At 39.5% G+C, this 144,179-nt stretch overlaps 1 long non-coding RNA gene across 2 annotated transcripts; it reads right to left on the reverse strand.

Moving 5' to 3' along the window:
• Window positions 1–11,864: 11,864 nt before the first annotated feature.
• Window positions 11,865–60,781, reverse strand: LOC142100026 (uncharacterized). Of its 2 annotated transcripts, XR_012678661.1 has the most exons (5): window positions 60,676–60,781; window positions 21,870–21,924; window positions 16,589–16,641; window positions 15,579–15,654; window positions 11,865–12,891 (listed from the first exon to the last, which is right to left on the reverse strand). It is a non-coding gene; the product is annotated as an uncharacterized LOC142100026 (long non-coding RNA). The 2 variants fall into 2 exon arrangements; XR_012678660.1 differs by lacking the exon at window positions 11,865–12,891 and having other exon boundaries at window positions 14,155–15,654.
• Window positions 60,782–144,179: the final 83,398 nt, after the last annotated feature.

Here is a 144,179-nt window from a genome sequence, read left to right on the forward strand (position 1 = left end):
TGTATAGCTGTCAGAAGGTCTTTTATGTGTTGTGACTGCGTTAATGGTGTGCCTGCCGCTGTCATAAATTTTCTAAGACACCATAGAGCCCCAAAGTCATGCACTACTCCAAAGGCGTACCTAGAATCAGTGTATATATTAACTGATTTAACCTCTGCCAACTCACATGCTCTTCTCAATGCCACAAGTTCAGCTACTTGTGCTGAGTGAAGTGGGCCAAGCAGTTCAACTTCTATAACATATCTGTCATCTACAACAGCATAACCGGTACATAATTCTCCTGTGTCCTTCTGTCTATGACAACTCCCATCCGTGTAAAACGTAAAATCTTAGGTCTTGCGGTAGACGTCCGATTCAAATATTCCATACAATCATGTGTATCTGGATACCAGCCAATACTCCTTCAGCTAGAGTCTCCCACCACCCTTTGTGCATCTCGAGGCACATATGGTAGGTATGTAGCTGGATTTAGCATATTACAATTCTTAAATGTAACGTTTGCAGGTGCCATGAGTGTTGAGTACCATTTTGTAAATCTCACGGAGGAAACTTGTCTAATTTGGACAGAATTTAGAAGGACAGATACCTCATTCGGTATATAGACAGTTGAACCATGTCTCAGCACTACATCCTCTCTCTTACTTACCAGAAGAGCATGTATAGAGATAAACTTGACAACGAATGGAGGATACAATATTTTTTGAATTGTAATTCTCCTGGGGTAGTGTATTGCCTCACATGTCCTTGTACCAAATTGTATATCGGAATGACTACAAGACCTTTTAAAAAAATACTACTTGAGCATGTCAACAATATAAAGAACAGTAAAAAAGATCATGAGAAACTTAAAGTACTTACAAAGGTTGCATTAAAACATTTTTATTACAACATAATGGTGACCCAACAGGAATACAAGTATTTGCAATGGAAAAAATAAAATTAGGAATAAGAGGTGGTGATCTGCAAAAGGAATTGTTGAAAAGGGAGTCGAGAAAGATTTTTCAGATGGGAAGTATGGCCCCATACGGTCTCAACGATTACAATAGCAACATGTCTTTCCTCTGATTTGTTCCCACAACAATCCTATTCTATTTTATTTATTTTCACTGCCTATCTAGGAACATCTTTTTTCTTTTAAGGCCATTATAATGGTATTTTGGGTGATCATTTTATAGCCTTAATTGACACTTCAATTGTGGTATCATCCGTTATGGAGTGCTCACCAATCATAACCATATTTGTATTTTGGCCCTTATATTAATCTATTCTCAATACAATAGATATTCGAGAATTGTGGATCTTATTGCGGACATGTAACCTTATCTCTATTCACACTCCCTCCTGCTCACTGCGATCGTCCAACGATCGTCGCCTCTCTTCCCCTCTGATTACCTCCTCTCACGCACGTATCCAAGACTTCTCCCGCGCCGCTCCCCTCCATTGGAACAAGCTCCCCCGCTCCATCAGAACTTCCCCTAATCTGTCCTCTTTCAAACGTACATTAAAAACCCACCTTTTCCTTAAAGCCTTCCAGTCTCATGCCTAAACTCCCACCGGTCGGCTACCTCTCTTTCTCATCCCTTCTTCCCTTCTCCCCCTTCCTCGACTCCGTCTCCGTTTCTCCTGTCTCTCCATCTCATCCATGTGTCTGTCTGTCTTCCTCTCACTTTAGATTGTTCGCTCCTTTGAGCAGGGCTCTCCTACCTTCTGTTTCCATCACTTTTAACTGCGCTCTCCAGCTACTCAGCTCACCTCCTCTCAGTCCCTCTGCCCTCTGTCTCCTCTCGCTTCTCTCCGCTCCCCTCAGTGACTCTCAACCTGTCAACCGTGCCCACCCTCTTGGGCCATAGTTACCTGCCTGTACTCACTTTTCCCCTCCCTCCCTCTCTTTCATGCTGTGCCTGAGCCCCCAGAGTTATAGTGCTTACTGTTACTTGTACTGTGCTGTTTCACCTTGTACTGTGCCATTGTTTGTCCTTGTACGGCGCTACGGATACTTTGTGGCGCCCTATAAATAAAAATTAATAATAATAATGTATATTTCATCCTTTGTATATTTGGTTCTATCAGAACGATCGCTAAGTATGGCAATCTATTATGGAAATATACATTTGATTTCCTTAATCTCATTTGTATGGAAGAATCGTTACGTTAAACAACTAAAATAATTGACCCTTACATCCTGAATTATGAGATCTTTGCTAATATCATTATCGGTGTATTATTAACAATCTCTTTTCTGATGTAATAATATTGGTATTTGATTAATACTGTCTAATTATCTCAATTTATTGAAACTTACGAGGAATGTCTGTACGAAGCAAATTGATAAGCATATGTATACCTAAATGCGGTTATCATCTAACCAATAGTAGATATGCAAAACGTTAAATTGAGTTTTGATTGGTTCAGGATAATGTCAATCAAAAATTTGCTCTCAATACAATAGATACTCATATTAATGAGATTTGTGAACCTTATTGCTGACATATGTATTTGATTCCATCCTCTCCTTGTCTTATTCGGTTTTGTCAGACAGATCACTAAGTATGGCAATCTATTATGGACATATACAAATGACTTCCTTTATTTCATTTGTATGGAAAAATTGTCACGTTAAACAACTAAATTAATAGACCATCACATACAGAATTATGAGATTTAATACTGTGCTTTATGGTATTATTATCATCTTAGCTAATATCATTATCAGCGTACTATCATTCATTTCTTTTATGATGTAATTATATTGATATTTGATTCATACTGCTTAATTATCTCAATTTACTGAAGCTTACGAGGAATGTCTGTACAGAGAAAACTTATCAGTGTATGTATACTTGAATGCAGTTATTATCTAACCAATAATAGACTTGCAAAACGCTAAATTGAGTTTTGATTGGTTCAGGATAATGTCAATCAAACCCACGTGGGGAACGAAACAGTCTGACACACCCATTAGAGGTAATGCTCATGATTGGTTTAGAATTTCTAAACACACCTACCTGTACCACTATTTAAGAAGTGTCAATTCTTAAACTCATTTTGTTTTGAAAAATCCACAGAGCGAAACGCGCGTCGGCGTCTCGCCTCACTCATCTTCTCCAGCAGAGTTTCTCTCACGAATCGCTCCCCAGTGTTATTAGGCAGGGCATTTTCACATAGCCCAGCAATTCTTGAAACTCTCTTTTTAGGATATATAGGGTTCTATCCGCGTCTCTCATACTAAGCAGCTATTATCCTGTTTAGCTTATATAATAGTTATTCAGCGAATATGGGATTTTGGCTGTTAGCTCTATTTAGTTAACACAGGGCAAACATGATCTATTTATATTAGCCTAGACAACTCTGCTTATATACTGTTTTCCTGCACTTAATACCTGATACATTTACACTAATGTGTTTATAGGGCAATACAGTTCATTTTTGTCAGTAAGTAAACACTTATGCTGCCTGCTGTGTGCTGGAAAACACTTCTTAATCGCACAGACATCCCTAGGCTAATGGACATGGGCGTGCGAAGCACCCCTCTGCTTTTAGCCTTAGTGACGTGAATCTCCCTTTGGGCCTCAGGGCCCCATACAGTTATTGTTACACCCCTGGCTATTCTATATACAGAATGCAACATCTGCACAATTTAGCTAAATCTTTTTAAGAAACAAATGCTGAAAATTAATTTTTCACTTGATACCTTTCCAGAATTAAGAAAAAGTCAATCATTTTGACAGCCAAAGTGACCAGTTGTTCTAGGACTGAGAGTGCTGCTTGGCGGTGCTCTCATTGTTAATAGCAGGTGCCGTAGAAGGCTGAACGTGTCTTAGATTTTAAGATGTGAAGCCTGTAGCTATTAAACCCATAAAATTAAGTTACAGTAGTCTGCTACTCAAAAGTCAGCACTCTATCTCTTCACAACCAGCAGTGAACAGCAAATGTCATATAACAATACTTTTATGTTGATTATAACCTTTTCAGCAAAGTATTTTAAACAAGAGTTCCTGCATTCATAATCAAGGATTGAAAACAAAATGCAAAATAGTGCAGAGTAGATTTGTATTTAATTACTCTGCAGCTGCAGTAACTGTGCATGATACTCAGCCCATGAAATTAGGATGGAAAACCAAATTACATGTCCTCTGTGAGATTCTCAGTAGTTAATTATCTTTACACTGCTGAAAAATCATCACTATTTATTTATATAGCACAACTAATTCAGCAGCGCTGTACAGAGAACTCGCGCACATCAGTCCCTGTCCTATTGGGGCTTACAGTCTAAATTCCCTCACACACACACACACACACAAACAGACAAACAGACAGAGAGACTAGAGTCAATGTGTTAGCAGCCATTTAACATACCAGTATGTTTTTGGAGTGTGGGAGGAAACCGGAGCACCCGGAGGAAACCCACGCAAACACGGGGAGAACATACAAACTCCACACATATAAGGCCGGGAATTGAACTCATGACCCCAGTACTGTAAGGCAGAAGTGCTAACCACTAAGTTACCGTGCTGCCCAAATATCATCAAGTGGTTGTGATTGACGATATTCAGCCCTAAACAGTCAGGGAGGCTAGTTATTGTTATTTATATTCATAATGCCAATCATATTACGCAGGACAGTAAATAAAATAATTAACCATTCCCACTAGTCCCTGCTCCCTTGGAGCTAACAATCTAAATTCCCATTTTAGCAGCAGCAAATTAACATACCAGTCGATTTTGTGGGAGGAAATCCATACAAACATAGGGAGTACACACACAGATAGGGCCGTGGTTGGAATTGAACCTATGACCCCAGCGCTGTCAAGTATCAGTGCTAACCACCGTGCTACCATGCTGCCATATTAGATCATATGTGGCAATCTCAAAGTCATTTTTCGTCTTCCATGCTTATGTTGGGCAACATAATTAATTTAATGTTGGGGCTCATTGGGGGAAAGAAGACATACTTATTAAATGTGGTTGCTTTTGATTTGAGGCCACAGCTGGATAGGGGAATGGAGGCCTAGAGTGTTCACTCGCTGCTCGTATTACCAGGAGATGAATAGTATCTATCCATTTTCCAAACAGGGCCCCAACATTTCAGTGTCTGAACAAGTAGCAACCCCAACTGCAGGTAGTGATAGCTTCAACAATATGTAGGAGAGAGGAGATCAGTCTGTCAACTGATTCTGGTGGGGCAGTCCTGATTTTTGTGGATTGTCCTGTTCTATAGCTGTCCTGATTGTAGGGACAGTTGGATGTCCCACTTCACTCTGCACTGGGTTCAGCTTGTGCTCCTCACATGACTAAGGCTGTACGACTGTGGTCACTGAGCAGACATTGTCATTAATAACTAACTGCAATCAGCCCCCTGCACTACAGGATCAAAAGAGTGAGTTGTCTGTGAGTAGAGGCAAGTATAATTTTTTTAATAACAGTTGATAAAGGACCAATTGTATTATGCAACCTGTTGACCTTCAGTTGTTGTGGAACTAAAATCCCCAGAATGCCTGGTATACAGGAGCTTGTAGTCCCACAATTGCTTGAGCATGCTGAGGTTTGGGTGGGAGGGGAGTTCTCTTCGGGACTGTGAGATTGTAACCATAGGGATAGAGGCCGGTAGGGATGGCCGGAGAGGGAGAGAGTAGCGAGAGATGAGCGATGGAAGCGTCCGGTTATTTGAATCATAAAATAATCCAGCAATCTCACAATCCAAATAGGGAACTATCTACCTGGTGGTAGTGACGCTACATCCAGCTTATTAAGCACTGAATCATATCTATTTCTTGAGACAGGGCATTTAATGAATATAATGAGTCAGATAATTTAATTACAAGGATATTTTAATGGTTGAACATACCAGATCAGTAATTGAAGACAACTGTTTTGAGAATTTTTATTATAACACTAAATTTGCTAGTAAACACCAGGATTTAATAGAGTATGACACAATGACAATTGTAGATCTTATTTTCATTCTATGAATCACAGGTTACTACTAAGCAAATAAATTAACAACAACAGTAGCATTACCCATATAATAAGGGGAAACAAATAAAACCAATTGGGGTACTGTTGGTTTTAAATATACCTCCCCCCATTCCCCCAGAGGTAAAATGCAAATTAGTAGCAAGAGACTTGTTAGTCTATAATAAATTGCAACTTTATTATCTATCAACAGGACATGCTACCTCGGAAGTATAACAACACAATATATGAAAGACTGAAGTTCTAGAAATAATTTGCACTCTGCAAGAAAAGACATAATATTATGATGGATGTTATAATTCTTTATTAAAAGGCTATACTAAAAGTAAAGAGATCAATAACACACGGCATTCATTTTAATACACATTATTTACTGATCACTATTTTCCTATCACTGTCTTTTTTTTCTGGTTTTAATATATTTCACAGTAACAAACAATAAATAAAGGGGGGCTGTCTCCTCAATAATAAGAGACCAGGGGGTATATTTGCTAAACTGTGGGTTTCAAAAACCATTTTGCAGTATGCACTGAATAAATGAAAGCTACAATGTGGTTGGTTGCTATAGGCAACATCTGTACATTTTCAAACCCGCAGTTTAGTAAATATACTCCCAGGAGTGTAAGCATCTTAAAATGTAAGAGAGAAAATACACAATAACTAATGCGGTTATTCCTTTGATACATTTACCCCAAGGTGGTACTTGGTAAACGTACACATAATAGGGGTTTATGGTTAGAATATTAACATGATAGAGATTCTATCTTCAGTTATCTTAATTAAATGAGCTACTAGAAATATCAGTTTAGCCATAATTCTGAGAATTAATTACTATGATTTGTTTGTGAGTCAGATATACTGTGTGAGTTTTTACAATATGTTTTGGAAACTATACATGTGAGTTCAGTATCTGCTTTTATTGAAAAATTGCTAATTTTTGCTCTAGTCTAAAGGTGAATCAATTTAGTAGTTGAACTGAAGCAAGAAGCATTTATTATACAATGCGTAAAATGAATCAGTCTATTCCGTAAGCAGCACTTTGTTACAATTTAAAGCAGCTCTACCAAGATTTTTAAAAAATGCCCCTCCCCCTAGGAGCCCCAGGATTTGCTCTATACATCAGTTTTTCTCATTCCTCCTCCCTTCTTCTTACAGCCCTGACTGAAACCTGGATCGGGGTGCTATTTTGGATTTGTGGTTGCAGCTGATGATTGGTCCTCCCACAAATGCACACCCACTAGGTAATAGCAGATCATCTTAATAATTATTTTTGCTCAGTGTTCCCTACAGAAAGAGCGGTGAAGGGGCCACAGTTAAATTGCAAGTATACTCATAAAAATGAGGTAGATACAAGTACATTTACAGAGGAGAAGGTCCTAACAGAGCTCTTAAAACTGAAAGTGGATAAATCAATGGGGCCAGATGGGATACATCCAAGGATACTAAAAGGGGTGTTGGTAACACCATTTACAGAATTATTCAATCAGTCACCAGCTACAGGAGTAATTCCAGAGGACTGGAAAAGAGCGAATGTAGTCCCACTGCACAAAAGTGGAAGCAAGGAAGAGGTGAGCAAATACTGACCAGTGAGCCTTACATCAGTAGTAGGGAAATTGATGGAAGCACTCTTAAAATAAAGACTTGTAGAATATCTCAAATCCACGTACTTACAGGATACCAAACAGCATGGATTTACTTGGGGGGAGATCATGTCAAACAAATCTTATTGACTTTTTGGACTGGGTAACTAAAGTTATAGGTCAAGGAGGGGCTGTAGATATAGCTTATCTAGATTTTAGTAAGGCATTTGATACATCGCAGACTGTTAATTAAACTTGAAAGCTTGGGATTGGATTCAAAGATGGTGGAATGGATAAAATATTGGCTGCAGGATAGAAAACAGAGACAGTTATAGTAAATGGAGTACATTCACAGGAGGGAAAGGTTACCAGTGGAGTACCCCAAGGATCTGTACTAGGACCAGGGGTAAAACAAATGAATGATGATCTAGGTAGACTAGAAGAATAGTCAAGAGAGTGGCAACTACAGTTTAATGCAAAAAAAATGCAAAATCATGCACTTGGGTCTCAAAAACCCAAAGGCTAAATCTCCAGAAGGATATAAATACATTAGAAACTGTACAAAGAAGGGCAACTAAAATGATGCATGGCCTTCAGCACAAAACTTATCCGGAAAGACTAAAATAACTTAATATGCATAGTGTGGAGCAGAGAAGGGAAAGGGAGGACATGATAGAAACTTTCAAATATATCAAGGGTTTGAACAAGGTACAGGAGGGAAACATTCTTCAAAGGAAGTGAAGTACTAGAACATGAGGACATGCACTGAGACTGGAGGGAAGTAGGTTCAGAGGAAATTTGAGGAAAAACTACTTCACATAAAAGGTAGTGTATAAGTGGAATATCCTTGCATAAGATGTGGTAGAGGCTAATACAGTAGAGCAGTTTAAACATGCTTGGGATAGACATAGGAATATCCTTATAAAGATTAAGGGATCAAATAAGGTTTAAGGTTACCATAGGTTAATAAAACAATGGGCAGACTAGATGGGAGAAGCGGTTCTTCTCTGCCGCCAAATTCTATGTTTCTATGTTTCACTAAGCTGCCATTTTAAAGTGGTGAACTAAATAGATTTGCTGGGGATTTAACATTTGTCTGCGACTGAAATTGAAAAAAAAACACCAAGGAATCCTGATAGAGAGTAAACTAATGACCCTTAAAATATAGAGATGAGTTAAACAATTCTCTACTGCAGTTGGAGTTCCATACAGATCCCACTACGTCCACATGCTTTGTAGTCTTACCGCAAATCACCATTCACAGATATTTCTAACCCAGCTTCTTGATATAGCCAGTCAATGCATTGCTGACTTTTCTTTAGTAAAAGGTCGTCAGGGTTAGATTAAGACCAGGGAAGGGCTGGCAAATTTTAGCCCTGGACGGGCAAGACTCGACTCAGCAGCCTTTTAGGAACATTTTAAAGGAAAAAAGAATGCAGGTGGCCCAGAGACCCAGCCCAAGGTAGCCCACGATTGGACTGGCCAGGGGAGCAGTAACTCTGACAATTCTAATCCAAATTGTAACCTGAGGCTTAACTCAATCTATAAATCTATAAGATAAATCCGAACAGTAAGACTACATCACTTTGTGAGCTCTTTAATTGTACCAGCAAACTCCTTGGAATGCAACTTGAACGATTATTATGATGACATCATTTGTAGCATTGCTGTCTTTATCAGTCCATTAATCGAGTTTCACATCAAATGTGGCCCCAAAGCTAACTCAATGCCCAAGTTTAATCCAGCCACAATTATTTGGACTATTTTCCGACACGCTCATAAAACCGTTCAGCAGGTGATAGCTATCTGCCTGTGTGATCACCATGTGATCTAGTCTCGTGATCCTGGGACTTGGAGCATGGTCACTATTGAGGAACAGATCGGGTGTTGGCAGCTTTAGGTTTGAAAATGCTTCAACACGCTCTTTTTGTCTTAAATGGCTGCCAAGCAAGGACAGCCTACACTCAACCGCATTGCAAATGTAAATACATGAATATTATTAGTATCTCTTATACTATAACATACACATTAAAACAAAGCCACATCATCTCCAGACACATAAATACACTAGTGTACTTAAGGCCTTTCTAGCACACCGCACAAGTTGCATATGCCAGTTTACAACCCACTCTCTACTTTCCCTGCTCCTCACCCTAAACCCATCCTCCCTCTCACTTCCAAAACGGTCTTTGTCATCATGATGTCAATAGCTCCCCTCTCCTCCTGGGTGTGGTACGAATTAATGGCAGTGGTGTAAACGACAGTGACTATCACGAATCCACAACAACAAAAGTCACTTGCCCAACTGATAATAAATGATGACTGACCTTAACAATGACACAAGTCCCCAACAGGGTCATACCAAATTCCAATCAGTCCCTAAATCTAACCTTATTGTTATTCCTAACCCCAACTCTAACCCTAACGCTAAGCCTAAGTGTAAGAGTTAGGTGGTATGAAAATCGGCATTGCCGCTTTATAGAGGTCGCAATTTCAAATGACGTCAAAAGACGCTGCCGTTCTTACTGCTGATCAGGATTTGGCATGACACGGTAGGGGACTTGTTGTGTCATTGTTAAGGTCAGTCATCATTTATTATAAGATGGGCGAGTGAGTTTCGTTTTTCTGGGTTCGTGGTAGTCACTGTCGGCTACCACCGCTCCTCCCTGCCTGCTCCTAAACTCACTGGAGGACACTTCCGAAGTGCAAAACTAGCTTTGGACTGGTTGTGCTCCACAATTTCTGCAAGTGCAGCTAGATATCTACTAAAGTGCATGTTTTTATGGAGCAAAATGCGGACGAGCAGAAGTCTGCCCACCAGTATGCTTAGTTTTGTTTAGTAAGGAATAAGAGATTATCGTTAGTACCAGATTGCCCTTTTATCTCATTTCAATAAATAAACAAAGAGGTAATATTGTTAGAGTGCTCTTGCTGTGCAGAGGGGCACTTACTTTTGCTTCAAAATAGGACCTACATTTTACACATGCTCAGAGCTTGCTGCTTTCGGGTCTCCTCTTGTACGTTTTATGGGACCTCTGGAGAATCACATTTCCACACTTGTGCATACCCTTGTTGGACAATGGTAGGCCAAAGCTGCAGTCTAAACTTATGGCAAGTATGATCCGGGAGCCCTGCCGGGGAAGGTGGGCATGCAGGGGGCGGTGCTCCAAAAATTGTGTCATTTTGCCCCTACCCCGTGAAGTAATGATGCAAAACGCTGCATTTTACAGCGGGGACGGGCCCAAACGCCATGAATCGTGGCATTTTGGGCCTAATTCTGCCCAATTCACTGGGAAGTGGGCAGATCCGGGAGATTACCACATTCTCCCAGGAGTCCGTGAGACTCACGCTAAATGCGGGAGTCTCCCGGACATTCTGGGAGAGTTGGCAAGTATGGTCTAAATAAGATATTGCAACCCAACCTGAAGTGTTCTTAAGGGGTCAGGGTACTGATATTAATTTCGGTGGCTGGTAGGCCCAGTACTTGCCACTGAGGTGCTGGATTTAATTTATGCCTTGACCTGGGCCTCATTCTGGATTGGCCAAGACTACCACTTACATTATATACAGTACCCTGGACACTATGGTAGTCTCACTAGCGGGTATGATGTCGTGTGCCATGTGGGATGGCAAATCAAATGCTGCAGCTTCAAAGTGCAAGTCACATTTGCTAGTCTATTAGAAAAATATCTGGCTCCAAAAAAATCAAGGAATAATTATAATAAGTGGTTAATGAATGGAACCCAATAAATATGTTCATTTTTCATAATACAGGAACTATGGCAGTGATTGCGATTTGTACACGCTGAGAGTTGACTAATAGCATCTTGTTATTTTTTGCTGATTTTTTGGAATCATTCTTATATGAATCACCTTGATTACAAGTGTTTAAAAAACAACAAAAAAAAAGACCCAAAAGGTTGTTTTTAAAAAGATTCAATGAAAAGCTTATTTTGCCAGCTGCATTTCTGTCAGCTCTCTAAAGAAAACAGAAGCTTCCAAGAGCCAATCATGGTGACCTTTCTTAAATATTTTACATTTTATTTGCCAGAAGCAGCAAGTTCTTATTTTGCAAGCATGCTCTCCCTCAGGGGGTTTATATAAACCGTGAGAAGATGAAATGTTTCCCTGCAGTGAGGCAGCCTAACATATGTATAAACACAGATGGGGTCACAAGTAACATAAGCAGCCCCCATTCCCCAAGGCCACCTTCCCTTTTCCTCTGCCATACACACAAATAGCTGTATATGTGTATATATATATATATATATCTATATCACATATGGCGAGTGTGACACATACGTTGATTAAACAGGTGCTTAAATGCAGTGCTACCCTGTGCTAGCACTGCATTCATGTATACCTGGGGGCCGTAGCTTAGACATATAGCAGGCGATAGTTGTACCCCCTCGGGCATGCTACCTTGGACAGTCGCACTGCCCTCGTTACAGACCAGGTGTGACCCAATATGTTGCACTGCTATCAATGAGAAGTGGGAGGTGGGTGTAAGAGCACTGGAAATAAAGTCCACAATTATATTCGACCCATCATAACATTCAGCTTCAGGGCTACAGAGTCTGGATGGTGACATACATGATTCAGCAATTCAAACATCTAATTAAGTGTACAACTACATTTTATACACACTATTACCTCTCTAACGACGCCAATACAAATATACCGTTTTGCCAGTAATGCTATTTAAACAGGAGAATGTGTGTGCGCAAATCAGAGGAAGGACAGGACAAGTACAAGAATAAAGTGAGTTTTAACACAACATGGTAGTGGGTCCCTGTTTCTGAATATTGCTCTGGTCAGCAAACAAAGAAAAATGTGCAGGTTCAAAGGACTAAAGAACAAAAGTACTGAGCCCTAAAGGACTAGGAAAACATTGAAATAAACAAGGTAGTGAATTAAGTTTCCTGCTAGGTCATGTGGTGGGAAGTCCGAAATGTGACAACAAAATACTTTGACTTCACACTGGTATGTGGCCAAACTGTTGCCTGATCTGGCAATACAATGGTGTGGGTATGTTTTTATAAGGTTTAAATCCACTCTACTATCTTCATACCATATGAATCCAAAAAGGTTGGCCATGATACCAGTCATGATAAATCCATTTAGCATTGTTGTAAGTTTAGTTTATCTACCATGTACATAGTTTTTGGCCGTAATTCTACATCAAAGGAAGCATGGTGGCTTAGTGGTTAGCACTTCTGCCTCACAGCACTGGGGTCATGAGTTTGATTCCCAACCATGGCCTTATCTGTGTGGAGTTTGTATGTTCTCTTCGTGTTTGCGCGGGTTTCCTCCGGGTGCTCCGGTATGTATGACATCTGCTGCAATGGAATAACGATAAATTACACTTTTGCGGATGATCTTTGAAAATGGCAGTTTTTGGGGATTTAACAGGGGAATGTTGTTTGATAAATAGGCCCCTATGTGTGTGAATTAAGAAGGAAAATAAATGCAGTCAGGAGTACTTTCAGAACAATTGTTGAGTTGGGGATTATATTATGGCAAAAAATACTAAATAGTAGATTTAGCTTTTAAGTCTCAATGCTTACAGGATACAGAATAAGAACTTTTTTTTCAAATGCCCTTGGATCCTTACAACTAGTGTAAACAGACACAACTTTGCACTCATGGATCCTTACAACTAATGTAAAAATGTGCATTTCTGAACTCTCCATGCATACTAAAATGCAGGCAAATCTAGAGTCTCTCTGTCTTGTGACCCCTTGCACTTGGAGAGGCGTGCCTGGGGCGTATACTTATAAGTTTAGTACAATGAGAGTGTGGAGGCGAAAATCAATGACATCCCTTAGAGATGAGGTCAAGTTTGACTTAGACGTATCCTTAAGATACTCCTTTTAGGATCTGTATCTTTGCGGGTCCCATAGACATGGTGTCATTCTCTGTGTTGATCATCTTTGTGATGGAAATGGGTTAATATGCTAGAGCACAATTTGCACGTATCTTAAGATACGTGAAACTCAATATACACATGTACAGCCTGTCTATTGTGACCATATGTTTACTCGTTAGTTCATACATTCAACTCTAAATGATGCACTATGGGCCTGATTCATTAAGGATCTTAACTTGAGAAAATTAATATTTCAGTCTCCTGAAACAAATATCAACTTTAAATTTCAGTGTACAAATAAGATATCAAGTATTTGTGTGCTACATGAAAAACAGGCAGTATTTAACTTATGTGCAAAACAAAATACTAATTTGCACCCCTTGCATTGTAACATAGCTTTGTCCAGGAGACTGAAATAAGAAGTTTCTCAAGTTAAGATCCTTAACGAATCAGGCCCTATATCTCTAAATAAGGCATGTGCATACATACTTGTGGGATGAAACTCAAGGCTTGCTCCTCTCTAATCCCGATAAGCAGTAAAGTGCACATTCCCCAACAATCAGGTTGTTTCCTGCAGGTGAGGCTTCTCAATATGGGCAGGGCCTCAACATTTGATGGCATTGTCTTGATGCATACATTGTCTAGGCAAATCTAGGACAAAGCCTATGTCCACATAACCAAATCACGGTTATTGGGAGGTGTGACAGAAAATTGTATTAAAATGTTGAAAGCATATACCAAGCTATTAATTATGTTTTAATAAATTGAAACTGTTAAACAGATATACAAAAACTGACAATGTGCTGCAGATGTTTTGACTGTTGAATAGCTCTTGCAGAAATGATTTGTACAATAAGTGAAAGACTTGAAATGGGAAGCTTAGATTCATATAACCATTTGATGTCATATTATTGCAGACCTAACACAGGGGAAAAGTTAACAACCATATTTGCCAACTTTGGCAAGATTGAATCTGAGAGATCTGGGAAAAGGTGGGCGTGTGGGGGAGGGTCTAGGTGAAACGGGCCACTTAGCCCCCTAAACGGACATAATCATTTCTGGCTTATTATGGCAAGGGGTGGGGACATGATGTTGTGTGAATTGCGTCCTAAGCCCCAACCCTCACCACTTAACTAAAGAAGGGTTAGAGTCCGGGAGGTTACCCTGCTCTCCCAGGAGTCCAGGAAGACTCCCAGAAATTCGGGAGTCTCCTGGACATTCCGAAAGAGTAGGCAACTATGAACTTAGCACAGGGGAAAATATTGGAAACATGCGCCATACATATACTGAGCAGTCTCAACATGTAAAGCTTTCAGTCTAGCCTTAGACTTATATTGGCTGTAGGACTGGACAATGCTTATAGTGATTGAGTGATATGATGTCAAATATGAACTCAATAACAGTTCTGTCTAACAAATCTGTTATAAAAATCAACTTATTCAATCAGTTTTTACTATTAGCCTATATATGCTGATAACATTTTCTCTAAAGTCAATTACAGACTGTTAGGGCTGGCAGAGAAAAAATATTTTCTGTCTATAAGTTTTTGTTCATTCCAATTGTGTATTTTTTTTCAGCATAAATAATAGTTTCTTATGTAATGGTTGTAGGATAAAGACCTCATTAGGCTACATGCATACTGGCATAATAGAGTAAAAATGCATATAAACCACAACACATTTATGTGTGCATTTGATATACATTTAGATGTGTTTACAAGTGCATTCAATCTGCAATTTTTAAGCATAAATCTGTAACAAACCAGGAAGTCAAGTGATTGTGCAGGTAGGCAAATGTAAGTCTACAACTATGTTCACATATATTAAATGCACCGAAATGGAACACGTGTTAAAAAAAAACTCACTACAGCCCAATGCAGGTAAAACATGCAAATAAGATAAAAATGCATATATGTGCGGCCTCATTTCGTACAATGATTTGTATTTTCCCAGCTGATTAAATGCACTTAATTTGTGCTAGAAAGAAACCCATGTTAAATGCAGAATTGTAATGTCAGCGTATACATAGACATAATGAGGAGAATCCCCCCTCGTATGTAATATGGAGCAGCATATATTATAAAGTGGTTTATGATCTGAAATGTTTGCAGGTTCATTACAGCAAAACATTGCATTAAAAGAGAATCAAAATACCAACAATTATTTTAGGACAACATGAAAAGAGACACAACAGCAGAGAAATCCACTTTTCCTGAAATTGTTCTTCCTGTAATCTAAAGATAAAAGGAAAACGGAAACAAAGAAGCCCAATATTACAGAAGACACACTTTGTACCAGAGTACAGATATTATGGGACAAAGGAACACGGGCCTTTTGCTCTGAATTCTGCAACATTACTTTTTTTTTTTAACTCAAAAGGTTTTTATTGAATTTTTTAGAAAAGCATATTACAAACATAGCAGTGGTTACAGAGTACCTACAGCAGAAGAAAACATTGGTACTGACAACAACACACCTTATGACCCAGTATACATAAGCCGAAGACGGCAAAGAGAACAAACAAGAAAAACAGATGGATAAAGGGGGGGAGGGGGGGACAAGACAAAACAAGAGACTATCCGGTTATAGAAAGTGTGTCTGCAACATTACTTTTAATCAGTACAGACACAGAAACACCCATGGAAGATGATTAAGGTTTGTTAGTTCACCAGACCCACTCTATGTATACAATATTTCAACTGTACCCATCACATACACACAGTCAAGGCAGTCATTTTGTGGGCTAAACCACACCTCACAACCATCCCAATCTAGGCAGAACAATCCCGATTTGAGGGCTCTGTCTTCTGTTGCTCTGCATGGCAATGGTTGAGTTTGGAGGGGAGAGAAGGAGAGAACGGGTCAGTCCAGCACTTAAATGGCGCTAGGAATGCCCCTGGGGTGTGGCCACATCCCCAGAATGCAATGGCCACGCCTCCATCCTGCTTTAGGAGAGATCGACGTTGGAGTCATGGCTAAGCCAATACTCATTATGTGGCACAACATTAACCTACAAACTTAGCTCTCTTGACTGTGTTTAGGCAATGGGACACTTTAAGTCTTCTAACGTGCCGCCCTTTCTACATTTTCCACAGATCTGCTCATTTAATGTACTTTATCCGCCATACAAAACAAGCATTTCTTTCACATGTTCAAAGACCCTCTCACCTTTCGTTTCAGCGGGGTATTGTTTAGTTGTACAGTCAATGCATCTCCCTGTGCTGCAAAACACATTGGCATTATATTGAGAAAGAAAAGAAACAAAGAATAACTATTCAATAAAACATATTCTTCACCTGGAGAAATCAATTAATGATCATCAAATTATATCATAGTATGTGTTAATTTTCAACATTTAAAGGTGTTATTCACCTAAAATGTATCCCCCCCCCCTTATCTCACACCTTTTATTATTAGACATAAATACCATGGAACTGTTATCCAGTGATTGCTTCCTCCTTGCAGTGCAGAGACCAAAATAGGGACATAACAGCCCCTACCCATCTGACCACACTTCTTATCTAATGGTGCACTCCTAATTTTCCCACATCAATTTCACATTCACATAGGACCATATGCCCAAACAGGATGCCTGTCCCTTAATTGGTGTCATGAACTGGGACAGTCTCATTCAAATTGGGACTATTTAGGGGTATGATGAATGCTCTGCACTGGAGAGAAGAGCATGGCTAAGGTGGTGCAAAATTGATGTGATAACATCTTTAATGTTTGCCCACTTGCACACCTACTGATCAATTTTAGAATTGCTCTGTCTTGCAATTATCTTTAGCAAACTTAATAGAGTGACTGTGGTCTGTCGCAATTGAGTACTATGGTCCTTGGCCCTGATTCATTAAGGAATGTAAAGCAAAAAAAAAGTGAAAATTTGCACCTTGACAATACCATGTTGCATTGGAGGGGAGAGCTAAATTTAAAATGTGGGGACATATTTATAGTTGGGGAAGGGCATGTCCTAGATCAACTTTAAATTTCAGTGTAAAAATAAAGCTATCAAGTATTTGTGTGCAACATGAAAAAACAGCCGGTATTTAAGTTATATGCAAAATAATAAACTAATATGCACCCCTTGCAATGTAACTTGGTTTTATTCAGGTAAAAACTTACTCATATTTTTGCTTTACTTTCCTTAATGAATCAGACCCTATAAGTTCATGTCAGCATAGGTGTAGTTGCAACTGAAAATCACACATTTGGGGCTAGATTTACTAAGCTGCGGGTTTGAAAAAGTGGGGATGTTGCCTATCTGACCAATCAGATTCTAGCTGTCATTTTGTAGAAAGTACTAAATAAATGAAAGCTAGAATCTGATTGGTTGCTATAGGCAACATCTCCACTTTTTCAAACCCTCAGCTTAGTAAATCTAGCCCTGGGTCTTGATTTTGGTGTGCCAAAATTATTATTACTAGTACTGGTTATTCATTTTTAAGCACTGGTTAGTGGCTGATCCCTGAGAATTGTTCTGTTCTTGTTTTGCATCATATATAATTGTGCGATATTGGACATCCGCTGTTCTCTGTTTAAGTGCTCTATTCCCATATATCCTTTGGTGTGTCCTATTAATAAAAATCTTATTTAAACGTGCCAAAACAGAAAAAGAATGTGGTAAACATGCAGATCAAAACATGACCATTATGAGAAGTCAATGGCAAAAATGTAAACAATCAAAGGGATTAATCTGTTATACTGGTATTCTAAGCCATTTAATCCATGGCAGCAATTAATTTAGCCTTCAGGCGTTAAATGAGGGGGAAATAGTGATGCTGATATAAGCCATACAAGTTTTAAGGGACAAGCTGAAAAAAAAACACATAAGAGGTAGAGTTTCCAGCGCTATTGATTGTGTTCATGCAAAATGAAAAAAATAATACGATCAATAATAAACAATGAAATACTTAAATTTTTTTGAAGGGTGCATTCTTCCTTCCATGCTTTAGTGACATTCACTTTTCTGAAATTTCCAATGGTACTTGTCACATATGAAATAAAATAACCTAACATAGTGTGATATTGTTTCAATAATAATGTGTACATAATAACAAACACTTTGAAGAGCTTAATGATGTGAATCTAAAATCTTTATTGAATTTGTGTTCCCTAATGGGGTTCACTGACTAGACGCGTGTGTGTGTGTATATATATCTACCAACAATAGAAACATAAAGCGATAGAAGACAATAATCTAGGCTTCCAGTTCCACTATGCTTGTGTGAACCAGCAGATTCCATCATACTCCCATCGAAGCAGTAAGTTAACTCTTACCGTTGACCAGTATCACTGAATTTTTATTGATACATTAAAGCTATAGGTTTTCTATTGCTGTGAAAGAGAACTGGTCCTATATCTTATTAATAAATAACCCATCTACCTTAATTTTTCTTTTACCCTCTCTCCTTTTCTCTTTCTTTCTCTATTTCACTTTTTTACTTATTTTGTTTGTTTATCTCTTTCCATCTCTTTTCCTCTTTCTACTTTTGTCTCTCAATTCTTTACTCCCTTTTCCCTCTCTCTTTATTTTGTTCCAGTTTTTTACTCTTTTTCACTGTCTCTTCTTTTCTCCTCCTTTCTTTTTTACTCTATTTCTCTATCCTTCTCTCTCTCTCGCTCTCTTTTTCTTACCTTTACTCTCTCACTCTCACTCTCACTCTTTACTCTTTACTCTCACTCTTTACTCTTTACTCTCACTCTTTACTCTCTCTTCTTCTCTCCAGATTTTCTCTGTTTTCCTCTCTCCTCCCTTTTCTCTGTCTTTTCCCCACAGCAACATCTAGTGTGGCCGAGTCTTTTATAATTTCTTCTGCGTTTCACATTGTGCTGAGCATTACAGAACCAATAAATCAAACATTTTTAAAAACAAAGCATTTCTAAATTCTGCATCTTGTAACTTTGAGACTGCCCATTCATTTACTTAATTGTAATCAGTTAGGTGCCCCGAGTATCATAATGTTTGATGTACTCTCTCCAAACTCTTCCAATAAATATAATATCTTAACCTTGCAAGTGAATAACAGGCAGAGAAACCAGCCAAAATAAAGGTCATGGTTTATTAATCGTGAACCAGCATATGGTGGAGCAGAAGGCATAGGCAGCTCAGCTAGAACCAATGACCAGTATTTCACAATGAGGATCAGTTACTAGAGATGCTCAGGCTCGGTTCCTGGAGAACCGAACACACCTGAACTTAGGGGATCCAAGTACCGAGCCAGCCGAGCCGACTCGGTACTGTCGCGCGCCCTCGGAATAAAAAGCGAGGCAAAACATCATTGTGACGTCGTCGGATCTCGCAAGTTTTGAATTCTTTTTTAAGATCCAACATAGCGATGGGTGGGAGAGAAGGCGGACCCCCATTTTTCTTTTCTGCCACTACTGTGTGCCAATGTGTCCTAGATGTGCTATGAACTGCCGTGTGTTTCAGTCATTGCTCTGTCACTTACCATCCAGCCAGGTCGCTGCAGTATTTGTCCAAAAGTGTATGAAAATAATAATGTGACCTGTGAGGTGGTCAAAACTGACTGCAAATTACTTGAAATTAGTGTTATTGAGGTAAATAAGAATGTAGGAACTAAAAAAGAGCAAAATTATGTGATTTTAGCATATTTTAGTATTTTTTCTAAAAAATCCAAAACCAAAAAACACGCGAGGGTGGTTTTGTCAAAACCAAAACACGAAGCTAATCCAGATCCAAAACCAAAGCCAGTTCACTGGGGTCAGTGAGCATCTCTATCAGTTACACGCTCAATATAAACAAATAGGGGGGCATTTTCTTCCCCGAGGCACCCTTACCAACAATGGGGCTCTATTACTCCCAAGCATTCGAGAACCCACGTCCCTTCTGGGTTGACAGAAACTACTAATCCTGCCCCCAAAGGCGGTGACTGCATAGAAAACAATGCCTGACTCTTTGAAGGGAGGCGGACTTTTCATAAACATATTATAATGAACACCCACCAGGCATTGGCTGACGACTTCCAATTCTTTCACCCACCTCACTACTCAACAGGACCCAAAGCACCCATTAAAACACAATGGGTCTGATTCATTAACGAAAGTAAAGCAAAAAAACATGAATAACTTTGCACCTTGGCAAAACCATGCTGCATTAGAGACGGAGGTAAATTTAAAATGAAGGGACATATTTATAATTGGGGTAGTGCATATCCTATATCAGCTTCAAATGTAAATTTAAAAATAAAGTTATCAAGTATTTGTCCTACAAGAAAAATAAGCCAATTTTCCTTGTGTAAAAAAATAGGAAATTCATTTGCACCCCCAAAGTTCAAAGATACTAATTTTTTTGCTTTACTTTCCTTCATGAATTAGGACCATCAACACTAGATTTAATCAGCTGGAATTCGTATTTAACTGTCATCGAGTGCTGGCACCCAAAGCAATATCAAAAGTAACCTCCTCGGGTCTGCATAGTCAGTCGACTCTATACCTGGCCCTAAACAGGTGTTGGAACCCCAACACACCCCAACACACCCAACATAAACAATAAATCCAGGGCTGGGAGGTTGGACAACTCGTCAGCAACAAGAGGGAGATAATCAACCAGAGGGTAAATTTATAAAGTGTCCTGCTAAGACACTCCTACACTGTCTCCTATAAATATGACTTGCCTACTTTAACCCCCTCCAAGGGTAGGGCCACACAGAGTTCGCACACAAACCATAGCCTTTTAATTCCCATTCGCCTAACATATCCCTCAGCTATAATTATATCAAATATGTGTAGTGTTATGAAAATTTTAAAGTTGTGATATGACTGTAAATGAAAGTGTTTTTTCATATTATTTTCTAAAAATTATTCTTATTTTAAACTTGGAGAGAACCTGATTTGTGTAATAGGGCTCCCCTTTTGCTGACATTACATTACATAATGTTGACTGTATCTAATAGAGCTGCTTCTACTTAGATCCAGTTTACATAGTTCCATCTATTAGACAAGTCTTGTTATTAATTTAAAAAATATTAGACCAATGAACCAGGAGTTGGTGATGAGGATATTTGATCATGAGTACCGTTATATGTCCCAGCCGCATACCAGTTTAGCCCCACCTACAGATAAATTCGCCCCACCCTGCCTGAAAGGGGGCGCAAATAAATTGCATTGACCCCCCATTTATAGCTTTGCTATGCAATGAACACACACACATATGCAATGAAGAGCAAATATTCTTGGACATCTTCAGGAAACAAACTTGGCATATCTATTGGTTTTGGGGGTGTTTTCTTGGATTCTTGAATTTTAAAATAACTTTACATAATTTTTTCAATTTTATGTAAATACTTTGCAGAAACATAGAACAATAGCCGACACTGTAAGAAGCAGCGTCCAGCAAATTACATTATATGGATTCCATTTTCATCTGCTCGCAATATGACAATGCTAAATAATGTAATTTCAGCACCGGGTAGACTTTTTTTCTTACCATCTGGAGAACAATCAGCAGAGTCCTTCAGACTCGGAACGCTTTGCAGTCAGATCTATAAAGAAAGCAGATGGCTTATTTAACTGAATTAGTTGCTTTGAAGAGGAAACTAGACAATATAACAATTTAGAAACATCAAATCAAACAGAGAAACAGAGACGGACAATCTTTAGAGGCAAAGCTTCTACTGGGAAAAGAAAGATAATTAAACTTAAGCCCTGAAATTGATCAATGTTTTCTTGACAGGCTGAATATTCACTGTGATCACTGTGACCATGAATGCATGAATACTGTCAATAAATAGAGGGCCATAATTTCTAGGAGAAAGCCATATTGAAATAGCTAGATTAGCTAAGAAGAAATTCTATCCAGAAGTAAGATTATATTTAACAACTCTAACAAATAAATTATTCCCCTTTTTAACATAATTCTTTTTCGTGTATTTAAAAGTCTAAATTTGTTAAGAACATGAAAATTTAAGTTGCCCAAAATGTACATTTTGGAGGTAATAAATATAATTTATGAATTGCAATATATGCAAAATTCTATTTGAGCACATGCACCAAATTGTTAATTTTGGACAAACACACAGCATGTCTTCCTTCTGGATTTTGGCAATGACCTCACAAAAGCATTTCATGAGACCTTTTGTAGGTTTCCAGGACTGCACACAGATTCATATGGTGAAACAACAAAAATATCCCCTGAAAGTCCATCTTATTACTACAGGCAGGGTCCAAGTAAAGTCTGGGGTAGGGGCAAAAACAATAAGTCTGCAAGTGGTTGATTTCCACTGTTCCTGTGAAAATCAGCTGCCAAGTGTTATCTTACCTAATAGTAAAGACACATGACACTTGTTTGGCAAAAGAAAGGTCATAAATTTTATTGAAACTAAATTCAGAATTATGACAACCCAATGTATTTGGACACTTCTAGGTGGGAGTCCCGTTTTAGCTCAATAGCTTGGGGTCCGCCTGGACATTCTGTGTCCCACGACTCCCCAAGGGGAGTGTTACTAAATGAACCTCCCTGTTAAGGGAGAGTTCCCAACCGCCACCTGAATGTGTCATTAAGGCCTGCTGCGCACAGTGACCTCCACAAGACAAGCTATGCCCTCAGCCGTCAGATGCACCCCGTCTGATCTAAATAAGTGGGAAACCTGAAACATAATGTTTGAGTGGGTCACCAATGAACCCCCTATTACCATCTGTAACTTAACAATGCCTCTCCATGCCATCCTGGGGATAATATCACTTGCATTGCAAAAACTCCTCTTGTGCTCCTTCCGCCTCGCTACATGTGATGAAGTCCATTCTCTTATATTATCCTCTCCAATCTCAACCTGCATCCTGGATCCCATCCCCTCTCACCTCTTTTGCTCCCTCTCCCCCACTGTCTGCTGACCTCTTCAATCTGTACCTCTCCACTGAACTCTTCCCTACATCATATAAACATGATCTTGTTTCACCCATCCGTAAAAAGCTCAATCTTGACCCCAGCTCACTCTCTAACTACCACCCCATTTCTCTTCTCCCTGTTGCCTCCAAAATAGTTGAATGGCTTGTCCACAACATCTCAGCAGCTACCTCTCTGATAACTCCCTCCTTTATCCTCCCTAATCTGGCTTCCACCCCCTCTGCTCCACCGAAACTGCATTGACCAAAGTCAACAATGATCTTCTCTCAGCCAAATCTAGGGGTATTTCTCTCTGCTATCCTGGACCTCTCTACACCATGGATCACCCTCATCTACTCCACACCCTTCACATCGTTGACCTGTCTGACACCATCCTTTCTCCTCCTACCTAGCAAACCGCTCCTTCTGTTTCTACCTTTGGTTCCTTCTCCACCCGATCAATCCTTCCCGTAGGAGTCCCACAGGGTTCTGTCTTTGACCCTCTGCTTTTTTCCTCTGTCTAGGTGAATTCATCACTTTCTTCAACCGACAGTACCAACTCTATGCAGATGACACTCATCTCATGATCTCTCACCTTCCCTCCTTTCTTGGGTGTCCAGTTGCCTCTCTGCCATCTCCTTCTAGATGTCCTTATGCTTTCTCAAACTTAACATGGCTAAAACTGAACTCATTTACTTCCCTCCATCAAGAGGATCCTCTCCTCTTGATTGCTTTATTACTGTTGACCACACAACTATCTCCTCTGTTCCTCAACTCCGCTGCCTGGGTGTCATTCTTGACTCCTCCCTCATCTTCGCCCCTCACATTCAAACACTTGGCCAATCCTTCGCAACATCTCACACCCTTCCTCTACCAGGATGCCACCAAATAGCTTATCCACTCACTGATCATTTCTTGCCTCAACAACTGCAACCTTCTCCTTACTGCCTCCCGCACTCCGATCTTGTGCCTTTTCAATCTATACTTAATGCTGCAGATAGACTTATCTTTCTCTCTCGCCACTCCACATCAGACTATTCCTTAGCCTGTATGTATTGAAAAAGTCATTAAAAATCCACGTTAACCATTTCACCATGTGATATACCTCTCCCTCTTTCATCTTCCGTCTCTCCCACTCTTGCTTCTTCCCTCAGATCCCCTTACATTTGCTCACCCCCATGTGTCAACTGTTTGTCTGCCCCTTTCCCATTAGATTGTAAGCTGTAGTGAGCAGGGTCTTCTCCCTTCTGTTCTCATTACCTATAACTATTGCTCACCTGTGCACCTCCTTCTTGAGCTCTTTGACCATTGACTCCACTCCTCCATAGTCTTTGCACCTATTTCAATGGTTTTAAACCTGTTTGTTGCACCCACGCTAATGGTCACAAGTTTCAGACTGTGCTGAATATACCCCTTGCTCCCCAGTAGCTGTCTTGAGAGTTGTAGTGTTATTTCTTACTATATTGTACTGCATACCATGTACTTTCCCTCTGTAAGGTGCTGCGGACCTCATGTGGCGCCCTATAAATGTTGATAATATTAAAAACAACAACAATAATTACAGAAACCATTCCAAGCAGACCACGCCTCCCTATACTCCTTCACAGTTGACCACCGCATGCCCAAGCAAATCTTCTATGCTGCCTTGATAATCTGCCAAACATAGGCAGGGCTGGATACACCAACAACATTAGACGCAGCACAATAGCATGGATCTTAACCAAGTCAAAACAGGGCAAAGCATCAGCAATAATGTTACAAGCCCCAGGCACATGCCCAAATATGACAGCCGAACCACTGGCCCCTCGGTCTTGTCGACTGCAACTGAAAACTCTTACACTGCAAACAAGGCCTGTGCCGAAAACAAAACCGCCTGACAACCAGCAGTCTCTGCAGGACCAACAAACAAAAAATCATCCAAATAAATGAGCCACACCATGGTGGCCTGTTCCAGCAACGATGCACCAGTGGAGAAATAAATTAAAACACTCAAAAAAGGCACACAACACAACAGATTCTACATCAAGCTTAGCCAGCAATGCACCACACCCATACTCTTGAACCAGAGCCAACGCTTCCTAAAACGAATGATTCACCAGCTTGCTCATCCGCATGAATCAAGTCATTCACTGTCAACCCTAGAGGGTGGGACAAATTTTGAATTAAACAGAACTTACCTGGTTACTTATTGGTCACCAACCCCACCGGGGACAAAATTAAACCAGGAATTGGAGGGGATGGGAAATGACCACACATTCTCCCCAAACTCACTTTCTTGGCTACCTTCTCATGCACCACGTGAGGCATCTCCTGGGCCCACTTCTAAACATTCCCATGAACAGTCAGCCAGAACTCATGCAAAAACCTTTCAATTAAAAACTGAGCAGCCTGACTATGGGGTACCAACTCAACCATTTACGCAACTCATCCAAAACCACTTGGGAAAAACTTTAGTGAGGGGGGCCCCTCAGAATCGGAACTCTCAGCAGGTGGCGGGCCCTGACACCTAGTAAATCCCTCTAGCGGTGCCCCTCTCCACACATGGAAAAAGCATGTTTGAAGCGACAGGATAGCCCCAGTCACAATGCCTGCTGTTAAAGGCAAAGCACCTACCTTTGAGCTGAAATGATGAGCCAGGCCTCCCGGACCTCTGTCTCTGCCTGGAAAACCCACCCTCAGGCAAACCAGCATACACCTCCACATCCTAGCATCCAAAACGTCATCACATGTAAGCCATACTTTTTCTAAAGAAAACCCTCATCATTATGTCTTCACATAATGCCCTTAGAGTGCATACATAAGTCGGATCAAAAAATGTACTTAAGGATGTTCATATTCCTCTTTGCCTGGTTTCCAATTAACACACAGCAAAACCCAACATTCCATCCAGCCACTTCACATGACTCCTATGCACAGGGGAGGACAGGCAAATCTTAGCCCGGGGGGCAAGACTCGACTCAGCAGCCTATTTTAATGGAAAAAAATGCAGGTGGCCCAGTGACTCAGCCCAATGTAGCCCACTATGGGACCAGCCCAGGGGGCAGATGCCCTCCTGCCACCCATCCCAGCCTGCCCCTGCGCTTCCCCATCCTATGCCATTCCTCGCCTTGGCAGCCAACAGCACATCCTTGGCCTTACCAGTGATGGAAAACATGTCCACATAACTCCCAGTGTGGATATTGTCTTGCACTTTTCTCTGTGTGTCCCGCAGGACTGCTGTATTAGCACAGTGCACAACCTCTTCTCCCGCACCACCTTGCAGGCCCACACTCCCGGCACCGCGGCAGAAACCACCAAGCTTATGCCAAAGGAGACATAAAAGCCTCATGTTTCAGCCATTTGAACCAGCAGAACCTTCACTCTCAGAAGAAGAGACAACCTTGTGGAAACTCCATTCAAGCCTGAATTACAAGCGTTTTGTTAAAAAAAAAAAACACATATTAGGTTCGTTTTGTGTGCCTTAATGAACCAGGATGTCTAGAAAACGCTACATAGAACGCATCAGTTTAGTAATAATTCATTACCATGCTATGTTTTTCTTTTTAATCAAGAAGTTGAGAGAGGGACTGTGCACATTGCAGATGGTAATTAATGAAACACTGACAACTATCATGTGAATTCCCTCTTAATTAAAATTTGAGAAAATGAAAACCTTGTTCTTTTTAAGATCTCTCTTTTTCAAAGCATTTTAAATTGGATAAATAAATGAAAGCTGCAGACTGTGATGTATTTATGTTGTTGTTCAGTGTCCCTGAGCTCGGAGCAGCTTATGTTTGACAATCTGTAACGATGTGGGAAAATGTAATACTTACGAAGCTGTCAGGATGAAGATTACGGAGAAATCTCAGAGTTTGGCCCAATGCTGCGCTTCCACATGGATTAATACTAATCATTATAATAAGTGACAGAGACTGCGGGACATATATATTATAGTCTGAAAAAAGCCCTGTGGCCTGAAAAAATGGTTGTCTTTGCCCTATACATCAAGTGGGTATCACAGATGACTGCTATCATCGGCGATAACCCCCAATGGGGATTAGATTTGCTGCATCTTTCCGACGATGCTTCTCCATGCAAAGCCAATTTAACAAGGATCGCAGCGGTACAAAGAACGCAGTGGCACATGGATCGCAGCGGTACAAGTACCACCTTTGTCCTATTATCACCATGTCAGAATAGCGATAACAGAAGACAATCAATGAGAAAATGCTTTACCTTGAATATACCATTTCTTTTCAATGGACAATATTTTCTCTCTATTTTTTTTTCAGATTTTATCATCATCTCAAGGTTTATATATGAAGCGTCACAGATTTAGCAGCACCGTGCAGTCAGCCATACAGAAAACAGAAGTGCACCCGTTACCTCATACCGGTGCTACTGATTATCGCTGACTACATTTGAGGCAATACTTTAAATGACATGAAAGTTGAGATGCATAGAATCTAGACATGTTGTAAAGACAGACTTACCACAAGAAAGACAGGTAACATATCCGACGGATGTGCTAAAACGTGCGACAGCAGAAATTTTTTGCAGTGGGGATTTGCGTCACTTAACATGGCAACAGAGAGATTGCTGGGTTTAAAGCGGCAATGCCAGGACCCAGCGGATTGATAATCTAAAAAACAGTTAGGTTTCGGGTTAGGGTTAGAATTAGGGTTAGGTTTAGAGTTAGGGATATAATTAGGGTTTTCCACTAGGCCCTGGCATTGCTGCTTTAAAACCACCAATCTCTCTGTCGCCATTTTAAGTGACGCGAATCCCCACTGCCGGAATTTTCTGCTGTCGCACATACTAGCACACCCGTCGGATATGTTACCTGTCTTTTTTGTGGTAAGTCTGTCTTTACAATATGTCTAGATTATAAGCATCGGAATTTTCTTGTCGTTTAAAGTAATGTCGGAAATGTAGTCGTCGGAAATACGTACCCCACCCACTTCATACAAATACATATAGGAGCAAGAGAACAAATAATTGCATCAGTCTGAGAAGTAAGAAAAAGCAATTACATCAGAAGACACATACCAGAAAGGAAAGAAACTTTTTAGAGAGGACAAGGAGGTGACGACAGGAGAGGGGAGGAAGAGAGGGCCCTATTCGTGAGATCTGACATGCTAGAGGGGAGGGGGAGAAATGGAGATATTAAGGATAGTGCAAAATAAGTGAATGGAGGAGGGGGAGCGCAAGTTGTAAGTTAACTTTTATCTATTTGATGATTTAGTTTATTACATAGTTGCCTACTCTCCTGGAATGTCTGGGAGACTCCCGAATTTTTGGGAGTTCTCCCGGACTCCCGAGAGAGCAGGCAAAAATCCCGGATCCAGTTGTTGCCGTTGTTGAAGATGGTGGGGGTGGGGCTAAATGCTGCACCGTGGCCCCGCCCCCTACTGCGATTGGCCCAAATTGACAGGCGGCGCACCACGCGTGGCCACGCCTCCTCGACGGACTCCCTCCCGGACAGCTGCCTTCAAAAGTAGGCAAGTATGGTTTATCATTATGTTATGTGGAACTAAAAGCCCCAAGTCTGGGCTTTCAATTCCACTGTTCATTCACAAACCTGGCTAGCTGGATCACACATACGCAGATCCCCTGAGAGTGCCCCTGTGAGGTCAGTATCTCCGAGACAGCTGAGTATTATTCAGCTGCCTCAGCGAGATTTAATTCACAAATTGCGGTGATAACAAATTTCTTATCGCTGCATTATGCTCCTATATATAAAAAAATTATTATTGCTGTTTCTAAGTAAATAGGCAGCTATCAGCCTCATCACACATGGATAAAAATGCATATTTTAAAGTAAATATGTGCATTATAAAACAGTTGCAAATGTTATGATTGGTAAACATTTACATGTAAAGTTTCATGAGCATCTGTAAATAGGCAACACTGTGGTTTAGTGGTTAGCACTTCTGCCTCACAGTATTGGGGTCATGAGTTTGTATGTTCTCCCATGTTTGCGTGGGATTCCTCCGGGTGCTCCGGTTTTCTCCAATACTTCAAAAACATACTAGTAGGTTAATCGGCTGCTATCAAATTGACCCTAGTCTGTGTGTGTGTGTGTGTATGTGTGTGTGTGTTAGGGAATTTAGACTGTAAGCTCCAATGGGGCAGGGACTGATGTGAATGAGTTCTCTGTACAGCGCTGCAGAGATAGTGGCGCTATATAAATAAATGGATGATGATGATTTAATGTAAAATATGAATTTAGAAGATACAACCCCGCAAAGATAACATTTGGACACTTATCATACACTTATAGCTTTCACACATACTTCCTGTGTATTTATAAAACACAGACTTAGAATAAATATATATGCTTTTTATACATATATAATTAGCCCCTAGGCATCTCCTGACTATATGACAAAGTATAGAATACAGAGGTGACTGGTATATCCGTTATACTAGTAGTGCCACACTTTATGTGCAGATCAGAATACAAAAAATTGTAAACCTGTCATCATGAATTATCTCTTTCTGATGAATTAGCATGTAAAACATGCCTATATATAGCCGTGTTTGTTATCTGCTGTGTGCATTGCTATGGATACAACTAGCTGTTATTTAGAGAGGTGACTATGTCAGGATGTTTTTATTATCCTGGTACAAATTTTACAAACAGAAGCTGGATTTATTCCTAACCATTAATCAGCCCCCAACCCACGTTACGGCTAGTGGCCATTATCATAAGCTTGCAGAAGTCTACGTCTATAGCAGCTGCTTTTCCCGTAGAGCTAGTAGCGCTGACAGGTATTCAGATGACCCCGGGTCTTAAACTCTAGTGTAGTGTAAGCTTATGAGTAATACCGCAGCACGGATTAGGAGGCGGTGACAGACGGTAGCGGTGGTAACAAGCAAACCGATGTCTAGGGTCCGTAACGGATAGCGTGGTCAGAAACAGGCAAAGGGTCAGGGTTTGGCAGCGAATAGGGAAGTCCAAGAAACTTAGCCAGAGGTCAGGGCATTTAGCAAGCAATCAGAGCCCAGGTCAAGCCAAAGGGTCAGCAACAGCAATTTAATCCAGAACAGACAGGAGCAGGTCAGCTATCCAGGAAAAGAACGCTATAACCGGCAGGGAGGCTAAGCTCTCCCTGCCTTAAAAAGTAACAATGGCCAATCAGGAGTCATAGCTCCATCAAGTAATAATTAGCCCCAGGAGTAAAATAATTAATTGGAACCTAATGTGCAGGCGCCCAGTAGCCCATAGTTGCCAAAGCTACGGTCAGGACGAAACAGGAGGAAGTGACGTCATGACTGTTGCCATGACAGCTGGGACGTGGACAGAGGAAGTGAGCCGCGGGTAACACAAACAGTCAAAATGATAGGGATTAGATGAGAATTGAGAATAGAGACCCCCAATGGCCTACGCATGCACTGGTGGTGCTATTATAGGAATATTTTGCATAGATTTAGGCGTGTTTGGGTCTGCACGTGGTTTGGATGGATCAGATAAAGGCTTATTTGTATTGTTTTTTCACATGTCGGTAGGTATGGTCATATCAGTCCACTTCTTAACAGACAGACTAAAACAGGTTATACCTTATTTAAGAAAGTATGCAAAACTGCATGATAAACCTCAACTTCAACACAATGAGCACCATCTAGTTCTTCCTGCATGGCTAGGTACTGGAAAGCGAGTTCAGCACCATGCCAAGGAGACAGCTCCCACCAAATAAAACAAGCCACATACCAGTCCTGGAAATATACAAAAGTGTCATTTTTATGCAGAATGTTCCAAGAAAGATTTGTGGCATCAAATCCATATGTATTTTTTTGTGATCCACTCCCCCCATGTAAACACTAGTAACAGGGCTTAATGGAGCTAGAAAAAAAATATAACAATTGAAGAACAATGTCTGTAATATTAGAGGGTAAAAACACTGAAAGGAACATTCACTAATACCAATGACCAATATCTGGATCAATATCATCAGACCTCTCACTCAGGAAGAAAACTTTGCTTTTGGGTGATACTTTTCATGCCAGCTTCTCCTGTGAAACAAACTCGGAGAAGAACTATGCCTGCACTCAGTTAATGCCATACTATACAATCCTTTGAGCCATGTTCAAAGCATTGGAGAAGGTAGAATTGTGATGTACAAGTCTTCTTCAAAGCAGAAGCAGAGAGATCCAAAACAAATCTTTGCTCCTGCAAAGGTTTGGTAGAACTGGGGGCCTAAAGGCTACAAACAGATGAGATAAAGTATTCAGATTGACTTGACCTTTTCACTGAAGAGCTGACTACAGAATAAAGAAAGCTGTGCAGTAGTCCAGGTGACGTGACTAGCTAGATTGCTGTTATTAGACCTAGTGCTGTGAATACTTACAGTAATTGTTTTTTGACAGCTGTCATCTGGAGCTAGTATTGTGAATCCTCACATTACATTGTTGGTTAAAACCAAAGAAAGGGCAAAACTTGATAACTAGTCAGGATCCCCTATATGTGTCAATTAAAAGTTACACTTTACAGCAATAATAATAATAATAATAATAATAGGTTCACTTTATCAACTAAATACGACAGCCCAATATAATATTTATAGAACAAATTAATGATCAAACGACCAAAAATATTATTAAATATTTAAATTATAAAGGTAAAGAAAACATTGACATATCGTGTTACCCTTGAGGGAGACAACATCAATGATGCTAGTGCTTATAATACATAATAAGATTCATAATAGAGAATATTATAATGGAGAATATTATAATGCTATCATGCATAACTAAAACAATAATTTCACAGTGCACAACCTGGTAATAAATCTGGAACCTATATATCCATTAGGACGTACAGAGCCTGATTCATTAAGGAATGCAAATCAAACACAATTACCATTTTTAAGTCCCATCAGAATGCACAGTTTAAAAAAAAAAAAATTAAATCCATTAACACCTGTTAATAATATAATCATTTATAAAAATACCTTAAGATAAAGGGGCTTTTCTTCATGTTTTTACATGATGTTCTTAAAGTCTACTGTACATAAAATGCATTTTACAGTTGCTCTTGATTGCAAACACATGTTCTAGCAACCATACACAGCCATTATTCCATGCCTGCCGACTTTCTTCAGCTCCCTTCCGGGAGCCAGCCAGTGGAGGGGGGCGGGACGACCAAAATCGCGGCATTTTGGCCCCACCCCCTGTGACGTCATGACGCAAACGCGTCATTTGACAGCGGGGGGCGGGGCCAAACACCGCGATTCACCGGGAATCGCGGCGGTTGGGGTCTAATTCTGCCCACTTCACTAGGAAGTGGGGCACTTCCTAGTGAAGTGGGCAGAGTTCGGGAGATTGCCACACTCGCCCGGGAGACTCTCACAAAATGCGGGAGTCTCCCGGACATTCCGGGAGAGTTGGCAAGTATGCGTTATTCACTGTCACTTAGCACTTACACCAGACAAGATACAGCACATATCGGCATTTACGTTCCTTAATGAATTAGGCCACAATGTTTATTTATCCTGTTCTCTGGATAATAACTTTGCTAAGGGCAGTTTGGTATATTCCTGGCTTGAACTTGGTTCTGGGATGAGAACATCCTCCTTATACTGGTTTCTGTATTATAAATACAGAAAGTTGGACCTGAAAGGGCTTAACCAGAGAAATTATATGTTAGCTGGTCCTGTAGTATTAGAGGATTTTTTAAGCAATAGGGTATTATAAATGATGCCAAGACACGGATAAAAGCTTGTGAACAATTTTAATATATGCTTATATTTTGGTGTCTTAGTGCTGATTGTTACAATGGTTTTATAATTGTTGGCTTATCACAGATGGAAGGTCCTCTCCTAGAGTATTCTGCATTAAGATATCCTGGTCTCTGATGTGGAAGTCAAGTAATTGGATGAAGTCGGGTAAATCAATTAATATTTATTTTCCGTGCGATTGCAATTAGTACGCCACGTGTAATGACGCAATCGCACAGATTAATAACACACACATTTACATTCACACTTAATTACGGATTACTGATTAAACAAAAAACGTTACATTGCCTAGAGGTGTCAAACAACAACTTTTGCTGCCAAGAAAATGCTCTCCATATTTAAATAAAGAAATGCTCATTCACTGCAAAGGATTCATTTATATTACACGCAATTAAGAATATAATTACAAACAAGCATTATTTGTAATAATTATAATTAATATATTTACATTCATGTATCATATTACTGCTGCTTTAAATGAGTAATCAGAAGTGTTTTAGTGTTATTTCGTATGCTCCAGAGACATTTAGATGCAGATGTTTGTTTACATTAAATATTTAACGCTCTCATTTTCATAAGCACTAAACATCAGCGCTAAATGCTTTAAATCAAACCTTGCTGTCAAGTGTATGAAGCCAGTAGTAATATATTGTGTATTATTTCCACATCTCGATTTTTCATTGTATTCACAAGTGATTGTTAGAAACACAAAATAATAATAAACAATAGTATGTTTTCATATTTTATTTTACATTTTCATATGAAAATGCAAAGCAAGACAATTAGGTACAGCAATTATTAGGTGGACTTTGTCACTTTTACTGCTGTCTATCAATATCTAAACTCTGTGGGATTCTCCAAACCTACAAGAATTAATCCTGCAAACATATAGGAGCTGAGCACGTGTCCCCTAGGGACAGTCTTCAAGAAGATGATTGATGCTCAGAGCTTTCATTGTATCCATGCAGCATAAATAAGGGCACATGCATTATTAAATACCTGAGCGCTAAAAGCACAAGTGTATGCTTAATACTAGCTCTGGTCTCTGAGTATAACATACGACAAATGGGATAGATAAGCATACAATGCATGGAATGTTCTTACCTCGATATAAAACCGCATAACGTATGTTTGTAAATCCCTTTTAATAAAGTGAATTGTCACATTAAAATAAATCCATGTTTATGAATGTAAATCTGAATATAATTTATTTCTTATGGAAATTGAACATATCCGCATATAAACTTTCATAGGAATCAACTTTTTAAAATGTTTTGGGGTACTCACTTTACCCTTCCCCATAGGTATGAAAATGCCATGTATAGACATGGTTAGTGGCACCCACTGCTCAAGCACCCGCAGAGCTAGCTCGTATGTAAACCATCCCAAACAGCTGAGATCTTTGCACAGAACCCAATTTACTAATAGCTTACTGTTACGACCTCCCTCGTTCCATCCGTTTCTCTCCTACTCTGTGCTCCTTCAAACGTGCACTCAAAACTCACGTCTTCCTCAAGGCTTACCAACCATCCACTTAACCCCCATTCTCCTCCGCTCATTCTCCCTTCTCTCCCCCTTGCCTTAACTGGCTCCTCTTGTACCTGGTCTGTTTACCCTCCCTTAGGATGTAAGCTCGCACGAGCAGGGCCCCCTCCCCTCCAGTCTCCTCACCTATTCTTCTGCTCCGTCGTAGCCTGCCTGGAGTTTCTAAAGTATTGGTACTTTTTGTTTATTGCTCTGTATGGTTCCACCCTGTATAGTCTACTGTTTGTATTGTGTGCGGCGCTGCGGAAACCTTGTGGCGCCTAACAAATAAATTATAATAATAATAATAATAATAATAATACTGTATTGCTAAATGTATGCATTGCTCTTTTTCCTACTAACCACTAACTGATGCATTGATATTACTATTTGACAGATGTAACAAGTGGGCATGTGCAAATTATTTTCTGAAATCCAGGGACAAGGAGAAAAGCTTAGGAAGGGAATGGTACATTGTATTACCTGTACCACAGGCAGCAAAAAGTCACTGACCACTGTACATCATATGCCTCTTCTCTGTTCCTGTATATATCTTTTTACGGAAACTTGTCAGATCCTCTTACTTTTACCACTTAAATATGTGCGACATAAATGTTTTTTTTCTTACATCATGCACCAACTTTTGCGCAAATGCACCCAATTTTACCGGTAATTGCATGGACCTGAGAGCAGGGGAGGGCTGGTAAATTTTAGCCTGGGGAGCAAGACTGTACTCAGCAGTCTATTAGGAACATTTTAAAGGCAAAACAAATGTAGGTAACCCAGTGACCCAGCCCAAGGTAGCCCACAATGGGACCAGCCTGGGGGCATATGCCACCCAGCCCAGCCTGCTCCTGCCTGTGAGCCAAGCTGGTCGTGCTTGCTCGGAACCAAGTCTGTATCGTCTGATGGAAGGAGTTGGGGTGTATAGGGAACATTCTGTGCTATGCTAAGATTAGGTGCACAAGAAATCTATTATAATAATATTATATTTTGTGGGGATTTTTGAGCTAGCAGAGGTGAAGAAAGCACATTACGCAGATGTTTCCTGTGTTACAGGTAGATGTATACCCTTGTTGGTCTCTACATAATTGCCAATGACCCATTTTCCACACAACTGTCCTGGTTTCCTGAGCATTTAATTTGTGTAAATATTGATATCCATTTGGAATAGTCTGGGTAGATCAGGGGCACGGTGTAAGTGTTGGAAAGTGTGCTTCTATTAAGCTCTGGCTAACAAGCATGTCAAGTCACCAATATCTAAAGCTAGTATAAAGAGAAACCTAATTTTTGTTGACCGCAAAATGTAGATGTCTGCCTTTTCTGTACTGTTTGGACAACGATGGACTATGGACCTTTGAATTATTTTGCCAATGCCAGGTGTCATTCGGAGACATTTATTAAACCTACAGAACCAGACATCTACTTTCCTTTTCTAAACTATTTTAACAAATTACGGTTAAGAGTGTATTACATGCTGTGGGTTATGAAATTGTTTTCCTGTGCTAAGATTTTAATAAATGTTCAATAGTAAATTAATAATAGAATAACAGTAGAACTATACAATCATAAATTTAGGAGTCCACAAGAGAAAAGTTCTATGGACTTCAGTTGATGGTCCCAATCTTTAGCAACTCTGTCTCTGGTTTCCCCTTCCAATCACACATGCACATTTAGAAAAAAAAAAAAGACAATAGGCACCTTCATTTGGCATAAACGTGCTTCTTTATCTTTTGAAACAGTAGTGGCATTAACAAATTATTTATTTGTGATAACTTATATGGTATAGGTTTTATTATAAAGGCATTTTCTTTTACTTTACTTCTTCCTGTTTTCACCATATTATATTTTTATGCTATATGATTTGCTGTTGGTGTTCACAGCATTGTTGCAAGTATGCCCTTTACAGCACCAGATTTAAAGTCCAATAGATTTGAGCAATGTATCAGTATATTTAGTGATGTTGTTTTCAAGGTATCCGAATTCTGAATGTAAGATAAATTATTTTTTAAGATGGGAAACATTATTAATTACAGAAACTCAAACCACGGGTTGTGTGATAGGGATGGAGAGCAATCTGAAAGTGGGAGCGATCTCTGAAAAAGGTTTTAAAGGATATTGAGAAAGATCTTAAAATTTTAGAGGAAAAGTCATGTGAAAATCAGTCTTATAGCAGATTTGAACAATAATTAGATTTTAACAAAAACAACATTATTGGAACATTTCCAGAAGTTACACTGATGGTTCCATTTCTCAAGATCAGATATAATGTGGGACAACAATTGAGGATATTTGGCCTGAAACAGTTGTTGATATTGTCTGGTGGTAATTTTCTTTTTTTAGTGCCATGTTAAGGGGAATCTTTGGCCCAAATCAGCCCTGACTGAATCAGAGAAGTAGAAATCTAGGGCCTTCTTTTTTTTTGGAGATTGATTTTGTAGCCCGAGAGGTGTCAGTGCTTTTCAATATTATCAAGAATGTTGTCTGCATAGAGAGATATTTTGTGTTTCGTTCTCCCTATGCGAATAGTTGAAATATTTGGGTTTGTGTGTAGTTTTGCAGATAGAGGTTCAATATATACTGAACAAAATAAAAGTGAGAGGGGGCATTCTTACATATTATGATTCAAGATCTGAAAGGGAGAGGAAGTGACAGTTAGCTGATACTTTTGCTCTAGGTGATTGACTTATGGCCAATATCTAATCAAAAAAATTACCATTCAAACCCATTGTTCTAACCACTCTAGACATAAAGGTCCAAACACCTTTTCTGCGTCTGCTGCCGTGATCAAGGGTGGTCATTTGGTCATTTCTGCATATGAATAGAGGGAATTAGGTCAATAGTACATCTTGTGTTATCAAAAAACATGTTGGCCTGGGATGAAATCAACCTGATCTAAATGTATTATGGAGGGAAGGAGAAAACTTATTATATTTTCTAGTATTTTGGTGTATACTTTACAATTGACATTCAGTAATGGGATCAGTCTATAGTATGCACATATAGTGGGATCTTTGCCCGGTTTTGGCATCACAAGAATATTGGCCAAGGTTGTCACCGCATCAGGACCGCATAAGAAGGCTTCATTTAGGATTTTATCATTGGGATCTGCCATGTCTGGGGCTAAGACATCTGAGAATTTTTATAATTTTGGGGAGAGAGGCCTGGGCAGATTATATAAAGCCTTGTAGTAAACTTGGAACTATTGAACAATATAAACAGGATCATAAGTAGCCTAATTACCATTGTTATTTTTAATTTCATTGAAAGGATCAAGTGCCCATTTTTGGTAAAGTTTTCTTTGCCTGTATTGAGTCTGCCTTATCGGATTTATCATAGAATTGTTGCTACAATTTGTTTAGAATGTTGGAAACTCTGCAGAAGATAATTGTATTCTGCGTGACTTTTAGGGCTTTGATTTATTGAGATGTTCTGTTTATGTTGGTCTAGCAGAGAATCTATTTGTCCTTCAAGAATAGCAATCTTTTAAGCTGAGAGCTTCTTTACTTTTAAGAAAAGTTTTCAATATTCGTTTTGATGACGGAAGACGCACTCGCTATTAGGTTTGATTTAGATTTTTTTTAAAAAAACAAAAAACTCTATAATACAACAGGTATAATGTTCCTTTTCTAGTATGAAAGTATCACAATTTTATGCTAAATATGGAAATAAAATAATATAGGCATGAGCAATGAAGAAAGCACTATGAGCTTCAGTGTCCAATTTGCAATTATCCAATCAGAAGCAGCTAGCTAGTACTGGCAACTGTCACCATCATTGGTGCATGTATTTGCCCTCAGGCACCTGCATGGGATACAGCTACTGATAGATGTATCCACAACTCTCATACAGAGGGAAAAAGGAAGAAAAGAAAAAGAATTCTCTGCACAGATTATGTTCCACAATTAAAAGGGGTGACACAATAGATAGAATATACTGCTCAAAATGCGATATATTCCTATTGGAGTTGAAAAGTATTCATCATTATTCATTTGAGAAAGAGGTGCTTCCCTAGAGAATGGAAACCATATATAGATTGGAAAAAACAGCAAAAGATTCTCTTATGTAGTGTCTCAGAAGCCAAAAACTAGACCGCAGGCACTATGTAGCAAGTTGGAAGTGTGAACATCGTTTGGCAACGTGGGTGGGTTACATATGTGCCTGTAGGCGTAATGGCGTAATGAAGGCATGAATGGACCAGAATTTGCAGGGTTCCATTCTATTCAATAAATGTAATAAGCATAAAATGTACTGCATGTGCACCTTTGATGCTCTTATCATGCATCATAAATTAATAAAAAATGGTCAAGATGGCCTCATAAATTGATTGAATGATACTAAATAGTGTTTACTGTTTTCACATTGATCACATACCACAACTATTGTAAATAATCATATTATCATTTGGGCAGCACAGTGGCTAAGTGGTTAGCACTTCTGCCTTACAGCACTGGGGTCATGAGTTCAATTCCCGACCATGGTCTTATCTGTGAGGAGTTTGTATGTTCTCCCTGTGTTTGCCTGGGTTTCCTCCCACACTCCAAAAACATACTGGTAGGTTAATTGGCTACTAACAAATTGACCCTAATCTGTGTGTCTGTATGTGTCTGTGTGTGTATGTTAGGGAATTTAGACTGTAAGCCCCAATGGGGCAGGGACTGATGTGAATGAGCTCTCTGTACAGCGCTGCAGAATTAGTGGCGCTATATAAATAAATGATAATAATAATGATAATACAAATAATAATAATAAAAAATAATAATAATAATAATAATAATAATAAAAATAATAATAATTTACCCCCATACACAATAACAGTTTACAACTTTGGTCAAACCCTGCCATGTATAGAAGAGTAATAGAAGGCTTAGTTTGCTTAGCAGGAAATAAAACATAACAACTAAGACAGATACAGGTTTAAAGTGTAATTGTAACACAATAAATTACTAAGGTGAATTATGACAAAAGAAAAACATTAGTATTTGAGGCACTGTATAATCAGAAGATACCTTTGTCTGCAATATGAGGGAGTAGGAGGAATGTTGGTTGGATTTATGAACAATGCTCATCTACAATAAAGCAGTAAATACAATTAATTCATATATCATTCCTTATAGTTTTCCCTGTATATGTTACTTATATAGTCCATAAAAAGGTTTTAATTAACTATAGTGTCCTACTGAAATCGCAAAAGTTAGAAGAATGCCTGGTGCATCGTGATTCTATCGCACTATGACGTTTATTAGTATAATTACACAGTCTTGTGTTATTACTGCGTATAAGTATGCTGGTGCTATATAAATAAATCGTTATAATAACAATGTGCTAAGTTGCAGAAATCATTAAGTAATTTGGCTTGTAGTATAAGTACAGCCTCCTTGGGGAACTCTTACTGCACATTATGAAAGCTATTTATAAGATTACATTACACGCTGCTCTATAATATCATTAATTTAGTGCTTTGTGCTGTAATACATGCATTCATCACACAGAGCTGTCAACAGACATGAGTAGGGAGCAGGACATAAGTACAAATAAAATAAGTTAATTATAGATAAGTTATTTTAAATCTACTTTTAGTAAATAAGGGAGGGCAGTTGTTGCAGGATGTGCTTACACTGCCACCCTGTTGGCTTATACAGATTAGTTATGTTCCTCTTACCATCTGTAACCTGCTCTTGCTGACCACTGTGCTATTCGTGCTACTTGGCCACAAAACACTCACAGACTTTGTTACCTATGCACCACTGTGGTGCCTCCAATCAGGCGCGGGCTGGCAGGCTTCAGCCTGGGGGGGCGCACAGGCGGCCGCATCACATGACACGCGACGTTGATGACGCGGGTGCATCTCGTGTCATGTGATGGGGCCGCCCGTGCGCCGACGCGGCCGCATCACATGTGATGCGGCCACCGGTTATTACGACGAAATATTGCATCGGGGGGAGGAGGGGAGCTGGGCGGCCGGCCCTAAAAGTGGTTAGACCGAGCGGCCCGGGGGACCGATGCCCCCCTGCCCCCCCGTCCCAGCCCGCCTCTGCCTCCAATAGTAGGACAATAATCATTGATACTACAACCAGGATCCTTCATTGACACCTGGAATCGCTTGCTCCTAATTGTAAAAAGAAAGTGGAATTGGCTGCCCTCACCCTTCCTCCATAGGGTAGTATAAAAATAATAAATATGTCACAGAAGCCTATTAGATTAAAAAAATTATAGTTAATTTAATATTAAAATTCTAAAAAAAATAATAATGAAAAAAGCTCAATAATATTAAAATAGCAACCACATAATATCTGTGACAGTTATATGGACTCTGTACACTCAAAGATATTATCTTTTAGATATAGGGCTTGATTCATTAAGGAAAGTAAGGGGAAAAAAATGAGTAAGTTTTCTCTTGGACAAAACCATGTTGCAATGCAAGGGGTGCAAATTAGTTTATTATTTTGCACATAAGATAAATACTGACTGTTTTTTTCATGTAGCACACAAATAATAGCTTTATTTGTACACTGAAATGTAAAGTTGATCTAGGACATGCCCTTCCCCAATTATAAATCTGCAATCACATTTTAAATTTGTCTCACCCTCCAATGCAACATGGTTTTGCCAAGTTTCAAAGATACTCACTTTTTTGATTTACTGTTATTAATGAATCAGGCCCATAATGGCTTTCAAGGGAAAAGCTGATTCAGTAGGAGTGAAGTTAACTATAACTGAATAAGATTAGTCCTTTTGGTGTGATTTTGTTAAAATCCAGTATGCAAGTATCCCCACTCCAGCAATCCCTGGTGTCTGGCTAAAAAGTTGTTTCTAAGTTCCCAATTGTGCTAGGAGCTGCTCAGACACAAATGATAACTTTCTTGATACATTTCAGTGCGGATTCAGCAATTTTTTAGAAGGAAAAATCCATTGAAATCAGTCTCAATATTTGTATATGTGGCATCCAACTAAGTGCTCTAATTGTGCCCTCGGCTGTTTAATGAAGAAGATAATAACTTGCAGCACAATTACTGCAATCATAAGTGTCTGCGATACAACTAAGGTTAAAAACATGAATAAATTCATGATATTATCTAATTTATATCTTATCTGCTTATTCAAAATGCAACAATCTTCTTCTTTAAAACGTTAATGAGCGTGTTCATAACGATACAAAACTTTTCAGTCACTATTGTTAATTCAATGCATAATAATATGCCAGTATATAGTAAGTATATCTTCAATGCAATATAGGGACTTTAGTTCCCAATCAGAATGAAAAAAGAAATATTAATTGTTAAATGCCTCATAACGTCGCAAGCAGAATGATCCTTCAATTAAGTATGTTATAATGGTGACTGCTAAACTGGAGTCAATTATAGTCTTTTAATGTATAAAAATAGTTACTCATACTTATTTAAATCAAAAATTTAGGTAAGTCATTAAATCTTCTTTTTAATAGTAAATGGATTAAAACCAAATGTTTCAAATGTAAAGTGTATCAAATAGAATTATCATTCCATTAAGCATTTTACAATGATGTCTTCTAAATCCGGAGTCAATTGTAATTTATTCGTTGTAGTGTATGTAAATAGTAACTATTTATTTGAATAAATCTGACATTAACCATAATTTAGGTAAATCATTAAATCTTGTTCTTAATAGTAAATAAATGAAAACTAAATAGTTTCAATGTAGAGGGTTTACATAGTACATCAAGTGCAGTCAAAATAAGTGGCTCTAAATATCAAAGATTCCAAGAGGGGAATTCAATTCGGCCACCGATCAACGCAGCGTTAATTATATTATCAATAATACGGTAATTTTAACCCTGATTTCTGCTCGCGGCTCCCTGACCAGCGGTAAAGATTACCGCGCTAACAGTGATATCATTAACGCCTCTTTGAACACGGACAAAAATTGGAATCTTTGATATTTAGAGCAACTTATTTTGGCTGCACTTGATGTACTATGTAAACATTCTACATTGAAACTATTTCGTTTTCTTTGATGGTAATTATTCGGAAGGCCGCGTCACTTTCTGTAGTAACACGGCCAATTGAATTCCTCCCCAAGTATTTAAATGTTCCCAAGACATGGTAACAGATTATTTAGCATGGACAACAGCTGTAGTACAATAAGAAAAGCGGTTTATTCATTACATTCATCATTTATACATCATGTATGCAGAAAAACTATTGTTTTCTAAGTCATATTGTGCGTAAGAGAAACAAATCCCCCTCCCCCCATTTTAGTACTCAATTGAATATACCAATGCTACTCTAACACACGGAACAAGTGTGAACTTAAACAAATGACGACATCTGTATTGAAACAAATCCATATACATTAATCTAAATAGAACCCAACATATTCAGAGGTGTAAGGATTTGAATGGTGTGAGACCAGGCACTTCTCTATTCTTGTTGTAGAGGAATGGACAAATTGTTAGCCAGCTTAAGATAGGGGACAGTAATGAGCAGTAGGACCAATCGAAAGATGAACATCTCTGTGTTTGGCAATATATTAAATTACAAGTTAACCCGTGCATGATACTCATGCATTCTAGTCAAATCAACTTACTTAAGGTGTTAAAAAGGTTCTTGTCATGCATTTGGGCCTAGCCCAGGCCTCCTTAGGGGAAGAGCCTTACTTCCCGACGTAAGCGCCCTTTTTTAACGTGGTTTTGTCTACATGTCACCACCTCATCATTCTTCTCCATCACCTCATCCTTCATCTTCATCGCCACATCCTTAATCTCCATCCTCTTACTGTTCTAAAACCTCTCGATACACAACGTTTCTGCTAAACACCTTATCGCTGTGCTCAATCAGTCTTCCTGGAATGGCAGTATTCATAACCTGCACTTTCACATCACTGCTTCTCTGTACTCGTGAAAATGCGACATACAATTGTCCATGACCAAACACAGGCTCTGGTAAATAAATACCCACACGGTCAAGAGTTTGAGCCCTCAACTGGTAAATTTAGCCTTTACTACCCCTCCCACGGGGGAAGGGGGGATGATGGAAGTTAACTGACTTCACTATTATAATTTTTTTGTCAAATAATGTCAGTATACCAAATTTCAGGTCAATTGGATGAGCCCTTTCTGAGAAAATAGTTTTTTCCACACACACACACACACACTAACACACGCCGCTAGGCTAATATATATTAGATTGAATTTAAGCATGCAGTATACTGTAAGTGTGGGGACTAGAATTTCTACATTATAAGTGTTGCAATCATGATTTCTAAGGGGCATACACAGGCTCTGTTTACCATTAATTCCATTCAATGATTATAATGCTATAGGAATACTAGGAATATATCAAGTACGGCCAACTCCTAATGAGTCCTGTAATGGGCGCCCCACTGCCTACATTTGTCCTGAAAATAGTGGGAAACCCATGAGTAATGATTTCACCCCTTGATGTGAAATAAGGTAAGTCACCATTTACTTTAATCTGAGCATTTTGTAATAATGTCCTTAGCCCTTAATATAGAGGACATATCAGTTCGGGAATCTTGCACAATCCCTGGTCTCTTTCTTGTTCTGAACAGAAAAAGATTTCAGAAGATTCACACTGTCGTCCTCATCAAAATACTGCATTCCCTGGGTACGAGCACATTGAAATCAGCTCATGCAGCCTTGAAATGATTGTTTCAATACATTCATCTGAAGTACAAAACTCCACAGTGAACCGAGATAGCTGGCTGCACTCCACACTGAGGACAGCTTGTGCAGCCTTGAAATGACTGCTCACGATTTTTCATCTCCATACAAGCTTTCTAAACCAAAGACAGCGCTAAGATAATGGTATTAATTTATCTCTCTAAATATTTATTAACAAATCATACGTATTATCTTCCAAGCATGGCAGTTCAGAAAATCTTCAGAGAATAGGCTAACACAATATATATTTTATAATAATTTAATAGTTCAAGCCCACTAGAAAAGACAATAAAAAAAGGGCATTAATAAAGCATGAAAGTCAATTAGTAGCATGCAAATAACAAAGCTTTCAGGGACTGTTTAATTCCTCCTAATGACAAAGGAGATTTGTCCAAAAATTAGTCTAAAAATTTGAGTCTCACTATATACCAACAATATGGCACAGTTATTAAGCGGTATTATTATAAGCAAGCAGGGCCGGACTGGGACTAAAAATCAGCCCTGGCATTTAAAGCACACAGGCCCATCTTTGTTCCAGATAATAATAATAATAATAATAATAATAATAATAATAATTAGAGATGGGCAGGCTCGGTTCCCCGAGAACCGAACCCACCCGAATTTGAGGTATCTGAGTACCGAGCTTCCACCCATTCGGATTCGAAATCGAGGCAAAACGTCATCGTGACGTAGTCGGATCTCAGAGCTCGGTTCTCGCGATATTTGAAATGCATAAATGCCAGCCTCCACAGCAATCCATCGCCATTTGACAGAGGGAGAGAGCAGGGTTAGTTCACAGGCTGTATTAGAGCAGGGACAGAGCAATAATTGTACACCTTATTCTTTCTATTATTATTTCAATTCTGATACCAATTCTATTAGCAATTGTTAGAGCAGGAAGAGAGGAGGATAGAAGAGGCATTTTTTTCAATATTTTGCACTACAAGTGCTTTGGGGTGTCCCATATTCCCCAGTATGAAACAATAATTTTTCTGGCTGCAAAAGGTCATATTTAGCAGCAGTATCTATACAATATTTTGCATTACAAGTGCTTTGGGGTGTCCCTTATTCCCCAGTGAGAAACAATAATTTTCCTGGCTGCAAAAAGTCATATTTAGCAGCAGTATCTATACAATATTTTGCACTACAAGTGATTTGGCCTCATTAAAATGGATTCAAAGCAGTCCATATATGAGCAGGATCAGCAAGCAGGTGCTGGCACCAGTCCTGATGGTAGTGTTCCCAGTACGTCATCTCAAATCAGGGTAAAAAACACACACCCAAAATTTTTTTACCGTGTTGAAGAAGTGTAACTGAGGAAAAGTTAACTGCCGATAAAAAAAAAATTGCCAACATGACATTCTACACACGCAGTGGCAAAGAAAGAATGAGGCCTCCGTCTTTCTCTATTAGTGGCAGATCAAAAAATGTTACTGAGCCTTCTTCTTGTACGGTCACTCGTGACCCAGCAAGATTTGAAGTCTACAAGTGGTGCACAACTACTGTTACGCGTGAAAGCCGAGCTGCAAGAAAACAGTAAGGCATTAGAGGACAATGTATGCTCTGAATCAGAAATGACACCAATCCCTGTGGATGGACTCTCCACCAGTGGTATGTGTAATTGTGAGCATTCTGTTTGTGTACCCATAAAGAAGGGCCCTTTCAGCAGTTCTGCTGATGTGTGCCTGAACAGCCCGAGTGTAGACAGTGATACACAAATTGAGGATGCCACTTTTGAATTAGAAGAGGATGAGGGGGAGATTTGTGTAGGCGACGAGGGCGCTAATGAGGATGTTGATGAGGATGATGCAGACAGATACCAAATTGCCTTTCTCAATTTCTATTTATATTCTAGAGTCTATAACGGCTGAATAGTTTTCTATTTTACTCCACTAGGAGGGGGTCTGATGCAGACAGATCCACTTTTTTTTACTATTTTCTACAAGTGGAGGGGGGCCTATACAGACAGAAACCAAACTGCCTTTGTCCATTTCAATTTATATTGTACAGTCTGTAGCGGTTGAATTTTTTAATATTTTCTACAACTGGAGGGGGGCCTATACAGATAGAAACCAAACTGCCTTTGTCCATTTCTTTATATATTTAACTATAAGTGTAGGGTGTAATATACACCCAAACATGATGACTGCATTACCAATAGGCATAGATGGAGAGGAAGACAATCTGGTTTGTGTGTAGAATTAATGACGGCCTACCAGGAATTAAACAGTTTTTTTTCATAATTTATTAGCTTTACAATTACCTTACTTATCCAATAAACAGGTGAAGCACTAAATTAGGTTATTTTAGGCCCAAAAAAATTGATTTTTAAACAAGATTGCAAAACAAAACCAAACAAAACAAAACCAAAACCAAAATCAGGGTAGTGCCCCAAAATCACAATATACCACAGAGTAGTGCCCCAAAATCACAATATACCACAGAGTAGTGCCCTAAAATCACAATAGACCACAGAGTAGTGCCCTAAAATCACAATAGACCACAGAGTAGTGCCCTAAAATCACAATAGACCACAGAGAAGTGCACTAAAATCACAATATACCACAGAGAAGTGCACTAAAATCACAATATACCACAGAGAAGTGCACTAAAATCACAATATACCACAGAGGAGTGCACAAAAATCACAATATACCACAGAGTAGTGCCCCAAAATCACAATATACCACAGAGTAGTGCCCCAAAATCACAATATACCACAGAGTAGTGCCCCAAAATCACAATATACCACAGAGTAGTGCCCCAAAATCACAATATACCACAGAGTAGTGCCCCAAAATCACAATATACCACAGAGTAGTGCCCCAAAATCACAATATACCACAGAGTAGTGTCCCAAAATCACAATATACCACAGAGTAGTGCCCCAAAATCACAATATACCACAGAGTAGTGCCCCAAAATCACAATATATCACAGAGTAGTGCCCCAAAATCACAATATACCACAGAGTAGGGCCCCAAAATCACAATATACCACAAAGTAGGGCCCCAAAATCACAATATACCACAGAGTAGGGCCCCAAAATCACAATATACCACAGAGTAGTGCCCCAAAATCACAATATACCACAGAGTAGGGCCCCAAAATCACAATATACCACAGAGTTGTGCCCCAAACCATACTATGCCACATAGTAGTGCCCCCAAATCATATTATGCCATGCAGTGGTGCCCCATGTTCAAGAAAAGGAAAAAAAAGTTATCAAAAGTGCATTGTACATGATAAACTTTATTAACTTACCTTATTCTCCTGATGGGTGCGCCAGGCTATAATGGAGCTGCAGCTGTCATCTCACACAGGCAGAGAGTCTTGAGAGATGATCTCAACAAACAGTTGAATTTGTCAAACTGTACAATCATTAATAAAATTGAGACAGTTTAACTGGTTCAAGTCTATTCAACAGTGTTAGAGCCATTTTGCACATCTGCAAGCTGCTTTGTGCATATTCAAACAGGTTCAGTATGTGTGTGAACCAGCTTGAACTTGCTCATTTTTTATATTTTGGATTTTTTTTTTATTGAAACTGATGCCAAACTTCGATCACACTAACATTATCTCAAACATCATCATTGACTTTACAATCTCTATAGCTTTCCAAATTTGGAAGCTTATTACCTCTATGTGTTTCAACTGCTTTTACTTATTGCTACATTTCTTTTCTGTTGTGACCCTCATTTTCTCCATCCCATGGCTATTTGTTTATTTTTAGTTTTAATCCCATTTTCATTGTAATATTGTGTACACTTTTGGATTGTACAATTAAATAATATAAACATCATAAATATACATAATTATATATATGTAATTATGGATGCTGGTCGTTGACCTGGTTGCTTAGTAACAGAGCACAAGTTCTGAGCCATCATTTCAAGGCTACACACAATACTGAAAACAGTTAGGTTTTTTTTCTATGTATCTTCATGCTATTGAGATAAAGCAGTGTGAAACATTAAATACATTTTGTCACATGTTCCAAGTCTAATTGTAAGCGAGTGCCTTTCATCTTCATTGCATGTGTTTATATATATATATATATATATATATATATATATATATATATATATATATATATATATATATATATATATATAGTGACAAAAAGAGTGGTTTGCCAGAGAGGAATTAGGTATTTGGCTGATAGTCTGCAGAGCAATGCTGCAAACGGAGTTACACATTTGTACAGTAGTGCACCTAGGTTAAAGAGATACAAGTGGAGGACATATGTGTGTCAAAATAAAAGTCTAATTTAACTTATATGTTTTGTAGAGGTTCAGAAGAATCTTTTACCACAGCTAACAGCAATCTGACAGGGTGTGTCTGTAATGAGAGTAACTAAACAGAACACCTGCAGAGAACTCCTTTTTAAAGGCTAAGTAGGAGTGTCATCTGTCCATCAAGTTAGGACTGTGGGAGGAGTGTAAACTTGTCTTTTTCTTTTTACAGTGTGACCAATGCCATACAGTGGCTGGTGTCTAGGGAGTTGGTCTCTGTCTATGTACCTTTAGGGTCACAAGAAACTGTGTGGAGCTTTATGTTGTTGATTACTTTGTCATCCTGACAATAAAGCAAAGTATAAAAGCAAGAAGTTTTTCATGTGTGCATCACCAGAAGGGTGCCCGTGTAACAAATATATATATATATATATATATATATATATATATATATACACACACACAAATGTACAAACTGGGGTGCAAGAGAGGGTTACCCACAATGTATAAACAAAAAAACCATTGATACTCTGGCCTCACCAAGTACACAATTAATGCTGTTCTAACTACTTTTCTATATTAAAAACTAGGAATGTTAGGTTCCACATTGCAATATATGTTAAGCTGACCAACTCCTCCCAAAGTCTTCCCTTTCTGGCCAGTCCTATAATAATCAATTGCTATGCTCTTCATCTGGGTTGAACTTACCTGCAAACAGCTTTTAACGGCATATCCTCCCAAGCAATAGCAACCATGGGACACCTAGGGACTCACCCGACGCAATTTGTGGTCAAAGTGGGCTGGTACATGGCGGTATGACATACCACCACTTCTGCTACTGCTTTAATTGTAAAACAATCATATTCCACTCACTTACATTATCCATATCGCTACTTTAAATTTCCACTTCGACCACTGTATAGATAAATATAAAATCCCAAAGCTCTCCCTGAAAACCCTTGATGCGGAACACACAAACAATACTGCAGTACTGAGAAACACAAATGAGATTTGGGAATTAATGCGCAACACACAAGATACAGACAAGCAAACTACTGCTCGTTATCAACTAGAAGCAGCAAACAGGCCAGTATCACACCCTGTATGAGAAGGATTTTTTCAACAATATATACTGTATGTTTAAACATTAAGAAAACACATGTGTGCAAGATGCACATTGGGAAACTTATTTTATATCTGTAAATTTTCATCTGTCCATATGAGCAACACGGTGGCTAAGTGGTTAGCACTTCTGCCTCATAGCACTGGGGTCATGAGTTCGATTCCCGACCATGGCCTTATCTGTGTGGAGTCTGTATGTTCTCCACGTGTTTGCGTGGGTTTACTCTGGGTGCTCTGGTTTCCTCCCACACTCCAAAAACATACTGGTAGGTTAATTGTCTGCTATCAAAATTTACCCTAGTATCTCTGTGTGTGTGTGTGTGTGTATATATGTTAGGGAATTTAGACTGTAAGCTCCAATGGAGCAGGGACTGATGTGAATGAGTTCTCTGTACAGCGCTGCATAATTAGTGGTGCTATATAAATAAATGATGATGATGATTGGAGACTTTTTCATAAGGTCAAATAAAATGTTGCTCATGGACTCCACAAGACAGTAACTCTAGTGTACAATATAGACACTGGTGGTCAGTGTACAATATAGAGCCCATTACCTGGTGGTCTGTTATATTCAGCACTTTCCCTGGTGGCCAGTATACTGTATAGAGTCCAGTCAATGGTGGTCAGTATACAGTCCCTGATGTCCCTGATGACCATTGTATGATAAAAAACTCATTTTCTAGTTGCCAGTGTTAAACATAGAGTTTATTTACTGGTGGCCATTGTATCAAATCCCAGACCCATTGCATTATAAGCAGAGTCGCTGAGAGGAGAGGTACTTTTGCCTAGGCCTGATCTTGCCTGGGGTCTGCAGTAGTGACAGATATACTCTGGCCAGAGCAGTTGCACTTACTACTGTGGGCAGTAAAATAAAATCTGCCACTGCTGCTGGCCCCCAAGGCTGGAGGCAGATTGCAGGCACAGTATACAATGGCTCCAGCCCCATTCACCCTGTGCAGATCAGGATTAAAAAAATCAGGGGGGGTAGTTGACTACGTGGAAAGATAGAAGGAATTTTGGATTCCTATTGGTCCAGAGAGTCACACCCCCAAGCTGCATATAGCAACCCATCCCTGCAGAAAGAAGGGGGCCTAAAAAACTTCTGCACCGGGGCCAAAGTTAAATATCAGCAGCTTGGATTATAAGAAGCCCAGACCCTGGTGCCCAGGGTAGTACCTAGAACTTGATCTTTGATGGCAAGTTTGCAACACCTATTCCTTGGTGGCCAGTATAATGCAGTTTAATGTACAGTGTTCATTGCCTTGTGGTCAGTGTAATGTACAGTGCTCATTGCCTTGTGGTCAGTGTAATGTACAGTGCTCATTGCCTTGTGGTCAGTGTAATGTACAGTGCTCATTGCCTTGTGGTCAGTGTAATGTACAGTGCTCATTGCCTTGTGGTCAGTGTAATGTACAGTGCTCATTGCCTTGTGGTCATTGTAATGTACAGTGCTCATTGCCTTGTGGTCATTGTAATGTACAGTCCTCATTGCCTTGTGGTCAGTGTAATGTACAGTGCTCATTGCCTTGTGGTCATTGTAATGTACAGTCCTCATTGCCTTGTGGTCAGTGTAATGTACAGTGCTCATTGCCTTGTGGTCAGTGTAATGTACAGTCCTCATTGCCTTGTGGTCAGTGTAATGTACAGTGCTCATTGCCATGTGGTCACTGTAATGTACAGTGCTCATTGCCATGTGGTCACTGTAATGTACAGTGCTCATTACCTTGTGGTCAGTGTAATGTACAGTCCTCATTGCCTTGTGGTCAGTGTAATGTACAGTCCTCATTGCCTTGTGGTCAGTGTAATGTACAGTGCTCATTGCCATGTGGTCACTGTAATGTACAGTGCTCATTGCCATGTGGTCACTGTAATGTACAGTGCTCATTACCTTGTGGTCAGTGTAATGTACAGTGCTCATTACCTTGTGGTCAGTGTAATGTACAGTCCTCATTGCCTTGTGGTCAGTGTAATGTACAGTGCTCATTACCATGTGGCCAGTGTAATGTACAGTGCTCATTGCCTTGTGGTCAGTGTAATGTACAGTGCTTATTACCATGTGGTCAGTGTAATGTACAGTGCTCATTACCATGTAGTCAGTGTAATGTACAGTCTTTATTGCCTGGCTAGTGGTTATTTACATTCTCCCTGTGTTTCCTCTCCTCCCTAACCCACCCATGCTCACCTGCATTTAATGGAGTACAGTAAACATTACAGAAATCCTGTCTTGCACTGAACTTTCACCCATTAGCAGCTCCATCCGTTGTGAGCCAGTAGGTGTGCCGATATCTAGTATAAAAGGCAGCCATGATTGTGAAGGAAGGAGCAGTTTGGAGGAGTGCAATGCAAATCTAAACTTAGTGTAGACAGCTGTCTCTCCATCCTCTGCTTTGGCCTAACCTAGTAAAAATTAATCTTACTGAGCAATTACTAGGGGATGCATTACCATTTTGAAGGCTTGGAGTTACATATTGCTGATATGCCTCCTTCATTTATAACTTTCTAAATATGTATGTCCACAAGTGTGGCTACCTTAGGCCATCCTATGAGATGCACCTTTTAAATGGGGGATGTGTTTGCTGAACAAAGTTACCTTGCCTGCAATAACCAGTGAGTTAGGGAAGCGAGTTCTAACTAGAGTCATTGATATTTTCCTGACTACTTGGCGTACCTTTAGCTTTTGACCTGACCACAATTGCCAACAGTCCCTGGGCATTAACCGTAGGCACCTCTTTCTGCATTATCTAGTATATCTTATTGAGGGAAGTGATCCAGATTTCCTAACACTAACTACAGTGTGGACTATTACAATTAATATCATCTTGACTTCAGTTGTAACTGTCCGGGATATACCTTTTTGTTGGTGCGTAACATTCACTTTTAAACCTCACACAGTCACCAGCGTTAAAACGATTACCACAATTCCGACAGCGAGTAGACCTACAAATAAAAACCGAATTTAGGAAAAAAAACGATTTCACTCTAAATAGACTTACCTGAAAACTGACGCTTCACATCTCCGATGCACCAGCATGCTGAACGCAACATCTTCCGAATGAAGACCTCTTCGTCACTACTCTTTGATGTCATTGCGACTTGTATTAATGATAATTTAAAGCGGTAATGTCGGGTTAAGTGTTTAAACAGTTAACCTGTGGGGTCCCGACATTACCGCTTTAAAGTAACATTAACACAAGTCGCAATTTGTAGGTCTCCTCGCTGTCGGAATTTTCACCATTGAAAAACCGTACCCACCAGGGTCCATCCTAGATCACTAGCTGCGCAGTTTAATTGAAGCATTCATTACACTTAGACTATACCTAAATAGTTATTTATTTAAGTATATAGATGTCTTTTAACCATTTCATGTTATATTTCTCCCAATTTTTTTTTTTAAATGTCAGTTGAGCCTCTAACCTCCCAATATTTTACAATGGGCGAGTCTGATTGAGATTCATTTTACAGCATAGCATACGGTTATTGTTCTGTATAGCTATATCTGCAATAAACTCTGTACCCATTATTTATAGAGCATTTAAGATAAAATTGGCACTGCCTACTTAAGAAGAATTAAAAAAAAACGTTATTGTAAGCAGCTGCATTTCAAATACAAAGCAGTAGTACATTACAAATGCAAAGGTTCAGAAGGACAACCTTACATTTTCAAGAAATTGCATTTCTAACACAACGCAGCAAATTACCTCATTAACTGCATCACAGTACATAAAATGAGTGGTCAAATCTGCCACATATCTAGTCGATTGACAATCAGTCCTACCACCACATACATAGGGATTGCTTTTAATAAACATGTGCCTTTTTCTCTCTTACCATTTTTTATGTCTTTAGGTTGAACTTTGTTCAGTATTTGGGAAAGGTTATTAAGTTAAAAAAAATGTTAACTATTCTGGAGTAATAGATATATAGATAGATTATATTTTGCAGCATTGCATAATATTGTTTATCTGCTAAAAATATATCTGAAATTAATCAGTTCTTCATTCATCTACTATACACAACATTTGTGGGTAGATTTATTAAAGCTTCTAAAATGGGAAAGGAGAGGTTTTTGCCCGTGACAACGGAGCATGTGCTTGGTGACACATTCTAAAATGTACTAGATCAGTGATAGGCAACCTGACACTTCAGGAATCACAAGGGTAATAATGTATTGTTTAATTAACACAATACATTTAATTAAAGAAAGAGACACCCATCTGTAATAACATCTCAGCAGGAATTTTAAACAAGTGCTTCAAGCTATAACAAACAAATCTGACAAGAATAACAGAGGGCTGGAATTAGCCCGAAGTGTATAAACGCTGAAGGTGCATGTAGATGAAAAGTATAGCTATAGGAAGAGTTAAGTTAGCTGGATGTAGTGGGAAGTGAATCAGCCAATCAGAAGGGATGTAAACGGAAGGCTTATATTTCAGGAAGGCTTATAACGTATGGGAAGAGCAGTTAACTTCCTCTTGCCATCTGTGAAGTTTCCCCACCCATCCAATCCCTATTTTTAGTCTTAGGGCTAGATTTACTAAGCTGCGGGTTTGAAAAAGTGGGAATGTTGCCTATAGCAACCAATCAGATTCTAGCTGTCATTTTGTAGAAAGTACTAAATAAATGAAAGCTAGAATCTGATTGGTTGCTATAGGCAACATCATCACCTTTTCAAACCCTTAGTTTTAGTAAATCTAGCCCTAAGAGTGTGTATTTTTGTCTTGTCAGTTGAATGATTTTCATAAATAAAGGTTTAGTAGTGGCGGTAAGCAGCCCAATCAGCGGCCAATTTGGTTACATTCAAGGCATGGTAAGCACTCTCCCCAAAAGGGATTGGGCAATTGGTCAGAATAACCCTTCGGGGTTTTGGGGCTCCGCTTAGGCAGGCGGGCCTCAGCTAATGTGCCAGATGGGGAAGATTAGCATTTAACGCCTAGACTTGTCCAAAGAAGTTTGGACAGAGATTACAATTTACAGGTGTGGCCTGGGGGCTGATTGGTCTGCTTATATTTGCCACCTCTTTTCAGCATATTTCTCTTTCAATAAATTTCTGACCTTTCATTTCCCCAAAACAAGTCTGTGTGTCTATATTTTATGTTGGTAAGTTAACTTTTGTAGAGGTAGCCATGGTAAAGGTAAAAGATGTCAACCATTAGGCGGTTTATAAAACAGGAAGGAGCTGGGGGGTGCAAGAGAAGGCTCGGAGGGATAGATAAATGATAGCTAGTATCTGATTGGTTGCTATGGGCAACACCCACATTTTTCCTTTTTAGAATCTTTAGTAAATCTACTCCTTTGTTTCACAGAAACGTCATATCAGCTGCATCATTCTGACTGCAAGTGGCTCCTGTTTACTTCAATATGTGTCTTCAATTGTTTCACTTCACTTTTCTTGGTATATTTTTGTAGTTTGTTTCTGATAAATGCTTCTGTAGTCCAAGGAAAATGGGTTTATTTATAGTCCTTTTTATTTAAGACCAAGGTGAGAGGGAACATGGAATAAAACAGAATCACATTTCATGTTTATGAGAAATCCGCTTCAAATGCAACCCGAACTCTGCATTATGCCCTTGTTAGCTGAAACAACAGAAAGAATTTAGAGCTCCCCAGTCATCGCCACTTTCTATCATTGTTCATATTGTTGGTTTGACGGTAAATGGAATGTAAACATTAACCATACAGCCTTGATATTCCTTTGTGAGTTCTTGTACCATCGGATTGTCTCTATGCACGCACACATCTAATGATCGCTTTTCTGCTAATCAACCTCCTGCCTGTTTGCATGAGGCAGACATCAGTTATTCAGCTGCGCATACAAGGTCAGGCAAACTGGGGATATTTAACATTGCAAAATAGGTTGCTGCCGCCCTGCCTGTCTCCTAAATGAGAGCCACTCCACAATAAGAAGGTGACAGTGTCACAGCAATTATCAGTGAAGAAGCCTCATTCAAGTGGCTGTCGTGCTTGGACCATCAAAACAGACATTTAAATCGACATATGCTAATCACTGATTTGTGGTGTGGATTTCATAAATATTGTTTCATGGCACCTACTTATGTTGTCCAGAATTATAAAAATAGCTATTCAGCAACAGTTGTTTATATTCCAGCTAACTTCTAGAATGATTAAATACTAGATCTCTTCATCGGACTCATATTCTTTACATGATTTACATCTTATACCAAAGACAATCATATATTAGACCGCCATACCTTATTTGCAGGCTCATTCGTTTTTTGTTGTCTGGTTGCGATGTAGACAGGAGGCCGGCAAATTTATCTGCCTCTAAAACAGGTCTGGTTGTGTTTTATAGGAGTTGTCATAAATTAAATACATCTGTCATAGTAGACCTGGCCTCTCCCTTTTTTCTATTGATGTGTCCCCAAAACACTGTAGTGGTGGGGGGGTGATTTACTATCCCCTTGTATATAAAAAAAAAATTAATATTGCCAACTTAAGTAAATGTTTTGTCCCTACTAAATACTTACCTAAAATATTCTTCTTTTCTTGATACAATGTAATCTATGGGAAAAAAGACTATATGTACTGAATGGACCGCCCCCGAGAAGTACCTAGTGTGAATTAGATACTGTCACTAGCGTACACTGTATTTTGAGAGCATGGTGCTAATATCCCCTGGCCAGTGGTACTAGTAGGGATCCCTTGGCATAGGCCCAGTACTCTCTAGGTGTGGAGTCTGATTGTTTTTTCGCCCCCTCTTCCCCCCAAAAGACCAGGCCCAATGTTGAGTAGGTTGGGCTTGTACAAAGTGCAAGGGAGAGTTTCTTACTTTATTTCTATAATATATTTTTATACCAGTCTGTCATGCAAGATAGCTCATACAACATGCAGTTTAAGCTAGCTAGACTAAACCACATCTTTTTTTTTTTACTAAAATGCTGCAGTTTGCTATGCGGTTCCCATCACTTGATACAATGTATAAATAATGAGATGGAGGTTTTAAACCTTATTGTTTAAAACCACATATTTTGATGTTTGGTTTGCCCTTTCGCAAATTGCTCAGTTTACAAACCGCACATCAGAGAGCCTGAAACCCTGCTGCTAGGAAATCTCCTAGTGTGTGTTATCTGCTAGACAGTGTTAATGTTACTCCTTCTTGGTTATTCTGCCCAAACTCGACATCTCAGCAGAAAAAAAAGGTGACATTTGCTGAAGCAACAACACCAGGGGCCAATTTGGTGAGGCAAGGTCATCATTGGTGCATGTGCTTTACTCAAAAAAAAAGGTAAGCCTCAAAGTTCTTTATGCATAGATCTATAAAGCAAAGGCTTTGGGGGTCTATTTATAACCCCAGCGCGGTAACCCTCAATATATAACGAAGCACCACAGCAATTTACAATTTCGGGGTTGCTCTGATTGGCCGGCATTAAACCCCCTCCTAAACGAAGACTCCTTTCTGTTCACCGGTAGCCTAACACTGCATGGAGAAAGTGCTATGCGCATGCGTTCAGAGCTTTCTTCCAAGAGGGATTCAGCAAACCTAGATAGGCTTCGGCTCTATCCCACTGAAATTGACCGATAGCGCCAAGTTTAATAAATTACCTAATGCTGCTGTCCTCATTGATGTCTATGGAGACAGCAGTATGTGCTGGTAATTATGTTAAATCTATGATTTCTCCAGCGTTAACCCTTTGATAAATGTAAAAAAGTGTCGAGAGAGCCTTTTGCCAGCATTTTGGCCTCTTCACCACTTGTTAAATAGACTCTTATGTGTTTTAATTTTATGAACTCCTCTGTCACTATGGTCTTACATAGTGTGGAAATATCATCTTTATAGAAGAACTCATTTAAGTGCGGTGAAAATTGACAATAATTCTCCCTCCAGCACAATGAAAACTGAGTGATTGATACATAATTCTTTAGATAACTATTCTCATCTGATGAAAAATGATTTATATAATGGAATTAAATGCTGCTGGCACTGGATTAAGCTGAAGCCTGAGAAGGATACTTCAGTAAAGTCTCTCAGTGGTTCTGGTTAGGAAGTGATGAAACGCTACAGGGAAACCTCTTCAATGTCTTTTTCACAAAGTTGACTGGTGTTCTTTAAGACCCTTTACAGCGTGATATAGAGCCCATGAGTAGCTATGGGCCAAAAGTTTGACCTTTCAGAAGATGGTCATGATGATGAATTCCAAATTTGGATGCCTGAAGAAGTGTAATAATTATCTCAGACACAGAGCACATCGACACTTAACACTCAGGTTCTTCCCCAAAACATTCCATAAGTATGCACAAAAAAATAATCAACTGCACAAAGGCATCACTTACATTACCCTGAAGGGTCTGTTTATTAATGCGAGCACAGAAGAGAACACACCATTTCAGGAGTGATGCCCCTACTTCTAGTAGCTAGCCTCATATACGAGTAGCCAGTTATCACGCAAGACACTGCTAAAACCTTAATTCATGCACTTATCATCTCCCGCATTGACTATTGCAATTCCCTCCTTACTGGTCTTCCCCAAAACAGACTCAAACCCCTATAATATATTTTGCACGCTGCGGCAAGATTGATTTTCGTTGCAAATTGTTATTCCTCTGTTGAATCACTCTGTCAGTCTCTACACTGGCTGCCTGCTTTCTACAGAATCCAATATAAAATACTTTTACTAACCTACAAGGCCATCAACAAAGCTGCACCAACATACATATCCTCTCTTGTCTCAAAATATCTCCCAACTCGGCAACTCCGTTCTGCACAAGATCTGCGTCTCTCATCCACCCTCATTACATCCTCCCATTCACGGTTACAGGACTTTTTTCGGGCTGCACCCACTCAATGGAATTCTCTCCCTCGCACAATAAGACTCTCCTCTGGTCTACAAACTTTCAAGCGTTCTCTGAAAACCCACCTCTTCAGACAAGCTTATAATATTCCTCAACCACCCTCTTAACCTCACTACCTTATCCTATTACCACCCGTTACACAATTTCACACAAGACAACTACCCCCTGACCAACATTGTTGTGTGACAGGATCATTTAGCTTATGAGTCACTTTTACCTTTTTAGCCTGGCTGGGCCGAAATGCAAAATGTAGACTTAACCTCATGTGTCAAACTCCCATTGTCCCATAGATTGTAAACTTGCGAGCAGGACCTCCTCACCTCTTTGTCTGTTTTGCCCAGTTTGTTTATTAATTTACTATGTTTGTCCCCAATTGTAAAGCGCTACGGAATATGTTGGCGCTATATAAATAAATGATGATGATGATCTGTCATTCAATAGACAGACTACTTTACTGAAAAGTTTAGTTCACCTGAGTCATTAGTTAGCACCAATATAGAGTTATCACACCCTATAATGAAATGAATAGCTTGAGCTGTGACATGCCTGTATGAACTAAAGTTGACTCCATCTATAGCGTTTAGGAACTTCAGCTGTGAGATAGCTAAATATGTTATTTGTATACTATCAATCATTTGATTACATAAGCTTTTAAAAGGAAAAATACATTTAAAATATAAGATACAGACAAAAGGTTGTATAAAATTCTGCAGTGTCAATCCCCCACACATTCCTCCTTTTCTTCTTTCTAATAAACCAATACTTTCAAGAGAGTAAAGCCGTACAGCGTTCCACAAGTGAAAGCATTTCTGGGAATGGCAGAATACTGCAGACAGTGAAATCCTATTTTTTCTCAAATAGCAGCCACTAAGTGTGACCTCAGAAAGAGCACAGCACCATATCCAAAGGAATGTTTTGCCAAACTTAAACAAGCACTGTCACCTACGTTAGGGGGTATATTTACTAAACTGCAGGTTTGAAAAAGTGGAGATGTTGCCTATAGCAACCAATCAGATTCTAGTTTATTTAGTACATTCTACAAAATTACAGCCAGAATCTGATTGGTTGCTATAGGCAACATCTCCACTTTTTCAAACCCGCCGTTTAGCAAATATACCCCTAGGAATCCCAACATATGGAAAACCATTCTCCTTTTCATACATGAGCAGGTAGGACATGCAACATGGGTTCTTACACATAGACATCTTGACAAACAAAGACCTGTAGCATACTTCAGTGCTCTTTTAGATCCTGTTGCTCAGGCTCTGCCAGTATGTCTCAGAGCTGTAACAGCAGCTGCACTGATAATTGAAAACTCTGCAGATATTATCCTTGGACAATTGTTTTTGTATGTTCCATATGCAGTAGAAGCACCTCACAATTGTAAGCAGACAAACACAACACATTTCTACTGCCAGGCTTACAAATTGAGAACCCAGTTTTCTGGTCCCCTATAACATCATTTTGCAAAGATGTGCAGTTCTTAATGCTGCTACATTTCCGCCCCTTCCTGAGGATGAAGAGAGTTTCCCCACTCAGAGGTTGGTAGTATACATCATGTTTGTTTACAAATTGTTTGACAATTATTTTTTTTCTCAAGGCCAAATCTTGTTGTCACCCTGTTGGATAACCCTGATATTACTCTGTATGTTGATGCTAAGGCATTACCACTTCTACACCATACTTGCCAACTATCCCGGAATGTCCGGGAGACTCCCTCATTTTGGGTGGGTCTCATGGACTCCCAGGAGAGTGTGGCAATCTCCCGTATCTGCCCACTTCCTAATGAAGTGGGCAGAATTAGGGCCAAAATGATGCGATTCTCAAGGGAATCTCGGCATTTGGCCCCACCCCTTGCTGTAAAATGACGCCATTACGCCACTGGGGGCGGGTCCAAAATTGTGCAATTTGAGAGCCCCGTCGCCCGCACGCCCACCTCCCCCAGGGAGGCCCCTGGACGCCAACTCCAAAAAGTTGGCAAGTATCCTCTACACTCCACACAGATGGCAAACCTTATAGCATTCACTGGAGCTTGCCAACTGGCTAAAGACAAAACTGTAAATATATACATAGACTTCTTATACGAGTTTGGTGTAGTCCATGATTTTGGGGTTTTATGGTAAATAAGAAAGGTTCAAATGCACACCTGTTACACCAGCTAAGGATGTACAAGAACTGTTGAATGCATTAATGCTACCAAAAGCTGTAGACATTATGAAATGCCAAGCCCACACCACAAAAACTAATGTGGTTTCCAAAGGTAATAACAGAGCTGCCAAAGCAGCAAAGTCAGCAGCAGAAAATGGGTTAATAGAACACAAATGTGAAATAATGACTCTTACTGTAATTCCTGATGAGCAAATGTTAATTGCTATGCAATACAGATCTCCAGCTGGCACCAGAGAGGATGTGAACCAGACCACACAAGCTTGTGGAGCAGTAAGGATGTTAAGCCTGTTGCAGCAAAAGTTTGTAACAAGATGGTTTTTCTTTGATGTCATAAAGGCCATCTTGGAAAAGGGCAAATCTAAGGGCAAGTTTACAAATACAGGGACCTCTAGTGGTTGGAGGTGCAAATATCAGAGTAATTTCTTACACTCACACTGTAAGAAGGTACACTACTAGAATAAGAAGACATCCTTGCAGATACTTCCCCCAGTCTGTTTGCAACAACAATTCTAGGTACACCAACTTAGATGTGAATAATAAACACCATCCTTGAGTTGCATCAATGAACACCAAGTAGCTCTCTGGGGGAAGCAAATAAAAGGCCTCAGCTGGGAAGAAACAGCAAAGTAATGAACTTTACAATGAATTTGGTGGGACTTAATCTGGATAAAGGATTTTGCCCTTTCTTAGCATCTACAACCATCTTTGCCGGAGGAATCATGTTTATTTTGGATGCATATTGTATGTTCCCTGTAAAGCAAGTAATTTGACAAGCCCAGATTCACAGTTGGGAAAACGGGCCTGAGGAAAAATGTGCTTTCATGCACCCACACAATCACTGCCCAGGTAACCAATGAAACCAATTGTTCGGTGTATTTACATATACTTTCCACAAGAGGAAAGACAACTTTGTACGCAGTACCAGTGGGATACAGGTAACAGAACCTGCCTTCAGTTTAAACATACTTCAGCTACATACCTCCCACAGAGTCAGTATATGATATTGCCACTTGTGTGATAACCCTGATATCTGTATGTCAGTTCAGAGTCCAGTGGGTAAGAAAATGTATTGCAATGTCCCAGTAATTCTTTAAGTAATAAAGATGTAGGAATTTCTGATTGTAGCTTTGCTAATATGTCAGTAATTGGATCAAAATGAAGTGATATCCAGAATGACATAATATTTAATGTTAATATGACATGCCAAGAACCTAAGTACTCCTTCTACAAAATGTCATTTTTTACATGGTACAAAGCAGCCCAGGCCAGAAGTTATTGGGTCTCCTTTGTGTTTCCACAGGGACTGTTTTTTGTGTGTGTAAAAAAGGCTTACTCATGTTTACCTGCTGGGGCTAATAGGACTTGTTTCCTCAGCCAGGATGTCCTTGCAGTAGTGATACCATATAGCTTGCCAGAAGAGTCTAAGGCAGGGTTTCCCAAATCCTGTCCTCGGGGCTCCCCAACAGTGCAGGTTTTCCGGATCACATGTGACATAATTAGGACCACCTGTGGATCTGTTACAATGTGTCAGTCAGTAATGAATACACCTGTGCTCCAGCAAGGAGATATGGAAAACCTGCACTGTTGGGGAGCCCTGAGGACTGGGTTTGGGAAACCCTGCTCTAAGGGGTATATTTACTGAACTGCCGGTTTGAAAAAGTGGAAATGTTGCCTATAGCAACCAATCAGATTCTAGCTGTTGTTTTGTAGAATGTACTAAATAAATGATAGCCAGAATCTGATTGGTTGCTATAGGCAACATCGCCACTTTTTCAAACCTGCAGTTTATACCACTTGGTGTCTTCAAACCTCGGACCTAGAGCCTCATTTTAACATGTTGTGGTCAGGAAGCCACATTCTTTGAGAGGAGGTGCACATAGTTAATATTTATCCAATCAGTGCAAATGTTAATCTGAGATTCTTGACCTTACATTTACAGGTGCTTTATAGCTGAATGTAAGCTTTTATTTTTTAATCAGCCTTTTTTTTTTACTAAAACAGGGTGACTTCAGTGTCTTTTAAGGGGATAACTAATAGGACATCTGCTTTGCATAGGAAATTAACTCCACCCTCAATCAATTAATCAGTCTCTTTCTCACAAATCTTATGTTCAGATAATTTCCTGATACTTTTGCATATATATTGTGAATGAATTTAGTAGATATTTTATATGTTACCTTTTTTGTATTTTAGATGTAGTGATCCTTTTTTATGTTTAGGATTTGTTATGACATTTATATGCTAAGTGTACATTTGTAGTTATTACAGTGCCCCCTTGTGGTAAGTGTGCTGCAGCTGTTTAAGCACTAATTTCACTGGAGACAAAATCAATGAAACTTTACCAAAGAAAACTTACTGATTAATTCCATAGAAATCAGTCATTTTGCTCTCCAGCAAAAGGTGTTTACCTGCTGAATGGCTCTGTTACAATGGTTAATAATAAAAAAAGAACTTTTTGATCATCTCTGTACTGGATAAATGATGTGTGGGCTTAGTGTGTTTCCTTTAGAATTTACTGAGAGCAGTCACTGGAAGTGAATAGCTAAGGTCAGCTTCTCCACAAATCTTATTTCACAGAAATAGCATTTTTGACAGGCTATTGTAATCTACATAACATTTGGCTCCCATTTCATTTTACCATTGACACATTCCTTTGATGTGTCTCAGTTTCACCAATCTTTATTCCTGATGAACAGCTGTACGGAGTCAAGATATACTTTTGTTTATTTAGCAGGCTGCCTATAAGGGCATCAAAATGTTGGGGCACCCAATACGAAGCTGGCAAAATGCCAACCATTACCATGAACTACATCAGCCAGAGGTAGCACAATCAGGCTACTACATGAACGGTTGGTACTCTTATAAATATATGTCTCTCCTACATACTGGGCCTGAATCATTAAGAAGAGCTAGGCAAAAAAAAGGAGTACATTTCATCCTGGACAAACCATGTTACAATGCAAGGGGTGCAAATTTGTTTATTATTTGGCATACAAGTTAAATACTGGCTGCCTTTTCATGAAGCACACAAATACTAGATAGCTTTATTATTACACTGAAATTTAAAGCCCTACCCCAACTATAAATCTGTCCCCACATTTTAAATTTATCACCCACTCCAATGTAACATGGTTTTGCCAAGGTGCAAACTTACTCCTTTTATTTGCTTTGCTCTCCTTAATGACTCGGGCCCACTGTGTTTTAGTAGCAATTTATGATTTTTCACTTTTGTTAAACATATAAACACAAATAAATTTTGCAATACAGCTATTATGAGAGCATAAATGTTAGTATTTTTTAAATTGCTATATTTGCTATATTAGCTGTTGTTGCTTTCACAGTTTTAAGCAACAAAATCGGTGATAAGGACTCATCAAGACCCTTTGACATACATCATACTTGCCTACTTTTAGTAGGCGACGTCTGGGAGAGGGGAGTGACTAATGGGCGGGAGGAGGTGGGTCTCCTCGAATGGCGTCATTTTGGCCCCGCCCCCACGAGTAAATTGATGTTTTGTCAAGGGGGGCAAGGCCAAAATGACGCGATTCTCTGTGAATTGCGTCATTTAACAGGGGAATTCCAGGATGCGGGAGAAATGCCAGCTCTTGCGGGAGCCCTGGAGACTGACCCAAATTTCGGGAGTCTCCCTGACTTTCAGTGAGAGTTGGCAAGTATGACATACATAAACTTTTTCACTAGCCAAAAGAGATCAATGCCAGCATCACTTGAATTTAAATTGCTATGGTTTTGTGTTTTATGAGCCTGATTCATCTTTAGACGCAACTTGCAGTTAAAGAAAGAGCACGGAGCTTGAGAGTAATTTCGCCCGCATACAAGTTCAGAGTGCAGAGCTCAAGATTTGAATCTGGGTGGAAGTACGCTCTGCCTACAATGTAATTGCCGTATATAGACAGACACAGCAGATTGCAGGATATGCATATATGCAATATAAAGTCACATCAAAACACATGCAAAATACATATATATTTTAGCAAATAAATGAACAACATATAATAATAATAAAATCATGAATAAAAATATGTGCTTTAAAAAAACACTTTTTTTTATATTTGTATTGTGTTGGTACAATGTATTTTTATAGTCTCTCTTACTTGCACAGACATGTTCTATGCTATATTGTGGCATGCATATGTTTATTTTTTAATCCAGAGACAATGATAGTCATCACTATTAGTTGACGCTTAGACCTGCCCTGTAGCAGGTGCAAATGATATGGCTAAAAAAAGCATACGTATAAGATACTCCGGACTTGACTCGACCTCATCTGCCTTGGAGTGCCCTCTGCACACCCTTACTGTACATTGCCTATGTTCATTCGCCCCTTCCTAACCTCATTACGGTTCAGGTCGTCGGCAGTCGTAAGTGGCATTTGCGTTCGAACATGAGTTGCATGCATTGGCGTAAGTCCTGTTCTGATGCATGCGCAGAGCAAATTCATCAAAGATACAGAACTCAAATGCACTTACGTCTGAATGAGGCTCTATATGATTAAATGTCCTACTTTTAATACATTACTGTTTCTTAAGTGCTAGACACTTGCACAGGGCTACAAGCAGACGCAGAACTTTCCCCACTATACCTTTATGATATTTACATAAGAGTTTGTGGCGAGGGGACTCTCTATACTAGAGTCTGGGGGAGATTTCCTTCCTGTTTAATGCAAAATACTTTGGTATGTACCTCATAACCCATTGCATTGTCAGAGAAAGTGTCCTCATGCAAAGCAGCTGGAAGCCTATATAACAATGACCCAAGCTATATCTCCGGATGGCAATAGCAGAAAATAATGACAGGAAAAAATGCTTTATTATTTAAATATTTAAAATGTTTTTATATATATATTTTTATATATTTGTACTCATGTTTTTGTATTTTTTTCCCACCTAGTGGAACTCAAAGCCCAGGCCAGGGATTTCCGTTCCACTGTGCCGGTGTGAGCAGGACTATTTGAGATTAAAATGTTTGAAATGTTTACTTGCATTACTGTCCTTAATTAAAGTTATTTGAAATTTCCATTCTCTTCTGGGGCCTGATTCATTAAGGATCTTACCTTGAGAAACTTCTTATTTCAGTCTCCTGGACAAAACCATGTTACAATGCAAGGGGTGCAAATTAGTATTCTGTTTTGCACATAAGTTAAATACTGACTGTTTTTTCATGTAGCACACAAATACTTGATAGCTTATTTGTACACTGAAATTTAAAGATATTTGTGTGCTACATGAAAAAACAGTCAGTATTTAACTTATGTGCAAAACAGAATACTAATTTGCACCCCTTGCATTGTAACATGATTTTGTCCAGGAGACTGAAATAAGAATCCTCTTCATTTAAGATCCTTAATGAATCAGGCCCCCTGTTCTTCACCTATCTTACAAGCACTTTACAGTAGGGAAACTGGCCATAAGTTAAGTGTAGTGCAAAACAAAAGTGAGATATTATGAGGCGCATAGTGTTGGGGTTCCTTACCTATGTTAGCAGAATAACCACCTGTAATTGAATAAGTCAGTCAGCAGTTTCTCAAATATCTATAGTAACGATCGGTCGGAGCACAGAATAAGAGACCACACAAGTGTCTGGTTTCCAAACTGCAACTACTTTTACTGCAGAAATAACCCATATAATTATACATAACAGTTTTTAGCGGTATAGAAGCTGAACAACTAATTAGAAAACAGTAAATTATGAAAACAACAAGCTAATGATACATAATGCGTATTCTGCAATTTGTACGTTTTAAACAAATCTTTCTTATGTTTTTATCTTCTCAGGCATTCTGCCACCAGTCTTAATGTTACTTTTCATAAAACATTCATCTGTGCGTCCTTGGCTTGTCCATATTCTATGAGAACATCTTTTGCAACATTTTTTCAAAGCTTCAATCTTTTTCTTTTCTCATTCTAAATACAATATCTACTAATTTCTTCTAAAGCTTTTTCATTTTGCAAACTCTCACAGTAGAACAAAACGAACATTGTATCCTGTATTGAGTAGACTCTTTGGAAGTCATTTACAAAGTGCATCCTATTCACTGCAAAACAACTTAGTATTACACTTCTCTGCCTTGATAAGTCAACAACGCACACTGTAAGCTTTTATTGCATTCTTGATGTCTTAGGGGGCTAGTAACCTCTGAGATGGGTGCTGTTTTTTGTCTCCCATTAGAGGCACTGGTCCTGCACTGACCAACTTGAGGCTGTTTTTCATTATGGCAGCTATGATCTCCGGCCATCTAGCACTGGAAACACGCTTATCTGCTGAAGTACAGCTGGAAGGTACAAATTAAATGTGTAGTATGAGACACTATATCTGGCAGCTCTGAGCTGGTACAAAATCCAAGTGTTTTTGCAGAGTGGAAATGGCAGAGCAAGGGTCGGCCTTAAAAATGCATCTGATTCACCCCTTTGTTTCATATTGGTAATCTCATTCTGCAAAATGAAATCTTATTTCTTTACTAATCTATAGAAAGAGGCGCAGCCAGTGGTCAAAGTGGAAAATTAGGCGTGACAAATGTATCTGATTGGCTGGGAGTCACCTAGCCCCTGGAGATTTAGGGTAAATTGATAGGTAATTTTAACCTTCATTTTAGATGCTTTTAAATACTATTTAGTAAAATACAAAGACATAGTGATGCAAAGCTATTCACTCTGTGTCACCCACCATCCCCATGTCTAATACATAAAACACACATAGCGTAACATACACATAACATAAGGAAACAGAGACCTGGCTCTCTCACCAAAGTAGTAAAATGTTTATGTATGGCCACACCTGTCTTAGTACTGTAGAATAAATAAACAGGAGAACTACAGGTTTTCTTCACTCTGCAGAGAAGTCCTTACATAGACCTTTCCTCAGAACACCACTTTCAGGTGAATTGACTTTTATCTTGCAGTGTGTCTCTATTACTGACTGAGCTACATCAGATGGCAGCCATTTTTCTGGAGACCAAAATACACTGAGGCATATGCAAATAGCTCACTCACTATGACTTCTGCAATAAAGACAAATTTGTTTGTGACGATTGATCACCAAGTGGTGAGTTAGACGAGTAGTGGGGAGAAGTGTCATTCTGACAAACCATTGTATAATAACCCACTTAGACCACTGGGCACACCGCTAAGCTTAGATCATACTTCAGTATGAAAATCTTCACTCCATCTCAGTTCTTCCCCTCTGCAATTTTCTGCTCCTCAAATATGAATTTGCACAAATTGAGGTACATGATATTCCAAAGCTGCATTTGCTCTGCGGAGCAGACATTTTGCACTTCATAAACAACCTCCTTTGCATCTCTGGAGACTGGTTGAAATGCATCGCACCAGTGATGCATTTTAATAATTTCCTTCCAATGTGTAAAATATCTCATGGAGAGAAGTGTCAAGTACATATTAAAGGCTTCAGCTCACCTTAAAATAAAGGAGTGTAATGTAGTATATTATATATTTGACCCTATTTTATAAATCCCACAGGGCCTCATTTCGAGTTTGATACATTTTTCCCTGTGAATTTATGCATACAAATTCCATGGCAAAAAAAAGTGCACTTATTTATGTATGTTGAATCACAAGTATGTTAAGTTGTGCCCCACTCAAAAACAGCAGAATTTCTGGGTCGGGCAAACAGATTTCCTTCAGTAGTCCAAACGGAAAATGACAAATAAATAATGCCAATAGATGGCCGCTGCTATGCTAATGAATTAAGAACTGTCAATTGGAGGATGTAATATGTAAGCAGCCAATCAGAACCAACTATATAGTGCTGCTGGTGTCATAGGGTCTGATTCATTAGGGAAAGTTAAGCAAAAAATTGAGTAAGTTTTCTTACTCAAGTTTTCTGGACAAAACCATGTTGCAATACAAGGGGTGCAAATTAGTTTATTATTTTGCACATAAGGAAAATACTGTCTTTTTTTATGTAGCACACAAATACTTGATAGCTCATTTCTACATTGAAATTTAAAGTTGATCTAGGACATGCCATACCCCAAATATAAATCTACCATCAAATTTTAAATTTACCTCCCCCTCCAATGCAACATGGTTTTGCCTTACTTACTTTTGCTTAACTTTCCTTAATGAATCAGGCCCTTAATCATCATTGTGTATCTTTACAGCAGGCCTCCCATAAAAGACACACCTCATTCTATGTCGCACCTTTAGAGGACATGCCACACATACGTGAAAACGCTCTTACTGTTCGCAAATTACAATTGCGTACACCTGTTCCATCTCTTCAGACATATAAGGCTGCAAGTTTAGTATACACAGAAATCTATATATGGATGCGTTGTAGTATTTTGTGCCACAAAAACTGACGTACGACCAACTGAAAAACAACCCCAACGTGTACACTAGAATCATTTCTTCTTTCTTTACGGATCTTCACTGTGAGGGAGACACATTTAAAGGGATAAAGATGAAATTCTTTATTTGTTAAGGCACACTTCTCACCTACAATAGGTAAGTGGAAACACTGAGTGCATAAGCTCTTTACTATACACTATATATATTTTTTTTCTCTGTTTGGGTCCAACTGCTCTGGAGTATTCACAGACTAAGATATTTTAAAGTGTTAGCAACTATGCTTATAAATTGTTGGAAATAAAGCTTCATTAAAACCTTCCATGGCGATCATCATACAATACTTGTCTGGCAGAGTATATCAGCTATCATCCAAATAATCAAGATAATATTCTTCCATATAATGTAGTAGACTACACTATAAGTGGAGCACAAATGAAACCTGAGTGATAAATGACACACTAGATGATTTATACAATCACACATAATAATATTTGGCACAATTCTTAAAAAACGACCTGAAATAGGATGGCGTTCAAAGAAAGAAAATAGAAATATCTTTGGATCTAAGCATACTGCTACTGATTATTTACCAGGTACTGCCAGTCTTTTGAATAATTGCAAAAAGAACAATAATATTAAGGTAGAATTGAAAAGCAGAAGGTTCTCTTTAAAGGACATTGGCTAAAAAGGATCAGATGCATTTGCTTTTAATATATGTAACTTATGTTATAATATATTTATATTTTCATGTCCTATATTATGTTTGACATTATATGGAGCTTACTCTTGCTAAGTGATTTAATACTAGTTAATTTGTGAGAGTCAGCCTGTTGTCTGGCTACTATAATAAAGGACAGCAAATACTGTGGAATATATCGCCTTCAGAAAGACTTAGCCATTGAATCATGTTGGCGGTTGGTTGTTTTACCCTAAGGACGTTGGACTTCTGCCATCCCAGTTATATTTACAGCCTCCTGGGGGGCCATGGGAAGCTGGTATATCACGCTTACATCTTGCCTTTTCTGGTAGACAGATAAACCCTATTGTCTCCATTAGAATTGTGTTACCTGTCTATGTTCTGTTATTTAACATAACATTTTTATAATTTAATAAAAGCAAGATAATGCACTATGTGCTCCTCCATTGTTTTTCCATTCATATATCCTGAGGGTTGATATAGGATCAATGAATAAATTCTAGTCCTTCAGGGGCGCACGCAGGATTTTTACAATACAGCACCACCGCGGAGGCTTCTTTGACAGCGCTGCGGCTGCTATAGAGTACAGTGCTGCTATGTAGGGGCACTTCTTTAGCGGAGTGGAGGGGTTTCTGGAGACCCAGAAACCTCCCCTGCGTGCGCCCCTGTCCTTCAACATTAGATCCCAACAAAGCCTATTGCATTTAGGCTTTGCATGGAGTCATGTAATCATATTCACATAGGGGGAAAGGCCAGAGAAGATTTTCATATATTCGGTGCTTGTTTATTTTTGTTTTACACAATTGGGTGTTTTTTTTATTGTTTTATATTACTTTTGGCTGTGTATACACATATGTACCACAAGGTGGAGTTTTGCTTTTTGTAAGGGTGTAATAACATTTTGGGGCATATTTAAGAATGACCGCATTTTTAACACAACCCCTTTCAATCCTTATCGCAAAGATAAGGATTGAAAGGTCATGTGCATTTATTTAAAAACTTTAGCAGGAACAGCAGTCACGTAAAACGATAGTGGCCCGGAGGGGAGAGCAGTTAGATGTTGTGAAGGATCAGTAGATCCCTCTACTGCAATGCTCTCCCAATAGAGCAGAACAGAAAAATTACACCTACAGTAATCGCCAACTGTATGTGTAAATGCCTTTTCATTACTTGTTACATAGCAGTCCCCATAGACATTTCTGGGGACTGCTATGGATTTTGATAAAAAATGCAAAGCAGCAGATATCTACGATATTTGCTGCAATGCCCTATTAATAATTTTTAACTACACTTAAAAATGCAGATTTTTATGAAAAAACTTATTATTAAATATGACCCTTTAAGTTTTAGCAATATCTTATTTGAATGAATATTTCATTATCTTACCTACTACACCATATACATTGTTCTCGATGTTTTAACATGTTTTGAAGATCTTCATTGGTTCAAATTACACAGAAGAACCATATGACATTTTGAATGGACTCGCACTGAAATATAATGCAGCACAATTAGTATAGTTTAATTTTTGTACTTGTTTTCAGTGGTGATAATTTGTAGCGTCCATCAAGTTTAATTACTGTATTTTTGTTCAGTATGTTTATGGGGTAAAGTTACAGCCCTTGTTGGCTGCCACACTAGGTGAAGCGCTCTTAATTACATATATTTTTGTTTTATGTTACAATACTCGTCTGAAAGAGTGTATCGGCTGTCATCCAAATCATCAAGATAATATTCTTCCATATAATGCAGTAGACTACACTGTAATTGCAGCACGGATGAGACCTGGGTGATGAATAACACAATAGATAATGTACACAATTACACATAATAATATTTGTCACTAATCTTTGTAAATGAACTGTAATAGGCTGGCGTTCAGAAAAAGAAAATACAAATAGCAGCATTTTGGATCTAAGCATACTGCTACTGATTATTTACCTGGTACTGCCAGTCTTTTGAGTAATTGCACAAAAAACAATAATGTTAGGGTAGATTAAAAAAGCAAAAGGTTCTCTTTAAAGAACATTCGCTAAAAAGGGTCAGATACATTTGCTTCAGCGCCATTTAGGAATCTAGTGAACAATAGCCAGAAGTGTAAGTTTTTGAAATTCTCTCGAAGGAAATTAGTCTAGATTTTAGGGCATAGATAGAATATTTGCACATTTTCTCTGATTATAATAATAATATGGATCTAATTCTGCAGAATTCAACTCCACAGACATCTATAATGCCACTGATTTACTGCCAGGAATGGGAAACCCCTGTTTCCTTGTCACACAGGTACACTTCAGCTGTAAAGTGCTATCATGTGACTAGGATTGCAATCTGTAGATTTTTTAACTGGATGTTTCAGATATTCAGATCCTCGGCTGGTCCTGAATTTAGTGTCCAGGGGTTCTTAAATTCCCAATCCTGAAAAAGTGATTGATTCTGCTTTTTTCTCTGTTCTTGAAGAATTAGTTACATAGGGGTAAGTAAGTTGGTGAGGAAGAGAAAGTACTTAAACTTTCCATCAGCATAATCTCCTCTCCAGTCACTTGCCCCTATTGGCCCTGTTATGTACGTCTAGTCGCTTTCCAATAATGATTGTATGCCTCCAGTTATGTGGTTCCAAAGCACAATGCGATTTAATAGCAAAAAGCAGAAGAGTAACAATTCAAATAAAATAAGTACAGCCGTTACGTTCGCAGTAGCCCTGGATCCAGCATACAGTCATTCAGTCCTAAAGTCTGTGGTCAGAGACTGTCTGCTGGTCCCAGAACCCCTTCTTATATACAATCAGCGATACAATGAAAACAATACAGATGATTTGGCATGTTTCCTTAGGTTCAGGCTTCAGGAAGGTCCAGTGTAATGCAGGTCATTGGCCAGTTCAAACGATGCCCTCAAAGGGTGGGGGTCAGCTCTCCACAAGATGCAAAAACTAGTTCAAACTGGTCTATTTACATTACACACACAATACCATTCATGATCATTTATTCCCTATAATCCATATCTAATATATGCAAGGTGCGATACTTTAGGCAATTGAACCAGACGTCTGCGGATAAATAGGGGATTAGAATGATACCAGACATGATATGTTTCCTGTGTCCTGAACTCATATCTCACTAAAGTGTATGTAAACATTATAATATTTAACTCTAAACCCTGCTACATTTAATTACAAATAACTATGTGTTGCAAATATCTTTATATGAACTAATTACAAGTGTATGTGTTCGTATAAATGTGTGTATAAGTGTTTGCATGTGTTGCGGTTAATTACGCTCCTCCACTCTGTAGTGTACTATTCGCATAATTGCAGACATAGACAATTAGATTGACAGATATTAATTTGAAATGATCATATCCAATTATTTTACTTCGACAGCCCATTCTGTCAGGGAACAGGTTTTCTTACTGCTTGGCAATGGTGGAACTATTGCCACTGCAGGGTTTGTAGCCACTAGGGGCGAAGTGGGCCGAAATCACCAAGCTCTTCCGCACATTTTGTTATTGGGCCCTGCAATGCCATGTACTGAACCCGCAGTTGAGTTGTGATGAAATACTGCTAGTGAGCGGGCAATGATCAAAGTAGTTTGGCTCAGACTGAGGAGTTCAAGCAGGATTTGGAAGCAGGGGATGAGTTATTTATTTGTTTGTGCAAATGCTATCCTATCAGTATATTCAGGGCTAGTTTTCTCTCCAATTTGACTGACCCTCCTCCAAAGAAATTAAAAAGTGATCCTATATCAAACAATCTGTGTCTGTAGTTTTCCTTATTAGTCCTTTTTCCACAAGCCGGCCCCTTTGGTTGCTTGTTTTCTGTCCTACTTAGTCAATATGGGTCCTGGGATATTTTTAGCCTCTCATATCCTGAGGTCCCATGAATACAGTGCTAAATGCCTGTGATGTTTTGATCTCCTAAAGAAGCTGGGGAAGATTTGAGGGGCATGAATTAATGAAGCAACAAAAAGTGACAAGCAAGATGTGATATCAAGGAAGCAACAAGTTGTGGTCGATGGAATCTCAGAATATTTAGTGAAGACAAATGACTAGTTCTAATTAAAGGTCCAGATCTCAGGCTATCTTGGACCAAGATGATCTTTCAGGTCCTTCTGACCTGGGGTGCGACATTCCAGATTGAGCTCGGATCCAATTGGGGGGCAAGTAGGAAGAAGATATGGAAGTGTAAAATTAACTGCTGATTTTCTTATAGAGTCACCCATTGCAATATATGAGAAAAACATTTTTAGTTGTCTTCCCTTTGTGCTTAAACAGTAATCCAAATATTACAGATACTTCTAGTTTTTTAAAAATTATATATACTGTGACACTGATCTCTTCAAAATTACGCTCACAGCATAATTTTATAATACAGAATCATGAATTAATCTTTAAAACTTGAGCAGAAGATAGAGGAATAGCAATAGTCTGTTCAAGTGTCCTGGGTTTAAGCAGAACAGTCTCATCCCCCCAGTTGATGGAAGAACTCCAGTATTCTGTTGATTTGTCTCCACTGTAGCTCAGGAGACTAACAGTTCAAAGTCCACCAGAAGTTGCCATCCATGGGTTAGAGACTGTGCTGTCTCAATAGTCCTTAAGTGTCACAGTGTTGTAAAAACAATCAATTCAATCAATCAATGCACAAAGCACTTTCCTCAGAAGGATTGATAACAGTTCATATGTCAGTTAGAAACGTAAATGCTTATGAAACAGTTGTATTTAGATTAATGTGTTAATAGACTGAAGCATAAATCTACTAAAATCCGTTGGTGTTGATGAAAAAAAATCTGTTTTATATAGAATATTATGATCAAACTGTATAGTTATCACTACAAACCGACAATCATGTCGAGTTTTTCGCATAAGTTATAAACGCGTTCCATTCATAGTAATCTACATAAATAAAAGGCTAATGCTGCTCCTCACCTTTATAAATACACACACAAAACACACAAATAAATTTGGTAAAATGTTGCAAATGATTCTTTTGTACTTGACTATTCCTACTGACTAAATTTCTTGGACTTTTTTTATTTAGGTTTTTGCTATGCCAGTTATCATTTATGACAACCTTTGCTATTCCAAATTGACTCGATTTTCTATCCATTCCTTTTATTTGCACTTAGTGTTAAATTAATAGGAATATACTAATTAATTTAAGTAACAAAGTGTATCTTTGATGCCACCTAAAAGGCAAATGTCTGCTGTGAGAGTAACTGCTCAGCAAGAAGCAGCAAAAGACGAAGGACAGAGCGGGATAAAGCACGATGTCAAACTATGACTGATGACCAAAGAGAACAAGAACGTGATCATCATCGCGATGCCAATATGACACCTCAGAAAATTGCCCATCACAGAGAAGACAGTCGAAGAGCCTACAATATCAGCGAACAAGATGCCACGCCATTCTTGATGTTGGTAACTTTGATGAAACAAATATTAATGCTTATAACTGTGATCCCATGATCAGTATTTGTGAATTTTTGCCACACTTAGCATTTTGCGGCTGAGCAGCCATCTGACAAACTATTCAATCAATGCTGCCACAAGGGTAAAGTCAAATTGGGTGCAATACAAAAGGGTCCAATAAGATCTTACTCTTATTTATTTTTTTCCGTCATTTTGACTAGTTCTAAAATATATTGATAATTTAGTTAGTGATAATTCTCTCTTTACTGATAGATTTGTAAATCCACAAAGAAAATTTACAATTAAGATGTTCCATTATTTAGGACAAGGACATTACAGGTTATACTCATTAAGAAAAACTAATTTTACACGGGATTCGAACCAAGCTATCCTATATGTGGCGGCCGGGGCATCTTGTAGCCCAGCTATTGCTTTTTACCTCGCTAGCAAAAACATTAAAGTTTTGTTCAATTTTGAGGAATACCTTAAATCAAATGTGAAGAAACAACCTGCTCTTCTAGCATTGGAGGAAGTAATATTAACTGGTTTTCTTGTAGTGTCATCCGTTGCTATGGTGACAGTGAAGTCCCTGGATCGCTGATCCATTGTCCAAACCCAATTTTTGTGGCATCCCTTATGATAGATCTAAACCGTTTAGAAATACATTTGAGAATGCAATATCTAGAGTTACATGCAGTATATCTGAGCTGTTTCCTCAAGATAAGAGAATCAGAAGGCAAAGAGTTTTCTCTGAAAGATGAGAACACCAGGAGCTTGTGATTTCCACTGCTGTTTGATTTCAAGTGCTGTTTGTTTGAAGTGTGGAGTTAGATCCAGTAAGGAGTGCTGTGTTGAGAGAGTGATCTACATTGGGGAATTATTATGAGTGTTTATTGAAGGGGATTTTTTTTCTGTGTGTTTGTTAAGTTGTTTTTTTTATTCTGTTAGAGCTAGTGGGTGTGATTTAATTGCATTAGTTGATACAGCTGGTTAGTGCAAGCTCTATTTAACAGGTGGTGGTAAGCGATTTCATTGAGCTTGTGATTTCCACTGCTGTTTGCTTTCAAGTGCTGTTTATTTAAAGTGTGGAGTTAGATCCAGGAAGGGGTTTAATCCAGTAAGTGGCTAGCAAAGGTTAGTACTCTCGAGGTTCACTGTAGGCTATAAGAAGTTAGGTTAGCCATAATAAGATGAGTGGTAGCAGGCTTGATGATTTCACTCAATCAGGGCCGGTGCTAGGGTCCGTGGCGCCCTAGGCACATTTTCAAAATCGGCGCCCCCACCCTGCACACTTACAAAATAGTGTGTAAGTGTGCAGGATGGGGGCGCCGATTTTGAAAATGAAAATGTGCGTCTTTTCTTACCTTAACTTGCCTCCTCTCTGCTCCGTCTGCTCCCCTCCACTCACTGACACTGTCGGGCCGTGATGATGATGTCACGGCCTGACAGTCAGTCAGTGAGTGAAGGGGAGCAGAGAGGCGGCGGTGGTGAGCAATAGTCCCTCCCCCCCCCCTCCCTGTGGATGTATGTAAAGCTGTGCGGCGGCCGTGAAAGGTATGGTCAGCGGTCGCCGCACAGTTTTAAGGGAATTTTTAATCTGTGGCGCCCTCCAGGCCTGCACTCAATGCATATCTTGTCATATGGCGAACAGTTTGTTGTCTCCCGGATGCTCAGGCTCGGCATATTGTGGATCGGGAGGTTAATGCGTGGCTAAAAGATTGGTGTAAGAAGAAGGGTTTTGGAGTCTTAGAGCACTGGGCTGATTTCTCTGTCAGTTGCCATCCTTATTGTCGAGACGGATTGCACCTGAATGAGGAAGGGGCTGCTGTGCTAGGGGAGAGGATGGTTAGAAGGTTGGAGGAGATTTTAAACTAGGCTTCGGGGGGCAGGGGCAAGCAAATATTTATGGGATGGACATTGAGAGTAGAAAGGAGGAATTTAACAAGAGTCAATTGTGTGTTACATGAAAAACAGACAATATTTAACTTATGTGCAAAATAATAAACTAATTTGCACCCATTGCATTGTAACATGGTTTTGACTAGAAGAAACGTTAATGAATCGGGCCCAATATGTTTATAGCATGTTGGAAGAGCACTCCCTCTTTTTGAATAAGAGGTAGAATTAAGCTGATATACATATATATACGCCAAGGGATGCTCCACTCAGAAGGATCAAGAGTGATGTTACTTGAAAGGGGCAGTGACGTGCGGCCAAATATCATAACCACCGTTGTGACTAGTCGCTGACTGCACTGCTCTCCCACCAACTGCGCCTCCTCTGTAAATAAAAATTGTTAAAACAAACCAAAACAACTAGCTGGGCGAGCGGGAAGGCATCCGTGAAAGTGCGGGAAGAAAAGACCCAGCAATCCATGGGAGTTAATACTGAAGAGACTATGCCACTCCCTATGGATCCTATTGGCTGGATATCAGCAAAACTTTAACCCTGAATGGGTAATTGCCTGAAACACATAAAAAAAATGCTTTTAAGTGCCCTCAGCTTAATGGTTTCGCTTAACATTTCTAGAGGCAGTGGTCCACTACTGGTGTTCTTAAGTGACCTTGTGACTTCCTAGAATCCACTGCATTTCTATTGGTCCCAAATACAAAAATTCCGATAGAAATAATTGCTAAAAGCTGATTACTTACACAACTTTATTACTGAATGCTGCTAGGATACACTGGTTGTATTCTGTTTCAAACACAGATAGCAATTTATATTGATGTATCTTCAACTTAATTATATATAGTCTAGTTACTCCATACAACTATAAATAAAATATGTAGTGATTGATATATATACCATAGTATGGGAACCTGTTTGCATTAATCTATGCTCCTCGGCACATGGCAAGACTGTACAATCAGCTATTTTCAGCTATGATGACATTTAGGATTTATAGTCGGCAATATCTGAGCAGTGTTTGTTAGGAGACTCTGATTCTGAGTCGCAGGAATGGGGCAGAAGAGGCATCTGCCAAGTACTATTTGGCATAAGACACTGTCAGCATTTGTAAACATCACATATGTCATATAATTTTTTTAGCAAAAGCAAACGAACAGAGGAAATGAGAAAATAACTTTATATGGGTTAACTGAGAGAGTGTCAATAACTGGATTTTAGGAAATATTAAATGAATTATGCTGTGTAAAACCTAAGAAATATGGGCCTCAGTCATTAAGGAGAGCAAAGCATAAAAAATGAGTAACTTTGCACCTGGGTAAAACCATGTTGCATTGGAGGGGGGAGATAAATTTAAAATGTGGGGACAAATTTATAGCTGGAGTAGGGCATGTCCTAGATCAATTTTAAGTTTCAGTATAAGTAAAGTTTTAAGTATTTGTGTTCTAGATGAAAAAACAGCCAGTATTTAAGTTATGTGCAAAATAATAAATTAATGTGCACCCCTTGTACTGTAACATGGTTTGTCCCAAAGAACATTTACTTCTTTTTTTGCCTTACTTTCCTTAATGACTCAAGCCCTATGACTTAATGGAGGAGGGGATGAAGAGTGTAGCAGAGCAGGCTATATTTAGTTCTGTGACGGAACACGTTGGTGTAATGTTACTACTAGTGTAGCGTGGGGCTTCGAGGGCTAAAGGTTTTGTACCCTGAGGCCCCAGTGATATAAATCCAGCCCTGGCCCCCAAAAGAGCAAACGGGAATTGAGGCCTTTAGTCAGAACGCAGTTACAATCATGTGAGTGGGTGACAGGAGTACTCACCATTCAATGTGGTTGCAGAAGAAAGAATAGCAGCCAATAGAGACAGAGAGGAGGGTTCTGGTTGATCTTTATAAATGCTGTCTCATGCAGTTCTCTTCCTGTTCCTGCATCCGGATTCCACCCTCCCGCCCGGCACATGGCAGGTTATGGTGTATGTGAATAGGGGCTTTTAATTTATTTTTTAGTTTGAAGTAGGAGAGCATTGCAGTCAGTAGGTTTGCATATGGTGCTGGGTTCATCTTGGCATAGGTTATCACCCCCCTTCAGTTGTTGTAGACAGATGGTTGGTCCGCCTGTGAGGAGGACCCTTGTCCGGTATCTACAGGTTAATACCGGCAGTTAAGAAGGGGGGGTGTGGTTTTGCCGTATAGATAGTTTTAACACTGGCCAATAGATAAGGTATCACAATGGGTTGGTGGTAATATGATCTGACCTTTCCACTGTTATTGGTTTTGCTGTTGCTGACTGCCATGCTCTCGTTTGCCATCCAGTCCTTAGGAGGTTACGTTAATACATTTAATTTAATAAATTTATATTCTTATTCCAACGTTAATTTGCTGCTCGTGTCGTTATTTGTTTATATAATATGCTGAGTAATTGTATTGTGTGATAAGATGGGAACTTCCTCACTATGCATTTTAAGGTACCATGATGTTTATTTAGCAAACAATTCTTGAAATTATTGTTTCATCTGGTTAGAAAAAAATGATTTAAAAACAGGGACTATTATTATCCGTCCTTTATACACTGCCATGAAATTCAGCAATGCTACTTCTGCCACATGAGGCGTATAATGCTGCACTATACTGCAATGAGCATTTTATATACAACATGGAAGAAAAGTGTGTGCAGTTGGCCAGAAAATCCTCGGGGACTCGTTGCACAGGCATATTCTCAGCCACAGAAATGAATATAATACATTAATAAATGCTGTAGTTATAGCTCAGTTCACAGATTCTCAAAATATAGGCATAGTTTTGATCTCCTGTTAACCTCAGCCAATAAATACTAAATTATTTGTGATTTGCGATAATATAATTTTATTTTTGATCTCCTCATTTATATTCACAATATCCATGCAGTAATCTAGAATTTTTCCCCTGCATATAAAGTACTTGGTCAGATTATTCACTGGTGCCGTAAACAGTCTAAAGGAGGAGCAGGAGCAAATAGAGGGCTTTGGAGGGGGATATTTCATAAAAAAGGTAAAATGGATTGAAAAATTTGAATTATCAAAGGGGCAAAATGAATGATGTTTTTGAAAGAGACATTTAGTTCATATTTTATTATATGCTCATAACATACACGCATATCTATGGTTTACACAATACTGTTCTAGTGAAGCCTAAAAACTGCACTAGCACCAAATTAATAGTTTGAATGGAAGAGTTCTGCATTTTCACCCTGCTGGTTTTTTGGTGGGTAGCATCTTTTTTGCCATGTCTGTTTGCTCCATATAAGGGAAGGGAAGTTACTTTATTACATGCTTCAGGTATGCATAGGCAAACACATATAGTATATTTCCAGTGCATAAGAATCCTGTGCGATGGAAGTACAAAATAGCGGTTCAGAGTTGAGCCAAGTCAAGACCCTTAATGCTGTTTTCGGCTGGATTGCGGAAATAGTGATGGACGGTAGAAGGCACGTCTTCACCGCTTCACAGAAGCTATACAGTGTATAGACAACTGACCTCCGGTTAGAGTGAGACTGGACAGTGATCCAATGCTTCAGAGAACCATATATTATTGGACTTACATTTGTAGTATGTCTGTTCCACAAGCCCTGTTGTAGATAAGTATTGCTCTGATTCTCTGTTTTACGTCTACACTGCTTATTTTGCATAGTTTATTCTAAGGTATTATTGTTAATATGGAGCCTTTATTATTCAAGCATGGGTAAAACCCAATTTTATACTCCCCTGTAATCTTACATTATAGGAGATCTCCCTGCTATAGGGCCATTCAGTCTTAGTTCCTCCCTCCTCTCCCTTCACTGCCCCATTCTTGTGAGTTTTTTAGTTGTTTGGCTCAAAATAATTTATAATTAACAAACCCTATTTAGTTCTAGCAATCTTTGAACTGGAAGTATGAGACTAAAGTTGGGTTTTATTAAGTGGGATAAAAATATACCAAAGATGAGCATGGGTGTACAGGGTGGGATGGGGCACTACTATATACATTTACTATGTAGTTTGGTTACGCTCCATTAAGAAGTTTCTGGATTTGCATACCGTGTTTCATCATCATCATCATCATCATCATTTATTTATATAGCGCCAACATATTCCGTAGCGCTTTACAATTGGGGACAAACATAGTAAACTAATAAACAAACTGGGTACAACAGATAAAGAGGTGAGAAGGCTCTGCTCGCAAGCTTACAATCTATTGGACAATGGGAGTTTGACACATGAGGTTAAGTCTACATTTGCAGTCGGTCCAGCCAGACTGCAAAGGTAAAAGTGACTCATAAGCTAAATGATCCTGTCACACAACAATGTTGGTCAAGGGGTAGTTGTATAACGGGTGGTAACAGGGTAATGTAGTGAGGTTAAGAGGGTGGTTGAGGAATATTATAAGCTTGTTTGAAGAGGTGGGTTTTCAGAGAACGCTTGAATGCTTGTAGACCAGAGGAGAGTCTTATTATGCAAGGTAGAGAATTCCATAGAGTAGGTGCAGCCCGAAAAAAGTCCTGTAACCGGGAATAGGAGGATGTAATGAGTGTGGATGAGAGACGCAGATCTTGTGCAGAACAGAGTTGCAGAGTTGGGAGATATTTTGAGACAAGAGAGGAGATGTATGTTGGTGCAGCTTTGTTGATGGCCTTGTACATGTTTGTACCCTTTCTTGTGTTTTTTTTTTTTTATTGCAGCTTTATTTGTACAGGACTGGGCAGAGAGAATCCTGCAGGTGTTATAATGGAGATCTATGAGATTACTGCTCCTTGTGACTACAGCATCTCGATTATTGTATGATGGCTCACATGGAGTAAGGAGTTTAAATAATAAGATTAAAAGGAGACTTGCCCTGGGACAGATTAGGAAGTATAATACTTATATAGCATGCCTGGTTGAAACACATCTGTTGGGTAGTAATGTTTTGGCCCTGGTTTGGTCTTACCAATCTATGCACTCACCAAATTTGATCGGTGTATCAGTTTCAATAAAGAAAGCAATTAGACTTTGTTCCAGATCACGTCCAAATTGACTCATATGGATGATATGTTCTCATTTGTGACTCTCCTCCTTGCTAGCAATCTGTATACCTCCCTCTTTTAATAATGGAATCCTTAGGAAGAGTACTGTCTTTATGGTGCTATAAATGCACACAACAATGATCTGTATGGGAGATTGCAATAACGTTATGAACACAGCTCATTGAGATCTGGATACATCTTCAACTCTGAATACGGCGTACATAAGCATAGACTTGTTTATGGCTTTTTCAGTCGCAAGTTACAGGTACGCTTATGTTTCACTCTGAATCAGGCCCATAGTGTCTGGGGAGATATTACCTCCTTCAATGTCAGAAGCATTAATTATTGGAATTCAAAAACCATGTAAAGATTTACTTTACTCTGAATCTTACTGATCCATCTCTTTATTACCTACAGACGTTAAAATACTGGCAAAGGTTTTGGCCATCAGAATAAATAAGGTCATAGCTCAGATTGTCCACCCAGACCGGGTTTAATTTATCCCCGGTAAGTCCACAATCTCCGATCTCAGACCTTTCTATATGGTGGTGTCTCTTGATGCCGGCATGGCCTTTGATTCAGTGGAATGGACATATCTGTAGGAAGTCCTGAGGGGTTTCAGGATAAGTTCCAAGTCCATTCAGTAGGTTAAGCTATTGTATACTATCCCAGCAGCTAGGATATATGTCAGTGGGTATGTTTCCAACACCTTTAGTCAGAGCAGAAGAACTCGGCTAAGTTACCCACTAACTTCTGCATTGTTTGTCCTCTTGCATATCTGATTATTATTATTATTTATTTGTAAAACACCAATATATTATTTAGCATTGTACATTTAATGGATCATAATACAAATAAAATACATACAATAGCAGGACACAGAAGCTAAAGATGGCTCTGTCTCAATGAGCTTACAATCTAAGAGGTGAGGAGACAAATTGATGAATAAGGTCATGGAATAATAATTTAGTTGTTGGTAGGTAGAGTGTGTGACTGCTGTAGCGCAGAAGTATTATCAGTCTCCTATATTAAAGTCACTGCTAGTAACCATGACTGTCCTTCCCCATTTATATCCAATGAATGGGCAGCACGGTGGCTAAGTGGTTAGCACTTCTGCCTTACAGCACTGGGGTTATGAGTTAATTTCCCGACCATGGCCTTATCTGTGTGGAGTTTGTAGGTTCTCCCTTTGTTTTCCGTGGGTTTCCTCCGGGTGCTCCGGTTTCCTCCCACACTCCAAAAAAATACTGGTAGGCTAATTGGTTGCTAAGAAATTGACCCTAGTCTGTCTGTGTGTGTGTGTGTGTGTGTTAGGGAATTTAGACTGTAAGCCCCAATGGGGCAGGGACTGATGTGAATGAGTTCTCTGTACAGCACTGTGGAATCAGTGGCGCTATATAAATAAATGGTGATGATGATGATGATGAACCTCCTTCCTGTTTTGGGAAAGGCTTTCAACCTTTTTCCTTCTTTTTTTCAATTAGATCACATATGAATATACAAGGGGTCTCGGCATGTGAAAAACTTGATACAATTGCCCATTAGACTGATGACATGCTATTGGCAGATGAAGGCGATTTCCTTTATAATCTGTTGGATGCTTTCTGTTCTCAAGATAAATTGATCTAAATATAATGTATTACCTTGGGATGTAGGAGGAATAACCAATAGTATGGCAAATTATGTATCACAGCTTATGGAGAAAGCTCCCTCTTACCATGGTCAGAAGAGTTAACTTAATTAACTTAATAAAAATTATAGCACGGTCTAATTTTTTTATACCCTCTACAACATGCACCAATTCACAGCCCTCAACATGTATTTCAAGAAATCAATCTATTTTTCCCTCTCTGATCTGGGGGAAAAGAGGGAAAGGATAGAAATGAATACACTTTGTAGAACTAATATCACAAGTGTTATTCACCCTAATCTGAAAATAATGGTGGTAGTCACTTTAACGATGCCGTAAAGACCGACAGTGTTTACAGCGACGTAAATAATCCGAATGTAAACAAAGAAACATGTTAAAAACACAGACTTATGTATACACAGACTCAGCACAGTTCCAATATAAGGACTTTAAACTGACGTCACTTTGAACCGCGACCTGAATATTTAAAGCAGTAATACAACGGACCCAGCGTACGATCATGTAATGTAATGTCGGTGTTTACAGCATCGTGAACACGTACTACACCCTGAAAATATACTATTTGGATGTGGAACTGCTATATTGTTCATAAACTAAACCTAATAATCTCACATAGAGTGTAGTACAGCTATGCGAGATATAGCAAGCTAATGCGGTAGATAATTCATAAGATATAAATTAATGCAGAGAGCAAATATATATATTTTGAAGCAGATACGGTCTCATTGCCTAATATACTGTTAAAAAGGGCACAGACAGAAGATACATATCAGAACTCTGCACAAAGAAAGAATAAAATATGATTGTATAAGATAAAAATTCATGTGAAAATGTGAGAATATATCTCTGAAACAAACTCTAAGATAAGTGTTTATGCTAAATATAAATAGAAGCATTGACACATAGCTACAGAAGGGAAATTTAGTAGCTGTACAAGTGTGATTATCAGCTACAAAAGAGAAACATAATAGCTGTATAAATGTAACTAGCTGCTATGGTAAGGGCTCATATATTAAAAAAAAAACAGCCCTCATATCCCTCATTATGATACAAATACAAGTGGCATAAAGTGAGTGATCATATTAATATTCGCTGTTTCCTTATGTCTATAAGGATCATCATTAATCATCATCACCATTTATTTATAGAGTGCCACTAATTCCACAGTGCTGTACAGAGAACTTACTCACATCAGTCCCTGCCCCATTGGGGCTTACAGTCTAAATTCCCTAACACCCACACATACTATGGTCAATTTGTTAGCAGCCAATTAACCTACTAGTATGTTTTTGGAGTGTGGGAGGAAACCGGAGCACTCGGAGGAAACTCACGCAAACACGGGGAGAACATACAAACTCCACACAGATAAGGCCAGGTCAGGAATTGAACTCATGACCCCAGTGCTGTAAGGCAGAAGTGCTAACCACTACACCACCGTGCTGCCCCTTATAACTAATATAGAGTAAAGTATTAGTTTTTAGAATTAATCCCATGGGAATAGTTACAAATGATCGAAGTATCAACTATTGACTGTCAATACATCACTTGAATGAAACTCTGTTCTTCTTCTCTTTTTAGAACTGATCTATCTGAAAGGATGGGGGGAGTCTTGAGACCTTTCCTGAATGAGAAGACGAGGTCATTGTACAAACTAGTAGGAAAAATGAAAGAATAACTTCTGCACTAGAATCCTATAAATTGAATTAGGTTCTTCTGTTAACTCCCTTGTATTGGTACGCTCACCTGAGCGCGAAAAGTATACACCATCCGGCAGTGAGCGTTTGGACAAGTTTGACGGCAGTCGTGAATAATGAGGTGGATCACGTTGGATTACCGACATTTCTTCAGGATCAACAACACAAATGTACATGTGAGTAATTTATTACTTTATTCTACACCCATTTTTTGTCTCCTCACATAGTTTATTCATCATAATGGACTTACACATCAGAAGTCCCGTCCACTGATACAGACCTAGGGCCTGATTCATTTAGTATCTTAACTTAAGAAACTTCTTATTTAAGTCTCCTGGACAAAACCATGTTACAATGCAAGGGGTGCAAACTAGTTTTCTATTTTGCACATAAGTTAAATACTGACTGTTTTTTCATGTAGCACACAAATACTTGATAGCTTATTTGTACACTGAAATTTAAAGTTGATGTTTGTGGTTTTGTCCAGGAGACTTAAATAAGAAGTTTCTTAAGTTAAGATCCTTAATGAATCAGGCCCCTATACTGCATTTATTTGCATGAAGGGATAGAGAGTTGGAATCCATGTACAAATTTATTTATGATGGCGTAAAAACTTGGATCTCTTAAGGACCAATTTCATTAGATATATTTAACACATTGTCTTTCTTGTACATTGCTGTAATATTGACATATTCTGACTGAGCACTATAATCGTCCCTTATATTTATCTTTTATACAATTTTTCATCATTTCAAATCATAACATTTATTATATATTAATTAAAAATCCTGTATAACCATCATACTCTTTAAAACCAGTGAAATATTTAAAATTTTAAGTGTTATAGTCATATTGTTGATTTAGGAGTGTTTTTTAAAAAAATACCTTATTTTTTCTTAAGAAAAAAGTGTGAATATGAAACCATTATACGACACCAAAGGGGACAGTCGGTGAGTCCAATTAGAGACCCATTTAGCACTTTTCAACGATAGGTTCAGGTATATATTCATGAGACTGGTACAGAGTAAGGAGTGGCTTTAGTCCAGGTGTCTTGACAGCTTGGCACTAGACTCACTAGGTTTCAATAAAGAGAGTTCTCCAATTGGGTAGGAGAGATGTGTTTCTCTCCTCCAATGAAACAGAACTCTCTCATGGCCAATTTAAGTTGTCTGTAAACCACTTAACCAATCACAAGTCTAAAAAAATAAAAAAAATGATTAATGCATTCAAAATAATCAAATAACGGTCACTATATATGTTGCCAACCATGTTACCTAGTTTTTAGGATCTCATAGTTTGATTCAGAACTGATCAGATAGTTCAGGCAGACATTTGTAACTGATCCCTATGTGTCCCAAACTGTTTTCATAAATTTGTATTACTAAAAGTATGCAGATCGCTAACTTCATAAGTAAATGTGCCAGCCACTTCCTAATATCATACCCCATATATGTTTAAGAAAAAAAATTAATAATTGATAAAATAAGTTCAACACAAAATTAATTTGCCCAATCAGATATTTATGGGTGTTTACTTTATATCCAATCATAGGCTGAATTAATTGGATCAGTGAAATGTTCATTTAACATACAGTATGTCTATTCAACACTTAACCAATTGCAAATCTGAAATCCCGGGCAAAATAAAAATGACCAAATGATCAGAAGTCATAGATTCCAAAAGGTATTGTTCCATTTTCAAGAAACGCTTAGTATCAGTCTTCTGGCTCAAAACAATAAATATATATACATAACTAAATAATTACTGAAGCAAATGACTAACTTTTTTATGCTTCACCTGACTGTTAAATTTATACTGAATGGATAAAGAGTGAATACTGGAATTTTGCAGAAAATGGACACTATTGTTTAAACATCAGCACATAAGCCTACTAGAATTTTATGAGAGCAAGTTCTAATTATTCACATGCCAAAATTGTCGTATTAAAAGTCTTTGATATAAAAGCTCACGGTAGTAGTGTTCTAGGGCAGCTTTTTATATTATGGTTCTAGATCAAATTGTACTCTATCTTAGTACAACACCAGATTAAGGGGCATATTTATAAAACAGTGAACAGCCCCATATATGATAAATATAAAAAATTAAAAACTCTGTATAAAAATAGGTAATACAATAAAAATAATATCAGTGATGGGTAAAAAGCTCCAGAATTGTTTAATTACAGATGATTTGTAGTTCTCTTTGAAAAACAAACTTTAAAAGATCTTTAATTGTTACTAATCCAGACTGAAGTGCTATTGTCAGGATCTGCCTGCAAGGTTATGCATTACATGCTACATTGCCTGGCAGCTCCTGCCTTTTGACTTTATTAGTGTGTATTTGCAGCAGTACCTCTGATCACCAGAGGTTCTGCTATCTTGCCTTTCATGTTGCATTAGGGGTTAACACTTTCTCCAATTATCCCATGCACCTGGGTGTGTTCTCATTTCCCATATATATACCTGTTCCTCCCAGCAGTCATTGCTGGTTATTGTTGTCCCATCCTGTTGTCACATCCTGAGGTTATTCTCTGTGGTCACTTCCTCCTCTTTGTGCTCCTGGATTTATGCTGCTGGAGATCTATTTCAACATACAACCTGCTGACCTGTTCCTTATGTGAACCTGGGACTTATCTGTGCATTTCCCTGTGCATGCTGCCTGAATTATTTCCTCACCTCCCATTTACCTGCAACTGCTGTATATCTGGTAAATTCTGCAAGCTATTATGTCATCAACTGTTCATACTCTCCAGCAATAAACATTGTTTGTTTTTTCACCTATCTATGGCTCCTTAGCTGTATTTCTCTATTGATCCGTGACAGCTATTTCTTGAAAATGGTGGAATATTAGATTTGTGTAACGACCTTTCAACATAGATTTGCCAAATTTTTAGTTGGAAAAAATGACATTAAAAACAACAAATTCTTAACCACATTCACAAAGAACCACGAAGAAACAATTTGGAGAAGAAACTTCCAGAAAATGTGCATATCTATGGTTGTGACATAGGGCCTGATTCATTAAGGATCTTAAATTAAGAAACTTCTTATTTCAGTCTCCTGGACAAAACCATGTCACAATGCAAGGGGTGAAAATTAGTATTCTGTTTTGCACATAAGTTAAATACTGACTGTTTTTCATGTAGCACACAAATATCAACTTTAAATTTCAGTGTGCAAATAAGCTATCAAGTATTTGTGTGCTACATAAAAAAACAGTCAGTATTTTAATTATGTGCAAAACAGAATACTAATTTGCACCCCTTGCATTGTAACATGGTTTTGTCCAGCAAACTGAAATAAGAAGTTTCTTAAGTTAAGATCCTTAATGAATCAGGCCCATAAACAGGTGGTAAGCACGTGCAAACAAACTGGAGAATAATAAAGGAACTTTCCCATAGAAAAGATATTTCTGAATCAAAAACCTTCTTTCTGCTCCTGAATAATCTAGAGTTATTCACTTCCAAACTGTTCCTGTGTTGTTTCCGCCAGCAATAAAGCTGCTTTGTTAATTAGAGAATTCATTCGTAGACAGCTGCTATACATTTAAAAGATTCACTGTCTTTGTTACAACATTTTTTGCATACTGCTTATTAATTGCTAAGCTTCAGGGTCCCTGGTTTAGGGCCATATCTCCTCCTGAGCTCCTGCACAAAAAGGTAATAAGTTATCTTTAATGAGAAACCAATACGACCCTTTCTAGTCCATGAAACTGATAGATGATAAAGCACAGGCTTCAATTCTTCAGATAGTTTAATCTTTTTTAATGTTAGACAATAATTACAGAACAAAGAAATATAAAGGCCGCTCTAACGCACCAACAGAGAAATTAAGCCAGGGATATAAGTGAGATTTCGATGTGACTGTTTGATGGTGAAAATTCATTCACCAGCTCAAGATAAAAACAAGTAAACGAGCGTTCCCGGAACGGCTTATTTTGAAAAAGTTCAAAGATCTTCTTTCTTCATTTCACATCTTTAAAACATGAGAATGTTAGCGGCTAACGTGTTTCAGCCAGCACATGCCCTTTCTCATAACAAAAACGATTTAACTTCAGACAATAAATACTGCCTTTATTTATGTCACTAAAAATACATATAATCCATACATGCCAACTCTCATGGAACCTCTATGAGGCCTCAGGATATTTGGGATTCCTCCCAGACTCCCAAGTCTGCAATTCTCCTAGACATAGGGGAGGAGAGGACGGGAATTGAGGGCACAATGTATCACCTCATTGCGCTGCCATGAACCTTCTGATGATCTGATTGGCTATTTATTGTTCTGTTCCACCCACTTCAAAATAGGCAACGCAGGGACCAACACCTTAAATCCCTGAAAGGAATGTAGGACACTGTACACAGCCTCATACAGTTTACAACAAGCGAAGTCAAAGAGAGCGATAACTTGGACATCTCACGTTCTGTCATGGTATGCCAACATTTTTATAAAGGTTTCTGAAAATTGCTAGTAGATCTTTTAAATAAGTAAATTTGTATATTAAGTTTAAGCCCGTTAAACATATTTAATTAACTTGGCACTTGCAAATGATATCTCTTAAGCACTGCACTGCTGCCTATTTCTGATTATTTTCACCGCTGCCGTTCGTCTTCTGACTTGTCTGCTTTTTTGGCAGGAAATCAGACCATAGATAGAAGCATTTTTTTTTCTCCTTTCAAAGAAAATAATCCAATATTGGCTACCTCTACTTCTGTGACTTTACTTGTTACAGAAAATTTGCATAGAAACCACTTCTAAACCTGAGTGCCAATTATATTTTGGACAGAGCATATTTTAAATATGGGATTACTCAGGAGCAAATTTAGCATGTTGTCAAAGAGCATATGTACAACTTTTTCCCCCCAGCAAAATATTAAATGGGGAATTGTGACAGCTCTGGCTGAGCTATGGGATGTTCCATGTAAAAGAGGTGTGGCTAGTCAGTAAGGCGGGGCTTAGGATACCAATGGCTGTGTGCCCACAGGCTTCATTCAGCCCCGCTATTACTGAAATTTACCTCAACAATATAAAATGAACTAAACTTATATTGTAATGTTTGCATATAATATCTGCTAACTGGGTGGCTCATAGCACTTTCTGTGTTACTAAATTGTTATGCAATGGAACAACTAGCACTAAGTCATTTTGACCTGGAATTAGCATGATGTAGCCAGAGAAATGCTCCCAGAGGTGGTGCCCTACAGCAGTCACACAGTGTTTGTATTCACTCCATTCTCTATATTGATCTCACATTAATCTACACTATTAAGTAACAAAAGCAATTGACTTTCCCTGCTGTGTTTATAATTTATTATGTCAGTCCTTTCATTGTAATCAATAAAGCAAAAAACTGGAAACCCAGGAGGCGTGATTCGATACTATGGATATGTTGTAAACTTATTCACTCCTGATCGCTCATTTTCCAATTTGCTCGAAGTGGTTTTTCACAACAAAGTAAAAAGTTATGAGACATGTTGTTACCAACATTCTAATGCATTTTCTGTGACTTTCTACACTGTACAAGTGACATAGGACTTTAAAGCACATGGCATTACAGATCAGTATACAGTTTTATTTGACACCCCAGAAAAGTCCATTGTGGACATTGAAGAGAACACCAATAATGAAAGAGATGGATACCAAGTGTGCCTTTTGACAGCGCTTTTTCTATTTTGACATAGAACCGCTCCAAGCAGACTTAGGGCACTGTACTCATCAACATGACATGGCCAATGCACTGAATCATAATATAGGAGATTATGTAGGTTATTATCAGTCAATGACGGGCTCCATGACCATATAAAAGATTTGCAAGTTATCCTGTTGAAAACCTGTGGAATGGCCAAAAGAGGGCCAACAGGAGATCCCCTCACAATTTGGTGGACTTTAAAATTTTGAACAGGGACGAGTGGGATAGAAGTGCAAATTTCAGGTAAGCGAAGCTGATAGAGACTTATTAAAAAAGACTTACTGCTATAGTAAAAGCTAGGAGTGCTCCCCAGGGCCGGATTAAGGGAATGGAGGCCCCCCTGTGAGGCCCCCCCTGTTACCCTGTTAGCCGCCTGACGCCCCCTCTCCCCTGTGAGACCCCCGCCGTTAGCCGCCTCCCCCCCCCCCCCAAGCGCTTACCTTCTCCTGTCACTGTTGTCCTTCCGCTGCGCGCTGTAAGCTCCTTACTGAGGAGATCTCGTGACACTCTCACGCAATCTCCTCAGTATGGAGATTACTGAGTGCCGCGGAAGGACAACAGTGACAGGCTCAGCAGCATTGATCGGGCCGGGGGCGCCCCCATCCCCGGCCCGATCAATAATGTTGCTGAGCTCTGTCAAGGGCCCCCTGGATGCCCGAGGCCCCTAGGCTGTAGCCCAGTTAGACCTCGGGTTAATCCAGATCTGGTGCTCCCGCAAGGTGTTAGTTTAGTGGCTGTGCACACTTCTGCAACCAGAGTGTACTAGGTTTTATATTTTTACTTCTTTTGCTACAAACAAAACTACTTTTTTTGGGTTTCAAGGTCACATTAATGGTGAAAAAAAGCATGACATGATTGATTTTGATTTCAGGCTTTACATTACATTAAGTCATTATTATTGATTCCTAAGTTCAGTCTGTAGGCAACTCACTTTGCATGTCAAACATTTTATGAAAATCATTTTTTTTAGAAACAAACAGAAAAAACAAAGTATTGTCCACCACTTAAATATTTCTTATTTTTTCTTTCATTGTTCTTAACTAAAAAATGTTCTGGCTGTGAGCTTGGGTCTCAGAGTAAGAATTTTATTATATAAATAATGTTTCCACAGACACCATAGAATAAACAAATAATAGATTTCTATTTTGAACATCAGGATTTGTTTGGATATACGAGCTGCCCTTGTACATTATTTAAATCCATATATACCAGAGAGTGCCAATTCCCGGATATTGGTTTGCTCTCTGCAATATGTAACGTGATTTAAAGAGAAGTATATAAATCTCAGAGCATTGTCTTTTAGAATAATATATTCAGCAAATATCCGTAACAATGTTTATACTTTTTACCCAAAATCTCATGTATTGATCGCACCAGAGTGCAACAAATGAGATAAATAGAAATCACAGGCAGGCTGGTTATTTTATTTGCTTGCAAATAAAACAAAGGCGACTGTAAACCCCAGGCATTTTCTCTGTAAAGCAGGTAGGATTATTTATCTGCAGTAAAGGTGTCTTTTGAAAGTGCACAGTGAGATTCAGTTCTTCTGGTTTTCCCTCCTTTAATACATTTTCAAATTTCATTTACAGCAGGTTCCAGAAATGAAGTACTGTGTACTGAGCAGGCTGCGTGGTGGGCTGGATTTGCAATGGATTATGGGTATGTAACTCTTTCACTGCTGAGGCAAGGTATAGCTTGTTATAACAACAGCAGATATAGTGTTAGTAATGTATAGTAAGGGATAACAGCAACAGTTATAGGCTCCTATTCATTATTTATGTGGCAATAACACATATTTTCTATCCCTGCTTATTGCAGCAATAGAAAATCTGGTATCGCCGAAATTTAGTAATAAAATATCACTGGAGCAGAAACTCCGTTGCTTGGCACTACTGGCTGGCAGCAGTAAGGATAGTCTAATAGCATAGCTGGGCTAGTGTTGGTGCACCTGCGCATCTGTGACTCGACTTGCCCGTTCATGCATGCTCATTGGAAGTGTATATAATATATTACATAATGTTCCCTTATATAATAAAAATAATTTTTCTCCTTATTCCTATTTGAATAAAAGCAAAATAAAATTAAAAATACAATAACTGATAATTAAATGGGTGCTCCCTAAAGGGGCGAAGGGGGGTGGTGTTTTTGAGTGCTGCCACAGGCTCTAATGGGGTTGTCTCACTTCCCCACCATAGTATTAATTTCAATTTGTACCTGAAGGGAAAAGGCACATAAGGGAAGGGATGAACAACAGAGCAGAAATGTTGAGCAGAGACTACTCAATTTAATTCAATACTCAAATAAATATTTAATTTAGAGGCTGCTCTTTTCTCTTATACAGAATTGCTCCGTTAAGCCCACAGTTTATTTGGAGATTTGAACAAGCGGTTAGTAAATCACTTCCCATACATGCTATGATAGCTTGCTAAGAGATAGTCTTAGGATGAAGTGATTTTTTATATGATTGCCTTACTATAGGGAGTGTATAATAAGAACCAATGAGATATAATTGTAGGAGGTGATAGAAATCTGAAGGTTCCGCTTGACTTGGTTCACTACTCACTCAAAATTGATAGTGGAACATTTTCATTTTCTCTACGCTGTTTGAATAATAGCATAGACGGCTTCTAGGGACATGAGCTGTCTATATGATTGTTTGCTGATAGATAATATACAGCTTGATCAAGGTGGAACTAATAGTCATTTATTAAGGTTTGTCTTCTTAGAGATTTTATATGGAGCTACAGCCCTTTTGAATAAATATAGATCGTATAGGTGCAGCTAGAAGTTTTAATACACTTTTGCACACTTATCACTGTTCTATATTTCGCTAATTTTAAAATGATATTTTATAATAATATTAAAAGTTAAGTTTTATTTTTTGGATGTATTCCCTGCTAATTTTTTTCCAATCGGAGTTCTGAATGTGCACCTTTGATAAATTCTTATTCTTTCTCTTTTGCTATTCATTCCAATAAGTTTGAGGTTGCACCACCAATTATATAGATTTCACTATATATAATATAATAGTATTCTGTGATTGTTAAATATATTATGATAATGGGGTCATCAGTTCCAGACTATTAGTGCCACAGTACTCTTCTTTTTCTTCACTACTCAAACATCAACAGGTTTTATGTATAAATTCTGGAGTGCAATAAAATGTGGATTGCAATAAATAAACTAAAAAATCGGAATATCAGTGTAATTCAGTTCCAAACAACTATTCAAAGTCCAGATTTCAATAAAAGTTCAAGACACTTTAAATTTATCAGGAACTATATGTGCTCATTTTTAGCTGAGTGATTGGAGGAATTGCTCTATATCTTTATTCACAGGAGAACGATTGGAATTTTCAGATTCATCATATCCCCATAGATTGCCTTTCTCGATACAATATGTTATTACAGATGTCCTGATAACATTCAGATTTCTTAACTCTTACTGCATGCAATCACCAGTCTATCCATGCTGTTTTGGTCTGTTACATTTTATCCAGTGCACTGAGTATCTGTTTCATTTCTATATTATTACTGATGTTTGTGTGCTTTTATAATTTATATCAGATGCTACATTGTATTAATAAATCTATTAGATGATTTTACAACTTCACAGATTTATCATTGGGCGTTTAGTGCTCTCAGTTTCCAGCGCTGTTTTTTGGTTTTGCCAATCATTAAAAGCCCATCAGTTCAGCGTTATGCCCTAGCGTTAGGTCTCAGTTGATTTTAATGCCATCCTTCACACAACGCTCCTCATATCACTGCTCATGACATGTGAAACTAAACAGAATAAAGGCAGCAGGACTCCACCAAAAGCATCGGACAAAGATACCTTTCAATGCATAATAAACACTGCAAAATTGTAAGTGTATTTAATATTTACTTTTATGATTAAAATTATTAACGGAGCTTCACTATGTTGCCTATTAGTAGTAATAGTTCACCAGCACACAGATATGGATAGTACACTGATGGCCTGCAGTCCTTCAGGGATACAAAAGTATTCCGGAGGTATTCTTGTGTCATCTTTGTCATTTTGACCACTGTCCTTGCGATTACATCATTGCGGGGATTGTGGATACCACTCAGGAGCGGTCACCCCTGTACAAAGTCTGTCTAGAATTATGTGTCACAGTTGGGAACCTTTGATTGCATTATAGCAAGGAATACCTAGACCAATCTAATTATATTATTTACTGAACTTAATCATAAAGTGAAATTTTGTATTTTAATTACTCTTTTTAAATAAAGATTAACATAAAATGTCCAGAGAATATGTAACGTAAAAGTGATTGTACTGTAAAGTAGGTCAGTATTTAAAATAGGGACATATTCAAGGGACAGACATTTCCTCGTACAATTATTTAAAAGCTGTAACAATCCCTGAGAATTAGGGACAAATAGCAATTTTGTTGGCTGCATTCTCCTCAGTATTGATGTAAACTTCCCGACATTTTCTAATTAGATAATTGTGACACATCAAAATGGTTGAGCAGATAACAAAAAGTTTGTATTATACATACCGTAAATTTCCTTACTCTAGAACTGGGCAATGGCAGTGGACACCAATTGGATAATCTACTATCTTCTAGCTTTGGCAATCTCTTCTTCTCCCTAAGGTAAGAGATAAGTTCCCCTTCACTTCCTCACTAGTCTTAAGCTAGGTACACACTACACGGTTTTTGTCTAATAATCGGCTCAATCAGCCGACATACGACCGCTCGTTCAAAAGTCGGGTCAGTGTGTGCAGTGACACGATGGTCGAAAGTCTGCCCAAATGTACGATTGTCGCCTCATTTGGTTGGTCGTACCGTTTAATATTTTCATTCCAATCTCGTTTCCGCTGTGTAGTGTGTATAAACTTCCGACCGATCCACAACAGTGAGTACAAAATTACAGTCATTGCTCACGACAACATGGCTTTAAAAAGTCGCTAAAGGGACGTCCGCTCTTCCCTTTATCATCCTAAACAAGGCTAGTGTGTATGGAGTCCATGGACCAAGCGATCGGAACATCGATCGCATGTAAAATCGATCGGCATAAAAAGTTGGTGGAAAATTCTGTAGTGTGTACCTATCTTTAGATTGGTCTGCGCATACGAGAAAATTAGCAATGGGAAATTCATGACCATTTCCATGTTCCGGTTCTAGAAAGAGGTAATTACAGTAAGTATGTTTCCACAGTCACCGCTGCATGGCAACTGATACCAATGGGATCCACCAATGTTGTCCCAAAAATAAAATAGGGACGGATACATAATTTGTGTTGAAACACATCATACAACCTATCGATAAATAAAGTTATAGAAATATTACCTCAGCAGAATTTTACCTGGTGTAGATTTGGCTTAACAAGCCTAAGGAGGAAACTTATTAAATGTTGGGGGGTTTTCTTGGGCAGGTTTGAAACCGCTGCCCATTGCCAGTGATTTGCCCTCCAAGCTGCTAAATTTACTACCCAGTGGTCTGGAGGCTGAAAAGTCAAAACATCAGCCATGGGTGGTGATTTAAAAACCACTAAATCACATGCAGTGTAGCCCAAACCACTTGTGGTTTAGAGAAAACCACCACTTGTAATGTAAAAAGTCTCTTCCCTTCTCTTCAGTAAGAGGCCATTCTACTCAAAATTGGGCCTAGTCCTCTATGGGGGGGCCTAAAGAAATGTCCGGGGCCCTGCACCTAGAGATGCTAAGTGGCATTGGGCCCTCCCTGGTACTCCTAGCTGGTGAGTACCAGGGACATAAAATTAATATTGTGCCCTCTTAATAAGCGTAAATAATCAGGCCCCCTTTCATAGTAAAATTTAATGACTGTGCCCCTTTGTTAACAAAATAAAATAATTGTGCCCCCTTTGAATTTTATATTAAATAATTGTACCCCTTTTGTATTTAATAATATATAATTAGTGTCTAGTTGATGTCCAGAAAGTCTGCCCGCTAAATAGATGGGCAGCCAATCAGGAGTGGTCTCATATCTGCCAGAGATCCATAGATGACCGATTCTAACTAGCAAGTGCCGTTACTAAAGAGCAGGGAGGGTATTTTACATTTTATACATTTTTTAAGTAAAAAATCAGGACGGAGATTTTGAAAGTTTTGCTGTGGTTTCGACCTTTAGTAAATCTAGCAGATTGTAAACCGCAAAGAAAATGCTTGGAAATTGGTGGTTACTATGAACCAGTGGCGGATCCAGGGGGGGGGCGATAGGGGCGATCGCCCCCCCCCTAGCAGACACTTGCTGCCGACGGCTGCACAGTATGTGCAGGTCCGTCCAGCCGTGACAGGCAGATACAGTGTGCTGCCCAGCTGCTCTGATTGTGTTTAAAACACAATCAGAGCAGCCGGGCAGCACACTGTCCCTGCCTGTCACGGCTGGACGGACCAGCACATAGCAGCCGGGCAGCACACTGTCCCTGCCTGTCATGGCTGGACGGACCTGCACATAGTGTGCAGTCGTCGGCAGCCTAAGATTTTAGAAAGGGGCGGGGCCTAAATCGCCCCCCCTAAATCGCCCCGGGTACAGTACTTTTCTAGATCCGCCCCTGCTATGAACTGCGCTTTAGTAAATATCCCTCCAAGATGTATTTTAGCAGAAATGTGCTAGAGTCCAATGGATTGTGCAACTAATCACAAAGCTGGAAGGTTTCAATCTCATTGTTATAGAGAAAAATAGGTTCACATTTTCTGAGCTTTAGACATTTGACCATATCTCACCAGATAGAAATTGTATTATAACTGAGTCTCTATGTTCTGGAGTAGAGAAAGTAAAGATATGTGAGTCTTAGCTAGCATGGTAAGAGATGAGATTAAAGTGACTCCTCTGTCTAGATCAGGGTTACCCAAGCCCAGTCCTCAGGTACCCCTAACAGTGCAGGTTTTCCATATCTCCTTGCTGGAGCACAGGTGTATTCATTACTGACTGACACATTGTAACAGATTCACAGGTGCTACTAATTATTTCACCTGTCACCTGGAAAACCTTTTGAAGAGCTCTGGGATTTAGCAACTACCAATTGAAAAACTATCTTAGCAACAAGTGCAGTATAACAAAGAAATGGCCCTGAAATGGTTATATATAGTCTGGTGATCTTGAACACCAGCGATACAATCTGTTATAGCTGACGTATTATTTTGTATGAAGCCGTCAGAGTCTCGTTGATACATTGTGAACATTTCTTAGTCTTCCCAATCATCACATAATAAGACAAGAACATATTGTACTGTTCCTGTAAATAGAGGTGCTTCAGAAGATTAACAAAGGAGTATTTATTTTATTTTATTCAAGGTTGAACAATCATAAAACAAATAAAATACAAATAAACACAATCAAATCAAACAAAAACTGATAAATATAGTATAAGAATATACAACATTAAAAAGACAAAAAAAAAACCTCCTAGGAGTGGGGAGTTGTATTGGGAACCCCGGGCTCTGGTCCAGACATTGCTGAGTTTTGTGGTGGCTAACCCCTGCCCTGGGACTAGCCCCCTTATTGTAAGTGGGGTTATAGCCCCCTATAGTTAAATTACCTCAGTTTTAAGAACAGTTTACGCCCATTGTCTTTCTGCCTTTTTTATACGCTTTTCAGGCATCTATTTAAATGACAGCGCAGTGTTATCTATTTTCTTTGCCTTGGGATACGACATAGAACTGCTGTACTCTCTGCATTGGACACTGTTGTTCCCAGAGAACAGTTTCTGGTCATTTACGAAGGCAATGAAAATGCTCTACAATATGATATATAGACATGGGTGAAAAGCACAAAAATCCAAAAAAAGTAATGCAATTAATAAAAGTTGCAGAAAGACATGCACAAGCTAATAAATTAAAATAGTCTCAACATTAAATCTTATGGATCTGTACACTTGTATAATATAAAACCTCACAGTTGATATTTATACAGAGCTGTCCTAATCATTTATAGATTATCCAATACATATTCTAGATCTATACACACCATTGCCCTTTCCCTACTGTCCTTAGACAGACATCATCATCATCATCATCATCATCATCATCATCCTCATCACCATTTATTTATATATCGCCACAAATTCCGCAGCGCTGTACAGAGAACTCACTCACATCAGTCCCTGCCCCATTGGAGCTTACAGTCTAAATTCCCGAAAACACACACACACACACACAGTCAGAGAGAGAGAGAGACTAGGGTCAATTTTGATAGCAACCAATTAACCTAGTATGATTTTGGAGTGTGGGAGGAAACCGGAGCACCCCGGAGGAAACCCACGCAAACACGGGGAGAACATACAAACTCCACACAGACATGTAAATGGTAATGCTATACCATTATTATATGTTAAGCAAATGTTATAACTCCCCAATACTGGCTGTATTTTGAGTTCTAACGTCTTCAACAGCTGCAGGGACCTCTGTTCCTGCAAAGAACTTCTTGCAGGATACAATGTGCCATTTTCCCATTTGTTTTCAGCGCTGATAAAGATGTTATCATTTAAAGTGCCAATAGCTTCTGATAAACCTCTGTTCAAAGAACACCTTTGTTTATATATGTTAATGTAATACTACCTGCACATCTATGGTTATCATAATAGTCTTCAATGTAGCATTTCTTCATCAATTGTGCTGATAGGAATACATTTTCTATAGAAAAAGGCAATATTTGATATATCCCAGCATACGTCCCCTGACAGTTGGCTATTCAACATCCGATGCTAATTTTAACCCATCATTTATCATATTTCATAGCTGCCTGGAAATGTAAGTGGGATTTAGGATTTATTTAATGAGAATCGCAAGTGTGAACATTTCTATGCCTCCGTGTTTAGCACATGAGGTGCCAACTTGTCACTGTTAATATACTGCCTCATTTATCTGCCTTTGTATATCTCAGGCCATATTTTTAGTCAATACATTTTCTCTCACACATTTATTTATATATCTGCTGGGGGAAGCTGATAGTAGTTAAAGCTGTTTTGTATTTTATTACAAAGTAATAGAGCTGAAAATGATTAACCCTGATTTCCACCCTTCAATTGAAGTATAGAAAATTAAAAAGTAGATGGAAATTTCTTGAAAGCTAATCTAAAAGTAGCTGTTCTATAAATCCCAGATGTGGTTCAATTGTTTGCACTTGGCCATTCGGGAGAGCCGGGAAGAGTTCCAATTGGTTAGCGTCGATGAAACAGTTAAAAGTGTTTGTCCAAAAAAATTAGTAAGGTTCCTCTGTTACCCCATTCGCTTGGGAGATAACATTTATTCCATTTATTGTACACTATGCTCTCTTCTGGACCAGTTTCCTCCATACTTCACAGCAGTAAAGTTATAAGGTATAAAGAGAGCTGGCACCTTGGAATAAATATAAATAAATCTGATTTAGAAAGAGACTCAGGGCTAGATTTACTAAACTGCGGGTTTGGAAAAGTGGAGATGTTGCCTATAGCAACCAATCAGATTCTAGCTTTCATTTATTTGGTGCATTCTACAGCAAGACAGCTAGAATCTGATTGGTTGCTACAGGCAACATCTCCACTTTTTCAAACCCGCAGTTTAGTAAATATACCTCTCAGTCTGGCATGGTAGAGATCTCGTTCCAAGGTCATCTTCACCTCACAGCTCACTTGCTGTGTAGTCTGGAGGAAGCAGGCTGGAGAGAGAGCATTAGAGAACACATTGGGTTAAATGTCGTTTTGCTAATTATTTAGTGCACAAAGCACTATGTAGTAAACCAATAAAATGACAGCAGAGTAGTGGGTGTGGCCACTACCGGTCTCAGAGGTAGCACGCTCAGAAGAATAGAGCAGGGAACTTGGGAGAGAGGACTGGAATAACTGGGCCCTCCCCCCAAATTTTGCCATGGTACCCCAGCCATGCTGCACTCCGCCAATGCATCCGAGAGCTCTGTGTTGTTTTTTTAATGTATATCTTACTGTATGCCTTCCTGTAACTTTTACTAAATAAATTGCTTTATTTTTTGACGCCTTGCTTCTGTGTTTTTCACTGAAGCTTTTATACCATCTGGGTAGAATTGTTGTTTTTATACATTTCCCTTGGATATGATGTAAAAATTATTCTGTATAAAAATGCATCCACACCGCTCAGCTGTATCATATCCAAGACTGGATTAACACGACTGATTACTTACTGTGGTACAAAGGCTTTGGACAAAATAAATACAGAAAAAAGGCAAAACGATAAGAAATGTTTTTCATAAAAGTATTTATCAATTGATTGTGTGTTCTCACCTTTGGCAATATATTAAAAAGACATGATGATATTTTAGATGCCAAATAGCTATATGTTAAAACACAAACCATATATTGTAAGTTTGTGATACATTTTAAGGTGGACAACTAGCAACAAGATTTTTCCTCATTTGACAGCTGCCGGACCTCCGGCTTTATAGTCAGACAGTGTAACAGTGATGTGGTTACAGAACACGCTACTAGCAAGCAGCGTGTTGTATCTAGTGATTTTTTAAAGCAAACTCAGGAGAGTTTGTTTAATCGCAGCTTCAAACATTTGAGACTTGTATAGCTAGAGTGGCAAACAGTTGGGACTTTGATCTCTATCGATTTTGGAAATAGCGATTTTGACAGAGACATATCTCTGGCGATTTTACATGAAATCTCAGCTTCATATATCAGCGAGTTTCAACTCTCCCGAGAATTTGCAAAATCGTACCTTGATACATTTACCCCTTAGAGTGGCAACTGGCAGCCCAGAGGGTGCAGTGCTGCTCCAACCACCATTTAAAACAACAGGTGTGACTGTTGCACAAGCCATTCATTCTGCACGTCTACTGAAAACAAATCTTCTGATGCCGGGGTGCCTTCTTAATCTGAGCCCCCTGTTGAGACTGGCTGTTTAAAAAATGTATTTTTGCTTGTTGGGAGAGGGGGTCTCTCTCCCTCTATTTCACTCTGGGTAACCCTGTGTGTCTCTCTCTCTCTCTCTCACCCTCTCTCTTTCTTTATCTCTCTCTCTCTCTCTCTCGCTCTCTTTCTCTCTCTCTATCTCTCTCGCTCTCTTTCTCTCTCTATCTCTCTCTCTCACCCTCTCTTTACCTCTCTCTCTCTCTCGCTCTCTTTCTCTCTCTCTATTTCTCTCGTTCTCTTTCTCTCTTTTTTTCTTTCTTTCTCTCTCTCTCGTTATCTCGTGCTCTCTCTTTCTCTCTATTTCTTTCTCTATCGTTCTTTCTTTCTCTCCAGCTGTCTGTCCCTGGATCCCCTGCCTTCCGTTAGAAGCGGTTAGTCTGCCTGAACCTTTATATTGTGTTCCGTATTTCATGTTTCGCAGAGCAGAATTGGATGTGTTGTGACATGGAACGGAGCCAATAAGGGAGAAGTCAGGCAGAGCAGAAATGATAAGGAAATGTATTTAGTTTACATGCATGTTACATACATAGTAAGTAAAAGCTTAGGGTATGCAGCATGCATATGAACTAGTTGCAGTGCAGCTATGCAGCATATATTTTATACGGCAATTTTCATAGCTTCTAGAAACACGCTGCTGCTAAAACACGGCATTGAAGCAATAATAGCATTTGTACTTTAAATAGCTATGTATAAAGGCCAGAAAATAAGAATATATCAAAATAATTTAATCTTAAAGATATAATAAGAGGAATTTTAATATGCAGTTTGAAAACTAAACATTTTCAGGGGCAAAAACTTCCAGGAACAAAACTCTAAACCCTGGAAGTTTCCCTGGAAATGATAAGGATCCTTTATGAAGTGCAAAATGTCCACCGCGCAGTGCAAACCCAGTTTTATTATCGCAGTTTGCCTTGATTTGCCTGCGTTCACATAGACTTCTGCCAAAGAGCATATTTTGATGGCGCAAGATGGCAGCATTGGCGAAGGAGCAGAACTTGGCACAGACTAAAGCAAGGAGTTGGGTGGGGATTGGCGTTCCTTGCAAAGTACAGTATAGGCGCACTGGTAAGTCTAATGATTGGGCTCACCAATGCAGAAGGGAACCAAAAAAGAAAAAAATAATAGTGTGTATTGTACAGATTTTATATTTGAAATGTAATAATGATGTAAAACTTACACTCACCTATGTAGACAAGCACTGTACACCAGTGTGCCTGGTTTTGGAGAGCAGGACAAACATGAGATTTCCTATCGCAGGGCAAGATTATTGAAACAAGATAAAGGTGGTGGAGCAGTAGCATGTTTAGGTTTAAACCTAACCCAAGTGTCTGGGAGGTTGCCTCCTTTTCTGAGAGTCTCATGGAAATTTCGGGAGAGTAGGCAAGTATGAGTGTGCTTCTTGAGATTTTTTTTATGTGATAGAAGGTTGGAGTGTGACACAATGTTTATACTTTTGCACAGTGTGCTTCTGGATATGTTACAGATGTGCCTCTCAATGGGAGAGAGTACGCGTTGGAATTCCCATCAGAACCACACGTGATGAGACTCTGAGATGTTACAGTACTAAAACATTGTTGATATTTTCTTGCACGTCACATGTGTGTCTCCGTAACACCACAGACACACATTAAGAGAGGCTCCTCCAGGACTTTGCTCACAATTGAACTCACCCCTTAGAGTTCATTGTGAAATTGAGAATTTTGTGCAGAAGCAAAAAATGGATCTATAGATTTTCATTTCTGCAGCTCTGTTTTCATTCATGATAGCTGATGATCACTGTTAATTTTGTTGTTAAAATGGGGCTTTTCAATTAGATATGGGATGTGAATAGATTTTCTGACTGGCCAAAACTGAATTGACAGAAATTCCAATGAATGGGTGACCACATTTGTAAGTGGACAGATTGTTTGTTTTGATGTATAGATACAAGCAGATTAAGGCTTTGGGGAGCCCGGGGCACTTAAGACAGGCGGGCTCCTAAGGTTTAAAATTAAGAGCAGTGTCATCTTTTACTAGTAGGAGTTACAAAAGGTGGTAAATATTAAATGCACACACAGACAAGCAAATAGCGACTCCATGGCTCAACTATGCACGAAAACATAGTGAACTATGGTGAAGATTCCTTGCAAGTTTGAACCTTCACCAAGCTTCATTGCTACATGCAGGCACTCATTATTGTACCGCTCTCCAGCCCTTCTGCGAGCAAACTACCTTCTGTTACAGCCAAATATTTAAAATTTTGATTTATCAGTCCAGAGCACCTGCTGCCATTTTTCTGCACCCCAGTTCCTATGTTTTGGTGCATAGTTGAGTCACTTGGACTTGCTTCTACGTGGAAGGTTGACTTTTTGGCCGCAATTCTTCCACGAAGACCACTTCTGGACAGACTTCTCCAAACTGTAGATGGGTGTACCTGGGTCCCAGTGTTTTTTTTCAAGTTCTGAGCCAAAGGGCTGGAGAGCGGTACAATAATGAGTGTCTGCAGGCAACAGGGAAGCATGGTGGTGGTTCCTTGCAAGTTTGGGACTGGATTTCAGCAAATGGAGTTGGGGATTTGGTCAGGATTAATGGTGTCCTCAATGCTGAGAAGTACAGGCAGGTACTTATCCATCATGCAAAACCATCAGAGAGGTGTCTGATTGGCTCTAAATTTATTCTGCAGCAGAACAACGACCCCAAACAAACAGCCAATGTCATTAAGAATTATCTTCATCATAAAGAACAACAAAGAGTCCTGGAAGTGATGATATGGCCCCCACAGAGCCTTGATCTCAACATCATTGAGTCTGTTTGGGATTACAAGACGCAGAAGGATTTGAGCAAACCTACATCCACAGAAGATCTGTGGGGCTAGTTCTCCAAGATGTTTGGAACAACTTCCCTGCCGGGGTCCTAAGTGCATGTGTACCTAGAAGAATTGATGCATTCATGCTGTTTTGAAGGCAAAGGGTGGTCACACCAAGTATTTATTTGATTTAGATTTCTCTTATGTTCATTTACTTTGCATGTTACTAATTGACAAAAATAAACTATTAACCCTTCTATTTTTCAAAGCATTCTTACTATATATATGTGTGTGTGTGTATATATATATATATATATATATATATATATATATATATATTTTATTTTTTTTCCTACTGCTTACATGCTCACTGACTCGCTTTGTAGAGCACTATACACATGTATTACTCCCAGTTAATACAGTATGTAAACAATACAGCAAGGAGTTTGAAGACATTTAGTAGTAGAGTGACAAATTGCAGAAACTAACTAAATCACGGGAGGCTTCACTTTCAGACTGATGGCCAGATGAACTTATTTGCATAAAATCTTTTTTTGCAAAATATTCTAAGTATTCTGTAAACCAAATCCATTATGTAGACATACCTAATAATGTGATGTACAAAAATGATTACGTAATGATATATGCATTGTGGATAGTATTGATTTTGTATACAGACTGATCTGCAACTGGCTATTTTTTGGGCTCAACTCGTTTAGTGGTTACAAAACTTATTTTGTTACATGCCTACATACTGTACATTTATCTATTTTGAATTACATACATTTGATTATATGTATTTTGTGAATGAAAATCAAACCTGTCTTATAAAAATAGTCACATGCAAATGGACTTTGAGCTACAAAATTGATTTTTTATATTGCAAAAATCTCCAATTTGGTACATTCAATACAAAATTATTTCTGAGTGTAAAATTTATTTGTGTTGCTGCCACAATAAGTTGTGTTAATATGATTGATTTTTTTTTTAGACAACATATACAGGTACAAATGGCACTTTATAGCGTGATTCTTCCTTTGTATGCATTTGTGTCACACATCCAGAGCTGCAGGTGGGCTTGGCAGGGAGTAAAAATAGATCATTTCAATTTCAGCACCTAGGCCATCTGTAAAATTGTGCGCTCTGTTAATGTATAGGAAGAGAATGTCTTGTACTGACAGTTGATGCGGTGCCAGAACACTAAACTACATGTACCCCTGTGGTCTTCTGTTTCACAGCTGGCAGGGGATCATATGCCCCTCAATTCGCAGTCTTTCTCGTGGCATAGAAAAAAAATCAAAACTAAATTACACTTGCACACAATTCACACTTTTCGTTTTCCGTATAAATCTTGAGACAATCACAGTGTGCTGAGTTCAACCTGTTGTGACTTGTTTGGATGACAAGAAAGGCCAGGTTAACAAGCATCAATATATTCTTCTCCTGCAACAGATAACACAGACTGCAATTCCACAATAAAACAGCTTTAAACTCAATTCAGGCGATTGTAAAAACAAAACAAGTTAAATTATAATTAAATGGTGGCAATTTGTTAACAGTGTGTACAAGATTCATTAAGATTCAGGGGTAAATGTATCAAACGGCGATTCTGGCAAATCGCCGCATTTTGATGATCTTGTCAGATTCAAAACAGCAATTTAATTAAAGTCAAAACTTGCCTTTTATTAAGTTGTCGTTTTAAATCTAGCTGACAATATCACCATTTTTTTTTAATTTGGCAGTATCACAGATAGATACATTTAACCTTGAATCTGAATGACTCTTGTACACACTGTTAAAGAGAGAACAAATTACCACCATTTAATTATAATGTAACAGTGAACATTGAACCTTGAAAGCAACTGGAAAACCTTGAACTTCATACACGAAAAATGTAATGTTCACTGTTCCAATTAAAACATTGTTTAAAATATTGTGAATTGTAGCCATTTAAGCTCAAACAAGTGACACTTTATAGTTTATTTTAACAGTTTTAACAATGTTGTACCCAAATCGTGATCCTTTCTATATTTGCCATAGGCAACAGTAGAAAATCTTCAAAATACTTTGTAAATAGACCCCCAAGTATTTTAAAGAAACCGTGGAATTAAGTTTCCACACCATTTTACATAAAGAGCTCTTGATCCGTTTTACACTAGACCCCTTTACTATACATAGGGTGGGATACGAATTTCTGACACTGTAACTTGCAATGAAAGAAAAACCACACGAGAACGTCGACACATACAGTATTGTGACAGCTCGATTGTAGACGCGATGAAAAACAGACTAGAAATATGCCTACACATAATATGCCGACATTCATACATTACCTACAAAACCAAAATCACGCCGCAAAAAAATACCTACAAAATACCGGGCTAATCCAGCCCTGATTTAATGGTTAAAATTTTTCTTTATTTCTTATTAACATCATATGGCCTTTGTGGCCTAATTGTTATAAGTTAACTTAATAACTTAGAATGTTCCTGACCATGTTTTTCATTAGTGTATGTTGTAATTTATTCTCTCCCTGTGTTTGTTACTAGCATTCTGTCTGTAATTTTAATTATACCTAGGCTGTGTTGTTGTGTGTATTAGTGTTATTGTGTTAGACCTTAATCTTTGGTCTGGGAGGAAATTATGTTAATAACCAATATTTTATGTACACTGTAGGCAGGGCCATCTTAACAACATTATTGGCCCCCGGGCAAAGCAGTGCACCGGGGCCCCTAGATATAGATATATAGATGTATACAGACACAGATATAGATATAGATATAGATATAGATAGATAGAGATAGATAGATGTACTTGCTCAGTGACCCTTGTAGGTTTTTTTTTGCAGGTTTTTTTCTTTTGCAGGATTATTTATTCTCATTAAGAGCCGTGCCTATGGGGCCCCCTTGCCCATGGGGCCCCCGGGCAGCTGCCCATCGTGCCCAATGGAAAAGATGGCCCTGACTGTAGGGGTGTATGATGTAGAATTGTCAATTAAAGGTATGTTATGTGTTTGTTTTATTTTGTCCACCATTCTTTAAAATATGTTCTCTTTAACCTTATTGTTCAATATTGATATATACTTGTTATTCTAATTTATTTTTATATCATATCCAAGTTTTACACCTAAGCTAAGTATGATATTATACATATGCATGTATATATATATATATATTGTTAGGAACCCCTCCAACCGGCACAACACAACCCGGAATCTACTCTGCCAGTCAGGTGTTCACTGGAGCCCCTGATGGTGGGGACAGACTGGGCCGCAGACTGACAGAGGGTCGTGAAGTGCGTACCAGCTGGGGAGAACCCAGGCAAGAGGAGTCAGGTCCACGCAGAGGTCAAGGGCCGGCAGCAGACAACAGTATCGATGAACAAGCTGAGGTCAGGGGTCACAGGCAAATAGCTGAACGGGTAAACAGGCCAAAGATCAGGGTCACAGGAAACACGAGCAAGGTCCAAATCCAAGCCAGGGGTCATACACGGGGAGTCAAATAGAGATATCAGGATACAGGACAGGAACTAGCAGGTTAGCAGACTGGAACACAGGAGCTATAACCGGCAATGAGGCAGCAGACCTCATTGCCTTAAATACCAGTGGCCACCAATCAGAGCCTAGCTCTGAATTAGACACAGCCCCCAGCATAATTAATAGGCTGCATTAATTAGCCCACAGGCTAGAACATGGTGAGCGCTGCGCCCGGCTTCCTCTCATTGCCGGGACGCAGCGCTGAAGCGTCTTCTCGTTGCCCCGGCAACGGCCGGGTCAGGGCCGGAAGTGACGTCCCGGTCGCCATAGCGACGGCCGGGACGCAGGTGAGTGAGTCGCGGCGGCTGGGCACCGCCGCGGCTCGTAACATATATATATATATATATATATATATATATATATATATATATATATATATATATATAATGTAAGCATTGCACAGGCCCATTTTATAGTATATGTATGAATTTATGAACAATAAATATTTTCATGAATAAATTTTTTTTAAAAATGCTTGCTTTTAATCACTAAATGTACAATTTATGCATGAAAACATCAAATCCATTGATTATTCTTTGCCATGCTTCTTTTTCACTGTGTTGAGAATACAAAAAAGCAAAGTGTTATTATATGTAAGTAAATATATTCTAAATATTGTAAATATTCTTAATATTAACATTATTCAAAACCTCACTAGTAATGTAATTCGCACGTTCAATCAAATCACTTAATCCCGAATTTTTAATTGCAACATGAACCTTTTATGACATTTCCTTACCATAGCTTTTAAAAGATAAACACTATAATACTATGCCAGGAACATCCAGCACTCACCAGAGTTTTATACTGTTGTTGAGTTTATCTTAGCATCATATATTATGTGTATCCTGTTTATGCTCCTTCCTTGTATATCTTCTCAATTATATTTAACATATTCAATGACCCTTGTTGGTATTACTTGCTGTTAATAATAAAATAAAATAAAAAAAGATACACATACATTTATTTTATTTTTAAATGGAAAGTCCTATGCCATCCAGGTCCGGATTAAGGGAATGGAGGCCCCTGGGCTAAGGGCGCCTCCATTCCATCGTGAGGCCCCCAAAGTGATTGTCATTGCAAATCTAATACATAAACTCACCATGGTCCTAATGAATTTAATGGTAATATTCTTCTCCATGTGTATTCAGTAACCTTTCTATGAAATTGTTAAAAAAACTTCTTCCTTTGTGTCTTATTTTCTCCACTATAGTCAGAACATAGAACTTTGCATAGAAATAGCCTCAGTAAAACGCTCAAAATACTTGCCATCCACGGTATTTTATAGATCCATTCAATTGTTCAAATTCTCATTGGCCTCAGGTCATTCTTTTTATGCTCCCTCCTCTTCATTGCATAGAACATGTCCTTATTTTTCCTATTTTTAAAAAATGTTGATACAGTTAAAGTCAAAGTTTATTGAATAAGTAATTTTGATACAGTGGCTTAGTGGTTAGCACTTCTGCCACACAGCGCTGGGGTCATGAGTTTGATTCCCGACCATGGACTTATCTGTGTGTAGTTTGTATGTTCTCCCTGTGTTTACGTGGGTTTCCTCCTGGTGCTCCGGTTTCCTCCCACACTCCAAAAACATACTGGTAGGTTAATTGGCTGCTATCAAAATTGACCCTAGTCTCTCCCTCTCTGTCTGTCTCCCTGTCTGTGTCTGTGTGTAAGTGTGTGTCTATATTAGGGAAGTTAGACTGTAAGCTCCAATGGGGTAGGGACAGATGTGAGTGCTTTCTCTGTATAGCGCAGCATAATTAGTGGCGCTATATAAAAAAATGATGATGATGATAATGCGGTGGCGTTGCAGTCAACATTGCCCATGGCCAGACATTGCTCAAAGTGCATACTTACCGGCAATTCACAGGAAGGGAGCTTCACACACTCATTTACAGACAGACACCAACACACTCTTACTTTGTTAAATCGAAGACAGCACCTTTAAAAAATATTTTTTTGTTTAACATGGTTGAACAGTGGATAGCATTGGCAATGCGCAGACAGTCTTGCTTAGTACACACTCACCGGGAAGTTTTTGGCCGCGAACACTTCAGTTGACAATGACAATCAGGTGCAACTAATTTAGAAGTTATCTCTCTTAAAAAGGTCATCAGGTCCACAGTTTGTGTTTGGCTGATGCAGGTTTATAAATCAGTTTCCCTTGCTTTCTGTCCCCTTCATCATCATCATCATCAATTTTATATAGCGCCACTAATTCTGCAGCGCTGTACAGAGAACTCATTCACATCAGTCCCTGCCCCATTGGAGCTTACAGTCTAAAGTCCCTAATATAGACACACACTCACACACAGACAGACAGACAAACAAAGAGGGACTAGGGTCAATTTTGATAGCAGCCAATTAACCTACCAGTATGTTTTTTGGAGTGTGGGAGGAAACTGGAGCACCTGGAGGAAACCCACGCAAACACAGGGAGAACATACAAACTCCACACAGGTAAGGCCATGGTCGGGAATCGAACTCATGACCCCAGTGCTGTGAGGCAGAAGTGCTAGCCACTAGGCCACTGTGCTGCCCTTCATGGTGGAGTCCTTCTAGTGTTTGCCATTACCTTCTCTATTTGGGCTTTGGTCATGTTCTGTTCTTTGATGAAGTAGATGATCAGGTTGTAGACACCTAACTTCTTCTCGCCCAATATACTAGCCTACCGCCGGTGCCAACCTTCCAATTTATTATTTGTTCTTGGGATGCCCAAACTGTTATTTTCATGCACCGACCAATTACTTGGGGGAAACAATAGTGCTGTTCTTATAGATTGGCTCCGCGTTCTTACGCAACATCTTCTCAGCACATAGTTTTCCTCAAAATATTTCACCATTGCTTCTGCATTGTCTGGCAAATGTTTTTTTAGTTCTTCAAAAGCAGCCGGGATCTTGTTCACTAGGCTGTAAATGCCTCATTAGGAGTGCAAAACCGGTGTCTGTGCCGTACAGCTGAGATAATCCTGCTGTCTGATTGGTTCTGTGAATGCTCTGACCCAAATGAAACAAGCAAGCAGTTTCCAAATTCTCGCTGGGTGGCATTGATAGCAGCAACCTCAAAATCTGTCAGGATATATTGCGATGCCAGGTCGATTTCAAAATTCCGTGGCATACTCCTGGAGGTCTTGTAAAAACTTTTCATAGCACTTCTGGCTTTTACTCTAAAGTAATCCATAAACTTGGGGCACAAAACATTGGTTGTCTTCATCTGTACCCACCATAGCATGTATGGTGTAGATCTGACGAAATATTGTTGGGCAGGTTTTGAAGGTGCCATCAACCACCCAATATGATGCTTCCTGTAGTTTCTGTAAATTGTCCCGAGTAGCAAAAAGTAAAATTTGTTCAGTTCCAATAGTGCTGTCCTTTCCCAGAAATTTCTCATTCATTTCTTTTAAATATTCAGGGACATTGATCTCGTTGTTGGACATGGGCTGTGCTGGCATATCAGTGAGTCTCACCCTCTTCACCGATTGCCTGAGAGCAGCTCAATTTGGCAGATAAACTGTGCTGGTTGATGACATTTCAGTTGTGGCACTTTAAATGATCTGTCCTGGGGTCTCCAACGTGTTCTGGGCCCGTTCCCTGATGTTCTGTCTTGCTCTGGCAACATCAGTTCTTTCTGCCCTCGCTGGGTGGTTATGTTCTGTGTGTAAAATTGCTTCCCGAATCTGCTTCCCACTCTAGTCTCTAGAATTTAATTATCTTTCCAAATAAACGTTGCCTTAGTGGTTAACAAATCCACCTTCCAACAATGCAGTCATGAGTTCGATTCCTGGCTCATGACCTTTATCTGTATTGAAGTTGTATGTACTCTATTATGGAAGAGTACGCTATGCATTTTGTAAAATAAAAATATTACATTTTTTATAATACGCAAAAGTTTATTGTATGCATTTGTTTAAGTTAGCGATTTATTATGCAATAAATTTGCATCCACATTCTTAGTTCAAAGTAAACACATTACATGATCTTTCATGTAGGTGCATAAGAAGGTGTGTTGATTTAGCTGATTACAAAACACTGCAAAGTAATTTTTCCCAGGGTCTCTAAACATGGAAGTGTTTAAATAAATAATTAGATTACAATTTCCTACATAATACACTCCGATTGTGTTTTAACATTTGTAAACAAAACCTTTGCACATCCCACATTTGCTGTTACATAACACTTTCTTAAATGAGAAGCGGATCTTAACATGGACTAAACTGCTTAAGATCTGTTGCATCTTATATTCCGTTACGTAAAGGACTGAAGGTGGGTGTGTTTTGCAACTTTGCGTTCGTTACTGAATTGCGAATTTCTTATCTTACCAGTTTCTTCTTAAAATACTCATCGCAACTTAAGTTGAGGAAAAATAAGATCTGATCGCTAATGAAGGCCCTATAGGTAACATTCATTGCCTATTTATTTTATTTTTTTGTACATACTTTTGAGATTTTATATTCCACATTGATATTGTACATATCCTGCAGTGTCTAGTCTAGTAGAGCAGATTAAACCTACCGCTATCTTTAGATCCGTTCCATGTTGACTTGCGCTCAGCAAGCGTGCTTTAATGACTCAAGACCTTATGCGAGAACTGATTTTACTTTTACTATGTGTTTGGAAGATGTGAAATAAACATGTTTAAAATGCTCTATAATCCACTGATTAAAAGTCCCATTTACACTTAGCAATTCAAATTATATAAACAGTAGTTAATATTTAGAAGTGCTTCCTCCTCTTAATTATTCCCTCCGTGTAAAAGCCTTTAGGAGAACCTAATGTAAAGGTTAAGTGTTAATTTGAAATGAAAGTACTTTTTCAGATAATATGCATCATTAGTGTTTCACGGCCCGTACAAGTGAGACCGTTGGGGACAATGCCATACTCTGAACCTCTTCAGGGGCAGGAAACCTGTGTTCAGCCATGGTGACAACTAATTCCCTTAATTACTAACGCGCATGAATTATACATGCACTGTGCTTGATTGGAACCAGTCTGCATCTTGCCTGGTTTAAACTAGCCACAGAACCTGTTTAATTTACATATATACAGTACATATAAGGGATATAAAGTATTATCATCATAGTATAGTGAATGCTAGGGTTGCAAATACTATATAAGTTAGGGTAATAACCATGAGATGCCTCATATACAACAAATGATCTTCTAGTGTGACTTGTAGTTCCAATGACATTTTGCAATGTTCAGATGCTGCATTTTGCGTCTTGCTGTTAGGAAAGGCTTCTTTTGGGGAACTCTTCCAAACAGCTTCTGGACATGGAGGTGGCATCTTACAGTAGATGTTGAAATTTTTGTTTTATTTTTAAACTTTTTGTTTATAACAGCAGAATAATACACAATCCGTTAAATATATATGAAAGAATGAAAAAAAATACAAGGTGTTAAAAACATGTAATACTAAATGAAAATATTGAAAATCCAAGCTCTAAAGAATGCCTCTGACTCAGTACTATTGTAAGACGGTAATCTGGAAAAATCAGAGATAATGAGACTGTGTAGTGCTGGGAACAAATGAAAAATAAAAAAGGCTGCCGGATTTTTGAGGTTTTTTTAATGGGGTGGAAGGTGAGGTATTGGACCAAGGAAGGGAGTGGACTGTAAGCTAGAGCCAGGAAGACACACCCCTGCCAAAAAGGTGGGGAGTATTATGGAGGCATTAGGGAGAGGAAGGGGTAGGAAAAGGAGAGAAAACAGAGCAACACTGGGACCATAGCACGGTTTAGCACAGAAGATCATCAAAGAGGACCACACATAGGAACCAGAGGAAAAATAAAGGCGTTATCTGGTGCTGGGTCGACTACTGCTATTGTATAAATACCAGGGGTCCCACACTTTATGAAAAGTAAAGATAGTATCTTGGAGGAGACTTGTGATATATACCATAGAGTCAGTATGCCAGATTCTGTTAATAACAGCATTTCTAGAAGGCTGCAAGGCTTTCATCCAATCGCTGGCTACCTGGAGTTTAGCCAAGTTGTGCATATGGCGAATAAGTTTATCAGAGGATTTACCAACAGCTCTAACAGGGTGACATAGTAATATGGATAAATGTTCTTTAGGTATTTGAGCAGCAGTAGCCTATGCAATCAGGATCGGATGTTGACATTTTAAATACTGCCAGATGTATATTGCAAATCCCAATTAGAAAATGCCATTGATGACTACATAGAAACATGGAAACCTAGAATTTGATGGCAGATAAGAACCGCTTGGCCCATCTAGTCTGCCTAATTTTTAACCTATGGTAACCTCAAATATTATTTGATTATTTATTCTTTGTAAGGATACCCTTATGTCTATCCCAAGCCTGTTTAAATTGCTCTACTGTATTAGCCTCTACCACCTCTGATGGGAGGCTATTCCACTTATCCACTACCCTTTATGTGAAGTCATTTTTCCTCAAATTTCCTCTGAACCCACCTCCCTCCAGTGTCAGAGAATGTCCTCGTGTTCTAATACTTCTCTTCCTTTGAAGATCGTTTACCTCTTGTACCTTGGTCAAACCCTTGATAGATTTGAAAGTTTCTATTATGTCCTGTCCCCCTTTCCGGGTAAGTTGTCTGCCTTAGGTCATGCACCATTTTAGTTGCCCTTCTTTGTGCAGTCTGTAATGTATTTATATCCTTCTGGAGATATGGCCTCCAGAATTGAACACAGTATTCTAGATGAGGCCGTACCAATGACCTATACAATGTCATTATTACTTCTTTCTTTCTGCTACTGACTCCTCTCCCTATGCAACCAAGCATCTGACTTGTCTTTGCAATTGCTTTGTTACATTGCTTACCTGCCTTTAAGTCATCTGAAATAGTGACTCCTAGATCCCTTTCTAGGAGTCCCACAATGACAACACAGACACCCCCAAAGTCATAATTTGGGAGGGGCACAAGTGGGTCATTAGAGGGAAATATATCCAGCTGGGTTCATTCTTTAAAAAAAAAAAAAAAAATCTGCGAGAATTAAATCTCTGCTCCATAATATCAAAATTCTTGAAGCCTACCACAAAAAGGATTTGTCACAACAAACCCACCTCGATTTAGTGGAAGGTAGGCTCGCCATAAATAAACTTTTGATGACAATATTAAGCTGTCCTATCTTCGTTGTCAGAATAGATACTACCAGGAAGACTACTAGCCAATGCTCTGTGAGTGCAATGGAAATCCCAAACTGTTTTTTTTGGACTTGCAGAAATCATCAGGACTTTGTTTGGGTAGGAAAATTGGCTCTTTTCAAGCATGACCTCCTTTACGGGTGGGGGGAGGGGGGCCGCATACTAAACGAAATTATGGATTGGACCTGCAACTCTAAGACAACACAGTGCGTAGCTATTGAGAGCCAAGCTAAGTCCATCTGACTTGATGTAATCCCTAATGTACAGACTATCTTACTGAATTCTCACCCAGGGGCGGGCTGGACCGATGGGCAGGGGGGCAGCGGGCCCCCGGGACTCTCAGTTTAACGGCTGTTCGGGCCGGCCGCCTCCCCCCGTCCCCCGTCCCTCCGTGGATGCAATAATAGCTTAATATTACCAGCGGCCGTATTGCGTATCATGTGATGCGGCCGCCTGTGCGCCCCCCATGCTGAAGCCTACCAGCCCGCGCCTGTTCTCACCCAACGATAAAACCAACTCTAAGGATGTGGAAAAACCATAGGATGCATAAACATATATCTTCCATTGTTTCCTCACTAACGTCAATTACACATAACACTGGGTTCCCTCCGGGCGTGCATTCACAAGCATTGAAGGCATGGTGCATCAAACACCCGCTTACTATCAGACAGCTGACTCAATGCCCCCTTCCCAGTGTTACAAGACTCTCTCTACCCTCAAATAAAGTACTTTTTGTGGGAGCTTGAAAGGGCTCATAATCTTTATAGCCAAACCTCCCCCTTTAAAGATCTATTAGCAATCAATCTCCTAAGCATAGTATTTCAGAAATTTACCAGATCATTCTTGAGAGCTCCCACCCCTCATTACCCACATATACCCAGGCCTGGCAGAGAGACGCTAATGTAACCCTAGATGCAGCACAGTGGCTAAAGATCTTTACACTGATACATACCTGCTCTACTAGCCTTTCTGTTACAGAGATACAATATAAACTCTAGACTAGGTGCTATAGATGCCTGAGTCTGCTTCATAAGTTATCTCCACATACTCCTTCCACTTGTTGGAGATGTCACTCTGCAATAGGTACTCTATTTTATATTTGGTGGGACTGCCCACGGATTGTTCACTTCTGTCGGGGGGTCTATCAGCTCTCATCCAACATACTAGGAAGTAAGGTTTCACTAGATCCATTATATGCACATCCTTCCACCTCACATCCAGGCTCTTACATCCTAAATCCAGATGTCTCTCTTATCCCACTTTATTATCCACCCATTCCTTTTTTGATTTGGTCTGCCTCACTCGTCTCCTTCACAATTTACCACACCATTTGTTATCCCGCCTCCCCTATATCCCTCCTCCCCTTATATAATATTTGCAAAATCCCCTTTTTCTTACCATGACATTCACATAATTACTCAAATAATATTGACATATATCTGTTTCATTTAATTGTTTATTTGTTATATTATTTGTTGTTTGCAATAAATAAAGAATACATTAAAAAAAACAATTTGCTAAGCTACATTCGGAGATGGAGATAAAGTATAATAAGTCAAGATAAACTAAATAGCCTTCATCATCATCATTTATATAGCGCTACTAATTCTGCAGCGCTGTACAGAGAACTCACTCGCATCAGTCTCTGCCCCAATAGAGCTTACAGTCTAAATTCCCTGACATACACACAGACACACTAGGGTCAATTTGATAGCAGACAATTAACCTACTAGTATGTTTTTGGGTTGTGGGAGGAAACCGGAGCATCCGGAGGAAACTCACGCAAACACGGGGAGAACATACATAAGGCCATGGTTGGGAATTGAGCTGATGACCCCAGTGCTGTGAGGGAGAAGTACTAACCACTAAGCCACCAATAATTTCCTTTTGGGATAACATTGGCTTTATCATAAAGTGTGATTTGGTGTTTTCATGTTTCCCACACACTGTGCAATTTGGCCATTCTGTGCAACACCATGCATCAAGAAATCTTAATTTATTGTCAGAGTTTAATGTAAAGAAAAGCAGATGTGTTAGGTATATGTCTTAACAGCAAAAATGCAAGGGAATCAATTACTAGTCATCTTTCTCCAAGGAACAGACTTAGGGCTAGATTTACTAAGCTGCGGGTTTGAAAAAGTGGGGATGTTGCCTATAGCAACAAATCAGATTCTAGCTTTCATTTATTTAGTACCTTCTACAAAATGACAGCTAGAATCTGATTGGCTGCTATAGGCAACATCCCCACTTTTTCAAACCCGCAGCTTAGTAAATCTAGCCCTTAAACTTTAAACACCTTCCTCTAATTTTACAAAACTGGCTTTAGTTTTCAAACACAAATTCCTCTCTTCACCATACTAATAGCTGCTGAGCTATTATCAGTCTCCGATCTCAACTGCTTTCATGTTAAATTGACATCAATAAGATAATTGAGATGCTGGTAAAGTAAACCCAAACTCCTGTCTATATAACGATATTGTGGCTGATTTGTTCTATGTATAATGAAACAAAATTACTTCCACTGAGTTCAGTACAAAATAATAACATGCTTTTATCTCTCTGTTGTGAGGAAAACTTAACATTATAAATTTGGAATAATAAAACTATTCTGTGACTGATGTTTCAGAGTTCATAAATTATCCATTGCATTTACAGAAGTAAATCATAGTTTCCTTTGTACAAATGTGAATATTAGAATAATATCATACTGTTGTATGGATACACAAATACTAATGCTCCATAATGACAGCTGACATGTGATAATGGATGATATAAATGCCATAGTAACAGTCTAAAAAAGTGCATTGTTTTCTTTGTACCTAAATGCAACGTTTTACCTTGACGGTTGATGAAATATCAAATATTTACTTTTGTGTGTTTTAGTGCAATATATACCTGCTTCTTTTCATACACTGAAACAAACAATTATAGTCATTGTCATTGCATCATCAAGTAGAAAAAATTCCACATGTGCTTGTAACGGACCCACATAGTCATATAAGATTTTGGAAAGAAACTGAGTTTGGAAAAAGCATTTGAGAGATTTCAATAAGCAAATAATGATCCATTACAACATATTTAAAGGCTACGCCCACTTCTGTGGGCTTTTTTTTTTTGTAAATTATTGTTTAATAGACTCAAGGGGGGGTGTTTGTAAATGGGGGACTCCCCTATCTTCAGTCAGTGGTTAGATACATGCTCTAGTATAGTGTATCTGAATAGTGCCTCTTAGTGCACAGTTTCCATCTTAAGGGGGAATGAGGGATGCAGGGATTGAGGGAGAATTTTAGAAAACAGACTGGAACTTTTAAAGTTGACATTCCTACAGCATATTGTAGTTATAGCTTCAATTTTGAATGGAATGACACTGCCCCACTCTTACCCATACATGTGCACATATATAAATGTAACACCCCCTTGTGTATTAAGCGTTGTGAGGGTATATATATATATTGAACCACGCAGATGCTTCTCACCTTGGTACTTGGTTTTCAGTGCCTCCACCCGAATCTCTGCTTTCTCTTCTGGGGGGTGTTCAAAAGATACACCAGGGGGAGATTCGGGAAACCCCCTGCCCAGTATTAACACTCTGTGACAAAATGTGTGCTGCAAAAGCCAGCCAGGCACATTTATTTAAATGGAAATCCTAAATGCAGCTTTGTAATTTTATAGAAAAATATACTTTGGTATAATTTGAAATAATAGTGCAAACAATACAATACAGTAATAAAACAAGTGTGGATGAAAGTGGCGCACCACTTCTTACTATGCACACCAAGTTAACACAAAAACTCGCAATAAATCAATAACAGCATACAATATAATATAATATATAACAATATAACCATTAACTGTCACAGCTTTATACACATGAAAAAATATATCAGATATCTTACTTGCTCCTGATACTGTGAATATCTTGCAGGGTGAATTTATATATTTTCCCTTATAGCCCTACAATGTACTGCCAAACACACACAGCAGTATTCAAACACACCACACAAATAGAGCAGTGCACTGCAAGTTGGGGCCCTTCTGTATGTATGCAGCATGGCATGGAAACATCATGTGTCCAGTTTGCAGATTTTAGAGATCTTTAAATCACTTGCAGTGAGGTACAGCAGTCACAGTATGCAGACCCTCCTCTAGCAACAACTGTAAAATCCTTTCTAATTTGTATCCTGGGACTTGTAGTTCCACAAGTGCTGATTAGACACACACTTGGTGCATATTTACCTGCCCACCCATCTATCCCTAACTCTTCAGCCCTTGTGGCCAGATATAGTCCAAACCCCACTTGAACAACAACAGATAGATAAAAATAACCAGTAACTTATCTGCACCAGTGTGTCACAGGTCTGAAGTTGATTATCTCCAAAATGGCTGACTTGTAAAATGTCCTTCTTCAGAGATGCATGCAAACCTCCTCCTACAGCTTCAAACTGTGGCTTCCAGCAGGTTCTGTTCAGAACTGCACCGAGCTTTGATATCTCTGCAGACTGCTCTCTCTGCTCAGATCACTCATCCAGTGCCCTTCTGCCTAGGGTCACCTATCTGAACTCGTCACACAGCTCAGTCTCTCCCAGGATGCTCCTCTCTCCCTCTCTCTCTCCGCCCTCTGGTTTCTCAGTCTTCTTAGGCTCCGCCCCCTCTTCATAACAGCTTTCTGGGAGATGTAGTTCCTTCTCCTTGACTGGTAAATAGCTATATGCATCTCTTTTCTTACTGATGCAATTGTGATTATTAGCCCCTGGGTGCTCAAGTCCAACTGCAGCATCCCCAGGGGTTACACACTCCCCCTGTGGGGCAAGTCCACAATGAACAAATGATGAGGCTTGTCCCACATCCTGCAAATTTAAAGGGGTTAAGACATCCTGTCTAAATACACTTTCACATCCATACACAACAGGCCCTGGCATAACAGATATGGGAGTCAGATATGGCCACTGATAGACCCAGCTAAGATGAATCACCTTAGGAATCTCAGTCATATGACCTAGAGTATCATAAGTCAACATCATTGGGGCTCTAGGGGTCCTTTTAGGCCGACCCTGGACTGGTGGGTTCCCTTCCTCTCCCCCCAACACCCTGTTGGGGCGTTCAGTGCATCCTCCATCTGGATCAACGACGTCCCCATCCATGTCAACTTCCTGGTTAGAGCCTTCCTCTACTGAACACTGAGAATCCAACCGTCCAGCTACTCTTGGGTTGACACTTTCATCTGAAATGGCAGGCATAGTTCTCCTTTCTTCTACTTGTGGAGGTCTTACAGCGGCCCCCTCGGTAGACCTAGTGAGCCTTCTGATATCTTGTCTCCAATCTATTTCTCCCAATTTACCTGGAGCATCATACCCCCAAACATCTCCATCATCTTCTTCTGTGGTCGGTTCTCTGATTTGCCGTGATCTTCTGGGTGTGGACACTTTTGGCTCATCTGTTTCAGGCTCCTCCCAAAACCGGACACCATCTCTGATGGGAAGCAAATGTTGTCGATGGTATGTCTTTATAGGGCCTGTTAGCCCCTCTGGCCTAATTCGATAGGCTGGGATGTCTGGCAATTTTGCAACCACAACATGAGGATCCTTTCGCCAACGATTGGCTAACTTGTGTTTCCCCGGGAGGCCCAAGTGTCTAAGTAAAACCCTGTCACCTGGCTCCAGAATATGCTCCTTGACCTGTAGATCATAACGACCCTTGTTTCGTTGTCCAGCTTTTGATGCAGCTGCTTCCGCTAGTCTGTAGGCCTCCTTTAGTTCTTGTTTCAGCTGCTCCACATATTTCAAATGGGGCTTTTCTTGGGGATCAGCAGTGTCCATTCCAAAACAGATATCGATTGGTAATCTAGCCTCCCTTCCAAACATTAAGAGATATGGGGAGTACCCCGTGGACTCGTTTTTCGTGCAATTGTAGGCGTGGACCAAATGGCTGATGTGCCTACTCCAATGTGCCTTTTTTTTAGTGTCCAAAGTGCCCATCATGCTGAGAAGGGTCCGATTAAATCTCTCCGGCTGCGGATCTCCTTGGGGATGGAAAGGAGTAGTCCTGGACTTCTTTATCCCGCAGACCTCGCACAGTTCTTTTATTAGCTTGCTCTCAAAATCCCGACCCTGATCTGAATGAATGCGGGCAGGCAGTCCATAGTGGACAAAGAACTTTTCCCATAGGATTTTTGCCACGGTCACAGCTCTCTGGTCTTTTGTCTGGTAGGCTTGAGCATAACGGGTGTAATGATCTGTCACCACTAGAATGTTACACTTGTTGCTTTCATCCGGTTCCACTGATAGAAAGTCAATACAGACTAACTCTAAAGGCCCATTGCTGGATATATTCTTTAAGGGGGCAGCCTTTTCTGGGAGGGATTTTCGAAGTATGCATGTCCCACAAGATTTACAATAACTCTCAATGTCTATCTCCATTTTCGGCCAGTAGAATCTATCTGAAATTAAACTCATGGTCTTCTCTATTCCCAGGTGGCCGTGTTTATCATGCAACGCACGGAGAACCATGGGACGGTGCTTCTTTGGCAATACTAGCTGTTTCCTCTCTCTGCCATCTTTGCGGCTGGTTTCTCTATACAGTAGCCCCTGCTTCACCACCAATGACTCTCTCTGTCTGCTTAGCAAAATAGCTTCCTCCGTTTTCAAACTACTCGGGTGGATTCTTTGTCTGTGTTTAACAGACCACCTAACTGCTGCTATAGAGGAGTCATTCTGCTGATCTTCTTTGACTTGGCTTGAACTCAACTTCTGAAGATCACTGAGCTCCATTTGACTCAGCCAGCAATATTGTCTTGGTAGTGCATCTGTCGTTGCCCCTAGAGCTGTTAAGCATTCTTTGACTGGAGGCACGACCACACGTCCCTCGTGACACATCCCCTTCACCTCTGGAGCTGGCAACTCTATCCATTCTTCTTCCTGAGATTCCACAAACCTTCCCGGTAATCTTGACAAAGCATCGGCATCTACATTTCTTCTCCCAGGCCTGTACTTTATTGTGAAATTGTAAATGGCCAGCGCCGCCAACCATCTGTGCCCAGTTGCATCTAGCTTTGCTGTGGTCTGCACATATGTGAGGGGATTGTTGTCTGTATGCACTTCGAATGGTACTCCATACAAGTAGTCGTGAAGTTTGTCAACAACTGCCCACTTAAGGGCCAGGAACTCCAACTTATGCACCGGGTAGTTCCGTTCACTGGGTGAGAGACCTCGACTGATGTAATAGACTGGTCTTAACCTTCCTTCTTGCACTTGGTATAGCACTCCCCCAAGTCCCTCAAAGGAGGCATCTACATGCAGAATGTATGGTAACTCTGGATCGGCATATGCCAGAACAGGCGCTTGAATCAGGCAGGTTTTCAATCCTTCAAAAGCTTGTTCGCAAGCCTCACTCCACCTTTCCCCGAACGCATCATTTACCCGGAACAATGGTTTCTCTTTCCGATGGGAACCTCTTGGAGCAGGATAACCTCGAGTTAGATCTGTAAGAGGCTTGACAAGTTTACTGTAGTTTGGGACAAACCTTCTGTAATAGCCACAGAACCCCAAAAAAGACCTTAATTCCTTCAGTATTGTTGGTCGAGGCCATTCTTTCACCGCTTCTATCTTCGCTGAATCTGTAGAAATTCCTTCCCGATCCACAACATATCCCACATACTTGACCTGGGTTTTACAGAAGCTACACTTGTCAAGGGACAACTTCAACCCTTTCTTTATCAATCGATCCAATACCTTGAGGAGTCTTTCGTTGTGCTCATTCAATGTTTGGCCAAATACTATCAAATCATCCAAGTATACCAGCACTTCCCTGAAATTCATGTCACCCACAACATCATCCATGCATCGTTGGAAAGTGGCTGGAGCCCCTGATAATCCTTGTGGCAATCTTTTGAACTGAAAGAATCCAACCGGGCAGATGAAGGCGGTTTTCTCAGCATCCTTCTGACTCATCAATATCTGATAGTACCCGCTGCGTAGATCTAGCACAGAAAACCACTTGCTTCCCTGAAGACAATCAAGGGCTTCGTCTATCCTAGGGACAGTGTACTGATCAGGAATCGTGCGCTTGTTTAATGTCCGGTAGTCCACGCACATCCGTATTTTTCCCGTCTTCTTTCTAGCCACCACAATAGGAGAAGCATAGGGACTCTCAGATCTCTCAATCACATCATTCTCTAGCATCTCCCTTAAATGTTCCCGAATATCATCCAAATCAGCAGGGGCTAGGCGTCTTGACCGTTCTCGGAAAGGTCTGTCGTCCGTTAGCCTTATGTGGTGCTCCACTCCTGTCGCTAGACCTAAATCCCAGTCCCCCGAAGAGAAGGCAGCCTCTCTTTGTAGCATTTGCATAACTAGCCAGTGTCGGTCTTCTTGACTAGCATCACTACCATTAAAGCATTGATCAAAACTTCCTATTTGTAATGTGGTTTCTTTCTGAGATTTTTTTTCCTCTTTCTTCTTATAAGCAGCAAGGCACATAGGATGAATCTTAAGTGTTTTACTATAACTTGCTCCTCCCACCTCTTGGCACCAGTTGGCCAGTATCTCGAACAAATGGGAGTTAGTTCCAATAATCACTGAGACATCTCGAGGTTCTCCTTCGGCCTCAGGACAGACAAGTGCAAGCACGTTCACCTCTTCTTCTATTCCAGCTACTTCCCGTGGGAACTTCAAAGGTACAGTGATGTACCCAAGGTAGGGATAATTCTTGTCACTCAGACCCCAGATGGTCAGTCCACACAATGGCTTTATGGGCAAGTCAGATAGATTATCTCGGTACCACTTCTCAAACACAATGGACACCTGTGAACCACTATCTAGCAAGGCCATACAAGGTCTCCCATTTAGACATGCCGGCACGTGAGGAGAGGGTCCCAGCAATCCTTTGGGCAAAAGACCCCATTCCAGGTGAGAGTTCCCCACAGTGTTAATGTCAGCTTTCTTTAGAGGGCCAGTGTGGGGGTTCCTGGTCCTCCCTTTCAGTTTTCCGAAAGCTTCCTATCCCGGTGGGATGGTGAGGGTGACCACCTTCCTCCCTTCCTCTGAGGACATTGTCTAGCGAGATGCCCAACTTCTCCACAAGTGAAACAATTGTTCTGTTTCTGAGTAGTGTTAGCTTCGAGAACTTGCCGGGGGTGGATGTTCGGGTGCAGTTGCTCGGTAGTGTGGTATTTCAGCATCTGTGCTTGAATCTGCTTCTGCATCTCCAACAACTGAGCAATCTGCTCACCTTGTTTCTCCACAATCTTCATTAACTCAGTGCTGGGAAGGTCAGCCTCGGGCTTTGACTGTACGACCTTGACTTTCTTGGTCACCCTCTCTCGGGATTTAACTATAGCTTCCTCTTGTTTAACATCTTGTATCAACTGAAGAAAAGTAGGTGATGGTTGTCCCAGTTGAGCATTTCTTATCTTCATCGCTACTGGGTCATGGGACAGAGCACCCCGTAACAACTGTTGCATACGCCTGTCGTCTACTTCTGCTAGGGGTATTCCTTTCTTTGACACAATAAGGTGGATCAGCTTGTCCAGCCGATAGATATAATTGGACAATGTCTCCCCTGACTCCTGATAGGTGTGGCGTAGCTGATAGAGCAGATCTGTTGCATCCTCTGCCATTCCATATTCCTGATCTAGAGTCGCTAAGTAGTGTCGTGCAGTGGCTTGGGGGTCACTTCTCCGTACAGCTTGGATTAGTTCTCCAGCGGGACCTCGCAGACTTTCAACGATCCGCTGTCTCTTATAGGGTTCGGAGCAATGCCATTCCTCCAGGTATTGGGAAGCCATCTCTTTCCATGCCTCGTAAGTTTCTTCCCCAGTAGGGACTGCTTTTATTCTTGAGAAGAGCCGGAGCCTTCTGTAGCCCCCTTCATGCTGTGACTTTCCTAACTGGTCTACCAGTTTCTGTACAGCAGTGAGGAACAGTTCGCTTTGATCCAATACCTTGAGGAGTCTTTCGTTGTGCTCATTCAATGTTTGGCCAAATACTATCAAATCATCCAAGTATACCAGCACTTCCCTGAAATTCATGTCACCCACAACATCATCCATGCATCGTTGGAAAGTGGCTGGAGCCCCTGATAATCCTTGTGGCAATCTTTTGAACTGAAAGAATCCAACCGGGCAGATGAAGGCGGTTTTCTCAGCATCCTTCTGACTCATCAATATCTGATAGTACCCGCTGCGTAGATCTAGCACAGAAAACCACTTGCTTCCCTGAAGACAATCAAGGGCTTCGTCTATCCTAGGGACAGTGTACTGATCAGGAATCGTGCGCTTGTTTAATGTCCGGTAGTCCACGCACATCCGTATTTTTCCCGTCTTCTTTCTAGCCACCACAATAGGAGAAGCATAGGGACTCTCAGATCTCTCAATCACATCATTCTCTAGCATCTCCCTTAAATGTTCCCGAATATCATCCAAATCAGCAGGGGCTAGGCGTCTTGACCGTTCTCGGAAAGGTCTGTCGTCCGTTAGCCTTATGTGGTGCTCCACTCCTGTCGCTAGACCTAAATCCCAGTCCCCCGAAGAGAAGGCAGCCTCTCTTTATAGCATTTGCATAACTAGCCAGTGTCGGTCTTCTTGACTAGCATCACTACCATTAAAGCATTGATCAAAACTTCCTATTTGTAATGTGGTTTCTTTCTGAGATTTTTTTTCCTCTTTCTTCTTATAAGCAGCAAGGCACATAGGATGAATCTTAAGTGTTTTACTATAACTTGCTCCTCCCACCTCTTGGCACCAGTTGGCCAGTATCTCGAACAAATGGGAGTTAGTTCCAATAATCACTGAGACATCTCGAGGTTCTCCTTCGGCCTCAGGACAGACAAGTGCAAGCACGTTCACCTCTTCTTCTATTCCAGCTACTTCCCGTGGGAACTTCAAAGGTACAGTGATGTACCCAAGGTAGGGATAATTCTTGTCACTCAGACCCCAGATGGTCAGTCCACACAATGGCTTTATGGGCAAGTCAGATAGATTATCTCGGTACCACTTCTCAAACACAATGGACACCTGTGAACCACTATCTAGCAAGGCCATACAAGGTCTCCCATTTAGACATGCCGGCACGTGAGGAGAGGGTCCCAGCAATCCTTTGGGCAAAAGACCCCATTCCAGGTGAGAGTTCCCCACAGTGTTAATGTCAGCTTTCTTTAGAGGGCCAGTGTGGGGGTTCCTGGTCCTCCCTTTCAGTTTTCCGAAAGCTTCCTATCCCGGTGGGATGGTGAGGGTGACCACCTTCCTCCCTTCCTCTGAGGACATTGTCTAGCGAGATGCCCAACTTCTCCACAAGTGAAACAATTGTTCTGTTTCCGAGTAGTGTTAGCTTCGAGAACTTGCCGGGGGTGGATGTTCGGGTGCAGTTGCTCGGTAGTGTGGTATTTCAGCATCTGTGCTTGAATCTGCTTCTGCATCTCCAACAACTGAGCAATCTGCTCACCTTGTTTCTCCACAATCTTCATTAACTCAGTGCTGGGAAGGTCAGCCTCGGGCTTTGACTGTACGACCTTGACTTTCTTGGTCACCCTCTCTCGGGATTTAACTATAGCTTCCTCTTGTTTAACATCTTGTATCAACTGAAGAAAAGTAGGTGATGGTTGTCCCAGTTGAGCATTTCTTATCTTCATCGCTACTGGGTCATGGGACAGAGCACCCCGTAACAACTGTTGCATACGCCTGTCGTCTACTTCTGCTAGGGGTATTCCTTTCTTTGACACAATAAGGTGGATCAGCTTGTCCAGCCGATAGATATAATTGGACAATGTCTCCCCTGACTCCTGATAGGTGTGGCGTAGCTGATAGAGCAGATCTGTTGCATCCTCTGCCATTCCATATTCCTGATCTAGAGTCGCTAAGTAGTGTCGTGCAGTGGCTTGGGGGTCACTTCTCCGTACAGCTTGGATTAGTTCTCCAGCGGGACCTCGCAGACTTTCAACGATCCGCTGTCTCTTATAGGGTTCGGAGCAATGCCATTCCTCCAGGTATTGGGAAGCCATCTCTTTCCATGCCTCGTAAGTTTCTTCCCCAGTAGGGACTGCTTTTATTCTTGAGAAGAGCCGGAGCCTTCTGTAGCCCCCTTCAGGCTGTGACTTTCCTAACTGGTCTACCAGTTTCTGTACAGCAGTGAGGAACAGTTCGCTTTGATCCTCATCAGTTTTCCTAGTACTGGAGGGTGACTGAGAATTCTCTTCCCTGGCCTGAGGGAATACTTGTCGGTTAATATCTCCATCTGGAGGTTCAGCATTAAGAGGTGCTGCGACTAGCTGTTTTGGCTTTAACGGTATCACAATATGCCATTGTTGTTTGTGTGGCCCAGAAACGAGGGAGGGAAGAAAATCTTTATCCAATTCTGCTTGCGTCTCACAGAGGATCAGACTGGTCTTATGCTGATCTCTACCTTTCCATCCAAGGATTTTAGGATGTTCTACCCCATAAATCCTGTGGAGCACATGCAGGACTTCCTCATCTGTCACTCCCTGAGAGTCACCATAGATCCCTAAACATCGAGTTGGGGCCACAGTCTGTTGTTCACACCACAGAAACACTTCTTCTCTTATACTATCCATGACGTCTGTGCTGATGGGTTTCACTGAGTGTGTCTTCAGTATCTCAGCAGTGCCTCCACTGTAACACCCCCTTGTGTATTAAGCGTTGTGAGGGTATATATATATATTGAACCACGCAGATGCTTCTCACCTTGGTACTTGGTTTTCAGTGCCTCCACCCGAATCTCTGCTTTCTCTTCTGGGGGGTGTTCAAAAGATACACCAGGGGGAGATTCGGGAAACCCCCTGCCCAGTATTAACACTCTGTGACAAAATGTGTGCTGCAAAAGCCAGCCAGGCACATTTATTTAAATGGAAATCCTAAATGCAGCTTTGTAATTTTATAGAAAAATATACTTTGGTATAATTTGAAATAATAGTGCAAACAATACAATACAGTAATAAAACAAGTGTGGATGAAAGTGGCGCACCACTTCTTACTATGCACACCAAGTTAACACAAAAACTCGCAATAAATCAATAACAGCATACAATATAATATAATATATAACAATATAACCATTAACTGTCACAGCTTTATACACATGAAAAAATATATCAGATATCTTACTTGCTCCTGATACTGTGAATATCTTGCAGGGTGAATTTATATATTTTCCCTTATAGCCCTACAATGTACTGCCAAACACACACAGCAGTATTCAAACACACCACACAAATAGAGCAGTGCACTGCAAGTTGGGGCCCTTCTGTATGTATGCAGCATGGCATGGAAACATCATGTGTCCAGTTTGCAGATTTTGGAGATCTTTAAATCACTTGCAGTGAGGTACAGCAGTCACAGTATGCAGACCCTCCTCTAGCAACAACTGTAAAATCCTTTCTAATTTGTATCCTGGGACTTGTAGTTCCACAAGTGCTGATTAGACACACACTTGGTGCATATTTACCTGCCCACCCATCTATCCCTAACTCTTCAGCCCTTGTGGCCAGATATAGTCCAAACCCCACTTGAACAACAACAGATAGATAAAAATAACCAGTAACTTATCTGCACCAGTGTGTCACAGGTCTGAACTTGATTATCTCCAAAATGGCTGACTTGTAAAATGTCCTTCTTCAGAGATGCATGCAAACCTCCTCCTACAGCTTCAAACTGTGGCTTCCAGCAGGTTCTGTTCAGAACTGCACCGAGCTTTGATATCTCTGCAGACTGCTCTCTCTGCTCAGATCACTCATCCAGTGCCCTTCTGCCTAGGGTCACCTATCTGAACTCGTCACACAGCTCAGTCTCTCCCAGGATGCTCCTCTCTCCCTCTCTCTCTCCGCCCTCTGGTTTCTCAGTCTTCTTAGGCTCCGCCCCCTCTTCATAACAGCTTTCTGGGAGATGTAGTTCCTTCTCCTTGACTGGTAAATAGCTATATGCATCTCTTTTCTTACTGATGCAATTGTGATTATTAGCCCCTGGGTGCTCAAGTCCAACTGCAGCATCCCCAGGGGTTACATAAATAATAATAGCGTTCCTTCAATGACCTCTAAAGCTATTAGCCATGGATTTTCATGTATATTGTCTATTTTTCCTTTACTGACCTTCTCGGATCTCCTACAATGTGGCTGTGGTTCTACAGCATTTCTTTCTGAATCTTCTACATCACACACAATTATGTTACCTTGAGAACTATAACTCTGTGTCTATTGCAAAGGAAAGCCAGGAATAGGAATCCCGTTCTCAGACTCTCATTCCCACTTGTGGTCTTCCTATCCCCCCACGTCAGAGCCAGTGACAACTCTCAGGCAATTAAATGTTTTTTTTTTATACATTTCAATGCATAACTTTAATAACAGGTTTCATTAGTTTCATCATCCGAGATGATACGATAGGTTGGTTTGTCTGAACTCAGGATAGCTTCCATTTTGCAGGGTTGTTCATCCCATTGATTGCCGAGCTTGTCAGTTAAAGAGTGTTTCTCAAACAACTCGTTCACCCACCTCGATAAGGTCTGTTTGTGTTTTAACACCTTACGTTTCTTTATTGGGCATTTTGCATATGTCCTTTACTAATTCTCCAATAGCTCATAATTCTCTCTGGTGTTTGAATCATCCACTTAATGTGTCCAGATTTCTGGCATTCTTTTTCTGTGCGGCTGATATTTTTCCATCAATCGCCCATTGACCTTAGAATATAAAACTAAGAAAATAGCGTATTTCCCCATGTATAAGAGGCACCTTAAATTTGGGTCCCAAAATTTGAAAAAAAAATGTATTACATAAAGTTATTGAACTCAAGTTAATACCAGCGTCTGACTGGAGATTGCAAATCTGGATGTGAAACTGTTAGTCACTGCTAATACCAGCGTCTGACAGGAAGGCAGCGCTTCTGTACAGCATTGTTGACAAGAGACAAGTCACATGACTTATCTCATCGGAACTCTCGGTCACGTGATTTAAAGCCCCGAGGGAGGAGAAGAGAAGTGCGGGAGGCTGAGTCTCTTTCAGCAATGTCATGCTGCATCCCTGGGTGATCATTCTGGACTCAGAGGTAATAGGTAAATACCGCTGGCACTGTATAAGATGCACCCAGTTTTTAGACCCCAAATTTTTTGGAAACAGGTGCGTCTTATACATGGGGAAATAAGGTATGTGTTGTCTGACAGATAACGATCAACGATTAATACAGCATATATTGAGAAAGGTAATATATCTCACTTTTAATATCAAATATATCATATATCATTTCATTACTTCTTCTATAAGCTGTAACAAACAGCTCTTCAGTGAGATATTGAATGTAGTTATCAGCAGAACAAGGTCGATCAAGTTGAATGGACAGAAATTAAAATGAATAGCTGACCAGTATTGCTTTTTGTGACCAGCGAGATGGATTTTGTGATGTACAGTTACAAGTTAGCTTATAACATTTGTAGAACACACCCTGTAATATCTATGGAAAACTTATGTGAAAGAGAACATTATTCTTATTTTTTAAGCCATATGTTGATTCTCTGTATATGCTGAATTTGCTTTATGTTGAGACGTTCAAGTGTGTATACTTGATGCACCTCTACAGCGTAAACATAGTGTAGAGATGGGGCTTGACAATTTTAGTAGCAAATGCTAACGTCCTATTACCCTATTTGTACAAAATAAAATAATATTTTGAAGTGCGCTATACACAAGGGAGAATATTGTATTTATAGTTATTAATAACTATGGTGCACTAAGTGGTGGAACAAGGAAATGCAGCGGATGGTGGAGACACAGATCAGGAACCAGTCAATGTAGAAATCTTAAAACAGTGATCTACTGCCAACCATAATTGTCCTTCACCAATTATCTTTTCCGAACCTTCTTCCACTTCTGGTTAGAGATGGTATTTGCTTTGGTTCAGCACTGGTAGTCATATGGTTATCTGGCAGCTTGAAGTCGCTGTGTGCCCCATGTCTTTCGTTAGTATCATGTTTGCTGCTGGAAACAAGGACAGAGACAAAGGAGATCACCAGAGGGTGAACAGAGATGGCAACAGCACAGTTAACAGGAATGGGCCCAGCAGCTGAAATGAATGATATCTCACTAGATCTTCTAAACAACCCTGTCCTTGGTTTAATGACGCTCCTCGGCACTTCCTATGTACTTTCCCACTGCCTTCACGAATTTTGAACTGTTTTATATTTGTGAGAAGATGATTAAGTAGGCCTTAGGGTACAGATCTGATTTACAGTGCACCCATCACTGATTAAAGTCTGCATGCCACCAATCAAAATTAAATGGAATCTTCTTCCCTGCAGACTGAAATGTCAATCAATCAATGTGAATAGACATCCACAACTTGATATAATATTGACGCAATGCTAACAACTTATATACTATCAGCTGGAGGAGTCAATACTCAAGCAAAACAAATGAAATACTTTTCATAAAGAAATTAAGGAATATACAGTAATCAAAACGCACAATTCAATATGGTAAGAACGAAAACCTGTTAAAACCTAGAATCTTCTTTTTTAGGTTTGCTCAAACAAATTTCAGATGTCACAATATCAAATATTGGGCATATATTACTGCTTAGGTTACAATCTAGGTATAATTTAGATACACACTGCTGGGGACCTCTAAAGGTAAAAAAAAGCTGCAAACATAGGTGTAGACATGAGAAATGATTTCACTTGGAATTGCCAACATTGCTCAAACTGCCCCAAAAATGTGCTGTCATGCAGTAATAGTAATGGTTTACTCTTAAAACAAAAGAAACATTTCAAAATAATCTTTAAATAAAGTTTCACACTTTAGCGTATATCATCATCATTTATTTATATAGCGCCACTGATTCCACAGCGCTGTACAGAGAACTCACTCACATCAGTCCTTGCCCCACTGGGCTTACAGTCTAAATTCCCTAACACACACACACACACACACACACACACACAGACAGACTAGGGTCAATTTGTTAGCAGCCAATTAACCTACCAGTATGTTTTTGGAATGTGGGAAGAAACCGGAGCACCCAGAGGAAACCCACCCAAAGACTTGGAGAACATACAAACTCCTCACAGATAAGGAATTGAACTCATGACCACAGTGCTGTAAAGCAGAAGTGCTAACCACTAAGCTACCGTGCTGCCCATTTTTACTAAACTGTGGGTTTGAAAAAGTGGAGATGTTGCCTATAGCAACCAATCAGATTCTAGCTGTCATTTTGTAGAATGTACTAAATAAATGATAATTAGAATCTAATTGGTTGCTATAGGCAACATCTCCACTTTTCAAACCCGACGGAAACTTGCAGCTTGATACATTTACCCCTAAGCAGGCCCGGCACTCCCATTAGGCAACGTTAGGCAGTGGCCTAGGGCGCCGGGCTCTGGTGGGCACCACAGAAGTAAAATGTAGATAGTATTATACTTTAATACTGTGCGGCGACCGCTGAGCATACCTTCCACGGCCGCCGCACAGCTATGGATCACCACCGCCGCCCTCCCCTCCAACAGCTGATGGGGCGCACTGTCGCACCATCCCTCCGTCACTCCCCCTCCCCTCACTGACTGTCGGGTGTGACATCATCATCACGGGCCGACAGTGTCAGTGAGGGACGGGACCCGACAGAGAGGAGCAGCGTTATGGAGCCAAGTTTAAGGTAAAGAAAGACTGGGATGGCAGATTTTGAAATTGTGCCTAGGGCGCCGAGGACCCTAGCACCGGCCCTGCCCCTAAGGGTTTTTTTTCTTGCCAATATAAATGTGTATCTTCAACGGTTTTTACTTTTTAGCCATGAATTTACCCTTTTATTTGAATTTTGTCTTGCAAATACCCTTTTTATATTTATTGTCTCTCGGTATCAGAACTTTTTTAATTGCATTGCTTTGAATTTTGTGCCAGCATATTCTAGGGAAAACTTACATTGTGACTCAACCCGAGCTTGTATTCTAGGAGTTCCAAATGGACAATCGTTTTGCCAGTGGATGCTTAGTAATTGCCAAATCTTCACTATAGGGAAATAGAGCCGATTACAGAACCAATTATGAACAGTATAAAAGGTAGAATGACTATTTAAAATAAGACTCTAGGGGGTATATTTATTAAACTGCGGGTTTGAAAAAATGGAGATGTTGCCTATAGCAACCAATCAGATTCTAGCTATCATTTATTTAGTACATTCTACAAAATGACAGCTAGAATCTGATTGGTTGCTATAGGCAACATCTCCACTTTTTCAAACCTGCAGTTTAGTAAATATACCCCTTTGTTTTGTTTGTTTTTAATTAGATTATTCAACCCAAGAAAAACAAGTCTACTTTTTTACAGTGTTTAACTGCATACCAGTAGTGAATGAATAAATAAGTGAGATGTATGTATTGGTGTTTTCCAAAGATGTATACCACATTATGAAATATTAAGCCATTTGATAAATATCAGTCTCGATAAATGATTCTCAACGGCATTCTACAAAGACGTACATGAAATGTTCATAAAATGTTAATGAATTCTTTAATGTAATATCCTCCTGAGAGAATCTTTGGTTTTTGTCGGCACTCACTTGAAAAACTAAGTATGTGCTCTCATCCGATTTTAGTTTAAAATGCAGCGTTGGTAGTATTACTTACCGATCTCCTTGTGAATGAAACTTTGAAATCTCTTATAGATTCCCTCAGAAATTTTCAAAGAGCCTTTTCATGCGGTTTACTTATTCACCATATAGTTAGAAATGAAAAAAGAAAAGGAACGACGGTACAAGATGGAGGACTGATCAGACCACATGGTAGATAGACAAAGGACATTGCTATCCAAAATGGAGCCCAGACCATGTGACTCTGACTCTAGAGCAAAGCATAACGCACAAGAGGCTCACACAGGAGTCATTTTATATGGCACATAAACTAACATCTATTTTTTTTTCCAGCACTAGACTGCATGTAACAAACAGTATATACACTTAATCTATGCAATCTGAACATTTTCTTCATTATCCCATACACATTACTACCATTTAAACCAACAGTCTATGCAAAACATTTCCAAAACAACCATTCTAATCTAAACAGACTATCAAAACTTTACACTGAATAATCTGACCAATTCCTGCAAAACTTTCCCAAAACAACCAATCTAACAAACAGACTATGCATTACAATTTCCATGCAAAACAATCCTATCACTTACTATGCATTTACACTAAACAGTGTTAAACAGTCTTTATCTACACTTACATTACACAGTACTTGCAATCTTCATTAGCCTTTTCCACCAACTCAAACACAAACCGCTCACAATACTTAAAATGGCCGACCTCATACCATGCTTTGTTACAAACACATGTTAGCACCATGTGCTTGTAATGGGGCAGCACAGTGGCTAAGTGGTTAGCACTTCTGCCTCACAGCACTGGGGTCATGAGTTCAATTCCCGACCATGGCCTTATCTGTGTGTAGTTTGCATGTTCTCCCCGTGTTTGCGTGAGTTTCCTCCGGGTGCTCCGGTTTCCTCCCACACTCCAAAAACATACTGGTAGGTTAATTGGCTGCTACCAAAATTGACCCTAGTCTCTCTCTCTGTCTGTCTATGTATGTATGTTAGCGAATTTAGACTGTAAGCTCCAATGGGGCAGGGACTGATGTGAGTGAGTTCTCTGTACAGCGCTGCAGAATCAGTGGCGCTATATAAATAAATGGTGATGATGATGAATGGTCTAATTTACTTCCAATGAACAGGGTCAGTTCTTAACCCCCCAGTAATATACTTGTAAGTACACCACAAAGCAAATACCTACCAATTTAGCAATCATTATACATTGTCCTCTTTGCACACATTGGGGGGGGTGGTAAGAATTTGAGAGGGAGCAAGGCATATTACACACATAGGGGGGTATTCAATTGTTAGCGAGACGGGTGAAAATCCCGCGCTCGAAAAAATATTACCATTAATACGGTAATTTGCGCTTAAATGCCGTTAATACGGTAATTTACTCGCTCTGTAATTTTCAGCTCGCAGCTCAGGGAGCTGTGAGCTGAAATTCAGCGAGTAATTACTGTATTAACGGTAATATTTTTCGAGCGCAGGATTTTCACCCGTCTCGCTAACAATTGAATACCCCCCATACAGTCTGTTATCTGGCAGATATTCACTGTAATTACAAACAATGTAAATACATCTATTTCAAATATTTACACACTATGTATTCACCATCTAAATAAGCCATACAATAACCTATGTTACATGTTACAATACTGCAGATAAACACTCTGTCTATTAAACACTGGGTCTAACACTGCACATCTCCTATAGTCTATAGATTTACCATTAAAACACTATGGAAATAAACAGTGTACATTTTACTCATATTTAAGTCTATTTCCTCATGTTCAAATATTACCATCGCCCGTTAGGGTCCATGTGAAATTCTTGCAAGGTGTCCAGATAAGGGATAGAGATGTGTCTCCTTCCAATTCCAGTTACCAAGAGAGGTAAAATCTGTGACTTTCTGTGTGCAGTGGTATCCAAAAAGAAGGCTTTGTCTTCAGATACTTACTTACAAAAACGTCTGTGGGAGGGGCTGATGTACCTAATTGGAAGCCATCGGTTTGAAATGTAAATGTGCTTGACTCACAGAGACAAATGCTAGTATATTGAGGGGTAGGGGGGGGGGGGTGGAAAGAAGCCAGCTCTCTTGTAAATTATTTTGTGTGAACAGGAAAATGTCAAATATATTCTTTCTCATATATATATATATATATATATATATATATATATATATATATATATGTATATCAATAATATAAATGTCTAGTGGCGTGTGTTAGTCTGTCTGTGTGTGGAAAAAATAAAACCAAGCTGCAGCGCCACCTGCTGGGCGGAGTTATACACTGACCTACTAAGTTCTTAGTGTGTGTGTGGGAAAAAAAATTCAGAAATGGCTGAAATTTGGTATACTAAGATGTTTTTAATTTGTTAATTTAATTTGTTAATTGTTAAAAGTGTTTATAAAGATTTAAAAAAAATATATATATATTTCTTGAAGGAGAAGTGACAGTTGGGAGTGGTTGGTGGGTGACAGTGGGGAGTGGTTGGTGGTTGAGGCCTGGGCTATGGCCCAAATGCATGACAAGAACCTTTTTAACACCTTAAGTAGCTTGATTTGACTAGAATGCATGAGTATCATGCACAGGTTAACTTGTATATATATATGTATATATATATATATTGTAGTACAGGCCCCATTCTTGTGACACAGGCACCCGATATCATTTGTCAAGATGACACCAGGAAAACTATCACTGGTTAGTCCCAGATTCCCTCACTGGTCACCGGCCACTAGCTGACATCATTCACAATGCACAAGTGCACAACACAGGTTTATATAGTTGAGACTCCTCCCACAGCCTTGGCTTGATAGACAGATGACACTCCCTCCTTGCCTTTAAAAGGAGTTCCCTGCAGATGCTCTGTAACCACTCTTGATTGCAGACAAACCTTTGTCAACTTTGATGTTGCTGTGAAAAAAGACACTTTCAAAGCATGTGCGCTAAATTACATTTTATACTTTTGTTTGTCACACATGTCTCAGACCTGTATATCTCTCACCCCAGGTGCACTTCTATACATGTGTGTAACCCAGTCTGTAGCCTTTTACCTGCATGTATACATTTATTTAATGTATATTTTAGATATATACACAGTATACACATTATATATATCCGAGAATATAGTGGTTGGAATTATTGATACACCTTGTAATACATGTATAACTATGCATAGCTACCTACCAGACCTCTGTTTCCCAGTAGCAGAAGTGAGGACTCTGCCAGCATGGCTGAGGAAGTAAGCTGGTATGAGACTGGGTATATGAGAGAGAGCTCTAAGGAGAGAAAATGAACCATATCAGAAGAGAGGGAGAGTCCTCAGCTAATCACAGTGTATTGAAGACAGACTTTGGAGACTGAGAGGACCACAAAAAGGTTTGGATACAGATAAATGTGCTCCTACTCTTATTTACACACAGCAAATGTGCTACACTGTTGTAATTGGATGCAATCTGTTTAATAAACGACCAACATTACTACTCAGAGAGAGAGACAGGGAGTCTAAAATATTTATTTTAACATTTAAAGCATCCTGCCTGTCGCTCCAATTACCATTGACACCAACAGTCCTATATGTGCATCGATGAAAGAGGCCAAATTGAACCGTGCTATTGTCAGTATTACTAAAGTTTACAGTGTGATTGGGGGTGTGTGAGATGTAAATGCCTTGAGGTGTATAGTGAGCGGGAGGAGTATCGCATTTTTTTATTAGGACTGCACAAGGTACCTAATTAATTAACTCCTTATAATAGTAGGTGTTACGAGCTGCCATGCTACTCATGATTGCTCACTATAACTTCTCCATCCCAGCTGTTGCTAGGTAGCCAGAGTACCTTCCCTTCTAATTGACCGCACACCCTGCCTTTTCCATTCCTGCTGGTTGCCTAGCAGCCAGGACGTTGTGTCCAGCTTGCAGGTCTCATGACCATTATTACCCTGTCACTGCAGGGGGTCTTGCTCCTGATGGAGGAATATGACTGGCTCTCACTGCTTTGCCTCCCTGCCAGTTATAGTATTCTTGCCCTGCAATTTTTTGAAGCCTGCCGTGTTGTTGTATCATATCCCTGCTGATTGACTACCTATTGCCTGACTCTGCTTGTTCCTGAATTTTTCTTGTCTGCTGCCCATCACGGACCCTTGACTTTATTGGACCTTCCTTGCTCACTGCATGCTCCGACCTTCTGGCTTGTCCTTGATATCCCTATTTGCTGCCTGCCTTGACCATTTTGCATTCTCTATGATTACTCCTTCATCTGCCATCTGGCGTTCCGATACCCAGTCTGCCAGTTACCACCGCTTTTTACACACCTTCGCTACCTGATACTTATGATAAGCACTTACTACTTAGAGCCGAAGTCCCTGGGGCATCCGAATGCCTGCGAGAATATCACTCTCTACAGGAAAGGCGGCTGCTATAGGTGAAGATCTCTCATTCATCCTGTTCTAAGAATTTATCCACTGTAGGAGTCATTACAGTAGGAGGGAAAGTCACTCATGCATATATACTGCGTATTATTATTGAATGTTACTATTGTATTTAGTATTATTGCACAATTCCAACTATATTATCCCAGATTTGTTTTTAATAATTTTCTACTACATCACCTCAAGTTATTGCCACACATTGGGGATAATTGTTTTATAAGAGCAAGAGAAACGCCTTCTATAAAGTGTATCTCCGGATGTGTTCATGTCTAGTTATGTGAATGCACCCTTACTTATTGAGTCTATGCTTGTCCGCCCCCGTTCTGCCTGTCCAGACACATAGGGACACAAATCAATAGTATGCAAAGAAATATATACAGATTTATGCATTTTAGGTGTGCATGCACTGTACAAACATTTATATCTCTCTAACCTCCTCACTTGACCTCTTCTAGTGGATTGAATCCGCTACTCATCAGGATGGCCACTGTCTTGATCTTGTTTTCTCTAGACTATGCTCAGTTTCTAATTTTCTTAACACTCCTTTTCCCCTTTCGGATCATCACCTTATTAGTTACTTGTTCACTCCCAGTTCTTTAACATCCCTGCTGTCAAACTCTTCCAAGCCTCCTCTTACCTGCAGGAATATTAACTCTATTGATTTTCAACAGTTTTCCACCTCTCTCCAACACCTTCTCTCCCCAATTTCTACATTCTCCTCCCCTGATATGGCAGTTCCTCATTTTCACCAAACCCTAGCAACTGCCTGTAATCAAGTGGCTCCAGCGACTCTTCATACTCCGAGTAGACTTCATTGTCAAATCTTGAACCTCCAATGATTTTAATGCATATACTGCTATCTACCACTCCTATCGAAGTGCTCTGGGCACTGCTAAACAAGCATACTTACAATCTCTCATCTATGCTCAGGCTTCTAACCCCAAACGCCTTTTTAACACATTTAAATCTCTTCTCAATCCTCCCACCATAAACCCTCCGACTACCATCAGTGGCCAGGATCTTGCTTCCTATTTCAAGGACAAGATTGATGAAATCAGACTTGAAATGGTATCATCTCCCTCGACTATCAATCAGCTCAATTCCTTCCCAGCACCCTCTGACATCCTCTCTTCATTTGATACCACAAATGAAGATGAAGTTTCTACTCTCTTCTTATCTTCCTACTCTACCTCCTGTCCTCTTGATCCCATACCCTCACAAATTGGTAGGTCCCTGTCTCATGTGCTCATTCCACCTCTAACTAAAATCTGTAATCTATTTCTCTCTACTGGTATCTTTCCATCACTATTCAAGCATGCAGTGATTACTCCTATTCTAAAAAAACTAAATTGTGACCCAAACTCTCTCTCAAATCACCGCCCCAGCTCTCAGCTCCCATGCCCCTCCAAACTTCTAGAGCGCATTGCCTACACTCGCCTCACACATTTCCTTTCTGCAAACAACCTATTGGATCCTCTTCAATCAGGCTTTCACTCTCAGCGCTCCATAGAGACTGCGCTGACCAAGGTTGTCAATGATCTGATCACAGCTAAAAATAAAGGTGATTACTCTCTTCTAATTCTCCTGGATCTCTCTGTTCCTACAGTCAACACTGTTGACCACTCTCTCCTCACACAGACGCTACAATCCCTTCAAGACACTGTCCTATCCTGGTTCTCATCCTTTCTATCTAATTGCTCTTTCAGTGTTAATTTCTCTGGAACTACCTCCATTCCGCTTCCTTTATCAGTTGGAGTACCACAAGGCTCAGTCCTAGGTTCTCTGCTATTCTCTATCTACACCACTTCTCTAGGAAAACTAATAAGCTTCTTTGGATTTCAGTATCACCTCTATGCGGATGATACACAAATTTATCTATCCTCTCCTGATCTCTCACCATCTGTGTTGTCTCTGTGTTGACTGTCTTTCTGCCATTTCATCGTGGATGTCTTCTTGCCAACTCAAAAACAGAATTAATAATATTCCCACCCAACAATAGAAGCTTACTGCCTGACATTTCTATTTCTGTTGACAACATGACCATAAATCCCACCCCGCAAGCTCGCTGCCTAGGTGTAATCCTTGACTCACAACTATCCTTTGTTCCCCACATCAACTCTATATTTACATCATGCTGTATACATCTAAAATACAGTTACAGAATACGCACATATCTCACACAAGACACTGCAAAAACTTTAATTCATGCACTTATCATCTCCTGCATCGACTTTTGTAATTCCCTCCTTACTGGTCTTCCCAAAACCAGACTCGAATCCCTACAATCTGTTTTGCACGCAGTGGCTAGATCGATTTTCCTTCCAAAACATTTTTCATCTGCTGAGTCACTATGTCAGTCTTTACTTTGGTTGCCTGTTTTTCAAGGAATCCAATATAAAATTCTTCTATTAACATACAAGAACATCAACAAAATTGCACCAACATACATCTCCTCACTTGTCTCAAAATATCTCCCAACTTGACACCCTCGTTCTGCACAAGATCTGCATCTCTCTTCTACTCTCATCACTTCCTCCCATTCTCGGTTACAGGACTTTTTTCGGGCTGCATCCACATTATGGAATTCACTCCTTCGTACCACAAGACTTTCCTCTATTCTTCAAACCTTCAAACTTTCTCTGAAAACCCACTTCTTTAGACAAGTTTATAGTATTCCTCTACCACCCTCTTATTCTCCCTAGGTTACCCTATTACCACCCTTTACACAGCTAACACAAGACAACAATCCTCTGACCAACATAGTTGTGTGACTGAGCATTCAGCCCGCTAAATACTTTGTAACATTTACATTCTAGCTGGACAAATATTCAATATGATGCAATACTTACCCTTGTGTATCAAACCATTGTCCCATAGATTGTAAGCTTGCGAGCAGGGCCCTCTTACCTCTACGTATTTATGTATTACCCAGTATTGTTTTATTACTGTTTGTTCCCAATTGTAAAGCGCTAGGGAATCTGCTGGCGCTATATAAATAAATGTTGTTGATGATGATGATGATGATATAATTCTCCAAATAGATTAACATACTTTCAATTCTAAAATATCCCATTTAACTTTAGTCCTTCAACCTAAATATATGGGGAAACATGTATCAAGCTGTGGTTTGGGATTTATTTTTAAGTAAATTGTTTTTATTGCAATCAAAAGAGCAACCACCAGCAAACATAGTAAAGTTGACATACCAGACATAATATTTGACTATTTAAAAAAAACAGTAAAAAAGGGGGAAAACTTAAATGGAGTAACAAGAGAGGAAAATATGGGGAGCAGGGGTAGGGATGGGGGGGGGATATATTCTGTGCTCCTGTTATACACGAAAAGTAAAAAAATTAGGGTATATCCACTGGCCACTCTGCATTTCAGTCTAATGCAGCCAAAGTGACCTCTTATTTTGACATATAGAAGTCTAGTCTATTTAACCAATCCGACACCGATGGGGGGGGGGGGGGTAAGGGATTTAAGTCTAACTAGGATAACCGCCTTAGCAGCATTATTGAAATGTTTTTGGAGAGATTTTTTTTATATGAAGAAATTGGAGACTTAATCATATGTAGAATCCAGGAGTCTGGAAATTTGTATTACCTCTGTCCAAAAAGGTTGGAGCCTCAGACATCTCCACCATATATGCCAGATATCTCCTATGGAGCTATCACAGTGCCGAGAGCCCAGGAAACTTGCCAAGGATGCTGGGACATTTCTGCCATCTAGTAATCACCTTATACTAAGTCTCCAAAACTGTCACACTACTTGATGAAGCTTAAGTGAACTGTGGGGCAACTAGTTGTAACTTTAATTTCCTGGTATGGACCAATTCCCCCCCTACCAACCAACTGGAGGACCAGCAGATCACCAATTCTTAAGTATGTGAGATGCTAGACCTGGAGTCTTTGTTATGTCTGAGAGGGTGTAGGGTAAATAATATAGAAGAAAAGTGTTCAAATTGCCTCAACTTTTTCCATTGAGCCAGAGTCTGAGCAATTGTGGGATGCGTTATATGAGGTAGAGATGGGCTTATGAAGCAATTTGTATTGGCCGAGGGGGCTAGCGTTCTGCCAAAGTTACCCACTGCTTAGCTAGTGATTTGGGATTTAAAATGGTAAGTTGGGTTGGAAAAAAATTAAAAATAATAAGACTTCTGCTATACACAATGCTGCTATCATTGTCTACTGTAGTGTGTTGTGAACAGAGTGTTCATATCTGCATTCATCTGCCCAGAGGATACAGTAGCATTATTAGATGCTAGTGGACACTAGCGTATTATTATTGTTATCGCAGATTTGTAAGGCGCCACAGTGCTCCGCAGCGCCGTACTGTAGGGAAGAGAGGGCCATAGATAAAACAGGACAAACGGAAAACAGGAACAGACAAGACCAACAAAATAAATGCAGACATGAAAACAAAGAGTATGGAGGACCCTGCTCATTACAGAGCTTACATTCTAAGTGGAAGAGGGCACAGCTGAAACAAAAGGAGCGAGTGTGGCTCAGAGTGGAGATTGGGATAATTGTGAGGATGCATTAGTGTGAATAGTGTTATCTGGGATAAGGTCACCCCCAAAAAAAAGAGATGGGTTTTCAAAGAGCATCTAAAGGTTTGAGGGCTGTGGGAAAGTCTGATTGAGCGTGGTAGGGAATTCCATAAGTGGGGAGCAGCATGGGAGAAGTCTTGTAGGCGGGAGTGAGAGGTGGTTACCAGAGATCAGACAAGGTGCAGGACAGAGGTAGATCTGAGAGGGTGGGAGGGAGAGTATTTTGATATGAGATTTGAGATGTATGCAGGGGTAGTATTGTTGAAGACTTTGTAGGTAAGGGTGAATAATTTGAATTTGATTCTGGAGGACACAGGGAGCCAGTGTAGGAATTTACAAAGTGGTGCATCAGATGTGGAGCGGTGAGAGAGGAAGATCAGTCTTGCAGCAGAATTTATTATTACTTATAGTCACGTATTATAGAGAAAATCAACCTTGTGTTATCACAATGATGCACTAGCACAAACTGCCATCCTTGCTGCCTCACACCACACTTATCATTATTCAGCAATCATAAAACCATTAGAACTTACAGTCCCCATAGCACTACTAATCTATAGTGGTGGAGGAGAGTTAGGGAAGGAGACAAAGGAGTATACTTGCATGCCTGGGGTGTAAATGTATCAATCTGTGCATTCAGCAAGTCATCGATATTCGTTGATACTCCTCAGTGAGGATGAGGAGAATGGTGATGAATATGGCTGAGGACCATGCAAGTTCTCTTGTTCTTGAGAGTACTGAAATGATGGGGGCTGTGATTGGAAGGTTGTGGGTTTGTAAGATGGTTCAAATGTTGGGGGCGAGGGTTGTGGTAACTTTGGATGCTGGTATCTGTCTGTCTGGGAGGGTGTAAATAAAGTTTGTTTATAAGACATCATATTGTATTGTTTTCACGTAAAAGTATTATACGTGAAGACAATACTATTCTGGAATTCTAAGTGAATTTCAGGATGCAAGATATAACATGAATGACATTTCAGGTATAACAATAATTAGGAATTACAAGTACCTAATATCAGCGCCTCGGTGGCATAAGGTGTGCTCCTTACAACTCCCATGTCGCTCTAGATTGACTAATAGACTTCTGAAGTCTACATTAATGTGTTCTCTCTAATCCTACTATAAGACAAAGCAGGTGGGTACTTTGGGAGCTCATGAAAGAATTTACTTACTGTAGTTCACAATGTTCTGCGTCAAGTGCACTAGAACAAACTGGATGAGGTTTGAAGAATAAGTATAGATCATTGATTCAAAGGAATTGCATTGTTACGGGGTTTGTTCAAATATTGTTGGTGAATAAAGTCAGACGACTGACGAAAGATAAAACAAGTAGCTTAAACTGTATACAATGCGCTGGACCACGCAACATAAAAAATTAAGCATTTATAATTTTACTATTGTATATAAAAGATAAAAATTTAACAAAATGTATTAGGAGGCAA

This window comes from Mixophyes fleayi, chromosome 8 (assembly GCF_038048845.1).
Source record: "Mixophyes fleayi isolate aMixFle1 chromosome 8, aMixFle1.hap1, whole genome shotgun sequence".
Taxonomy (NCBI): domain Eukaryota; kingdom Metazoa; phylum Chordata; class Amphibia; order Anura; family Limnodynastidae; genus Mixophyes; species Mixophyes fleayi.